General features: G+C 33.6%; 1 protein-coding gene across 1 annotated transcript; it reads right to left on the reverse strand.

Moving 5' to 3' along the window:
• Positions 1-866: 866 nt before the first annotated feature.
• Positions 867-83,439, reverse strand: LOC128673322 (knirps-related protein-like). The gene is made up of 3 exons (XM_053751098.2): positions 83,010-83,439; positions 17,503-17,580; positions 867-3,007 (listed from the first exon to the last, which is right to left on the reverse strand). The coding sequence occupies exons 2-3, from the start codon at positions 17,578-17,580 to the stop codon at positions 1,973-1,975; spliced, it is 1,113 nt and encodes a 370-aa protein (XP_053607073.1). The 5' UTR covers positions 83,010-83,439; the 3' UTR covers positions 867-1,972.
• Positions 83,440-144,179: the final 60,740 nt, after the last annotated feature.

The following is a 144,179-nucleotide window of genomic DNA, read 5'->3' on the forward strand; positions in this document are numbered from 1 at the left end:
TGATGTACTATTTAAATGTGTTCAACAGTGGTGGTTAGGAATATTTTGTAATTGAAAATTTGACGTGAAAAGTGCCAGAAAACGTGATAAAGTCAACCTTAGTGCTTTAACTTTGACGCCACAGTCGTTGACAACAACTACGTGGCCGATCTATATCGATAGTTCCACATATAGCCAGGGGACATATTTTGTGGTGCGTTCTCCAGATATCAATTGTGTATTCCGCTTTTGGATAAAATTAAAGCCTCTGTTTTATATCTAGACGTATTATAATTTAGGAATACATAAAATGTGTGTTTATGTATCAATATTTATGAATAGTAATGTCGTAATTTGAATTTAATCACAATTAATTTTGCACCATGTTTATCGTTATTAGCTAAATGAGCGAATAAACAACGCTTTGATTACACTTAATTAAAAGCAGATTTAGCGTTCAAACGACTTGGAGTTAATTAAACTGAATTAATTTAAAATTTCATGTTGACGGATTTGCATATGCATAATTATATTATGAATATAAAAGTGTGTTTGTTTGTTTTTTTTTTTATCACGTATAATAGGATTGAGGTGAAATGCGAGGTCAAAAGATTCAATTTGATAATCGAACCCGTCAGAATAAAATTTTTCTTAATTTATATTAGTTGATGTGTGAACTAAAAACATTCGAAAAAATTATTCACAATGGAAAATTAATTAAGTAATCATAAGCGTTAGATATGTTATAAACAATACGTGTCTGGCTCGAAAGTTCGTCTCTCAGTTGCTCTCAAGTGACATATTTCTGTAGGTTGAAAAATACTTATAGATTTTGAATAAATTAGCAATGATCTGTTGGACTATAGGGAATGAAATAAAATGAGAGGTCGAGTGCATGAATAGTTTATTTTGTATCTCTTCGTGGAATGCATTCACAACAAACATTTAAATTCAAAACGATAACTAATACACATTATATACAAAAACGTAGACCACAAGTATTACAGCTGAGTATGTATGTGAGCGTGACTAAATTCCCTACAATGAGTACATCGATACAACGACACTGAAATATTTGAGCAATTTCATAGGAATGTATATAACTTGATCTTTCTCGTTGAAGCATACGCCCGATATTCGGAAACCAAGGTGACTTTAAAAAAGAAGAGCCATTTTTTAAACAACTACACAAACAATCGGCTATACGGTTAAAAACCTTGAAAATATGGAAACCGCAGTTTTTAGCAGTCTGGCACAAATTCAGTACAGACGTTTTTATTATTAACTAGAAAAAAATAACGTCACAACGAGACAGAACGTAAAGCCTAGTTTACATGCTTGCTAAACTTAGCTTTGTTTTGTGTTAAAATATAGCTCACAAACTTAACAATGAACGATGAGGTTTGTCCAGGTTTGACGAGCATGTAATTAAGGCACTATAATGCTTACAATCTTTAGAGTATTTCAGTACAATATTGGGATGTACAAGAGGAAATCCAAGTAGCAATTAACATAAACCTAAGAGAAGTAAATAATACGCCAGAAGGGACACAAGGTCCATCCGCACTCGAACGTCAACTCGTCAAACACATAATCAAATTCTGCTAATTGAATAAATTATCTTCAAAATTATACAAAAATATAGCTATTTCGACGAAATGGAATGTTGCAACACCCGGCTGGCTCCATTTTGAAAAACCACTAACTAATATTAACCTAAACTTAATCTACACGAAATAATTTATTTATTTACACTCATTTTGTACATAACCGATACCGGGCTGGCTATACCAATAACATTTATCTAGAACTTAATTTACGTATTTGGATAGACTCTTTATTCAAGCGATAACAACTCACAAAACAATGTTCGGAATGTCTCCTGTCTACTTATTTTTAAAATCACAATCCGATTTACTGGCCTTTATATATTCACTGACGTTTGGAGTACTTAAAGTTCTTTTTATACCGGAACTAGGGACGTTCGCTGACGTCAAACTTTGGTCGTGAGGTCTAAAGGATGGAGTTTGATCCTCTTTATCTGCGAGTAAGATACATCTTCTTCTTCACTTGCGGACGCGGCACCGCTCACCGATTCTCCATCTTCATTATCTGGGGCTATTACTTCGCTATCGTCTGACCTCCTTCGTGCTGAACTCGACCGACCATCAGATTTGACTGACAAGTCCATAGGATTCTCCTGCAATGGCGACTCAGACGTTCTCCTCTCCGCTGGAGGAGTGGGAACAAATTCAGCTTCAGAGAATGTATCATCTTGCGGCGTCGGCTGAGTAGATCTCTGTTGCTTTAAAATCTCATCTAAGAAAAATCGCTTCGAAGAATCAGCATTGTGATCGTCGATTCTGACGTCGTTGTTGTTTTCTGCTGCTTGTCGCAGCGCTGCATGGTCGAGCAGATGTCTTGAGTATATTGGGTGGAATCCAGGAGGGAATAGTAGAGGATGATTAGCAGCGAACGGGCTGAATGGAGGCGGTGGTAAGAACGGCGAGTGGGGGAAGTGAGGCAAGGATATGTTGGCTAAAGGCAGTGGGACGAAGGTATCTCTAGGCGGCGTTAAGGGTCGATCAGGCGGTCGCGACTGAGTGAGTCTTGTCTTTTCGTCTAATTTCGGAGACGATCCGCTGCGGTGTGAATCAGGTGACCCGGAGCAGGGTGCTTTGTATTCATCGAGGCCTAATAAGGCTAGTTCTTCTTTCGTCCTAGGTCTGGCTAATCCAGGGAAGAGATGAGGCGGGAAAGGGGGAGCCAAGTGATGCGGCGAGGGGGGTACTCTTGGGGGTGATCGAGATTGAGCGGCTTGCTGCTGTTCTTGTAAAAGACAATGGATTTTGAACCAGTTTGACCTTCGGCCGTATCTTGAGCCGGACTTCGACATCCCCACCATGAGACACTTGCGCAGTCGACACGCTTTGCACGCCGTCCTGTTTTTCTTGTTGATGACGCATTCTCCGTTGTTTTTGCATTCGGTTATGGAGTTCAGGTTGTTGTACGACCGCCCGAAGAATGACTGAAAAGAAAGAGAAATAATATGTTAGTCAAAAGTTTGTATACAAAATAGTTTACAAATTAGAGCGTATTTATTTTGTACTTTTTTATACATATACTATTGTAACATAGCTATATACTTGAATAAATATTTTATTTATTTATTTATTAATAGATCACGCCTAAAATAAAAAGTTAATTTTCGCCGTAGGTAGAGAGATGAGTTATAGTCGACTTAAACTCAACAAAACAATAAACTTTACTCCAAGTATTTGTTCAAATCCAAGCTTATCTTAGACAACACAAGTATATCGACTTCTTTTCACGCCAGTCACAGCAGTAATCGAATCAAATAAAGCAGACATCGTGATCACATCTTCGGAACAATCGTGCGCATCATTAAGTCGGCTGGCGAGATCAAAGCCGCTGTTTAGCCCTTGTTTTAATTCCAAACGCGGCTGCTTTCCAGTCCGCTACTGCGCCCGCGTCACGTGCCATGACAGTTAGCATTTGCATCTGTTTAATTAAGCTGTCAGACGAATCGATTTGACCGGTCGCTTTCCGGATTCGATCTATGTCATGTTTAGCAGCGCTGGTTATTAAAGAGTCTAATAATAATACAGAATCTTTTATCCTTTAACATAACTATTTTTTGAAAGTGATTTTTGATATAACTCTTTAATGGATTTCAGATCATTTACAAAGCCATGATATTATTATGATTAGCTTATTAAGATATATAAAAGGTAATATTTTGTAATTCCATGTGATTTTGTACCGAATCTTGAAATCGGTGGACGAAGAAAATATTTATCAATCAAACGTTACTTTTAATTACGTAAAGTACCAAATGGTCAAGGCCAGGGAAAACTGGATTAAACGAATGATTCGAAGTGGAACGTAAAGGCAGGAAATGACACGAGGTTTCACTATCGACGCTATCTGCTTCGTTGGGAGCCAACGGCCCATGTAAACGCGCCTTTAGGTCAACAGTTCTGAGGGAGAATTCGGTATTATTAAAAAAAGCTTTTCTCAAGAACGACAAGACGCTAACAAAGGATTTCGTCGTTATTGATTAGATACAAATGATCGATAGATGTTACACGTTTATCTCTTACAGGCTTTGCAGATCCAAGAGTCGGGGAATTGTAATTAAGAAGGATACTTACAGCCTGATTTATAATATTTTTAAATAGTGAGTAGGTTGCACTTGGTCATATAAGTGTATCAATTTATTTCCTTATTACACTATTCAGTTTCAGAGGGAAATGTTATACAGTCTCTAGTACCATGTACTGAAATATGTTCGAGTAAACCGATGAAATTAATGAGAAGTACAAGATACAATTTCTGAAAAATTGTTTCTTTTATTGCTTCGAATTGGCCTGATAGTGAAAATTGACCATTTCCGACCGCCAAGTCTGTTCCAGATCGCTTGGCCCGTTTATTATGGTTGTGTTCGCATCGACCTTGGCAATTGGTAATGCCCTATTGTTTTAGTGTCTCGTTTCATTCCGCAATAAGTCAGCTATTTCGTGGCTCATAGCGTTTTTAAATCTTGACGTAAAAAGTTTTCAAATTCAAATCATTTATTCAGAAATTAGACCTTCACAGGCACTTTTTCTCGTCAATCTTTATATTTATAGTTATTTCTAACAAGCTACAAACTACTGGCATTTCGGAACGACCACTGCTGAAGAAATGCCGAAAGAAACTCATTTGAACAGTGTTGATCCCTATCATACTACTACCCTACACTATATTCTTTGTGGTATGTGGTCTCGCCTTAAAATAGGATCACCTGGATATTGAACGATGTAACTAAAGGATAAGAATATCCTAGACAGCTGACTACAGCATGCGATCGTGTCCCTCTCTCTCTCTCATCTGAGTGTTTTGCCGGTTTCTTCCTCAGCCGTTGTGCGTCGGGGGCCACTTTCCTACTTTTTGGTCATCATTTCGACTTCGATTGCACTAGTTGCCAGACCGTTTTGCATTCGATCGAGTGTTCTTATGCCGGCTCCACACTGTCGTCGAACAGTTTGCTTAACTTTGCCGGCAATATATCAAATATTGCTGGTTTTTCATGGCGCTAAATAAAAGCGCTCATACGAAATACGCAACGATCACGTGTGTCTGAGTTCGGTGACAGTGTAGGCTGGCATTAGTGTTGAATTTATTCAACAAACAAAAGTAACAAATATTTTGTTGGATTTATTTCAAACAGAGTTCATACTTGTGTTTTTATTCTGTCCATTGTATTTTAATTAACTAGTGAGGCAGTCTTAACTGGAAAATCGAAGACGTCTAGACACTAAATACTTTTCAATGTAAAATGAAATTTGAACATCTATAAATAGTTTTCACGCTTTCATTTATGAATATTTATAAATATCTGCATTGTAAACACAGTAAGTTACTATAATCTTTCATCTGGTAGTCCTTCCTCAGCCGTTGAGCGTCGGAGCCCAGGGTTCGCTTTCCTATTTTTCCTCGCCACTTAAAACGGTCTTCAGTATATTTAGTTGTCAGCAGACCATTGTTATCATATGCTCGATGACATCAAGTCATCATTTTGGTCAAGGTCAAGTTATTGCCTGTCGTGTTGGCACTACCCAAATGATTGCACACTCACGCGCAGGAAGAATGCCAATTGTCAATGAGGAATTTAAACTGAAACAATACCAACTAAAGGTAAACGTGGTAAGAATAAAATCGATAATTTTGCGAGTTTGTTTTGTGACTTTATTTTTCCAGCTAGGTTGCTATGTCAAAAAATTATTTCGATGGGAATGTTTTTTTTTATCAATTTATTACCATTTCGGTGGATCCAGTTGATTTTCTATTATAAATTGATATATTGGATTGGCATATTTTATCGATATAAAAATTCATAATTTGTGAGTGAATACAAATAAAAAATATTGTATGTCACCAATCCATGATCAATGCCAAGGGCTCACGTGTAATATTATAATGCCAGTCACGATTATAATGTAGTAAAAATGTATGCCGATATGCTAATATATAAGTTTTAAAAGGGGTTATAAATCTAATGTTAGCTATAAATCTCTCCCGAACGCGTGTCAACAATTTGTCTAATTAATGTGTTTTTTTCATAGTTAACCTTCGTTGAATGATAGCGATTCATTAGATCACGAATAACGGAAGAATCGAATAACCCATGAACACGCAAGTTAATTTATTTTGTAACATCTCAATTAAAATTTAAATGTGATCTGGTTTGACGCGGTGTTCCAGGTGAACGCCAAAGGCAGCGTCACGCGGCGCGCTAGGTTAATACGTCTAAGATATTTTATTACAAGATGTGTTGTCACCATCTACACGCCGCATCTTGCAGCGTTCAGCTGTTTAACTAGGACACCGGACCAGGTCCTGTATTAGACTAATGCACAGAATTTAAATTTGATATTTAATGAGATGTATTTTTCATGAAAATTAAGTAATAAGAATAGAGATAATAAGAATGCAGTGGAAGCAATTTTGGTGATAAATTACAGCGATATAAGCTCAAGAAATCCTTATGACTCATCTAGTTCCTGGATACTCTGTTCTTTGAAAGTATTAAATACTTGGGAGCGAATTCAATTTCAATATAATTCCCACGGGAGCGAAGCCCCGTAAGATAAAATATAACATATAGCAATCTTAGATAATGTACCTTTCTAATAGAGAAAGAATTTATGAAATCGGTTCGGTAGTTTCGGATATTACCCTCCTCAAACATACAAACTCACAAACGCTTACCTCTTTATAATAATAGTATAAATTTGCTAAATTACTGACTGAAAATATCTTGCGATTTTCATAGATTTAGCATATTCTTCATATGTTTACGACAATATTAAAAACATTAAAACTCAGGTACCCTTCTTTTGAGCGACAGGTTACACTTAAAGCAAGATCTATAAAAGCTATATCTTGCGCATAAATCTTGTATTTACAGCATACCATATTAACGACATTACGTCACCTCATTTATATACAACCTGAGTGATACTTTGAACGCAAATTGTCTTAGTACAGATAGTTAAGTTATCTAAATCTAAATTGAAAATAGCGTCAATGGGCGCCTCTGTCGCATTAGAATAAAATATTTAAAATTTATGCGAAAAAAAGGGATCCCCTTTTTAGAGCGATGTAAATAATTATTTAGAAATTTGGAGTGAATTTTGAGCTCTATCTACCAAAAATACAACGAAGCAGCTAAAACACTTTATTCATGTTTAACGCTCGCATTAAAATTGACGAAAATGAACGTTGGTTTACAGAACTTCCTCTAATGGAATATTTACCATGACATCAATACAAATAAAACCAATTTTAATCTAACACTTTGTCGAAATTTAATATAAAACTTGTCATAAAAGCATGACTTTAAACTTTCGCGTTTCATCATTAATTGCTTAAACGGTATTTAACGCGCACACCTTTTATATAATAATTCGGACATACGAAGTATAAAGATACGTGAGCGAATTATATAAAGTACGTAAGCAATTAATCATAAAAACAGTTTAATACATACTGTCAAGTTTTATGGCGTTGCTAAACCATATAAAATATATACATATATATATATATATATATATATATATACCATATAAAAGCTGAAAGGGTTATTTGTTGAGAATACTCGTATACCTATACTATAATGATAATCAGCTAATATATATATAATTCAGATTTAATTATGAACAGAATTTCTATTCTATCTTGCAGTGTAAACTTAATAGTTTACACTGCAAGATAGAATATGTAGTCGTAGTATACGCGAATCACATCTGTAATTGTCTTTATTTTGTGCTGTGTTGATACTGACTGATAAATTTATGTGACGCGCCATTACTGAAATATTTGTCGCTTAGGGTTGAAAGGTCGAAGGAGTCAGCCGCCTACGTATTTGTTAGTGTTCTTGTGTGGACATAACGTTTTAAAACTATAGACTGATTGAAGATCTTTAGTTGTTTAATCCTAACTAATATTATAAACGCGATTGATTGCGATGAAATTTGTTTTTGTTACCTTTCTTCAAGCTTTATTTATTGAAACAATCTTCTTGAAATTTTGCATACATATAGTTTGAAGTAAGTATGGAGAAGGGCATAGGGTGCCTTTAATCTTGGAAAAATAATTGTTCCTTTGGGAAATTTACGCGGGTGAAGCCGCGGGCAAAAGCTAGTATTTATTTAAATTATAAACAAGTTTTTTGAAAACAAAAAATGTTTGACACAAGTTTTTCTTGTTGCATTCAATACGTGAAAAAATTATTCATGTGCTACTCGTGTTACATGTTGCAGAGTTCCCTCTACAGCGTCGTTGGGAGCCGATGCTGGGTGCACCATCTGTTCATGCTTATCATAATAATTTATTTGTCATGGAAACTGAAGTTACATGGAAATATCTATTTTTGAATTTTAAATTTAATTCATAAATTATTTTCGACTTATGATGGTACACATAATTTATTGTCGTCGAAAATGTTCTTAAAACTGCGAATAACGCCGACTTTCAAAGTTCAGGTGAAGAAGCGGCGCAACAAACATCACCGCAGCATTTTCACTATTTCATATCACGTTTCACTATCAATTGCAATGTCACAGGTGTGAAACTGGCTGTATATAATCGTGTAAAACAATGAAAACTATTTAGTCAACATGCATCACAGGTTTTAGTGTTTGACATTTCGTCTAGGATTTAACAGAATTGTTCCCGCAGCGAGCCCGTAACGCGCGCAGTTAACTGCGAGGCTAATGTTGCATTGTGTTAAAGTTAACTTCATAGCCTGCCCCGTTAAACTTAATTAAACTTAACTGTTGTGAGTTGTACTATAAAAGGCTCTAAGTGTTTATGACAAATTCAGTAAAATTAAATATTTTGCAAGAAACATTAGTTTTTATGCTTCAATTGATAGTTATATTTATTACATATAAGCTGTCCGTCCCGGTTTCGCTCGGGTAAAATCATAATAAATTATATCTACACTTAAACCTTTCTCAGGAACCACACTATTAGTTGGTACAAACCGTACAGAAATACGTCTGGTAGTTTTTGTGTTTATCGCGTTCATACAGACAGACAACTATCGTTTATAATATAACATTATAGTTGATCTTTGACTGAATAGATCGTGTTGTTAAGTATAATTAAATGCAATCTAATAAAATTGGAAAATGTGTGGAAAATATATTTTTATAGTATGTGACTATTTCAGGAGAAAATACAGTCAAAGTGCATTATCATTTACTTATACGATACATATGATTGTATATTGAGCAGTCAAATGCGAAGACATCAAAACCGAAGTATTTATTTAGAAATTAGGCCTTTACAAACACTTTTTCACGTCAATTATAATACTTGTTTTTGTTACAAAATGGTACAAATTTCTATCATCAAAACTTATTCTATGACACTAACGTTCCCAGGTATAAGATTATATAATAAACACGAAAGCTGGTTTAAGTATTATTCATAAGCTAATGTGAAAAATTTAACCGACATGAGTTCAATACAAAGTGCACACAAAATCATATAAAAAAGAAATTTCCGTGAGAACTCGAAAGTATCGAACGGCCAGTTAGCCACGTAGAATCAAATTCACTATGCAATCTTTTATTGTCGTAACTAATTGTTCTGAACCAACATTCGGACTTTTCTGCACGCAACTGCGAGCGTGAGAAATATACAGATGATATCATGACCTTTCTCTGACAAACTTATCTGATATACACAAAAATATCTAACCAAAGTTCAGTTAAACCCAACGGCAAAAGGAATAGAGAACAGAATCGCGATTGTTCTATTTAAATAGCCACATAAAAAAGTTGTCCACGTCGTGTCATCTCGCATTTGAATTCAGAAGCAGTGACCTGCACTAGTACCGATGTTTTGATTGGCTCTGACATTCGAATACAATCGATTATTCGATTAACGTGACTCGATGCCGTGCTGCCGATGCTCGATTGTGATTTCAATTCGAAATTGGAACATTCTTCAGCATTGTAATGGCGGAACAATTGGCGGTTGTTCTTGTCGTGTTATGTTGGTACAACTGAATCATTTATCATATGAGGAGAATAAAAAATTGCTTTCGCTTACGTCCGCTAATGATGAGTGTGAAAATAAATACAGTTTGTTTTTTTCCCACACCATCATGCAAGTAAACGATATTACTTTATTATAAACTTTGCATTATTAAGATAAAGTTTTCAAATAACGTTAGCCCTGAGGTCTGCTGCATGGGATTAGGAAATACCTATTTTAGAAGATTCTGTGACGAATCGTGGATGAATCTGTTAAAAAAGTTGTATTAGTAAATATATAAAAATTTGTAAAAATGTAAATGTATAATCAAAATCCCCAGTGAATAAAGCTGTTAAAATTACTTAATTTAAGTTCAATTTTCGTATGTTGACTTCGAGTTTAATTTTATGGTCCAAACAATTTCAATGTCAACCGAGTACTATATACTCGAGTATATATACATATTGTGTCAACCGATCATTAATTCGATTAGTTACATAAGCACATAACAAAATTTAAAATCGATAGCCTCACGATCGAATAAATTAGTTGAGTACACAATCGGACATGTCGTCCGGACGCGGTCGGCCCGTGACAGGAATAAAAATGGCTGATGTGTTCCAATAAATTGTCAAGCCAAAACTTTGTAATTGTGAATGAGGGCGCCACCTTCGTTTTAGAACAGAAATTACAATATAGTACGAATTAGTTCGCTATTCTGTTACGGGTCCACTTATATTTGACGCGTTGTGCCAATAGACAGTTACAAAACGAGCTCTATAAAACAATGACAGTCACTAAGACTATTTATAATCGATTATGTGCGATTATCGAATCGGACAGACTTTACGATGTATTTAGGAGAAAGTATGTGCACGTAAATGGTTTAAATGACAACACGGTGACCAATAAGTTGATGAACATATTTGATATTATTATCTTAAGTTTATAAAATTTTGCGTATGCTGGCCCTCGACTATTGAATATACAAATGTCAAAAATTTTACATTTATAAATACCTAATATTATTCGTGGATATTACATGCTCTTCAAGAATTTATTATAGTAGTAATATGATGTAAAAAGAAGGACGACAGATCTGTAAAGATCATGTGATACAGGCGTAATGTAGCAATAAGGTGAAGACGTAATTAACCGTATTAGATCTTCGCATACCGAATTTGCTGCACCGATTTTTACAAATATATTTATTTATTGCGACATACAATGAATAAGTTGAATAAAATGCCAGATGGACAATGCTTTATGTTTTCGACTGATGACACTTAATGCGAGGGTCGAGTAGTCGAAATTGTCGTAAGTATATTAGTCATTCCCATTAGATTAGTTGACACGAAGTAAAATCAATAGTTATTCGTGGACGCTGACACCTGGCGGCCTATAATTCACTCAACTGATAATCAAGGATGTATCGAATTAGATTTCACTCCAATTAAGCATATTAATCATAGCGGACTGTACTCATGTATCGGTTTAGTTCCGAGTACAAAAATATCGATTGCCGCATCGAATCTAATCGATTAACCCTGCAAATGATATTGCAAACGAACTAGGCATTGTTTCAACTCCAGAACATTCACCGTGAAAGTTTGATCTGATTTTTAATTAGTTATTGTTTCCAAGGTCGTTTGACTGGTGTTTTACTTATTTTAAAACTTAAATCAATTCAATTAAGAGGCTATTTATTTTAATTTAATCTCTTTGAAAATCGGAATTTTAACATAATTTACTTAATGAGAAATATACATTGATGTTGTTTTGTTATAGCGTTTTAAATCATTGGAACTCAAATAATCTTCTCTATAATTTCGCTTTTCAACTTTAGTTTTTTATATTTTTCGCAGATATAATATTACGTCAGTAAGCATGTCTTGGTTGTCTTTATAATTGTCTTTAATAATATATACTTAATTAACATCGAGAAAGTTGTTAATAATCGTTATTATCTTGTTTAGAAAATGCTGAAATATTTATATTTACTTTTACCTCATTGTATTTAATTATAACTGATATTATAATTAAATACAATGAGGATATGAAAAACCCGATGATTGTAATACGCATTTTTAAATTTGTCTTCCATTTAACACCGACTAATAATTAACTTAAAGCAATCACGTAATGAATCGAGTTTCACACCGTTTAATTGCAAAGATTTATTATATTTCTATAACAAGCATGACCCAAACTAAGGAAGTTACGGAACGTGTAATGGGACGTGTAAATATTGCGGGTATCAATTATATGGATGTTATAAATGATCTTATTCGTATTAACATATACATAGACAGTTTCAATTTCAGTGCTGGGAAAGCCCTTAAAAGCATTAAAATTTGGATAATGTTTGACTGAAGAAACGCATTACTTCGATATCCTTCTAGAAATTACTCTTCTGTGCCGCAGATATTCTGCGCGCGCTCCATCGCTGCCACAATGTAATCTATTTGTCAAGGAATAAATAAAAGCTAAGCCAATTACGAATAAAATAACAATCCAATTAATTAAATCTCGCATTAAGGCAGCCCATTAAAGGCGCGACTTTTGTTTTGTTCGCTTGACAAATTACGTGAAGCGGCTTCTTTAGAACCGCCGCACAATGGCGGCACGGCGCCACTGTCGCGCGATTGTCCCCGCACAATACCCGATTACACATACAGATAATTCTTTCCAGAAACCTTTAAAAGCAAATTAGAAGCGATGATTTATTGCGTTGTTGTTACGAAACAAAACGTCTCAGTTTAACCCGAATATCTCTTTCCGTTGAGCGTTTTCCGTTCGCGTGCGTTACCGCAATTTGAATGTGCTCCAAATTAGAATATAATTCGAGTTCTGACAGTCGTGCGATTGGCGATCGCTTATCGGACTAGTAAGGATGATCTGTCGCACTGTTGGAGTCGAGTGATGACAGAAACAGATTTGTATTTGAAAAATGAGATAGACTGTGAAATTGATGACCTCCATGGCGTCTTAGCTATCGCAAGCTTGTCACAGTCCATTCTGATTTCAATTAATAGGATTAACTAGTTTGTGAAAGATATAATATTTTCTATGTGGTAGTGTCCGTTCGTTATACTGATAAAATTATTTGATATACTGGTAATGTGATACATATCTTATATAGCAAGATACATTATAATGCTTAATACATGGACAACGATGCTTGAAGACAGGATATTCAAGCATCCTTGTCCATGTTTTAAGCATGATAATGTATCTTGCTATAGGAAAATGAAACAAAACAAACAAAAGATCGTTCCAAATTCAAATCTAATGTATCACAAATCACCACACGCACGTCACTATCATTCCCAGCCATTCGTGTTTGCCTTACGCAATAATTGGAGCATCGCGGGGTTTCACACGTTTTTGCTGGTCATCCATCGTGGCCATTAAATGTAACTACACATCTGAGTAGCTCAATATCATTCGCGGCTAGTTTATTGGGCTTAGGCAATAGCCTTAGTCTCGTACTTAGTTCGATTCTGTTAATTTATGGGAGATTTGGAATAATAAAATCAAATTTATATGGATGATTTGTTTAATGTAAAACAATTAAGTGATTTCTTTATGTTCTAGAAGTAAAAAAATTGCAATATGATCGAGCAAAGAAATAATGGATTTTAATGAGGTAATTCCATATTTGAAACTTCTCTTGGTCGAATAAATTTAAGTCTTTAATATAATTTGCCTAAAAGCATGGAATTGTAACCAATTCAGCTGTAAAACTTTTAAAAAAATGTATCGTATGGGCCTAAAAATTTGACCATCTCGAATTAAAACGCCAAGAAGAACTTTTTCTCTCTCTATTTTGCTAGAGCATTCTGCTAGTTGAATTACGAGCTGTAATGCCGTGAAATTCGGGGTTAGTGAAAAAATATTCCAAGAAGAACGGTAAGTAAAATAAAATTGCAAACGGATTTAAAGTTGCATCAGAGAAATCAAGGTAATTAAACGTAGACTGCTTTCCACCTCCAATTGAATTGGAATGAGAACGAAATCCCATTATCCCACAAACAGTCCGAGCCACTATCAATTAGCCAGTCTGGTCACCGTGCTGCGTTTGCACACACAATCGACTCTCGTCAATTTGTCGGCACACAATTAAACGCCACCGTTTGTATGTAAATGTGCGTGCGCACTAATTGTGACCGAGCTAGGGCTGCTACAAGGCAACATCGATTTGGATTTATAAATAGAACTAATTATCGATCGAACAATCTTCATTTTTATAGAACTCTTCCTCGATAACTTTCGTTCGTAAATGGAACACTTTTATTTGTTTTTGCAGTGCTTCCCGGAAACTTTATACAATGCAATATTGAGCCACTTTAATATTTTCGATTTTAACCCTGCACATACAATTATATTTTGGATTTATTTATTGATATTTAATTATGATTAAAAGTAAATTATGAGAATAGTGCTCGTGTGTTGTCCATCGTATTTAAGCTATAAAATTATCTTCATCACGTTCTTTCCATTTATTTATTTTCATCGCTATAACGTTTCACTTCGGCTTTCACTAGGAAACATATTTATTTTTCACACTTCATAATTATATACTTTCTTATCATTATATCTATTTAATTTACGGACGACATGACAGTTGTTTGACGCGTAGTATTTTAACTTTTATCCTGTTGCTGACAATTTATATCGCTATTTTCTAAAAGAAGCCAGCCCTAATAATGCCTCGGCTGACCATCTATTTAGCTCGACCCTTATACTCCACTCGCGGCATCTGCTTAGGTTATTTCGTTCATTCTTTTGAGGCTACCGACGACTGTCGCAAGTTTTGACAGTTCTTAAGTGAGCAGGGATTATTGCAATTAGTCGCGCGTGTGACGTCACGCGGGCAGGCGCACGCGTCGGTATATGCGACGTTTTTTATCTGTCGTTCGTGTCGTCGGTGTCTTTTTAGTAAGGCAACATGGACTTCGGGATTGAGTGGTCTTTTATTTTTTATTACTGAATTAATTTAATTTGTCTCTCAACTCGTCAGGAAATAAAGATAAAAAATTTTAATTCAAAATCTATCGTGTTATGGAAAGATACTAAATTGTTTTTCAAATTCAAACAGAGATTTAAAAACAGACGCAAATCTCGAGTATTTAGGTCTTTAGTCTATGACCTTTCTCAATTTGATCCACTTTTGGCTCAAAGTTTACAATGAGCAACAATTCCCTTACATAATGTAACAGATATCAATGCAACTAGAACAATGCGTTGGGCAAGCAAAGGAAAACGTTACAGGATGCACGGACGGTCAGCTCGGCCCACTTGCGTTTGTCACAGATGTAATATCCGACGACGGTCAGTGGAATGTTTTTCAATTTCAAATATCGAATGAAATAACGGAATTATTTGTAATTCGAATAAATTGAATATCGATTTTATTGAATTTAAATAAAATAATAATATGTCCTATTTTTAAATTTAATTTCGGATTCTTATATAATATTAGGTCGATTATTAATGTTTTGTGGATGAATTTAAATAGCTGAATGCACAAATAGCATAATGTGTTTATAAATCATGATTTTGATCACAAAACAAAGTATTCTTAGTACATTTTTTTCATGAACAAGATACAAAAATGTCATCAGAATAGAAACATCCATGAACTAGATTTGGCAATAGCGATCGAATTTTCCGAAATTGCAAAGAATCGGCAACGAGATGCTTATTTTCCGGACCGTGGGTTCTTGGGCAAGACCACCATAGACAGCCTTCCGATCTTGCGGGCACATCAACTGCTTTGGGTAATGATCCGTACTTCAATGGTTGCGCAAATGTTGAGTAAACTAGGTCTATTTGGATGAAAAGTTTAGTGCTCTTTAAAAAATCTTCAAATAGCAGAATCGAAGAATTTTTTTTTTAAATAAAGTTCATTTGTGCTGGCCATTTGGTATAAGAAAAAAAGAACGCTGATCGGAATCAAATTATTTTAATACTATAAAAGGAATCGACAATATTTGCCGGAGGTTACACGAAACAACAAAAGTGTAAACTGTTATCGATTATTACATGAACGTTGTTTAGAATATTGATCGAATTATTGACGTGTATCTCCTGGATGCTAGCTATCTACTGACATACGTACGCAAAAAATATTTATCAATGCTATGGCATTAATAATACGGTATATATTACACCGTCGGAAGTGGCAAAGGAAAAATCGAGTTCGAATCGGAAAAGTCGTAATTATCGCAATCAGCGAATCGGATATAGAGCAGCAGTATTACATATTCAATTAATAGGTGTTTATGTTTTTATATCTTGAATTAATTTACGTTAATATGTAACGTTTTGTAGGGTTTTAGAAGGGTTCCGTGCACGGATGTCTTACGAAGAAAAAGAGAGAAGAAGCTAGGCAGGAAAACAACATGGCGCCGAGAGGTTAGGGTCAGATAGAAATATAACATGATCCATAAATGTTTGTAGTGCAGGAAGTAAGTACTTACTACGGAATTTTGGAAAACTCCCCGTAGTCTTAGTAACCTTCAATAGAGGGAGCTCCTTGTAGTGGTTAGTATAAAAAATGAACGTATTTTACAAGTTAAGAACGCGCGTGTGACGTCTGAAGTATTTTAAGCGTTCGTATGTTGTGGTGACCACTTACCTTCAAGCCTGTTTGCTTGCTTGGTAGTTGGTGGTATATAAAAACATTTAGCACATTTATATATATATATGGCTGTAAACTCGCGTGTTGCCTACACCTTGAGGCCTGTCCTAGATTTCCCAGTTTTCCGGATTGATTTGAATAGCGAAATCATAATAATAGCCTCAACCAAATATGATTGAAGCCAGGCCATCCGCCGAAAACTGTTCGAATCTGATGCAATTCTGTTGGTATAACGTAATTGTTTAAATGCCTCAACGATTTTTAATTTAAATTAGGCCTGTTTTATTATTTATGCCGCGATAGCTATGTATTTCTTTAATTATAGGTTTCTTTTTTAAAAATTCATAATGAGACATAAACAAAGTTGATAACCGCTTCCAAAACGCAAGTAAACTACTAATTAAATAATTGTGCTTTTTTTAATAATCCGTAATATAAATTGCGGATATTATAATAAACATAACTCTGCGCAGGCGTGTGTATCCCGCCCTAGATCTGTATCATTGACAGACTACAAAATAAAGATTAAAATATAAGCGCTTTAAAACAAACTTGACGTACAGTGCTTGCCTCTGAATCGAGAGGTCCCGGGTTCGATCCCCGGTCGGGTCATTATGGAAAATGATCTTTTTCTGATTGGCCCGGGTCTTGGATGTTTATCTATATATGTAATTGTTATAAAATATAGTATCAATGAGTCAGTATCCCATAACACAAGTCTCGAACTTACTTTGGTGCTAGCTCAATCTGTGTGATTTGTTTTAATATATTTATTTATTTATTTATATTTATTATATTAATATAGAAATATAAATATGCCATACCTTGCATCCTTCACATGTAAATGCGCCGAAATGAAATCCCGCCGCGGGCTCCCCGCACACTTTGCACTTTTGGTTCATCTGTAACAAGACGAACACACAGTTTTAATCACATCATCATGCGTTTCAGTCATTAGCAGACCATAAAGATTCCAATCCTTTAATTAATTTTTAGAAAATCCCGAAATCCTGGAGTGATAAAATTGAAAAAAATAAAATGTTTATATTTAATTTCGTACAAAATTATTGGTGTTTAAATCCGAAATAAGTAAGCAAGGATCGCGATAATTGAATTACAGAAAATTAAAAAAGATAATAAAAAAAACACAATGTAACGAAATAAAACAAAATATCAACCATTTCTATGCAAGTGGTAATGCGAAATTGTTCTTATCGTCCGATGTAATGCACATAACTGAAAAACGCCTCAGAAACCCAATTCACTGTTAATACGCCATGACCGGCCTCACTGATTTCCAATCAGTCATTTAGATGTTAATTTCGAGGACCACGGCGCATGTTATTGCTTGCGATAAATCGTTTTGTGTAACAGTTTAATAATATCGATAATATCGATACCATGTACCGATTCCATTTGCTTTGTTGCATCACTAAAATACAAGTGTTCTATTTATGAATTTGAAATTAGTTTTTGTTTTTTTTTTTTTAATTATTGTAATATTTATTCGATTGTGTTTTTCACACCTGTCAAGTGTGACCTATGGAATTATTTATGAAATTGAAATTATTACTCGATTATTGAAAATAAATTTGCATACACGATATTGTTTTTTAAGTTATACAAATTACATGTTTCATTTTGGAATTGAAATATGTCGGGGAAATATACACACAATTATTATTATATATTTTTATGAAACGACTACTTGGTACTGAATATAAATGATTACGGAACTGAATATATATGGAATTCAATTGTAAAATTAAAAATTTAATTTTTATAATAAGCATGGATAAAATAGTCCTTTTTAATAACTACTTATAAAAGAGTGAAGGGTTTTATAGCTGGTTGTGAAAAACCACTGAACTGTTGAAAACCTTATAGAGGCTTAGGAGAGGATGGGCTTTGCGGCATCGCAACCCCGAATGAAACTGAACACCTGAAGATGAGAGAGAGAGATAGAGAGTGACCCGTATGATAGATATAGGTTTTTAATCAAATGAAATAAAGAATCCTCTTTATAAAATATAATTTTCTTTATATAATTCAGTTTTCCATATTTCTTAATGGATGCCGCGATATCTGTCAGACAAGTTATGAATAGGTTATCAGTTAATTTATTAGCCGCTCGTAAAACAGCTCGGAGTGTGACCTTTGACCTCGAGGTGAGGTCAGAATGCGGGAAGAGTACTGCGTTGTTTCAGAACATTGCTGGCTTAAACGCGATTGTCTAATGAGTAATATTTATTTAAAACATTTTCTGTCTCTCTCTTTCATGAGTTTAGGCTCCTTTAGTCGCCTCTTACAACATCTATGAGAATTACAATTATATTCTGGAGTGAAACCACACGTCACAAGTACAGCCATTTCCAAAAACTTCGTCAATTGTGAATTTGAATGTAGAATCAAAATCAAATCGTTTCAGAAAATAGGCATTCACAGGCGCTTTTTCACGTCATATTACCAAAGCTACAGTAAACTCTAGTTATATATGAGTTAATATGTATAGAAATATGTTTCTTTCTCAATTACGCGAAATCTACTGAACAAATTTTGATGCAACTAGACTAGTCCAGGTACACAAGGATATTTTATTCCGAAATTCTTTTTGAAGGGAAAACCTGACCGAATTTACAAATAGACGCTCAAAATTAATGATTGTGTTCTGATCAAAGCGTTGCTGTTATTCGCATTATGTTGTAATTCAATGTAGAATTGATAAATTTTATATTTATTCTGAATAACTAACAAAAATTACACGTTACAAGATAAAGGTGATTGTGGTGCTATAAAGTGATTTGTGATATAATAAAATGCAAAGTTTTCCTCACATAAATTATGTTAATGTTGTAGATAACTTTAAAACAATAAAGAAATTATATTCAAGTAGAATGTAGCTCTTCGAGAGCAAAAATTAAGTAAAGGCCATAATTCATTGATCCATTTCAGAAAATACTTTGGAGAATGTGAGTTGAATTTAAAATTTGTGTAACTTAAATCATATGTTATAGTTTTTACCGCATTTCACAGGTAAGTAATATTTATATATCATTGTAATGTGTAAATTACAATGAGACCTAACTTTTAGAGGTTCATTATAATAATTTCGAAAATATAAATAACTTCGATATATATAATATTAATTCCGATGTAGATATGCAAATTATGTTATTATTTTATAATTACATTTATATTTTTTTTTATTATGTGGGTCATAGTTTATAATCGATTTTTTAATTTGTTTTTTTTTTTTACTCGCATATGGATTTGAATCTGAAATAAACGATTACTATTATAATTTGCGAATGATTTCCTAAAGAGCGAGAATTAAAGGCTGAAGATTGGCTATCAATTCACTTTATCACGTCAGTGCAAGTCAGTACTTCATTGATCATCAATTATGCCCTGAATGGAAAATAGTGGACGTATTCATTCCTCGGTGCCATTAAAAAGGTGCTTTTTATCGATATTTTAATGTAATCAATACCGAAATTAAATCATACATATCGACAATCGAAATATCAATAATGCATTTAATGACGCGTCAGCACGTACCGTTAAGTATTACTAAAAAATAAAACACATCAGAATTATTGTGTGTACAGAGCATAAACTTCATACAACTTTTTATCGATTGAATATTCAATGAATATATGTAAGAGAAGTTTTTAATTATATAAATTTTAAGGCATAATAATATATACTAAATAAAACATACAACATTTTCTTTAATGTTACTCTGCCACAAGTTACAATCTAGATGTTTGATAAAGGACGCCCAAATTCTCTCAATAAAACGCACCGATAAACGTATCTATTCGGGGTTTGATAAATGGCGACTTAAATTTTTTAAATAATTCACGCAAATAAATAAACAGTAAAAAAACATCTATTTAATTTATGTAAATTAAATAGATGTACTTAGAGATTTATTCTCCTATACTAGAGCGTGAGACCGATTAAATAAACGAATCATATTTAAAACAATAGCATACAATTTTGATATTATTTAGGTAGGTAAGTAAATACTAACAGATCATGAACATCATTTCAGCCCCACCGATCATCAATTGGACACAAAATAAATGTCCTAATGTTATCCTTCTGCACAATCCATATTCTGTGGCGGTATCATAAAACAACAAATCAATGCGACATCTCGCCGAAACGGCGGCGTACGAATCGTGTCCGATCTAATTTAGAGCGGGGGCGATGAGCGGCGCGATAAGCGGCGCGGGCCCATGCTGCGTGATTTACTTAGTGGCCGCGCCGCGGTTCAGCTCGAGTATACTTTGTAAGGTTGAATTTGTTGGTTGTTACTAACGTTAAGTTGTTAATAAGCATCTTTACATTATACTGATAATTTTTTTTCACTGATAAAAATACAGAGTTTTGGAGAATTCGGCTTCTAACGTTTGGAAAGCACCTGATTATTCTATTAAATGAATTAAACTGTAAACAGGATACATTATATACTCTTTTGTGTGGTTGTATTGATATAATCTGTTGCTAAAAGTTGTAATGACAAATCAGTAATCAACTTCAACAGTTAAATCTTATTAATTTCGAAAATAGAAATGATTCCGATGCAAATATTTTTAATGAAATTGCGTCTCATCATAACCTAGTTACGCACACATAAACAAAATATTTAAACACTAGAAATAAACACATTCCAATCAAACCTAACCCTATTGTTTGCAACAGTACATCCCTGCACCTGTATCGGCGACGCGCCTCGCCACAGATTGTATAACTATACGCGGCTTCAGATAAACGATCTTGCAAGCTCTCTAGATTCCAACTTGTCCGCGAGATTTATATGTTTGCGGTATTTCCATTTGGACTTAAGTTTTATTTGTCGAGATGAGCTAAACGCCTGTACAGTGCAATGTACAATGGGCTTTAACAGGTTGTAAGGATATATAAAATATTAGCCGCGCTCCGGGAATCTATTTCGGAATTAACGGATAAAATGTAACCTTATTCTTTCTATCTTCAATAAGGTATGGAAAGGAAATTCAAACTGTGGATGGAAGTATGATATAAAGCAAATGGCAGGTGCTGCATGGATGGAAAAGTAAAGAATTGGTTATTGTGGAAATCTCTGGGGGAGGCCTTTAACGGGAATCAAGACAATTAAACCAGTAGTAGAAGTTACCAGTATGTTTATAATTCAAAATTAAATTATTAATTGTCTATTAAGAAAATGACTAAATTTGTAATTAAATTAATTGTCCTCAAACGTTAATTCATTTATTTAATTTAATTTTTTATATTAATTTCTAGATTATCTTCCAAAAGTGAAGTTGCTTCATTAAAATTCGTCCAGTAATTTTGTGTGATTGAGTACTAACTAAGCATAAGGTCAACTAGACGATCATCGGTTTGGGAAAATTGTACTAACCTCTACAGATCTATTTAACTATTCTAAGTTACTTGTCATTATACTAATATTATGCGATTCATTAGAGAATAATTATTTGTTTGGAAAAAATATACGTTTTGTGATATAATTAAATTTCTTTAATCCAACAAATTCCCACGGCATGAGAGCTTCGGTGACAGCAGGTACATAATCTTCTTTTTTGACCAAATATATTTCCTTGAAACAAAATACATAAGGGTCAGTGACCTGGATAAGTGGGATCCCTTGCATCGCCGCGTCCAATGGTCTTCCTCTATTCGGGCGTGTAAACGGACTCGACACATCGATCCTTGCCATATAACTTAATTAATTTGTCATACATAGTAGCTTTTTTTCGGTCTTCACTGAAAATTCAATTGTCGACCGTAAAGGTATAGTAATAGGGTTGGAATTAGAACGGTTGAGGGATGTGTATTCGAGCGTGCGAAACGAAAGCTTATGACGCGACGCGATTTGCGAAAAATCGTGGCACATTGGGCGCGTGGAATAAGGAGCGTGTAGAAATATACTATTAATAAATTTTAGAAAATTCTTTCTAGTTTAACATCGACATTAAGTTTTCTATTAACAAGATAATCTACACGCGATCAAAAAAACAAAAACTACGATTTAAGCAAATTTAAAATGAATACATAATATGTAAATACATTTAATTACATCCTAGAAAAGGCATGATTTTATTTCAAATTTGATAGATGACATATCATGTTATGTCATAAAATTTTAATGTTAATCCTGAAATAAAAATAAAGTCCTTTCATTTCAGTAATTTGATTTTAGAACACACTATAAGAAACCATTTCTATACACCGACATATTTTGTACAAAAGTGGTTGTCATTCGGCAAATTTTTTATCATTTATCGCGAACAAAATCTGGACGTTTAATTAGCATATTAATTACTTAATATTTCGGTGCAGGATTAACATGGGTCATGTGATTTATTTCAAAGGGTTTGACAAACGACCTTGTCTGCATACATTTGAGTTCCGCGCATACCGATCGCTGGTGAACATTTTGCGCAGCATTTTTTGTTTCATGCCAATTAATTAAACGTCACTTTCTAAAAATTCCCACTAATATTTAAATCTTGAACAGAAATATGTTAGCTAAAACTGGAATCTTTTAAAGCTTAAATTTATGGGAGTTCCTTAAAAAATAAATTTTCTTATAGATAATCTACATATGGCAAATAAAATTACTTGTTTATTCCTTTTAAAGGTTGGTTAGATGGAATTGTATAGGCGACAAGTTTTTGCGCTCATTTATGTCTGAATACCTAGTTATAACTTATGATTGTTATGTAAATGGCGCAATGAAGATTTTTTAATAATAAAGAATCTTTAGTTAGAAGAAAACAACAACATCTTGTAAAGATCGATATTTAACATATTTTTATTTTATGTATCTGTACAAGTGGCCAGTATTTTGGATAATTAGACTGGCAACAAAAAGCTATTCTTAATTTTAAATCAGGATATTTTCTGATATCTATACCATATAGGTTAAAAATCACTTTCGATTGGATTCATCCACCGATTCCCCGGACATAGCCGTGTGAACCACAGCGCTCTGTCATTTGCGGCGCCATTATCACGGATCTTCGTCATCGTGGGAACTGAGGAATTGTAGCAACCCATGGTGCAAGGTCAGGGGAAAATCATAGTCTATGGTTGAGCGATGGGACTGGTGTTAGATTTGAAGCAATCATTGTCTATGGGTGTCGGGGTGCCCTGTTAGATTTGAGGCTTAATTTGATGCTATATTTTGACAGTTTTTTCTGTTTTACCTATTACTGAAGTAGGTCAGTATTGTGTCGTTAGGAGTTTTAATATGATTAAAACTAATCGATAGGATAAGAAATATGAAATAGATTTCTACTTCCAACTAATATTACTAACGCAACCGTTTAGGAGCATTTTATTGCTTATTCCTTTTGATAAATTCATGTCTAAGGTACTAAACGTTACATCAAACATTACAACAAACAGATTTACTGATAAAACACATGAGACTTGAATCCTGAAATACAAACAACTGGTGATGCCGTTACTGCTACGTCCTGGCAGCAGAGGCGAGTCCAAATAATGCTGACACTTGATGTTGTCAAGGAGGATATTATTATACGTTTGGCAAATAAGGGTGCCGAGGACCGTGCGGAATTGACCAGTAAGACTTGCGAAGGATGGACTTTGGGCTGCGACGCTTAACGGCTGAGGAAGAAACCTAGAAAATGCTTAGATGAAAGAGATCTTATGTTCAAATATTCACAGGAACTGAGCCGGGGGGCGAAGCTAGTATACAATAAAAGTAATAATATCTAGTAAATTCGTGCATATTAGATTATTGGGTAAGCGACATAAAACCAAATCTGAATATAAAGTAGGTATAATAAAATTTTGTTCAATAAGAGCTGGCATAATCGTAAAAGGCCTTTAACCCATAACAGCGTGGGTAATACTGCCTGATTATCCAGTTAAAACCGGGAGCATTTACTTGTATTACCGTTGAGAGCATATCGAATTAGCCCCTATCAAAATGAAATCATCGGTTAGCTTCGCCTCGAAGGTAAATCATATTTTGATTGATGCTTACATTTTTTGGTCAAATACTTTTTATAAGGCTTTACGTAATTACGGAAGGGAATTAGGAGCGAATATAAAGGTTAATTTCTTGTTTGGGAAAATAAAAATAGACTTTAAAATTTCGTCACGTGTAGTACTTGAATTAGATAGATAGATAGATAAACTCTTTATTGCACCATTCACAAAGGAGTTATAAGTTACAACAAGATATTCAAACATAATGAGTGCAAAGGCGGACTTATCGCTAATGCAATTTCTTCCAGACAACCTTTGGGTGGAAAGAGACACAAGTAAATTAAGAGGAAAAATTATAAAATGAATGATTTAATTTATCATTAAAATCTAAACATTTATGTAATTGTTTCAGTGAGCAATTTGAAAATTAAAATAGGTAATTTTTTATAATTACAATTTTAATATACCCTATATTAAAATTGTGCTAGTAGAGATGGATTTCTGACTATCAGCATAATATACTTTCTATCATAACTACTTTTTTACAGATAAATATATATAGAATAATATTATGCTATATTATCTAGAATATAAGAAGAATATCATTATGCTATATTATCTACATAAAAAGTTATCTATAAAAATAAAACTAAATAAATAAAATTAAAACTAACCAATGGAAAGTTTAATTTAATTTGTAAGTTTTTAGTATAAGTTTAATTTAGTTCAGTAGCTTTAATAACCAAATTGATAAACGATTTTTCTAATAAGTTTCTAAATAGTATCTGAAGCGCTTTTGTGATCGGAATAGATTTCAGATTGGAATCCTATTTTTGTCAAATGAATTTATATACCAATTTGATTCATGTATAAGTTTCTTCCATCTCTCTTTACCCCGGGAAAACGACAGGAAAAGCATCTATTTGATTTTTAACTTGATTGACAATTTCAAAAAGCTCCTTAGCAATTTTCGTCTCTTTTTTCCCGCGTATACACACTATCGCCGAACTCGGCCAGACGTCGACGTAAATGCACGAAGATCGCGCAATTTGTATCAGAGATTTTATATACCGCAATATAAAACCAGCAATGTAGCCGTGTCGGCCAAAGTTTACAAACTGTTTGCCGGTAGTGCATAGCGGATATTACGCCTGCACTCATCGGATCCTGTGAGAACCAGACTGCTTGGTGTACTCTGGACAAATCGTCTGGGTCTATTATAATAGGATTCTACTTTTGTGGCGTAATATTAGAGCATTCATTGCTTTCAATACGTACTGAAGCATTATGAAAGTAATAAATATAGCGTCAATGAATTAACTATTATATAATGAAATAATTTAAATAACAATAAATAAGTTAGGGATTATAAAGTATTCACTGGAAAAATATCTTTTGCATTTACGTATTATTTTAGTTAGGGTGACTTATCTTTTAATCATCATAATTAGATTATGGCTTTCAAATTACCTACGGGTGGTTTTAATATAGAAAAATCAAATTCTCTCTCATACGTGTTCCCGTTCTTACACTCAGCTGTGAAGCCCAGAGTGCTAGTATGTTCGAGGTATTGTTGTAAACTCTAAAAGCACTTTTAACAAAGCGATATCAATTAAAACTATTAAAACAGTACTGCGTAACAATCGGTTACATTTATCAACATTCAATTAACGCCATGGTTATAGCTATCCTTTCTTGTTTAATTAGGCGGGAAATCGGCCATTTTGTAATAAGATTTGTAAGTAGGTACGATTGGGCAACGTTTTGACTGCAGTTAGACTGTTGATTTTAAGTCAATTGTAATTACTAGACAAAGTAGCCATTTAATATGCATGTTTTTTACATCTAATGGTGAGTTGCACCGTAAAATTTGACGTTGATTTATCAGGCGCGCCGATGATGTTCATACAAAGTGGCGTACTCGTTTTTGTGCGCACGTTAAAGTTCACGTCAAAGTTGAAGGTGCAACCCACCTTTAATAAATTAAAATAAGACTTTTTTTTTACTTGTTTTATAATATTTATTTGACAGATATTTGCGAAAATGTTGGATTAATTATTGAGTTTTACAAAATTATAGAAATATTTAATTATATGAAAAAAAAAGGAAAATATTTTGGTAAATGAACTTCCAGTGTGTGACCGGTCCCCTGCACAGTTTCTTATTCGAACGGCTACTTGACTAAATTCCATATCAGACAAAAACCAAATCGTTCAACGAATCACGGAAACATTATTCTAAAAAAAATAAATGCCCAGTGGTATTTAAACAGCCACCCAGTTAACGTGCTACGATAGGGCTGAATGGTGCTGTCACAACAAATGCGCGCTCTACAGATTATGATCTAATGTGGTGTGATTACTCTGATCACAGAGCAAGTAATAGTGGTATTTGCTCGAGTCGCTCTATTTGTCTGTGATGTGTCAATCTATACTTAAGGTATAGATCGTTGTAGAACTTATTCTCTGATATTTACCACGAAATTAGCAATAATAATAAAATTATACATGAAAAAAATATCTGATTTTAAACGAGAGAAAATTAGAATAAAATAAAATAAAATGTCAGTGAAACCTCGCAGCGCGCTGCAATCGTCGTCATGCGTCAAACGCAGAGAGCATCGCCGTAAATAGTTGAAGATTTTGTGAAACTTTATAATTTTTTAAATAATAATATTCCTAAAAACATATTGTCGTGTAAAAACGTAAATTAAGCTGTCAATCAACATACAGCTGTCATACAATTATTTGTATGTACTCTGTTTTAAAATTTAATATTTGTGTAAAGTTCAATTAATGAACTTAAAATAAACTTAACTACTCAAAAAACAAACATTAACAAAATTGTAATGAACAGTGACTCGCCTTACCACTGATAAACCTATATAGGTTTTTGTCGATATTGCTTAGGTAATTATATAAAAAATATTGTAACTTAACTAAAAAAAACGAACTCAAAATAAATTAACCGGAAAATTTCATCCAGAAATCTCATGCGATATTTCGCGCGCGAAATTCGCTATACGCCTACAGATTCTATCTCGGATATGCGATCACATAAGAGTATCTCGGTGCTAACCCAGTGTGGGTCACGTGGGGTCACCGCGGTTCCCATAGACAGTAATGACAGTGCCCGCTCAGCTATCCCGTCACTAATGCATGACAAGGCTAGCTTGTGGATTGTTTTAAAATGTTAATGTTAAGATTAACACCCACACTTGTTAATTGTCATGTTTGAAGAAAAGGCTGCGGAGAAGTTTGTGCCTGATAATCTTACATATCACATGGTATCGATTGGGTTTCATTTGTGCTCTACAACAAAAAAATATATAGTATATTAATAACAGAAGTTCATCTATTTACAGTACACATCTGACTGCAACTGAACAAATAGCGAATGCACGTCCAATTAGAATGACGAACGACCAGCCAGTCCAATTAGCGGTAATCAATTAATACACTTGGTAAATTCATAATAATTAATTAATAAAATTAATAATTAATCATACAAAATACTTGAATTAACGTGAATTGAAACGCTTCATTTTAACGATCGTAATTACCTGTCCACTCGCATTAGACTACAAAACAGTGGAACAAAAACAATGGGTCGTGTAGAACATAATAACAATTAATACGTTCACGGTGGTCGCGTCCACAGCGGCGCAAAATAACATAATTGCAGAAAAAAATATTGTTTTTAATTTATGCGATTTAAAAAAAATATATCGTTGTTGATTATAAAATAAATTAATGTGAGTGCTGTAAATATTCAATTGAATATTTACATGAAAATTCAGTTTTCCTAATATAGTATTAAGCTGTATTAAGACTATCGATATAATTACATTCATAGTTCTATACAAAATCAAGCAAAATATTTTCCTCGCTTTCATACGTAACTATACATTAGGTACATTATGCCAGTGTATGGAGAGATTAAATTTGGTACACGTGAAAAATTTAACCAAGAAATCTTCCTGTAGGAACTCCGTGATAAAATGTAAATACTATAAATTTACTTTTTTCCCGGAATTCCCACGGGAACTCGGAGGCGCAGCCACATTAATTGTTTTTGGAAGGATATTTCTGTTCCCTCTCAATTTCCGACGATAGCCGAGGTTAGCCGAGCACGAAAATGCCGCCACCGCGTTACACACCGCAACTAGACCGTCTTCACGCCAGTTTGGTTATCGTTCACATGCCCCACTGCGCATTGATCTGTGTAAACCACGTGTTTAATGCTTACATGGAAAATTGATTTTGAAATTTATTGATAAAAAATTTTCACTTTACTGTTTTCGTACACTGATGTTTGTAATCAGAATTTTAATTGTAATGTCAAAATGCGTTATTTTCATTCAAGTATCTTAAAGTTTAAAGTTAAAAAAAAGACTTCTTTTTTTTATAAAGAGATACAGACAGACTGGCATTCAAATGTGGGCCGAGATCTGAGGACGATTTTTTTGCTGACGTACGTTTTTTTTAAACTAATTTGTCATTCCTTTTTTGCATAGCAACCTTTGCACTGTCATTGTCACGACAAAAAGTAGGCATGTGCCTTTTCAAACAAAAATGTCCCTTGAATTTATTGTCCATTTCTATGATCGGAAAGGATTCCGTTAACCGATCGATTATCGATAAAAACGAATGATTTATTGGATCTAATTGATATAATTCATGGCCCAGCCCCCAGGACGCCGGCCCACATAGGTCTTGTCACCCTGACACGCAACTTTCTGACAGCCCATGACAAATTGTTGTGACAAAATATTTCAACAGTTGCGTCAAATTATTCCAAACCCTCGTCAGTGATAGAATCTCACGTAAATCCATAATCAATCGTTTGAAAATAAAATCGAATGTATTTCACCAATGGCACAAACGTATGCGAGAATAAAATGACGTTGCGTTCTTGATTCAAATTTTGGAATTTGAATGAGATCAAGAATTATTGAAACTAGTGATGTGAAATACTGGCGACGTTATTTGTGGCGTGACTTTGCATTTGGATACACAACTGCTATATGCAGATGTTACCAGTTAATGTATTCCGACTGTTACACGTTCGTAAATTCTTATGTTAGCTTATGCTTATAATTTATAGCGATAACCATTTCTGGTTATCAACATAGGTATTTTAATTCCAGCATTGCAGGCGCAAAATTAATTATACTAAAGTCACAATCAATTTAATTACATGCAATATTTTAAAGAGCTTATGCTCTCCTTAATAGGTACTAATTCATTCACCGAATAAGGTATTATATATAAATTAAAATATAGTGAACTAATCTGATAAATTTATCTTAATAATTTAACTAATAGGGAAGCTTTTATACATATAAATTAATTATCTATTATAAAGTCAGTTCGATAATTTTTTTTTTGTAATATATGTAACGCACAGTGGATTAAAAACCCAAAAAGTAGATTATTGGTAATGAAATCCAAAAGTTTATTTATTTAGACCAAGAAGAGTTTAAGAAATTTGTATAATTTTTATACAAATTATATGTATATACTTTATATACCGTTTACCTTTATACACCATGTGGAAAGCGTGGGCGGATGGCTATTCTGAGAATCGAGATTTCGTCAAAATCACACGTATTCAAGCAAGAGCAACATTAATTAGAGCCACGATCATGTTCAAAGTAAAAAATCTATTGTCCATTAAAAAGAACGCGCTTGTCCGTTAATTTCAAAAATGACAAACCAACAAAGTGTTATTAGATACGGATTTAAATAATACACTGGATTGGACTTTCTATCGATTCAGCCGCGACCTTTGGCCCAAAAATCAAACGATGACAAGCGATACTGTACTCAGCGCGACCATCGGTTTTTTATACGCCTATTGTTTGTTGTAAGTTATACTTTGCACTCTACTCTGTTAAGGTACCGTTTCATTCGTTCTTTATATTAAATTCACAGGTGGCGTTATGTTCGACGTGCGCATGGGAATGCGGAAAATGTTAAACGTATCTCATTTTCAAATTTGTATATTATTGCTTTCTATCAATTGTATATTTAATAAGTAATGGTTATCATTTTTATGTTACGTACATATGTAATAATCAGAATTTATTGTTAGTCTTCAAAAAGTTAATGAGTTCTCTGTTAAATCAGATTATATTTATTTATAAGTTCCTATATGTTGTAGACAAATGTAAAATTTGATAAAAAAGGTTATCGTAAAAAGTTGATGCAAAAAATCCAAGTGACCTTTCAAAACTCTTTTTTCTTCAGCGACCTGACGTAGTAAAATCTATATATTGTGACGTTCCACGAGAAAAGGTACCTTACGTTTAGGCTTGCGACGTATAATTCTCATCTATAATAAAAGTGCGCAAGTGAAACGTCCTTCCTTCTCTTTCTACGAACGTCACAGTATAGAGTAAGATGATCCCAGTCGCATTAACGAAACCGTGGCTTAGACCATCTGTAGTGCTTAGTCACTCGCCCACTTCCCATGACTATTGCCGACCTGTGTCGCGACCACAACCGCATCTATATAGATCATCTGTGGTTTATCACACGGTCACTTGATGCCAAGATTATAAGCCCATTTTCTTTGAGATAATACTGGCCAGCAAGAATATACAATAGGACTGGTTGAGGTAAAGTACCATCTATTTTTTCTTTGACATTGACAGTTTATATAATAATTATTTTTGAAAAAATACTGGCCGTTAAGAAATTGAAATATTTCTTTATTGAAAACTTAAAATTTAAATTCGGTTCTGTTTACAAAATTTGATTAGTTTTTATGAACATTCTGGCCAGATAAAACGAAATTGAAATATTTATTGAAACCTATTCATTAATTATCTAAACTAAAAAAATATATGCACAGACAAGGCAGGTGTCAGTGTATATATACATATATGGATTTACTACGTATGCACATCTTAACCATACTTAGTGGGCGATCTTATGCACCACTTAGTCTTATATGTCATAGTAATTGAGGCGAACTTTCGCAGAAACGCACGGAGGTGGTAAAGCTTAGTTTCCTATGATGTTAACACGACATGAAGATAAATTGTGTTCAATAAATCAAGTTTTAGCAATTAGAAGCAAGCACTAGTAAATTAAAGTGTTTGTCGCTTTATAATAACTTTAATCAAATATTTAGGTATTTGCTTACCATCTTGTAACCCGCATGCTCAGTTTTCTTCTAAGTATGGTATAAAAAATATTTTTATCATATTTTTTTTTAGTAAGTCTGGCAGTGCGTCCACCGGCGCAAATGGCTGTTATTTTAAATTAAGTTGTTACAAAATAGAAATTAATTTGAAATGACATTTAAAAATAGATCCATGCAAACGCACCCTAATAAATGAATGAATATTAAAAATGATTAAGACGTATGGGGCGTGGCGTATTGTCAGTATTGTCACCGTCACAATGCTTCCGAAGAATCGAATAATACGAATACAATGTATCGATTCCTACGCGATCGAGTGAGCATATCATTAAATCTAATTACTCATTGTCGAAATCTTACGTAACCGTCTGGTGACGTTTCGTCTGCTAGTTTTATTATAATTCATAGACAAAACCTCAGCACTCGTTTTTATATAAAATTAAGACGTGCGCCTTACAATATTATAAATGCGATAATTTGTGAGGATGTATGTTTGTTACTCTTTAACGCAAAATCTACTGCACGCATTGTTAAGAAATTTGGTACACGGGTAGAATATAACCTGGGATACCACATAGCGTACTTTTTATTCCGAAATTCCCACGGGAGCGAAGCCTCGGAGCGCAGCTAGTTTCATATAAAAACGCACGCATATATGAGTTATGTGAAGAATTGGTTTTTACAAATTGTATTATGGATGTTTTGGGCCCTTTTGACCCGCATGTTTTGATTCAGTCTTTAAAAAAGCTCCCGTTTGATTAACAGAGACAAAAGGTTTATTTATGCCAAGACCACCTTATTTTTTAATACAATAAAGAAGATTTTGAACATCTTATTTTATTGTAATTTTGTTTTGCTTTCGGAAATCAATTTTCAAACTAACAATAACTATTGCAAAAATGTTGCGACTGATAAGAGATTGAAAAAAAAAAACGGACGAACTAAAGACGCAACCAGAACTGGCAACAAAGACTAATTACGATTTAAAAAAAGAAAACTATAACATGAAAGACGCGCGCCGACAAAGTAGTCGTAAAACTGATCTATTCGTAGAAAAGAAATTTGCGCAAGTCTCTTTTTGTTAAAGTTAACTGCGCTAGGAAGTTGTATTTTCACATCGTGTCCCAAAAATCCTTAATTGTACAAAGGTATTGATTCCAATCATATTGAAATAAAGAAATACATTTTATCAAAAATTGTAAAACGATTTGGTGTTTGTAAGGCTTCAGCTTTATTAAACTTTTTGTTTTATTTCAATAAAGTCTAGTTATATATCACTTTGATGAAACATTCTTGACAAATAGATATATTTAAACTTAGAACAGGGTCATATATATATAATTAATTTGTTTAAAAACCATCATTCTACTCCGAATGTTAAGTACTTATATCTGTTTAAATAAATCAACAACAAAATATAAAACTTCCTAATATTCAGTTATTATGTTAGCAAAAAAGTAATAAAAAATCAGGCTCCGATGAGAATAAGCATTCGGGACACTGCATAAGAAATTTATTCGGAGCGAAATTTCTCGGGCCACATCGTAAACAGTCACACGAGGTTATGGTATGAAATGGCACAGCTTGGTCATAAACCGTACAATACTGGAGTACGGGCCTATTCACTGGCATGTTTGCAATAATTATTTGCAACAAAACATTTTGCAATCAACTGTTGTTCGTGAGTAATTGAGGTCTGAATATTTTAGAGATTCGCGTTTTCTGTTTTCCACCCTTTTGTGATGCCGCCATTTTAGAGAATAGTTCCCCGGGCGATTGCCGGCCAGTGTCATGCTAAAATACTTATTGTGTTCCATTCTTGAATTTAAACGTTAAATCTAATTATGAAGTTGAAAGAGCGGTTTTAGAACCAATAAAATTGAACGTGAGAAAATGTTTGCCCTCACCAAATTTGCAACTTAATATATATAATGCTTAGGGAATTAATATTCCTCCTTGTGTCATAAACTGCATTGTTTGGGCCGAGATCTTTATTTGTGATCTTCTGTGCTTTGTGTTCCGTCTATTAGTCCACCTTGTTTAGTCCTTGTAGGTTTAACGATTTGTACTATCAGTAGACAAACCGGACTGAAAAATGTCATTTTTGTCACCCTTTCCACTTGAATTGTAACTATGACAAATAAAATTATATATATTTTAGATTTCAGTTACTATTATTATTAGTTCAGTTAGATATTACGGATACTACATTTCAGAGAAAATTCATCCCACGACATTCCTGGATATCTATTTCTGAGCCAAATTATTCAAATCAGGTAAATTATACAATCAGACCGACAAATAGACACAGATCTGTCATCGTTTTATTGTAAGTGATTTGATATTTATAATATAAATAAGGAGATGTAGGTAGATACAATAAATAAATCATCATCAAACGTAAAACATTCAACTACCGTCTATCACTATTCTTCTTTTCGTAGGTATATAACCGTGTAAATCATGTACCTACTTCGGCATCTGTGAGGTACTTGCAATAGGTACTGTGTGGGTATCGCGCATGCGTGAAATGCTAACGACTGATTGGCCGCGCACGCCCCGCCTAGCGTTGCGCAATCTACATACATTTTTTATTTATATTGATAGTTGTAGTCACGTTATCAATATGTTTTGCGTGTTTTGTTATATAGTTATTAATGTGTTATTGTTTTGTTTAGCGGCTGGGCTTTTGGGGAAATTCGGGAATTAATATCCTAAGTTTTATAATTGTATCCTTTATTTTCATTATTTATTACTTAATATAGAAATAAAAGTATGAAATATAGAGCAAATTAAATGTCTCCACAGATAATATAATCTGTTACAATTTGTAACACAGTTGAAAATATAAAATACAGTAAATGTACGTATTTAGTGCACAATTAATAAATGAATTATTATTATTATGAATTAGTATTATATATATAAATTTATATATATATATATATATATATATATATATATATATATATATATATATATATATATATATATATATATATATATATATATATATATTTAGACTATCTGACTGAATCGCCGCTATAAATAGATTTAGACTGAGTGATTAGACATGTGGTCTACTGGTCTACTGTACTCGAGAAGAACGTATAAATTTGCACTTCTGTTAAGGTAAATTAGAAATGATAGCAAATAGTTCATTGGTATTAAATTATGAACAAAAAACGTTTTCTTAGTTTAAATAAAATTAACGCAGATTAATAATTGTAAAAAAGAAACAAGTTAAAAAAAAGAATTAAAAAATCACGCAGTCACGTTCTGTTATCTTTCTTTTATCTATGGTTCTTTTACTTTTAAAATCTTAAAATATCCAGCAGGCAGTACATCAAAACAAGTGTCAAGCGACCATAAATACAAAATGTGAACTGAACTGAGGTTTTATTTTATGACGGCCGACAAAGGACAGATCTGCGCGCGCATTGACACTTGAATGCGATGCGCGGGCGCCTCATCCATATTGATCCGGCGATCCATCGATCTATGAATTATTACAGTGGTAGGTGCCTTTTGGTATTATTTGATTCCATCCCGCTTTTGTATTTTGTAAGTGGAATGTAGGAAGGTAAAAGTTGGAATTTACTTCAACTCGTGTTGCTTATCAATGTTTTATTATACATTTCTGAATATAAGAAAGAAAGAAAGAAAGTAAGAAAGAAAACATTTATTTGCCGAAAACATGAGTACAAATAGTCAAAATGAATTAGACCTACACGTTTTACCGAATATAGGTATGCAAATATAAATAAATAAAGAGGAGCATGCTATCCACTACAAATCCAAAACAAAAAAAGAATTATAAAGTACTTATACTAGCCCTAAATTCTATCCGAGTCTATCATTAAAGAAATCATTTAAAGTATAATAACATTTATCAGTTAATAAAGACCTGAGGTGCTTTTGAAATAGATTTAAATTTAAGCTTTTATATTGATTTGGAATTTTGTTGTAAATTTTCGGTGCCATACATACTATGCTATTACCGAGTAAAGCAGTTTTTGATGGGTGCATGCATAATCGATAGATATCTCGATGATTCCTCGATGATATTTTTAGGAAAGATATTATTGTAGTATTTAAAAAAATATTAACGAAATAGTTGCTTAGCATAGTTGATCCAAAATAATCTAACGACTAAATGTCAGTCTACTGGAGTTGATTTGCACGTGTTTTACTTAAATTCCAAACTTTGAAAGTTAATTTTCCACATGCATATATGATATATTATATATTTTTTAAACGACGAAAAAATACTGCGACCTATGTATAACTTGATGAAAACTTAAATGAGAAATAGACATATTAGGTACTATGTATATGGGAATAATCACAAAAAATAAGCGAATATTCCTGTATAAGTAACACGCCGAATATGCTAACGAAACATGCCATATCTATAACCCTAAAAGGGTCAAAAGCAACAGTACCAAGAGGACTGTACCCGTCGGCTCTGTGTGATCCAGATCCCGTCTTCAACATATAGTAAACGTACGCGCCTCAGGTGTGGGAAATGTAACGTTTTTCTAATCATACTTGATCTTTATCTCGTCATCCTTTGATCATGAGTGGAAATTTATGGTCTTGCTTCTAGTGAACATTTTATAGTTATCTCTAGCTAGCACGGAAAGTGATACATATTCATTGTGAATTATAATTTAGTTAGTTGTAAAGTACATTTCTACTTGGGGCACAAATACATTTTTTGTAAGTATGTATGTAGGTGAGTATGTTTTTTTTTTTGTAACGCGTTAACTTTCGAACGGTGTTGGTCTGATTTTGATGAAATTTAAAAGGTAAGCTTATGTAGGATCTGTCAATAGAATTTTTAAGTTCGTGGAGCATATTAATCGGTTAGGTAAGTCGAATTCGAAATATTCACAATTTTGTAAACACTCATCAAAATTTATTGTGTTCGCGAGCTTTAAGTTCGTGCGAACAACTAGTTATTTAATTTAGACTAGAGAGATCCATACAGTTTCTTTCTCATCTTCGCGTGTCGCATTCGGGTTTGTATCGCCGCGAATCCCCGCTTCAGTGGACCTTGAAATGTTGAAGATTGCGATTTCAAAAATATCAGCCTGCCCGATATCAATCCTCAATGCCAGAGCTGCTCCCTTAGTCGCTTCGTACGACAACCACGGGAGGATATAGACTGGTCCTATTTTAGGGCGGAACCACACGCCTTGTAAAAAGTACTTGCTGTTCTCATAGATTATGTTATACCTAACTTTGAACTCGACTATATAACCTTGGTCTCCGGCCATCGTTCTCCAATCGACCCTCGTCGTAATAGCTACTCATCAAATTCGTATTACACACATTGCAATATAAATCATAGAATGGACTAGTTTTGTAGTTGGTATCCATACTAATATTATAAAGGCGTTTGTGAGTTTGTATGTTTGAGGCGGGTCTAACAATCATCGAAACTAACGAACCGATTTCTAAAATTCTTTCAGCATTAGAAGGGTACATTATCCAAGATTGCTATAGATTATATTTTATCTCCGATTATATATATTACCAAGCCCCGGGCAACATCTAGTCTCATCAACCAGTATTATTATAAAGAGGTAAGCGTTTGTGAATTTGTGACTTTGTGAGTTTGTATGTTTGAGGCGGGTAATCTCCGATACTACCGATACGATCTCAAATATTATCACCATTAGAAAGGTACATTGTCCAAGATTACTATAGACTAATATTTTATCACAAAATTCCCACGGGAGCGAAGCTCCGGGCAGCATCTAGTATTATATAAAAGAGATGAACCTATTTTGTTGAAATTTTGAATAGATTAGATTTAGATAGAGAACATTTTAATTGCAAATATCAAATGGAGTAAAATAGCGAGGAAATCAATTATTTCACATTATGTATATATACACTCTCTCATGGAAGTTATTACACTGGTCTTAGATTTTATGCAAATCGTGTCAAGTCATTTACCTCGACGAAATCGCTACACCTTGTAGCAAAAACATAAGAGTTATTCGGTTTTAAGATTTTGTTAAAATTACGTATTAGTACTGTGAATATTGTTTACATGTTAGCACTATTCTTCATTATTCTGAATTTTTTTTTTCATACAACTAATTAAAGAGTACGTGTAACCGAAAATAAAATTACCATAATATTATTTGTACTCGCACACATGGTTCATTAAGCATAATAATATATTAGCATATTTTTATAGAACATGTCAATTCCTTTCATTTATCTCCGTACGCGTTTTGCCTTGATATTACATTGCGCAGTAATGATCGATAGACGTGGATGAGATTGTTAAATCATTGCTGTTATGTATTGTGTTCTCCCAGTTAATGTAGATGACTTTATTGTCATTGACAGGTTAACTAATTCACTATCTATATTTAGATAAATATAAATAAATTATATAAACAAAAATACTTGTCAAATTTATATATTTAGATTATTATGAATACTTTAGGTAATATTTTATTAAGTTTACATAGTCTTTTATATAGTTTATAGAATTTTATTATCGTTTTTAGTATCGAAGCGGTGGTGGTGTAATGGTAGGCGCTCGCCTGTGAACCGAAAGGTCCCAGATTGGAATCCTACTCGTGCCACTTGAGTTTGTATATCTGACTCATGTATAGTGGTTTTCATCGGCCAGGTGCAGGTTTCCTCGCGATGTTTTCCTTCCGGTGAAAGAAAACATCGCCAGGAAACCTGTACCTTATCGATTGGTGTGTGTGCAATAGAGAAGGCAATGGCAAACCACTCCATGAATAGTGCCTAGAAAGCCGTTGTATGTGTTTCATTCCACGTAATTACCTCAGCCATGAGGCATACGACTATGAAGAAGGTACTATTTAAATATTCTATGGTAGCGTATCACGCAAAAACTACTGAATGGAATTTGATGCGGTTTTACAGTACAACACTGTGGTGTGTATGCGGATGATGTAACTTAAAATCCAGTAATTGGTTTCATCGCGATTGCATTGCTGAGAGCCCGAGATATTGACAATAATAAGTTGTAAACGCGGGCGAAACCGCGGGCAAAACTAATAAATATAGATAGATATATAGCAAAACAGTGACCTTAACCCAGCGGGAGTTGCAAAACTCAGTGTTTGCTACCTTCCTACTGTTGTCGGCTATTACCGACCGTCGTCCGGGATGCATGATGCAAATATAAGATTATACGGTCAGTCTCCACATTACCTACAGGCTGTTGCAACATGATTGTCAGTGCAGTGACACTCTAGCACACTGTGGCGAGTTCTCTCTTCGTTTAGGTCAAGATTGTACTTTTTGCCTTAGATGACAATCTCATCCATATAAGAGGAAAGATTTAATTTTTTTTTTGTAATTAATAAATTAAAAAACTACTGAGTCAATGACACAGAGACAGGCGAAACCTTCAGGAGTGACAGGCTACTTTTTATTATGGTTTTACAAGAGCGAAGTCGGTGCGAGACGCTAGTTATATTATAAAAAAAAGTCTATAAGTATTTCAAGTATTTTGTGTATTGATAAATAGGTAACTAAATAAAATTGGTTGTAGGTTGCTTGAGCGAGCAAATTGATAGGTTGATCTCCTTATTCCACCATTTACAAAAAAACATTAAATAAATATATTTTTTTAAAACATACAGTTAGTTGGCGGGAAACCGTATTGGATCGAGAAATGTGGATGCAGAAAGGGGAGGTCTTTGCCCACCAGTTATTTAAAAAAAAACAGTTAGTATAGGAGCCCCCTGTATTGTCTGCACGTCACGGTGGTTGACATCGGATGTGAAGTAAGCGGACGGTTGCCGAGGACGGCTGCCGAAAATGGGCCAATACGAGTGACACGAGCGCTCTTTGTCTTACGGGGTGCGCAGAGTCTTGGGCTGGGCTATAGTGTAAGGGGGTTTCTTATCAGCAGTGGGCGTTCCGAAATGCCAGTAGTTCGTAGCTTTTTGTTAAAATTTGACGTGAAACGGTATATGTGAAGGTCTAATTTCTGAATGAATGCTTTGACTGTTCGAAAAATTTAAGGATGAGTTTAAGATTTTAAAAATCACACAATCTAAACTGAACGTTTTTAGATTCGATTTGAAGATAAAACGCATTAAACGCTATTATATATTCTGTATATTCTATATTTATATACAGAACAGTCAGATTGTGACACACATAAATTACCGCCGGTTAAATTATTAAAAAAAATAAATTCTTTTTTTTTCAATATAAACAGCCAGTCCACATAAATTAGTCCTCTATATTCAGCCATAGTCTGTACCGACTACGTTTGAAAGCATTCATATATTCCGTATTCCAAAAGGCACTACTGAAGCACTCTGTCCATCATCTCTTGTCCTTTACAATAATCCCATTACGCCATTCTTTAAATTCCTTTTTTTAGCCATAAATCTTCAGTGTCTCATGAATCCTCTCTAATTCAAAATCAAAATTACTATTACTACAACTGGAGTGAGCTCGGACTTTCTAAATTTACAGGTCTTATTTGTATTGCGTTAAAATTGAAATTTGCGAATCACTCTCGCTGGGAAAATTTCAATAAAGACAAAGGAATCACAGCCTTCTGTGTGTGAAATAGGGTTGAAATTTGTATGGGGTGTTTATCAAGCTACTAAATGGTACTGTGTGGCGCACAGACTGCACTGGGTCACGGGATGCACCTAACCTTTCACGCGTGGTTTCTTGCACAGTGGGCGAGGTTAGTGTTTTATGATTTTATTGTTACTAAAGTGAAAATGTGGAGTGGCTGTTGTTTAATAATAACTGTTTACAATGAAATATGTCTAAATTATATTTTTCCATAATGGGTGGCTTTAGGTAATTTCGATTTTATTATTAATACTACCTGCTTATATAAAACAAACTGCGGGGCTTGGCGTGGCTAGTGGCTCGTGGGAATTTCGGGATAAAAAGTACCTTATATATCATAACAATCCGTTGAGTAAATGTTGCGTGAATAAGTAGCAAACCTACATATATATACATACATACTCACAAACTTCGCATTTATAATATTAGTAGGATTTAGCAAATAGTACAAATAAACATTTATTTATTTAAATCATTGTAACATGAGACTAATAATGCCTATATAACAATATTTATTCAGATCGTAGAGTTGTTTTATCTAAGAAGTTTCATAAAAAATCTGCACATGTAAAGGAGTACTTCCCAAAAACCCCAATCAGACAAATCCACGAACAATAATTTTGCAAAAAAGGAAGAAAACAATAATAATAGAGAAATGTTTTGATGACCTCGGTGGCGCAGTGGTAAGATTCTTGCCACTGAACCGAGAGGTCCCGGGTTCGATCCCCGGTCGGGTCATGATGGAAAATGATCTTTTTCTGATTGGCTCGGGTCTTGGATGTTTGTCTATATATGTATTTATTATAAAATACAGTATCGTTGAGTTAGTATCCCATAACACAAGTCTCGAACTTACTTTGGGGCTAGCTCAATCTGTGTGATTTGTCCTAATATATTTATTTATTTATTTTGTTTAAGGCTGTGCTTTCTCCGACATACAACATGTTTTACGTCATATTCAATTTCGATATTTTATCAATTTTCACGACACTTACAAAATGACGACCAAGTACTGATATTGATATAAGATCAAAAGATTGGTGAAAGACATCAACTCTTGGCTTTGTCTACCCCGCAACGGTTGTAAAGAGGTGATATAGTAATATGTATGAAATATAACTTATTTTAAATTATTTCTCATGAGAAATAACAATTTTTATACTTGCATCACAAGTTTAAAATGGAATAATTTTGCAAATATAAAATTAATAAAACAAAAAATTGGCGTTAATATTTTTTTATCAAAATAAACCATTATGAGACCACTGTGACGTTGCTTTCACCAACACCCATACATTTCATCCGAGTCTGTCTTCCCGTGTTGAATCTCGGATTGTATGTTAATTTTTGTTGTGGAACCGTTGCAACCCACATTCGTGTCCCATATCGATTATGATGTCGTGTCATGGCAGGCTTCTGTTTATGGAATCGATGTTTTTTTAAATCCATATACAGCCCGACAATAAAAATTTAAACACAGACATATGCAATAGTCGGTATTACACTATGGGACCACACGGAGTCGATACAGATGTGGTCACATGGTTAAACACACCTAAAAAGCACTTTTTGTATTTCCCAAATAATCACAAAGATTGTTATTTACAAATGTACTCGTCACGCGCGGTCATAATATGAAGTTAAGGAACCACTAAAAGTTATCCTGCGCGGGCGTCTCTCTATTAACCTTTCGTGGAATGAAACACACATGATTTTAAACATCTTGAAGATTTTTAGTGCAGTGGTTATCAATTGCTTACTCCACTTACACACGATAGCTAATCATGAATTATAGCAGGTTAATTCTTCACGACGGATTTTTTCATTCGAGTGTGGTAAGTTTTCATTGACTAACAAGTGTTGGTCAAACTTACCATACTCGAATCATAATTGTAACTCATGTTGCTACATGAGTATTTTCTCAGATTTTTCTCGAAAATTCGGCAAAAACTTTTATTTAAATATTTTAATTTGATTTGATTTGAACTCAACATTTGTACCGGTTTGAGTCGGAACATGAGTAGAGTCTGGACGTGGGACCTCTTGTTCATAGGCGTCTTAATCACTTCACTACCACCGCATGGCCCTTTATTTGGTGCTAAATAGCAGAGAAGTTCGCGATGAATTTGAATAAATCAATTGGGTTACTCCCTATGTGACGTGACGTCTACATGTGGCCACATATAGTCAAGTTGATTGATTTATATCACCCAATTATTGTGGGAGCGAATCCACAAGTAAGATGGTCCACACGTTATACATTAACATATTTAAATGTAATAATTTGTCATTTATAGAGTCTAACTAGGAGATTAAACAAGTGTCATGTAATCAGCATTTCTTTAACTTTTTGAGTTCTTATCATGAGAACCGAGCGTACAGCCATTAATGTATGCAAAGCAGCACGCTCTTTGAAATAAGACTATAATATATACATGTACGCTATTGACGTCGCACGAATAGAACAGATCAAGCTCCACATGGCGGGAAATTTGTAAAATATCGCGCAACATTTGTCTACTCTTGTAAAAACTGCTCGTAAGTTTGAAAAGAGCTATTATATAATAAGATTACACATTGTATAACATTTAGATGATAATGATCAAATTAATGGGGTTGCTTGGTCTTATTCAACAATAAATCTTATTTACTTAATTACATATAGAAAGCAACAAATATTTCAACAGTATCATGGATTCTGATATCAGAGTTCTGCACTTCTTTCTATACTGCACGATTTGCAATTACTAAATCATTCTCATTTGTCGTCTCTACGCTCTGAATATAGAACTCAAAGCTGCGCTCGCGCCGGTTAACAACTGCGCGCGATCACAGGTCACCCGTACTTACTGTAAATCTTTCAGTCAATTATTTCACGACTTATAGCGGGCTTATGTGCAAAATATCTTTTTGTTTTATTGCTGGTTGAACTAGCATTTTGTAGCACTGTAGGTGGTATGTTTTTTATTGGACTGGCTGAAAAAATACTGTCGTTTTGATATTTACTTGAAAATACTTGAATTTACTTGAATTTAATTGTAATTATAATTAGATTTGTTAAAGTTTGATATCGACTCAGATAGCAAACTTTAATAAATTCAATTACAATTCAATGAGAGTAATATTGAAACATAACTTATCAGAAATTCCAATTCACGACACGATTTACTTATTTTATTAATACAAAATTAACAGTCACTTAAAAACACTTATGAGAAATAAAAGAAAATACATTCTTAAAATGTATTCATGTCATTATCATATACCATGTGTATTATTGTAATAGTATAAAACCTTACCACAGATGATATCAAAATGTCCAACTGCGCTTGAAAACAAAACGCAGGGACGAAATGCGATTCCCTGAAGATCCAACCGATTCAGTGAACGAACTAAACGTTAAATAAGGAATAATAAATCTTAACGACATAAAAATAGGGATGAATTTCAAAATATGGTCCATAACCTCCCGCTGGGAGCGTCAGCGGACCAATTCGAAAAATAAAAATATCAATTTTTAAAATAATAAAATCTTAGAGCGGTCACACGGAGTCATAGCGGCCAGTATCAATTTTGCTTTCGAGGACATTAATAGCATTCAATATTGTGCCTTATTTAATCTGAGGTACGGATCAAATAAAGTTGTTTTAAAGGTAAATATAATCTGGTATCCGTGCAAGGAATCGCATAAATTCGAATAAAAACGTCAAAAATGAATTCTCGAGATCGTAATCGCAATAAACTTAATAATATCGCGATGAAATTTGAAATAAATAAAAATAAACAATTGATGTGTGGATCGTTAAGAATTAGTGTACAATGCGGGATGTAAGGTTATATTTTTTAGAATACATTTTTATGGGTCCGACTTTTTGTGTGTTATTGTTTTATGTTGACCTGCCGTTGTCAGGATCTGCGTATTTGTTTTTTTTTTTTTAAATTGTCTCTACCAATGAAACGAAATGAATCGTATTTCTATAAGTTGCTTTTCTTTAATTTTTACTGTTACAATTTCTAAGTGATCTGATAAACTTATACATATTGTGAAACAGCATGTGTAGGTGTGTACCAACCTTTAAACTTTCTAAATATGAAAACATGAAAATAAATTTTGTATAGTGCAAGACAACTACATAGTTCCAATTACGCATACAATCTATTGGGAAGATGCGATTGGCCAGGCTAATGTTAAATTTGAACACTAGATCGCCTGCTGTACTACGACTACAAGGCATGAGCTGAAAGCGGATTTTTATATATAGGATTTTTTCAAGTTAAGAATATAATCAATTTTTTTAGCTGTTGCCTCTAAACGTCGTGTTAAAAGGTGTACAGTCGGCTGCACAACAATTAACTTTGCATGAATCTTTAGCGGTAATAGTTTTTAATAAATTAGCGTAGTTTAATATGCTGTTGACTGACATATTATAAAAATAATGAGTGTATATTAATCGATTATACATATAATATTACAATAGAAAGAAAATGTTTAAAAGATAAATTTATTGGTAAATGGGAACGAATACGTTGTGGCGTTATAAGCAATAGTAATATTCCCAAAGAAGGTTGACGTCAAGCAGGCGTAGGACAGCTTTCAATTTAGAAGGCTTTTAATTGAACGTGACCATATTGTGTTATATAAATAATGAGATATGAGCGTGAGCATATTTTGACAAATTGACCGGTGTTTACAAGTGTCCCTATTTTTATGCATACAATTTTATGTCATAATTTAACATGACATACTTTTATTTATCGTAATAATAGTAACGCACAATATTAATTTGGTATAATGTTTGGTTTAATTTTTTCGCATACCTACCATAAGCATAAAAATTTTGAGGCATAATATTCTAAAGTATATTGGCGGCTTATGGGTTGCCGCACCCTAACCTTCTGCTACACTATAGCTTTATGCGAATAAAAATTATGGTAAAATACATTAGCCTAAACTATAATTATGCTTATTGAAAAGGTATGTCAAAATATTATTATCTCAATAAAATATTTATGCCTAACTCGTTATGCTAAATTAGATTAGGATAAAAAATGTGTATGAAAAAAAGGGATCCCGTTTACAAAATATTACCCTATTTAAACGCTATCGCTTGTGGCGTGGCCTCAAGTTAGTAGCAATAAACCGACGGGCCCATGTCACAAGATTGACACTTTAGTGAGCCATTACTATGTAAAGACGCCGCCGACGTAAGGAAGTTTAGTCAACGTGGGAACGGATTGAGATTATCAGTTTTAGTACTATTTAGCAATCCCGCGAGTATGTTCTAGATTAAATTGTGGAGGGCCCATTAATTTATTTGGAGAAAGTATTGTCGTGTATGGTTCGCGCGTATCCGGTGGGTATTAGCAATTGTAAAATCAAAACCGAATCTTTGAAATTTTAAAGGTTATTTTTTTCGCCGAACACTGTATTCGCGGCGCCACAATCCCGAACGCAACTGGGAACCTACGGAGATTAGACAGATATAATTATACTTCTATTTAGGTTTCGTCAAAGTATATGTAAAGTTGGAAATAAAATCAGTAATCTTCATTTTGGGTTTCGACTGAGTCTATTATATATATATGTTATTCAGTTTCTTGCATACATATTTTCCCCGATAGTTCTATGATGTGTCTTAATTCTATGTATAAACACGCTCACTAACTAAATGAGGCCTTCGATGACTGTATTCTGTGTATAGTAAGTAACCTTAATAGATCAAATAAAACGTCTTTTCTGTTCGTGTTCGGTGTACGACCACCCTAACGGAACAGTTACCTCAAGTCACTAAGTAGTTCCAGAAGTTACAATTACAGCACTTTAGTTCCCATAGCAGCTATTACATAGCACACGTATGGCTTCAGGCGTAGCTTTCCCATGTTCTGAGCCCACGAACCCAGGCCATGGGTTTGTGTATTAAGTTATTTTGTATGCGAAATAGTTTTCTTAGAAAATCGTAAAATACGTACCTAATGGTTTGACACGTCGAATCGAAATAGTTACGAAATTTTGTAAATAATAGATTTGTTCTAAAAGCTATTTTATCAGTTTTTTTTTAATAATATTATATGTATATTTGTATCGAATAAACTAACTGTTGAACATATTTTGTGCGAATTAAAAAATAAATATGAAATATTTTTTTCTTCTAAATTAGAGTTAACATAGTTTAAATAAATATAGATCCTAGACGCATAGATGTTCGAATTTTAAACGATCTTAATTTGTAAAACAATGAACGCCGTGAAATTACAGATAATAAAGAGATATAATTGTATCTCTATAGATCCTGGCCGCATAGACGTTCGAAAGTGATCTTTAATTTATTTTAAAAACAAACTAAGAATGCAGTGAACTACGAAATTAAGAGTGAATTGCACCAGTCAATTTAAGTAAAATACGCCATTTTGTCTAAACGGCGCGCGGATTAAAGTCAACGTCAAAGTTGACTGGTGCAACTCATCCTAAAAAAATTGGTGGTTTTAATATTGTAACTTTAATAATTATTGGTATGAAAATATAGATTATAATTATATTTTTTTCCTGTTTTCTGTATTACATTAAGAATCACCTGCCCATTCACCATCTATAAAATATAGTCTAGAATGCGCGCAGTCTAACTCCCGTTTTGCGATCATATCTCCCTTTATTCCCTGTAAACTATAAAATTAAAATGGACGATAACGATCGGGCAACATCGGCCATGTTGTGGCCATGTGGTCATCAAATAATGTTGTTTGTTTATGCCCTGATCTGATCTTTATGGTTGTCTATGCGCGATTTTCTCTACGGAATTGACGAGTCCGACCGGGTTGTGAGTCAGGGTCGACGAAATCATATTTATAAAAGACTAGATTTTGTCTGCAGCTTCGCCCGCGTAAATTTCCCACGGGAACAGTTATTTTTCCGGGATGAAAGGTACCCTATGTCCTTCTCCATACTTCCAACTACATGTATGCAATTTTCAAGAAGATTAGTTGAGTAGGTAGAGCGTGAAGGGGTAACAAACAAACTTATTTTCGCATTTATAATATTAGTTGGGACTAATTAGGATTTAACATTTTGAAGACATTAACAAAACATTGATTTTAAAGATATGACTGTGATTGCTGATCTGGTGGTTCCCGCCTATAGTAGGGACACTCCATATTCTCCCCTGAATGTCAAACGAGGCGACTAATAAAATCCTTTACAGCAATCCTAGGTAACAATAGTATTTCCAAAGAGGTTTGGGCACTAGTAAAATCACAGAGGAAAACTTCAAAAATTTATGGTGTTATTTTACGCTTACTCCTGGGTAAGTTTAAACCTTTCAATTTGAAAATTTGCTGTGGACTGTCAGAGCCTCGCATGAAACCAAGACAATGGATTGCATTAAGTATTATACTTACGGATGAATATTAGTATTGATTATTTCAAATATAGCTAAGGAAAAAAAAATTCTTCTCAATTTACTTCTATCACCATAATAAAATAAGGACACTCCTTTAATTATTAAGCTGTAAAATCCTTTAATGGCCATAATTATATAAACTGCAAATTTACAATTGCTGTAAGACATGTTACAGGTCTATTAAACAAGAACGCATAAAAAATAGTTTTTACTGATACAAACACACGGTAGCATCAACAAAAAAAAAACATAAATTCACATAATGTACGGCATTGAATTAATTTACCATCAGTTTCTGCAAACGTAACTAAATAATATAAAAGTAGCGTCAGCGATCTAAAGTGTAATAGACAGACAGATTGTATTTCAAGATAAATATTACAGGGTGATTTCATAAACATAGGCGTTATTTTACCTACATGCTCAGTCCACGGCACTGAACAACTTTTCGTATGGAAGGAACGTTGAATCCGCGAAAAAAAAAATCAGTCGATAAATAAATAAATATATTAGGACAATTCACACAGATTGAGCTAGCCCCAAAGTAACTTGTGTTTTGGGATACTAACTTAGCGATAACATATTTTGTATCAAATACATATACTTATAGATAATCATCCAGGCCCCGGGCCAATTAGAAAAAGATGATGGTCATGACCCGACCGGGTCTCGAACCCAGGACCTCTCGGTTCAGTGGCAAGAACTTTACCACTGCGCCACCTAGGTCGTCATTATAAATTTCATTTTAAATTTATTTATTTAAAGTTTAATGCACTCAAATATACGATGATAGAATAGATACTTGACTTAGTGTCGAAGTTATTTTTCGTCCAGACCGCAATTGCATTTATTAATGGCAAAACAACTCAATTAATATAATGTGTAACTACTATTTTGGTCCATTTTATTATACATTACAATGAACGCTTGTCCACAACCATTAATAGTTTGGATGTCAAATCCGTGATGCCGCAAGTTATGTGGACAAACTCTCATAACACCTATAACCCGCTAAACGAATTGGATGGAAAAGGACGAGAATTAAAGAATAGTAACTAAGAGATGGAAAAAGAAAGAGAAAGGAAATAATTAAAAAATATTAGTGAATGACTTCGTGTAACTAGGATATTACTTGAAGCCAATTACAGAAAAGTACAACAGCTGATAGAGGCATATGTGTCATTGGACAATTGTTAAAGAACTATTTTCGTAATAAATTTATTTCTAGTTTCAACAATAAGTGCTTTATTGTATTGGCCGCTATTATCATTTTCAGTGATACAATTTAGTCAACCAAGCGCCTATTTGTCCTATCCTTGTAACCAAGTCAAATTCTAATTAAAAATATGATCTACTCACGGCTCGCTGTATAATGCTATAACGCGGCATTTGCGACGTAAATATTATCATTAAACTATTCAGTGCTAAATGGCAGTTACGATTCTAAACTGTTTAATTCTTCTATATATCTCATACTTTATTGCGAATAAATTATGACTTTTCTTTAACTATTATCTTTATTTAACGCATATGTTGTATGATAATACAACATATGCGTGTACATGCAAAGATATTGATTAATTAAACACATAATGGAAATAAAAATGTGTCTAAATATACAAATAGCCGAAATGCTTTCAACTTTTTTTTTGCAAAATGACTTTTTTAATTACTCGAATATTAGTTATTTAAAAGGAATCTTGATTAGGCACACGTATTTAATTATATTTTGAATTACACTGGGAGCAAGAACGCTGGCAGCATTCCGTTGTAGCTATGGTAATCTTCATGTAAAAAGCGATAAGTTTCCTTGTCGTGTCATCGCGCGGCGAGGCAGGTACTTTAAAAAAATGACATTAAACACTTAATTCTAGCAATCAAACACTTCTTGCCAAGTTAACAGTGAAATATGTCTTAATTAGGAAAAATATGTGTATTTATTATAATAAACATAAGTAAAGCTACACGGATCGGGGCGGAGAGGCGTGGGTGAGTGTGGGCGTGGGAATAAGACGCGCGTAGTTAAAATTACTTTCATCTATAGAAAACTTCCCTGCATCTTCCTGCGACTATGACAGATACACAGACAAAGCTATAGATCGTGGATCGTGATCGAGCTATAGTTCATATATAAATATATATATTTGATATACTGTTAAAAAGGTGACGTGTCACTGCCACGGTGTCCTGATTATCGTTTTAATTCGCTCATTCGTAGAACTTTACGTAGGGGGTGAATTTTCAAGTATTTCGACCGTCACTGTCGACCGTTCGTCATTAACGTGCTTCAAATTTCACCAAAGACAGTAATCAACGATTTATAAATAACAATCTGTGCTGGGAGTAGAGTAAAATTATATTAATTATATATTTCAAATTATATTTCATTATTTAATTTGAAAAATAGTACCAGTTCTACCTCTTTCGATATCTTTACATCGCAACGCGGTTTCATTAAAGACATTTTGAATCATTGCACCTCTTATAATTTGTATGTAATATCTATATTTCAAGATCAGAGGTCAATTTGCAAAAATGACAACACCATACCTCAGTTAGACAAGGACAGAAACAAACACGAGTATGCGAGTGAAAGAGACAGCAACAGGTCGTGCCATACGCCCTAGGCGCTGCAGTATCCGTATGATATTGCAGTTCAAATCGCCTTAATTCGGCTAAATTATCTGTAATTTAGATCTATTGGTCTTTATTACAGTGTATTAAGGTTGCGTTTAGGAGGGACTTTTTTTCGCAAATGCCCTTTAATGTTTGCGTTTGTGATGCATTGCTTTATTACGTGTTGAACAAAATGAGGATATTAATATGTAATGAGCTCCAAGTCATTTGTGTGAACCCTTTTCATCTGAGCATGTCAGAACATGAACATGATTGTCGAGTGGTCAAAACTGTGATCGAAAAGTCTCAGGTTCAATTTCTACTTGTGCTACATTCGTTTGTATACCTATCTGACTCATACACTTTCACTTGCTCCCGTGAAAGATAACATCATAAGGAAACTTCTACTACTGGAAAATTTACACTGGTAAATTACTGAGAAGTACATCACTGGTAAATTGATGAGATACGCACTGGCGTATCTATGCTGACACTAAATTGATGAACCATTTAGTGACACCCATGCCCGGCACCATTGGGCAAATTGAATAAATATGACGCCAGTGTTAGTAAATATCCCTTCTGTGCAGCGGCTTCAAAAGTTAAAATAGACAAGATGATCACCAATCTTCGACGAGAAGCGGAAGAAGGAGAAGTTAGTTAATAATTTCCACTTGTTTATTCAGAAATTAGAACTACACAGGCACGTTTTCACGTAAAATTTTATGGTTCCCTATTTTTATGCATACAATTTTATGTCATAATTTAACATGGCATACTTTTATTTATCGTAATAATAGTCACGCACAATATTAATTTGGCATAATGTTTTAGGCACATTTTTTTTACGCATATCTACCATAAGCATAACAATTTTTAAGCATAATATTCTAAAGCGTATTGGCGGCCGCCGCACCCTAACCTACTGCTACACTATAGCTTTATGCAAATCAAAATTATGGTAAAATACAATAGTCTGAACTATAATTATGCTTATTGGAAAGGTATGCCAAAAACAATTATGTCAAAATATTATAATGTCAAAAAAATATATCCCTGACTCGTTAAATTTATGTGAAAAAAAGGAATCACAAATTTTATATAATACTTTTAGTGATTTCTTGAAAAGCTACAAACGACTGGCATTTCGGAACTACCACTGCTGATAAGTATCTAATGCCGAAACAAAACTCATATAAACAGTGTTAATATTAATAACTAGCTTTTGCCCGCGATTTCCCACGGAATCATTTATTTTTCCGGTATGAAAGGTATGTAATCTCTGTACTTCAAACTACATGTACGCAAAATTTATATATTTTTGTTGGAGCAGATAAAGCGTGAAGAGGTAACAAATAAACATACAAACTTACTTACGCATTTATAATATTATTAACCTCGGTAAAAATTAAAGAAAAGCTACACTATGATTGGTTGGCGGTAACCGGCTGAGAAAAATAGCGTGTTTGAATTAAAATTGAAAACTGGCATTAAATACGTAATTGAATAAATAAAACTCAAGTTAATACAGATCTCATTTAATTTACTCTCAATAAAATACTAGACCGCTTTGTAATTAAAACGAACACATTAGATAATTGATGACTGCGCAAGAGTTGAAGCGAAGGCGGAAAACAGTTGGTATAACTTTTTAACAATTCCATTTTTATACTTTATCACTAAATAGTTTAAAATAAAGTCGCTTCCCGCTGTCTGTCTGTTCCTTTTTCATGCGGGTTTTTTAAATAGATATTGTGATTCCTGAGACAGGTTTTAAAGGTTTTACTCAAGGAAAGCCGAGACGGGCCCCTAGTTTATTATATTCTTTTAAAATTAGTTGCCTACCGAGGCTTCAAAGCGGTGGGAGGTTCGGGAGGAAAGTATCTACTATTAAAGTTATTATGTGACTAATCAAATATTCTCAGAAAAATTTCATATTTCTATCAAGCCAAAGACTAATGATTTGTCATTAGAGTACATTTTGCGGAATAGGACATTATGCGATTAAATTTGTTAAAAAATTGCATAAGTACAGTCGACCGCAAGTCAAGTTACTCTCAAAAAATTTTTAGCTCATGGTATTAAAAGCGCAATCTTGCAATGAATTTGGACTGGTTGTGCTGTTGACTGTAGCTTTAATGAATTAATTGGTTAACTATAAATTGTAACATCTCAAGTTTTTTATCGAAATAGATGATTCAGTCTATTTTTTTAATCGAAATACGATCAAAAATTAATCAATCGACCGCCTCCGCTTATAACCCGAAGCCAACATAGGACTATATTTCGTTAATCGACAATTAAAAGTTGCCGGCATACACTGCAATCGACTAACTGAGACATTACGAGTGGCCCCAAGCGAGAACGCCTTGATTATATACTGAATTTAATACTGTTTAACTGAATCACTTCTTTTTGAGATTGATTATTAGTGATTTTCTTGATTATTCCACACACACTGTACTGTGCTGTAATTGTGAAAATGCTTACGGAACGAAAACACGAGTATTGGATTGTGATTTTTTTTTCTGTGATTCTTTATGCTACGAGTGGAGCGGCCAACTCGATTTGTTTTTGACATTAGAAAAAAGTATCTGATTTGAGCGGGTTCGCGATGACTGACCCATGCGTCAACTAGTGAACGGGTGCTGCCGGGGGGAACTGGTCAACTCGATCTCTCATATTACGTAAAAATATAACGTTTGATTTTGATACAAGCTCGTGTGGCTCTAAGGTTTGTCACTGGACCCATTCATTGGATGGCGTCTTAACGACTCGACCACCACAGCTTCAGTTCTATTCCACTTTGTTTGTATTTCTTATATTAAATTTCATGCAGCCCCAGGTGAAAAGCGATTCCATACAATTACATCTTGATTACAGTTTAACATCCAGTTAATTACACAGTTCTGTTTGAACTGTAATTTTCTATTCGTTTAACGCGAATCCCAACCAGAAAGTTTATTACTAACCGCGTAATTACATAATAGAAACCATTTATTGGTAATATAAAGCGATATAACATTATAACGGGTGTCTAAGTTAAAACGTGTTCGTCGGACGTCACACTCGATTTTGAAATCGTAAATCGATCGTAAAGAAGACTATAATAAAATATCGATACGAATTCCGGCGATAACAATATCTATTTTTGAAAAAAGAACGTTCGATCGGCGCGAAAGTAAAACAATTGAAGCATAATTCTATCGCGTATACTTTGACCTCGATGACCTCGCGGTCGAGGCCGACACCGCCCATCCCTATTAGGTACTGGCAAGTTAATAACTGTTTTTCTTTTTTTTTCTTTTTACTATTCGATATTAAAATATTTTTCTACTCAAATGATGCAATGACATTTAAATGTGAATTATAATAATTTCTTTGAGTGAGGAAAGAAATCCCAAAATTGTTACTAATTTATTTTAAAGATTTTCTTGATTGTGAAGTTTGTAAAACAATTTAAAATGTTTGACCTCATCATATTCAAAAAACATTTGCTAATTCCAAATATAAAGTTTTAAATAAATTTGCAGAAAAGTTTCAAAAATAATCATTTCAAAAATTGTAATGCGTAAAAACCACGATGACAAAACACGACACAAAATTCTCACCAATGACAGGATCGAAGCAAACCTTTATCTGGAACATACCTGTAAAAAAAGATACATTTTAAAAATCATATAATTATGAATGCGAAATGTCTTAATCTCTAAAAGGGGTTCCATCCCCAGGGGCAACCATTATCGTGGTGCACGAAACAATACGTAGAATCAGTAACATTACTCGGCCATTCTGTCACAATAGAAAACTGATTTACGACACTTCATTGTAAATATTTGGGGTTTTAAATAATAGGTAGCAATGATATGCCTGCTGGGAATTAAGTCACTTTTCGTAGGATTAACTTTTTAAGACGTTCAAAGAAATTCATTCATAGTTTCGACAATAGTTCCAGTTGACATTTTGGAGGGACGAGAAATGCGTTTGAATTTGAGGGACGACAATTGTTGAATACTTGAAGTTGATTATTAATAGATAATTGTCGAATATAATTATTACATGTAAAATAAATACCTATACCTATTTTATTTTGCAAATAGCGCCATAGATTTGAGACATTACAGTTACACTAATCCATAATAACAGCACACTGTGGTCATGTTATAAAATTGTCAATATTAAAAATGGTTTTAAAATATCATAATTCGAACTTCAATGCATCCACAGATACAACACTACAATTCAAAACCCCATCCTCGGAGAAGCGAAGCAAGACTCTTTTATTTAATTCCCTTCAATCCAGTCTATTAACACCGGCTGGACACCCACACTCAGCTTCTAACAGCATAACGGCCACGTTAATTTCTATACAATACACTGCGCCTGCACAGTGAACCGAAACTGGGCATTTTCAGGTTTAAGATTTTCGGCCTAACCTTACGGCTAATCGGCGTCATAGAAAATTATTTTTCTCACTCTCGCGTGTTTCCAGTTACATTCGGGGCTGTGAGGCCGCAAAGCAACGGTACGATGATGAACGATGAACCTTATAACTTTAAAGATTTGGCTGTAGTTTTAATGTCGGCTGCTTGCGTAACGTTAATCCATCTTTGAAAATATTATTGTTACTGCCAACGCTATGTGTCGTATAGTCGCCTAATACGACATCCACATGAGAATATAGAGTGGTTCTATACTATAGCCAACATTATAAAAGACTACTACTTCATATTCAAAATTCTATTAAAATTGCAATGTAAGTTGTATAGGTGAAATGCGTCATTACATTTTAGTCGAGCTTATATCATTGGCCGTATTGATCAGCACGCTACATCAAATACAAATTTCAGCCGGGCGTTTATTTTACAGGCGTTTTTAGTCTAGTTTCGGCCTAGGCTTTGGCCCATTGTGCGAATGAAAATACAAAAGATCTCAACATTACTACGGCGTTAATAGAACGCTCGCCCGCTGAGGTGGTAATGTTACCGAGAGCTGTTTTTGTGGCCCTTTGACAAACATGTTACACTCGTAAAAGTTTGTTCTTTTGTGTTCTTTAATTAAGTTTACGCTTTGAACTGTACGATTTTTATTTTTATTCGCATTTTTTAAGTGTATACTTTAGGTATTTAGAATGATTTAGTTACGATTGAATTTTTGAGATTGAAAAAGACTTCCCGTGTACTATGAGGTTGTGAAATGTCATAGTTTTTCCTTCAGTCTACAATATGGAGTTCTACAAAAAGGGTGTGAAAAGATTTAGTCAGGGCCAATAACGCGTGTTGACATCCTTGGAGTTGCAGGTCTAGGCTGTGGTGACCACTTCCCATCAGATGGGAATGTCTATTGTCTATTTGCTTGCTCAGTAGTATAAAAAAAAGGCTATAGATTAAAGAATGTATTTTTTCGTTTCTAAGTCTTGTAATGATGTAGACTATAAATAAATGTATTTATGTAGGTATATTGTTTATTTTTAAAAATCTCATTATTTCAATTTTAATGACTGGCTGGTTTTTAAAGAGAATGGCATTTAAAATACCTATATGTAAAACTCTGTTGTTCTTTTTTTGAAAAATATTTGTTACATTTTATTATTGATCGAAACATTTAAAATTCGTATTTGTAACTTTTTAAAATTACGCGTAAATATACGTCGTGGACTCACAAATATTTTTACGGTGTTCACGCATTGATAAAAAAAACATTGTTTTTGTAGATCATTATTTAGACACAAAAGTGGCATCAAATATTAAAATTAATTCAAAAGGTCACCCAATACATTAATTAGGAGGCACTCCTTTAAACATTCCAAATAATAAAAGGTAATATTTATAACCCAGTTGGTAGCCACCGTTAACTGCAAATACTAGTTTATATATATTATTATTAATTCGAACACACAGTCTACCTTGGAAAGTAGTTACCTAACTTTCTTTTCCTATTTAGATACATGTTATGTTTTCTTATAAAATAGTTTTAATAAGCGTAAATGTTGAAGGAAAGTTTCTCGAATGATCATTTTCTGTCTCAACTTTTGCCCTTACATTAATGTACAAATATATTTAAAGCTGTTTAACTGTTGGCAATATGGCGGATCTATTGATGTTACATATTACTGCAATGTGAATATATGTGAAGAGAAACGGAAGTGAGTAACAGGAAGCATTGATTTAACCAATAAGCGTGCACGGAAATAGAGCCTTTATGAATTTGACGTATCAAGGTGATAATCAATGAAGATATCAGATGGAAAGATTTTTTATTTAAATTTTGTTATTTTATATTATTTTATACACACGCCGTAAGTACAGTCAACAGCACATTAAGTTACCCTGCATGAACCTCTGTGGCGCGCTAATAACGGCGAATACGGGTAGGTTGATGTGCTGTTAACTGTACGTCTCCTCTCGCGGGTCCACTGGAAAAGATTTCATTTGAAATAAGTAGCATCCTTGTACTCATTTTTATAATATAATCTGTGTATTATATAGTTTCTCGTAATGTAAATAAATAACGAAATCGTCATCATTAGCCATTGTAGTGTCCCTTTGATGGGGCACTGGTCTCCTGATATCTATAAGGTCGACGAACCCACTCCGCAGGCTTTAATCTGATTTATATCTTTCAACGACTGTAAATACAGCAGAGACTTGGCATGCCATTTTTGTTTCTTGTTCCTTTGTGTTTTCAAGCAATAAAATATCAAACAAACAAATTACAATCGCTAAATCGAATATCGAAATCGAGATCACGAAATTGTGACGCTTTTAACATATTGACAAAGCTATTTGGTGCACTGTACGTACGTAGTGGACGATAATAGTCTGGCAAACAGTGGGCAGCGAAAGTTGCCAGTTTCCAAATTAGCAGATCAGTTGATAGTGGACGAATTAGCGTGTTTGTTGAATGCCACACGCCAGGTGGGACGCAGATGTAGGGTTGCCACACATCAGAACTTATTAATACATTTTATTTAATCTCTTATACATGTTCGCGACTGCGAAACGTCAAAATTGACAGCACGTGTACTTGCGGATAAAATGGCGTCAGTCAATTAGTAAATTTATCGTTTAAGATTGGCGTATAAAGACCACGTGGTAATGCTGTAGGGAAATATGCTAAAGGTATATTATGTATTCGAACATATAAACTTTCTGCAACAAGTATATGTTATGCGAATTAAATTTTGAAGCATCAAAATTATGCCACATACAAAAAACTCTGTGAAGTATTCGAACCTGGAAACTTTCGAAAATCATTCTTAACCGCGACACATGTGGGCGAAATGCGTGTTTGCATTTCATTTCTCACCATCGAATCGATTCGAAGTGAGACGCAGCGAACCAATCACATTGCGCCATTGTGACGGAACGACAACCACACTGCAATGGTATTGGTTATCGCTGCTGGTTTTGGTGTCGTGTGATATAAAATTTAAATGCGTATCAAGATTTTCCGGCGAATTTATGTGATTTGACAGCCCTGCACGCACCATTTATATCAACTCCAGTCCGGCCTCAAGTCTCGATTGTTTAAACAAACAATATATCTGAGGCACACTTTTTACTTAGAACGATAAACAGTATCCGGGAAGTTAGTACGAGATCGTTATTTTGTAGATTTTGTACACTATTTTCCAGAAAGTAGTTATGTTTATGGATTCTTATATGAATACAGGTCGAATGCGTATGCAGCACGTATGCGTGAGGATTGTATGGAACTGCTCGCGTCGGTATAGTGACGTAGCCTGCCACAATTCTACACAATAAACGTGTACCCATTTGCATAATTACTTGAGATAGAGTAGTGTAAAAATTGCAATTGTTTTGTGTAATATAATATTCGTGAAACTTAACATTACATAGTTCAATTTTTATATAGATTTAAAAACAATTATGTCTATTTCTGATGAAAATGCGTACTCATAAATAATAAAAACTTTTCACTTACCTATAACATTCATTAGTGGTAATAAAGTTAATATATTATGTTTTATTATACAAGATAATTAATGTAACAAAGTGACGTTATAACTATTTACAAAACATGCAAGCTGTTTGCGAAGTGTCGTAACCGAATATTAACATATCGGTTACTAATCACCGATGCTCAAGATCATTAGGTCAAAAGGCTATAAATGTATCTATATAATATATCTTCCATCTCGGCTATGGGAAGAGGTTACCTATATACGAAAACATTTAGGCAGAGATCACATTGGAACGCGGAAGATTTAAAATTCGATCGCGTATTACAAAAACAAAAATAATACAAGATATTATTTTGCAACTGGCCAGTTTAAGAAATAAAAATCATTGACAACATCACTTATTAAGAAAATATATATACTTTTTTAAATTTGGAAAACCTGGCATAAAAATCATCTTCCTTTCCCATATAATATTATAAAAAGAAACGCGTCTGTCTTCATGAACGCGATAAAGGCAAAATGAGCCGGACAGAGTTTTATATGTTTTTCACTATTAGATAGTGTGTGATTCCTAAGATTTAGATTATATAATTGTTGGGCCGTTAGTGTTTTATAAATTAGATTTATAAAATATTTAACACTAAAATATTATAATGAATTGCTATAGGAATATTCAATGTTTATTTAACGCAATTTAAACATCACAGTGAGTTTTCGCCTTTAGATAAACTGGCTGATAAGATGGACGATGCAATATTCATCTCATTTCGTGTTGAGTAAATATGTGTTTTATTATATAATTACTGGGGTTCAAATTGCAATGAAAGGTCATCAGATGTGCCTGACCTATTGTTTTCACTATCTGTAATCAATTTAAGGTTACAGTTATTTTATGAATGGGCATAAATAAATTGAATTAATGGATTATAATTTTTATTCATATTAGTTCTGTAAATATTTGATAGTGACAATAGAAATAAAAGTAATTAGCTATGTCGTTTAATTGGATTAAATAAATTTGAAATAAATTTGCTTCATATATATAATTGATGAAGGACTGTATTATTTCGATTTTATTAGTACAAAATGTATGGAAATATAATAAAACTATGTGGAAATAAATTCAAGTTAGTCTATCACTTAAAAATTAATAAGCCTTTTAAATAACCGATATGTTATCGCCCACTTTCCGCATTTCGACCCTAGGGTCAGTGTGGCTGATACGGATAAAGGTGGTATAGGAGTGCTATATCAGTGCTGGAGTAGTGCTATATCAGTGTTATAAGACTCCGTGGGAATCTCATAACGCGATTGACTCGCTTCGTTATGTAGAACGGACTGTAATTGCTTGTGATGAGTGATAGCAAAACATTTTTATGTTAAGAACATGATTGAGAAGTCCGTAATGATTCTTTTTTTAAATGCGAAAAATCAAGAGTTGAGAAGTATTGCAAGTCAAATTATTTAAAAAAAAAATAGTTTTTAGTACTGGCCATAAAGAGTGCTATAAAGACAATTAACGTGCAAATACAATCAATATAAAAGGTAAAGAAAAAATCCCGCTTTTTAAATATTGTGACAGTATGCTTTTTTAGAATATTTATATGCAAATTGGGTGAACAAAGTATCAAATTGGATTTATCGGCTTTTAATGAAAAATTTTTTAAGGACGAAATACGTACACGTCATCTCATAAATACTATTGTCAAAAAATGATATTTTTCACATTGTCTTGACAAAATATATTTAACACCTAATTACGTCAGAGTTCACTATTACATCATAAATTAGTCATGCCTAAAAGCCACTCACATTTATTCAAACATGGCAATTAAGAATCCTGACCTACGTATCTGCAAACCGTGTAAAAACCAATATTTAAAAAATAACCTTTTTGAAGCTAAACTGAGGTCATAGTTTTGTAGATCGATTTTATAAAAACAAAGAAGGAACACGATCACAGAATAACAAATAAATGTTGTGTAGAAACGCCAATTAAATAATACAAACACATTATGTAACGCTTTAATTACAATATTAGTTCCACTTTTAGTTCCACTTTTATGCTGTCTGTACACGCGATCTGTGATATCAACGTCAAGAGTCACGTATTTTTTGTGGAACTCATAATATATTTTTTATCGATTGTCGAAGTTTTGCATGAAAAATATTTTTTAAATAATCAAAATGCGTTGTCGCTAATGCTAACTCACGATGATTTTAAACAAATTTTAAATATCCAATATCGTATTTCAATATATATATATATATATATATAGTGTGATAAGAAAGTTGATATCAATTATTTATCTGCGGGGGTGGCAATAGCCTGCACTCAACAGATTTGTGGAAAAATTAAGGGGAGGCCTTTGCCCAGCAGTGGGACACATCAATAGGTTAATAAAAAAAATCTGTGAACCTCGTTGTAAATTTAATAGTAGTCAGAGTTTATATAATTATTATCTTTGAAAGTATTTAATAAGATAAAAAACTCTATTTTAGTTGTTTACTCAAAAATACCTCACCATTTAATTATATATTAAATTTATTATTTTAATTTTAATTTATTTTGTAATGTCACTTTCACATAATGTAATATTATAACATAAAGTACTTTTGTATACACTCAACCCCTATTAGCTCATTGTGTATACTCAAATAACAACTCTATCCATATGAGCCAACCCTAACACGAGGTATATCGAAAACTGTGAATTGATCAGCAAATCCGCGCTGCCTAGTGGCCCTTCTAATTGTAATAGCCAATCGTAGCTCGTTGTAATCATTAGTGTTCATTATGTGTACACCTTTATGTTAATTTTTGTTGTGTGTTTATTTCTCGAAAAGATTTCAAGTCAGGCAGTATTGTTTTCATGCGGACCTTGGGCGTCAAAGCTACGTATGCAACCGGGACTCACTAAAGAGGAGTCCTGGGAATCGCTACGACGACCTCGGTGGCGCAGTGGTAAAGTGTTTGCCTCTGAACCGAGAGGTCCCGGGTTCGATCCCCGGTCGGGTCACGATGGAAAATGATCGTTTTTTGATTGATCCGGGTCTTGGGTGCTTATTTATATATGTATTTGTATATAGTATCGTTGAGTTTGTATCCCATAACACAAGTCTCGAACTTTGGGACTAGCTCAATCTGTGTGATTTATCCTAATATATATATTATTTATTTATTTATATATTTACTGACCGTGCTCGTATGGGAGAGGCGAACAGATATATGAAAACTATTATAGATTGATCTCTTTATTTAACCATTTACGAGAGATCATAATTAGTTTTTGTTGAGAGAAATATTCAGGCCATGGGGAGAAACAAAATTTTGATATTATGTAAATGTATCTGCTAAAGTAATTTTGTTTGCTTGTTTGTTACCTCTTCACGCTCTATCTTCTCAACCAATCTTCTTGAAATTTTGTATACATGCAATTTGAAGTATGTAGAAGAACACCATAAGAAAAACAACTGTTCCCGTGGGAAATTCAAAGTAGCGGACAAAAGCTAGTATGAAATCAGTCACAGTCTATTTTTGAAAGAGTTAACGTGCCCAGTGTTAGACGTTGTTGGTTTAACTAATACAGTTCAAGTTAGGATTAAGGGCTGGCAATAAGATTAACTGAAATTTTATTTAATAAAATTTAATAATGTAAAATACGTGGTCCCTTTTGTTTCGCATTATTAATTTTGTCTTATTGTTCTTTGGCATAAAATATTTTGCCATAATCAGGTCTAAGGCATATTATATACGTAAAATCGATAGTAGGTATATCTAATTTAGAAATTAATCCATAATTCCCTAATAACATGAAGGTGTGTTTGTTTGTCCTTATTTTATTGGATTGAGATAATTGGTGTGTAGATAATTGGAAGGCTGGAGAGGGTCGTAAGTTTCTTCTGAGGCCGAAGCCACGGGAAACAGTATTATATATTTCAAAATACATATATGACCGATGTATATATAAGTATTATGATATGTTTTAACAGTTTCTAGTAGTCTGTACAATGCTAGTAGCTTGCAAAACTATAGAATATTCATCAAGACATCGACAAAAATGGATTTGATATTCATAGCAACCCCATAAAATTGTGGTCGTAAAAAACTGAAATGGCGAAACTATAAATGAGTCTCCTGTGTCTGTCCGTAAATCAAATGGATAAATACATAAATAGTGTCGTCTTGAAAAACCATGCCTTTAAAGGAATTAATGATAAATCTGGATGTTTCATTAAATATTTATTTCTGAGCATTAATATTGAACATTAGCTGAGATGAAATTTATCACTGCCATATAATTATAAAGCCATTTTCTTTAGGTACAGTCTACTGCATATAAAGTAACACGTGGACTCCTATTTCGCAGCAATACTAGGGCCGACTCGACTTTTGCTCTGCTATGCTGTGTTAACTGAAGCTTATATTTCGAATTGCAATTAGAACTTTGAAAAAAATTACGAAATTCTTTTGGTTACGGTCTACTACACTACGCGACAGCACAGCATAGTACAGCAGCTCCTGTCGAGTCCAGCCTTAGGAGATTCATCCAAGTTTCTGATTTCATTCATAGCTATGACACCGCAAAGTCCAGAACCGAAAAAAAGCTATTATCAGCTAGATTTGGCTGTGAACATCTTTGGGAATGATTTTGTTGCCTACAGATCCCTTAGTCGTCGTATACTATAGCTACGAAAGAACCAATTCTATGCCAAAAACCTAACGACATCGTGCACCGTTGTATTACCATGATATAAAAGCTAATGGTCTTTGCTATTATGTCGACTGTACTATAGATTTACAGTGACAGAGTTGTAAACATGTCCGACCGTCTCTGAAGACTCAGTTTTATGGAGTTTTGAACTAAACTGTTGTATGAATGTATGTGTATGAAATTGTAATAACTTTGTGGTATAATGCATCTGAAGTGGTTATTTGACAATCAATTGGTTTGATTAATCAACACAATGTATATAATTTGGTACATTTCGAGTGGCGTTTTTGATTATGGAAACTATTTAATTGTTTCAATCAAATTTTAGTCTAAATTATGGCATTTTAGTTGAATATACTGAATTAAAATGAATTACAGTAACCAGTTCTTTATTTATAATATTATTTCAATTAATTATTTAGAAATAAAGACATAACGGGAGAGTCACAGTAATTTTTCCGAATCTAGTCCTTCATAAAGTCACATTTTCACGTAATCTTTGACAAAAAAATGCTCAAACATAATGAATCTCAAATTTTTGTAAAGTGACAACCCTATACCGATTAAGCAGTGTTTGTTGTCGATACAAGCATTGAGATATTTCCAGTTTAGACCGTTACAATGTGTTTGTTCAGCATTGTTTGAACTTTTGTTAGTCGCGTTAATTGATAAGCTCGTTTCGGAGTCTATAACTGGGCGTTTTCAAAAGGCCTAAAGCATGTTAATATTAAATTCGTATTGCAAATTCACCCTTATTACAAGAAGTACAGTCGATCGCATGTCAAGATATCATGCATCGATTTTTATGCCGCGGTAAAAGGGCATTGTAAAATAAAAATATTTTGTTTTATGTAGTAACACAGTTCTAGTGTTCAATCCAAAGACATTGATACTAGATCTCCGTAGCATCATATTGAGCTATTTGGTCAATTTGAAAAAAGACTAAAAGTCCAGTTTCAGCCCGACTGTTGCCCAATTAGGGTCAGCTGCTTAAATTAGAAGATTAACACACGATTTCACACTTCGAAGTATGCGATATTATTGGGAAAATCAATAGAATTGTTGACTGATTAGAGTTTTAGGAGATATCGACCTCAAAAAACAATCAGTTTTGTTGTATGTCCCAATTAGCGGGATTGTCTTGATTGAGAAGTCCACTGGGAAGGGCCTCACACATAGATGTATAAGGTCGTTACTTATAGATTTCAATATTGAAAAATGTTTTTTTTTATAAAACACCCAAACCTTCCTTAGGAATCACGCTATCTATTAAAAAACCACCGATCAAAATCTGTTGCGTAGGTTTTAAAGATATAAGACAGCGGGAAGCGACTGATCTTTCGATGGTCGGCGCGACACCTGTTATTCTATTATTATCATTACGCTTCTCCTCTTTTGGAATTCACGGCACTAAGTCCGGTCCTTTGAGAGGCTTGCGTGGGGATATGGATCCAACACGTAGAGGCCCTTTGGAGAGTTTTAATGTTATGTAGGTCTCCAGCCAAAGCCCACTCCCGGATATACCAGTGAAATGATATGCCCATGAGCAGGTCTCGGCGGGAGTGTGAACTATTGCAGAATAATGGATACGAGTACTGATCTATGGAATGATATTTGGATGGACTGAGAATGGGCTGTTGCAAAGAGTTCGGACACCTGCCGTAATCATGATAACTGACTATTCAGTGGCAGGTGGTATTATTATTATTCTAAGTCTATTTAGTTATTTATCTATTGTATAGTTTGTTTGGCTTCAGACATATTTAGAACTGATATCGTAAACAATTTTTGTTTGACCTTTGATAACTTGATTGTTTTCTTTCTTGCTGACAGATGACATATGAGGAAATTTACCCGAGCGCGTTAGTGTCAGAGTTTAAAATGTCAACATTTGTCATTGCCCGTCCACTTACTAAATCCATAGTTTTAAGTAATTTTTTGACGAAAGTGACAAAAACGAATAGACAATAAGTCATTTATAACATCCGAAGTTGAATAAAAAAATAATTTGGTTTTATATTAAACTAGCTGTGCCCCGGGGCTTCGATCCCGTGTTCGGAATAAATGTGTTATTCCAGGTTATTTTCTACCCGTATACCAAATTTCATAACCAGTCTCGGTCCAGTAGATAATGCGTGAATATGTAACAAACAAACAAACTTACTATCGCATTTATAATATTAGTTGGGATATTTTTGCGATATTTGTGTAAATAAAATTTATACCATGAAATGAATTATGTAGAAATTGTAGAAATATAAATTGGAATATCCTTCACCTATAACTTGCGCTAATAATTCCCGAGATACACCGTCACAGACATACCTACAACTAATCCTCTATAAACATGTCCGGATTCACGCGCTGAATCTCGCAAAGTTCAAACGTATTTTGACATTACGTTTGCACATGCCCATTGTATGGGACGAAACGAAAAATTATTATTTTGAATATAGTGTTGGCTCTAAGCTGGACCAGTGTTCAGTGTTTGTTTAGTTTGAAATTGTAAACAATGATCCCGTTTTTACAATTTCAAACGAATTGAACATTTCTATAAATTTAATTTCAATGTCTGATCTCAAATTCATTTAATTATGTGTACATGACTGATTACAATGTGACTTTAAGCATAATAATTTGTTTATTTGAATATTTTTCTTATACTCAAAATTACTGATTGATAAGGTTAAGCCTAAAATCTACTAATAGGCAATTAATACTCAACACATTTCCTCAAGTGAATACGACAGTATATATACTATCGCTAAACTTTGGCGGATTGCTGCTGGTTTTTCATTGCGTCATAAAAGCTCTCACATAAACTACGCATTGTTCATTAATTCACCTCTGTGTCTGTCTTCAGCAATAGTGTGTAGTTGGCATGACATAATGATAATATAGGGTGATTAAAATTGAAATCTCGTACGACATTGGACACAGTCAGCTGACAAGTGCTTCGATTTCGTAACGGAGGTGAAGACGTTGCCACATGACGATAATGATATTTATAATTAGATCACGCGATCTAGAACACTGCGTTACGTGATAAGTCAGCGGGTTAGCTATAATTTCATCGCTATACAGAATTCATATTTACATACCGTCTCTCTCATAGACGCGAATATTCGCGTGTTCTACATTCCCGGTTATATTATTCGTGGCTGTGATGCCCCATAGCCTTTTGTTAGCGTACAAAAAGTTGCCTAAAATAGATGGCCTTTAAAATAATTAATATGGTACGGTAATGTCAATTTTGTGAATGATTGATTTTGGAAATGATTCTTTCTTCCTCAAGAAAATTTACGGGTCGTAATGGTAGCGCGGCCGCAGCGGTCGAAACGCTTTGAGAACCACCAAATAATGTAGATGAATATTTTAGACAAAAAATAATATTCTTTTTAAACGTTACACAAGTTATGTTACCATAACTGAGCTACGAGTATTAAAACATCACTATTGTTGCCTTGCTATTGAACTAAAAAGTCAAGAAACTAAGCGGAGTTTACTCCAGCGTAAAGCCATTCACAATAAAAGTGAAAAAAAAAAATACTCGGCCCAGTTCACACGGGTGGCCGCCTCGCTGCCTCATATAGCCGAGGATCAAGTGATAACCGAAGAGCGGAGAATCACATAGCCATATGAAAAAAAACGAATTTGATATATTTTTTTTATTGACGATTATTATAATACGAATGCGCCTTTCTTGCCGTGACGGTAATCATACTCATACGTTATTACCGTCGAATCACAATATATCGTGGTTTGTATTATGTTTATTATTGATCAAAATAATAATGTCTTGTGTGAGGTGAAAGATCATATTTACAAAATGTTATTCCAAAAGTACTTTGTTGATTAGTAAAGTCAGGCAGACAGAAGGAAAACACGTATAAACACGTGTCACACTGTTTAAAGATCTTGACACCTATCATTTAAATATTTGAAGTATGTAAATTAATGAATTATCGATACCTTGGTTTAATCTGTTTTGTTTTGTTTTGTTTTGTAGACCTTAAAATAATAATAAACCATATTTACAATCAAATTGATTTCAAAAGTATTAAAATTCAATACATATATCTCAGTTTATCTACAACATATTAGTCAAACATAAAAAATGTGGTTACACGGTCAATTCTGAACACTGAAAATGCGTGCTTTGATTGTTACATCGCGTCCTCATTGAGATTAATTTACGACACGATAAATGTTTTGTAGATTGTTAATAAAACCAAATACCACAGAGAATATATACATACGTCCAAACATATAGTATTTTCGTACAGCGTCAATAAGGACAACGCCTTAGGAATTGACTTGCGTTAAAGTTAAAATCGTAATTCAATTCGAGCTCCTGTTTAACTTGCCGCTATCGTTTATGTCTTGGGCCGGTCAACCTTGATCTTGCGCGTAATGAAGTGCGCCAGTTGCGCGCGTGCGCCGGTGACGTCACACCATTGTTATTTAATTGGTGCAGTCTAGTGCAGTGGGTAGTTGATACTTTTCGTTGACCATCCATACATGTTTCAATACTAATAAATGCGAATGTTTGTGTGTATGTTTGTTACTCTTTCACGCAAAATCTACTAAATCTATTGTTCAAAAATTTGGTACACGGATAGAATATAACCTGGAATAACACAGACACTTTTTATCGCGAAATTCCCACTGGAGCGAAGCCCCGAGGCGCACCTAGTGTATAAATAAATATTTCGAAGCTGTTGTTACTAAAAGTTGAATGAACTTTTACACGCGACGATATTTTCGGCATTGAAAAGTTTTAGGTTCATGTTCATGTCAATCAGTCTTACTATCTCATAAGTATACAGAAAAAATGAAGGTTCTTCTACTATAGTTCAGTCACGGTGGCAATTTACATTTCAAATATATTCGACTAGCTTATGACCGCTGTTTCGCATGCGTGATTTCCCACGGGAGCAGTTATTTTTCCAGGATGAAAGGAACTTCTCCGTACTTTAAACTATATGTATGCAAAATTTCAAGAAGATCTGTTGAGTTGATAGAGCGTGAAGAGGTAACAAACAAACTTATTTTCGCGTTTATAATTAGGATTGTATTGATATATAATATCACCGTTTGACAAGTTGTGTTACATATATATTTTTATACTATATATTAACCGCTTCTATCTCATCCTGGCCTTATAAAATTGACGAAATTTATTTCTATGTATGTTATTAACTTCCTAAGCCGAAAACATTTGTAAATAAAATGACCACACGTCAATAATTAACGTTAATATATGTTGAACAGTTGACTCTAATTCCTATAGGCATAAGGCGCAGTCTTTTTAGACGTGCAGCCAGATATATTAACCAGATATAAACAGTTAATTGCATATATTGATGAATTAGAAGATTAGTTTTCGACTATAAAGCAGTAGCTATAGTGAGACACGCCATAAAGGCGATATTAGTACTCACTTTAATGGAAATCTTTTTAATGTGGGGAGTTAGGAATCGAATGGTTTAAAATCTTATAACCATAGTAAATCTGTATCCCAATGCAATTGAATTTTATCCAATTTAATTTCAACTCACGAAGAAATGGGATAAGAATTTAACTGGATACATAAATATTATCTTTTATGGTTTTAAATGAGATCATTCCTTGTTCTTGTTTCGTCCCGAAGTCGTGGTCCAGTGGATGAGATATTCGCCTTTGACCGGTCTCAGATTCGAATTCTAATCATGCCACATGAGTTTGTATATCAATCTGGCTCATTAGTAATTTTCATAGATGTATATTTTCTTTCGGTAACGGAAAAAATTGTGAAAAACCAATTTTATCAGTTGACTATTAAGTTCACTACTGTGTACACGACTTCTTGTAACTAGATACAGTGGTAAAAGTCGAGTGAGATGCCTTTAGGCGACTTAAATAAAATCTGATACTAGTGTCAGCAATGTCACACTCGATAAGAAATCAATGTTATTAATACTGATGTCACCATTAACCGAAAATATTCTAAGTATGTAGCGGTCATTTCAACAGTTAGATTGGAGCCATTGTTTCCGAGACCTGTGCCACGAGACGCACGGACAGTAAATCAAAACCAGCTGGCATATTAATTTGGATGTAGCATCAGGTTGTACAGGTTGAGTTTAAATGAGGAGATGATTTAATGTCATTCGATTTAGAGTTGAATGAATTGAAAAATGTTTATATACTAGCAGCGCCCCGTGGCTTCGCTCCCGTGGGAATTTCGGGATAAAAAGTACCCTATGTGTTATTCCATGTTATATTCTACCCGTGTTGGTACACGGGTATAACAATCCGTCCGGTAGATTTTGCGTGAAAGAGTACATAATTACACACATACATCATCATATGTATTCTTTCGCATTTTTAATATTAGTAGGAAGATTGAAACAGACACACACATACGCAAAAAACACAAGTGTGTTTTTATTATTTTTGTGTATGTGTGTGTCTATGTCATCCTTTAAATTATTCCATGGAATAATTTAATTGTTCTATTTTTCGGTTTTAAAATTTATTTTAGTTAAACACAAACCTTGTCTATAATAATATGGTTAAAACATAAATCTACCATCACTTTTAATTGCATGCTTTTGCAAATCGACTCAGCCATTAAAAAAAAGACTGAATCATTATCATACACATAATTTCTTTAAACAAATAATATGTATTTTCGCACCTCATGTGAGAATGCATATGCAATGTATTTGGTTATACCCGACATAGATAAATTATCCTACATCATTACAAGTTTTTTGGCATAACACAAAATGCACACTGAAGTATGTAATATATCAATATATTTTGACCAAATATTATAACTAATCGAAGCCAATACGCGGCAAAAAATTACTTACTGTTAAGTGAATGGCAGAAGTGTTAAGTTATACAAAATATTTAAAGGGTGCCTGTGTATTTTTTTTTTAGCGAATTAATGATGGCTGCCCGTAAACTTGATGGCAAATAAGATACTTAATTATATTACCTCATTTTAGCATAGACTAGTGTAGAGAAGTACGTACATACACGAACGTGATTCTTATGTTGAAAAAAAAATCGTTAAATTAAATAATGTGTAATTTTTTTGGTATAAAAATTTTTAAATAGTTAATATTAGTTTGTAAATTGAAACAACGTTTAAGGTGGATGATTTGAAAATTGCTGTAGCTAACATTATTGTATTTTGTTATATACAAGTAATTTAATTTTTATAAATTTATCTATAGCAGTAATAACAAAGTTCGTTTGTATCATGCTGTGCGCTAAAGTCCATGTTTCCATACTAACATTATAGGTGGGAAAGTTTGTCTATCTGTCATGCTTTAACGGCTGAACCGCTTAGCAAAATTAAAGAAATTTGGAATAGTTATAATGACCCGAGGTCAAATATAGGCTATTAATCTAGTGCAAATATTTATCTAATGAAATATAAGACACACTTTTAACTATACCAAATGTCTTGGAAACTGTATCCAGATTTTTTTTAAGTTTCTTAATTGTCGAAATAAGTTTAAACAGTAAAACAATTAAAACAAAACACCCTGTGAACGAACCCTTTCACTTCGCTTTCGACAAATAAAAAAAAAGCATCGTAATAACAAGCCTGTCATCGCCAAATTGACAAATTAAATATCAACATATTACAACTCGCCGCCATCAATCATTCAACATTGCACCTTACGGGGTCGCGATAGAGTTTGATTTAGTGATCCATGATTTGATGGGTGATGTCAAATTTTTGCTAAGGCGTAATTAGAGAATGGAGATGGGTGTGAGGCAAGGGTCATGCGAACGGAATGATAGAAATCATCTCCTTCGAACTGACGAAATGTGTGGAGCGAAATATAGGCGGAGGCGGAAGTAATTTAACCCTTGAAACGTAAATTTAAATGAATGAAAGCGTACCTTAGGCTTCGATGCTGAGGAGGTAACTGGGGCAATGCTCAGAGGATCTCTTCTCTCTCTCTCCCTCTCTCTCTCTCTCTCTCTCTCTCTCTCTCTCGAGACAATGTAATTTCACAAGACATAGTAATTTCAGCATTGCTTCTTGGCGGTGGTCATTCCGAAATGCTAGTAATTTTGAGCTTGTGAGAAATTACTGTTTGAAATAAAATTTGACGTGAAAAAGTGCCAGGGAAGGTCTAATTTTTGAATAAATGATTTGATTTTGATAACCTATCGCTCGCTGTTTCTTCGCTTTATGCGTAATAGTAGTTTTATTTGACACAAGCAATTGGTGTAAGACTCACTTTTGAGATTGAAATATATTGCAGAAGTGAAATAGAAAAAAAATATGTGTCACACTTGAGAGAGCGCGAATATTTATGGTAAATTTTAAACAATTTACTATAATTATATCGATGAATAAATAGATACAAATTAATAATTAAAATGAAAAATTGTATCAACTTATCCGCCCGGTATTAAAAAATAAATCCGCTCTCGCTTTAGACTTGGGCCAAGCGGTAATATGCTTCGTTTGCAGTTAATTAAAATTAATAGTTGTTAACTGACCGGTGCTATTGTAACTAATGATATATAAAACGAGCGCGAGCTACCAAGAGATGGGCGAATGCCGGTCAAAAGGTAACTTTTTCGAAAGGTCATCTTTTTCGAAATATATTTTCCTTCTTTACAAAAAAGGGCCTTGACAGACGCCAGACGGACAACGAAGAGATGGGTTTCGTTTATTCCTTTTCAGGTACGGAACCACCTCACTGAACAAAACTCAACGGCTCATGCTAACCATAAAAGATTGTATTGGCATTCGATGGATACAAACATTTAGTACATACACATAACTGTAAATAGGAGTAAATATTTTCCAGCGTTAGGAATCGAATCGAGGACCTTTAGGCGGACAGGAGTGGTGACCACTAAGCCACGATTACAGCTTTATTTCCTACCAAAGTTTAGTTGTAACACAATTTACGTGAGCAAACTGTCCACAAATATGGCGGAGCGGCTTGGACATAAACAGTTGTCGACGTCGGGTCACGACTAGGGATGAAGTTGCCGGTATTTTGTTCGGTTAAATTACGACTGTGTTCTTCCTATTGCCTGAGATCCAAGCGAGTAGTTCTCATAGCAAATAGCGATTGAGACGTTGCTGGACGGAAGGTTTCATTGTTAATTGTGATGGAAGAAAATCTCTTGTGTTTCTTAGTGTGTCGACTCTGCGAATACGAAAGTAAAGCCGAAAAAGACAACACTGACATAAGACAGTATTAACTTTATATATTAGCTTTTTCATGGTTATTGAAAAAACTTCTTAATACTTTTATAGCCTACCTACAAAGTATTGAGAAGACTTAATTGATTATGTTTGAACTCGGGTTATTAACATTCTCTCGACCAAATGTCATTCAATTCAATTCAAAATTCTTTATTTTTCTCCACAATCTATAAATACATTAACAAAGTAAACAAATATGTTGCAAATTACATTTAAGATTGTGAGAGACTGCTGCCTAAACTAAGTAGAGCTTGTATCTCAGTACACCAGCCTCTCCCCACTTGGTGTACATAGTGTCATATTGTTATTAAAAAGTAAAAGTATAAAGAAAAACAATAAAACAACGAAAAGCAATCTATAAACAAATATATAATACAAGAAGAAAAGTTTTTAAATGATTTATGTAATTGCTCAAATTAAGCACTATTGCTTAAACTGTAACAAATTTTCTGTACAATTATAATCAAGATCTAATAAGTATTCTTTGATAGTCTTTTTACATAAGAATTTACTTTGAAGATGAATTTCCACCTAAATCGACCTACCTGTTAAGCCATGACAACGTGACAGACAGACTCTTGCAAACAAAATATTAGTAAAGATATCCATAAATATTAAAAGGAAAATAAGTAGATCAAGTACTTATCCAAACTATGTACAAGTACACATCACAATGAAGGGATCATTTGACCTCTCACCTCATTTGTCGCCTATATTCTAGCATAATTTCACGCATATTTCGCAGACCGTGGACCCGCGGCCGGTTCCCACGTACCTGTAATGCCACCTAATGGACCCAGACATCATAATCGAGAGCTTAGGGAGAGGGCACACTGTAGGAATGGATTTTTCGTCGTTTCGCACCGCGATGCAAACCGCGGTGCGAAAAGCCCATGAGGATTTTATGAGTGGGTCCTTATGGACTACGTGTACGGGGCGAGCTGATAAGAAATTTATGTAATGTGTTGTTTCGGACCAATTATCTTTTCATAATAAATAAACTCCGGATTCTACACATTATAAAAGTACTTCAAATATTTTTTAGGAAAAGTATTAAGGTCCATCAACCATCGTCATTGGCGCCACTGAAACTACTACCCTATCGAAATGTACTTAGGTTCGATTTTTCCGTGGTGTGAAGAATTTATTCGAATAAATAATAAATAAGTACAAAAAATACAACCATAATTATTTTTTATAATTTAATTTAACAAGAGAAAATAACCAATCTACCCCACAGCCAATTATATATAAAAAAGCATACTTCAGAAATAAATTATAGAAATACAATAATATCATAAATACCATAAATTAATTCCTTACTGGACGGGTCCCAATGGTCCATATGTACCCATAAAAATATTATTATGATAATGTGTGCACTCTCCTTTATGTTGAATCGCGTGTATAGTTCCTTTCCGACCATATTACATATTGCAATTGCGTTGAGTATTGTTACGTAACTTTTCTATTTATATCTTTACATATGAAAACATCTAAAAGTTCACTTCACTTTTTAATATTATGATTCCATTGTTTAGCCTAAAGCAGTGGTGGTGTAATGGTTGAAACGCCCGCCTGTGGATCGATAGGTCCCATGTTCGAATCATACTTGTGCCACATGAGTTTGTATACCAATCTATAGTAGTTTTCATCGATCACCACTTGCTTCCGGTGAAGGAAAACATCGTGAGGAAACCTGCACACTGGTTGATTCTTTTTAACTTGTGTCTGAAATTGAGAAGGAAACGGAAAACGACTCCATTAATAATGAGTTAAGCTAAGAAAGTTGTTGTGTGTGTTTCATTCCACGTAATAACCACGATCCTGAGCCATGAGGAATAAGACTATGAAGAAGAAGAATCGTTTAGCCATCCGATGGTTCCGCTTGTGTCAAGGTTGCGAAGGACCCTGTGACCATACAAATATATCACAGAGCATTAGTTTAGGTATTTTATTTATTTAAGTACATACAAACCTAAAAATAGAAAATTCTGCTGGTGAAAATATCGCGGGTATGTTACAAGAAAAGTTCTATAAGACAATATTATTTAATAAAATGTCTTTTTCTTGTTATTCAGTACCAATCGCTGACATTGATATGAGGCCTCTGTCATGGCTTCATGACTACAGACACTTAGTGAACTAAATATTCAACTAACTAACCAAATCATGGTTTAAAACGTAAAATGAGTTGTTAATGAAATATATTGGTCAAAAACGTGCCGTTGTCGACTGAAACTTTGATTATATTCGCACTTATCTTGAAAAAGACGCGACTCAGTCGTTGCTCGTCAGTTTCTATGAAATTTTCAAATTAATTAATTACTTATAAAAATAGTTATCTTTCTCAAGTTGTTCAACAATTGCGCGACTGTGTCGCAACCGTCGTCGGCCCACTAATTTGTCGTAGACTAATTGTTGACAGATTGGCAATAAATTTTCGACCTCTGGGGTTCCGGGCCGCTAAACATTGTTGAAATAAAGACTTGACGCGCTAATTTCTCTTCAAAATTGATATTTTTATCTATTTTCAACAATTCTTTTGGAATGTTCACTAAATCCCAAACATAATTTTATGAATTTCAAGAAGTGGGTACTCAGACCACACACATATTATGATTATGTGTGTTCGAAGGAGTCACATCATTCAGGAGATAAGTAATTGGAAACAAATTGGGCTTTAGTTTAGTGTAATCGTAATGTTTTTATTAACTGCTAACCCATTCCTGATTTGTATGGTTCTGATATTTTTAGTAACCTATTTCAATGTCACATCTGAATTCGCAGTATGTGTTAGTGTATTAATAGCCACAGTACGGCATAATCTTTCATAGTTTATATTTATTTATTTCGCTTTACATATATATATATATATATCGCGAAGCCGGGGCGGGCCGCGAATCCTTCAGTAAATTGAAATATTATTTGCAAATTTCTATTGATTACTGAGTGGTGGCGTGACGACTCGAGTTACATTGATTTGCTTTATATTAATTAACAATACTAATCAACCTAATTAAACATGGCAATTCGCCATTATCACTACAGACAGATCCATGCATGCAACTTGTCATGAAGTTGGTTGTGTCACAGTATATCTACATGCTTTATCGTGGTATACAAGTGTTTACTAGTTTATTCAGTGTTTTATTGTATATCTATATACTACACGGGATACGATCACGATTAATATGACTGAAAAAAATATTTATTTTCCGTAATTTCTTGACTTGAAAATTTCTTAAGTATTTTGATAAAATTTCATGAAAATTTCCGAATTACTTCAGGAATTTCCGTTCAGAGCAATTTTGAAATGTTCGAGAGCAACACATCGCTACACACAAAGTTTAACATTAAATTTGTTTATTTTGAGATTCGTATGAGACGTCATTGGGAATTTATAGGTAGGTTACAGGGTAGACAGTGTCAATCTAAACGTTAGTGACTCTTCAATATTAAAGTTGGACAACTGTGTATTATTTATTAAACTGTGGCGTAGCGCTATACAAGTATAAGAACAATAGAACCTTATTGGTAATAATCCTGGTGTCAATGACCGGGTAATTATGAAGTAGGCGCAGATATAATTACCAACACGCGACCGTTGGGTATACAGTGTAAAGGCAAACTGTGACCTAATGGCGAAAGATGTGAAGAGATGAATTAATTCGGGCGAATTGGCATGGTCTTGATAGCTCAGTGGTTCAGAGCGCCGTCCCGGATAGACAGGGACGTGAGTTCGATATTTTCGCTAGCTTCTTTCTATTTTTTTTATATCATTTTCGGTTTTTGTTACTCTAAAATTCGTCGAAGACGAAAAATTTATTTGACAATTGATATGTAATCAATCTATATTCTAAATTTTCGGCCGAATAAGTTGATCGTCACAAACTTAGCATTTATGTTGTAATAATAAAAGATTTCCCGCACCTCACAATCTCAAAATATATTCGTTAAACGCTTAATTAAACTCTACTAGATAAAGTTACAACGGAATATAGGATACGTAAATAAAACCATTGGAAAAAGTAGTACATTTAAGGCCTCTACGACATCGCGTATTTATTTAGCTCCAGTTTCTACTTAGGGCATAAAAAATGTCGTATTTAGAACGGCAGTGAAATGTACGAAGCCCCATAAGGGCCGCCACACATTAATTAAGGCATAGCTAATGAGAAAAACTTGGGAATGTCCCAATCATGGGGCGTTTATGCAAAGTTGAACCGTATAATGCGTGTGTAAAGTTACTTTTTGTCTATTTAATTGAATAAGGAAAACTTTATGCAGGTGTTTAAGCATGAGGTTATGAAATTGAGAATTTTCGAAGAATATATCCCCATATATAAAATCCCCCGATTTTATTGATGTTTGAGTTTTTTCTGTCATATTATTGGATTCTCGTGCAAAATTATTAACATTTCAATTGAAGCATTTTTTTTATAACTTGAAATAATTATAGTAACCAAATTGAAATGGAATTAATAAAACTATTACATACGAATAAGACTAGATTACTAAAACATTTAGTAGTAGGGCAAATTGTATGTCGTAGACACATTATATACATAAATACCTACGCGTCATGTCGTGGAAAAGTGTATATTTAGAGAATCTTTAAAAAACACAGACATTTTTATGTCAACTTTCAAATTATGTATTATTTCTCAAAGCCTCGTACCACCGGAATACTAAACAAACGCTGTAAAAAAAAAGACGACAAACACAACAGTTTTAAGTTTACTTACTTTTTACAATTATGTAAACAAGTTTTAAAAATAACATTTTAAATACACCTATTATGTATTCAATAGCCTTCAAGAACCACGTAATACCAGTAATTTGGCGAGAGATGGCGCTGAATCTTGATTGGAGCTAAAACAATTGTTATTGTCCATTGTCGCTTAGTTTTTGTCCGTCTGTGTGGTGGTACCGTGCGAACATTTCCCAGGGCATATTGTCCACATATAATGTTACGTTTTTATCATAAACTGGTAAACATAATGGTGAATTGTTCAATTCAATTCCTATTTAAAATGAGGTCGCGTTATTTTGTTTGTTTATTATGTGATTTCGTAGTAACTATTAATAAGCTGCAAATTAACTGTTATACGTGAAGATCACTAGATACTGTGTATACAAATACTACCGTTAGATGGCGGTAGACGTAAAAGTCGTGACATATGTCTATAGACGACATAAATATAATCTGTCACTATAGTGCAATAAGACATTTGGGGGGTTAAGAATGAGTTGCAGCCACTAGGATAGATGAACTGTTTATTTACAAAAGAGTGCAAAAATTTGTGAGGATGCATATATGTATATACCTACTATCTACTGGACCGATTGTTATGAAATTTGGTACACGGGTAGAATATAACCTGGAATAATAGGGTATTTTTTCCCATGGGAGCGAAGCCCCGAGGCGCAGCTAATTTACTAATAAATAAGAAAATGTAGGTCTAATGACATTAACTATGCACCCGAATATATATTTCTTTTATCTATGACCCGTACACTATAACGCCACCATAACATTTTTACAAAATTTTTAATCAAAAAAATTATATTGACAAACTATGCCACACTATATACAGAATTTTATTACGAAATTTTCCTTTCAACAACGTCGCAGGTGACTAAAACCAAAACAGTATGTCAGCTGTATGACAACGTTCTCATAATATGATATGTACAACCTATTTTCTTTGTTAGGGTAAAGGTCACACTTTTGCTACTAATTTGTACTTCTAAAAATACTTAAAGATTAAAACAAATCCTTGAACTGAACTCCGAAAATAGCACCATTATTAATGCATTAATAACAATTCTTCGAAATTGTTTTTGAACAACAGTAAAAGATGTTGGATCTTGTTTGGGATTAATTTAATTTTTTTGGGATTACTCGCTGCGAACTGGGCTTTCGCACCAGTGGGAATTTCGGGATAAAAAGTACCCTATGACTGTGTTATTTCAGGTTATATTCTACCCGTGTGTGTACCAAATTTCAAAACAACAAACTTTCGCATTTATAATATTAGTACGATTGCTAACTGTTGTCCGACTTAATTCGCACAATGGAATTAGATATAACTTTAACAACTACCCTCATATAATATTATATTATATATCAATATACAAAGTAGCGGTCTAAAATCGAGTGCATTGGTTTCGCGATGTTTTGTCACCGGTGACAGCTTGTGTTATGCCAGCTCAGACCGTCGCTGAACTCCGACACATGCCGACGCGAATGTGTGAACGTTGCGTAGTTATGAGTGATTTTATTTACTACAACGAAAAACCAGCAATGTATACCGAATTGGCTAAATTTTGGCAAATTGTGACGACAGTGTGGAGCTGGCATTATGGAATACTAACTCAACAATACTAAGTATATTTTTTGACGTATAAATTAGATTAGATTGAGCCAGCCCCAAAGTAAGTTCGAGACTTGTGTTATGGGATAACTCAACGATACTATATTTTGTAAGAAAAACATATATAGATAAATATCCAAGACCCGGGCCAATCAGAAAAAGATCATTTTCCATCATGACCCGATCGGCGACCGAACCCGGGACCTCTCGGTTCAGTGACAAGAACTTTACCACTGCGCCACCGAGGTCGACAAACATTAAAAATCGAAGTCAATTTGAAAAATATAATTTTCCAAATTTACCTGAACGGTGATTGAACACGGGTCCTTCGACTTGAGATTCCAGTGTGATAACCAATACGCCATAGAGTTTTTATTTATTAATTTAAACCTAGGGGCTTGTCTCGGTTTTGCTCGTGTAAAACCATAATAAATTATACCTACGTGTTCCTCAGGAATCATACCATCTATTGATGAAAATTCGTCGGTGAATGTTTGAGTTTATCTGTTGGGAAGAATGGAACGCAACTCTAATAGTTCTTTTTCTGTGTAAAAGAACTATTAGAGTTGCGTTCCATTCTTCCAAAATACATAGAGTGACATAGGCTAATTTTTATTACGTTTTTACCCGAGCGAAACCGGGGCGAGCGTTAGTAGTCTGTCAAAGTAAACAAAAAATTGACACGTTACATAGTAATTCCCTAATCAATAACTAATTAAAATGTGTACGGATGTTAGCAAGCGACGCTGACGAGCCATCATAACGGCGGTCTATATTAAAAAGTAATTAATAATTAAAAATTAATAGTCGCAAGACAACAAACAAATGACTACATTCTATCAAATTATATCTTCAAGATATTGTGGATTATGTCCAACTATCTGTTTGATCCAATGGTGGTCCATTGTTTGTGAGATGATGCTCCCCAATTGTAGGTATTTTGACATTTATATTTTGTACAATAAATCCTTACATATCATAAAATCTATATACGCACATTATAAAAAGTAACCTATGTCACTCATGAAGGTTTCGCCTATCTCTGTGCCAAATTTCATCAAAATTGACCGAGTAGTTTTTGAGTATATTACAAACAAAAATACAAATCTTTCCTCTTGATAATATTAGTATGGATAGTATGGGTTTGAATGGAACTGGATGGATTGCGTCAATTCACTACATAATATGAAACAAAGTGGCTTCCCGCTGTCTGTCCCTATGTATGCTTAGATCTTTATTACTATATTATTATTTTTTGATGACCTCGGTGGCGCAGTGGTAAAGTTCTTGCCTCTGAACCGAGAGGTCCCGGGTTCGATCCCCGATCGGGTCATGATGGAAAATGATCTTTTTCTGACTGGCCCGGGTCTTGGATTTTTATCTATATGTGTATTTGTTATAAAATATAGTATCGTTGAGTTAGTATCCCACAACACAAGTCTCGAACTTACTTTGCGGCTAGCTGCAACAATCTGTGTGATTTGTCCCAATATATTTATTTATTTACTAAGAAACTAGGCAATAGATTTTGATGCGAGTTTATTAAATAGATAGTGTGATTCCTATGGAATGTTTATGCGTGTAATTTACTAAGGTTTAAAACCCGAGCGAAGCCGGGACGGGTCGTTAGTGAAGTATAAAATAGAAGGGAGTGTTAGGTGAAATGAAAAGTGACAGAGTTAAACGGAAGGAGTCAACATGCCGCGCCGACCTCACATTAGTGGCTAAGAGAGAAAAAGGATAAGAAAGTAGAAAGAGATGTCAAGAATTTTTAATTACCATAAGTGCGTTTATATAAAAATGTTCCTTATTAAAACGCACTGATGTTTGTCCTTGTTGTGCAAAATCAAAAATCAAAATCAAATCATTTATTCACAAATTAGGCCTTCACAGGCACTTTTTCACGTCATATTCTAAATTAAATGATGTTTACCAAAGCTACAAACTACTAGCATTTCGGAACGACCACTGCTGAGAAGAAATGCCGAAAGAAACTCATTCAAACAGTGTTGGTCCCTATCATGCCAGATCCGCTTACCATTAATGTTTATAGTGCACTTGTTTATAGTTGTATACTTTTTACCAAGTAATATACATATATGTCGTGTACATAAATTCAAATTCAAATCATTTATTCAGAAATTAGACCTTCACAGGCACTTTTCCTCGTCAATTTTTATATTTATAGTTATTTCTCACAAGCTACAAACTACTGGCATTTCGGAACGACCACTGCTGAGAAGAAATGCCGAAAGAAACTCATTTGAACAGTGTTGGTCCCTATCATGCCAGATCGGCTTACCATTAATGTTTCTTACAATGTTTTTTTTTCTTTCTAATAATATATAAAAGTACATAATGTACATAATGTACATAATATAATATATGTCACTGCAAATTATTTATCTAAGTAATTTGTGTACAGTCAATATCACGTCGAGTTACCCTGCATGAACTTCTACGGTGTGTTAATAGCGACGAGTTTGCATTGAATTTGGGTGGTGTGCTTTTGACTGTACTTTGTTATAGGTACTACTAAAAATATATAAAAAATGGTTAGCCTTTCTGGTATGATGGAGAAACCTTGTTCAAATGAGTTTCTTTCGGCATTTCTTCTCAGCGGTCGTTATTTCAGTGATTTATCGTTTTTGGACAAATACGAATAGGTATGAAAAATTTCCTTCTCAGTACTGTTAAATATGCGAAATTTTAAAATAAACGGTCAAACAGATTTAGCGTTAAGAGGGAACATACAAATAGATAAACAAATTCACTCTCATATTACATACTGGCTGTTTACCCCCAGTTCCGCCAGCGGTAGTCTTATGTCAGACACTAGGTCAGTATAGGTTATTATCACTAAGTCATAAAAAAAAAACTAAATATATATATTCCAAATTTTATCGAAATCGGCGCAGCAGTTTAGCCGTAAAAACGTAACAGACTTAATATTAGTACGGATTAAGATTTTTAAAATATCAAAGTTATATAGGATACATGTATTTATGATTTTTTTTTTAACGCGCATTCTAACAATAGCGCGCATGCGCATGTCGATCCATTTTCATCTTCATTATTGTTGAATTATCACTTCGTCGCTAAAATATGTGTTGCCATATAAGTAAATAATTTAATTTAATTTTAAAGCTGTTGAATATTGACGGCTGTGAATCACTGCTTTATTTGTTACGCAAAAAAACATTGTTGTGTAAACTTGGCTTTGTTTATTTTTATTTAAATCCGGAATTATGTCGGAAATAATTATATACTGGCTGCGCCCTGGGGCTTTGCTCCCGAGGGAATTTCGGCATAAAAAGCACCCTAGTGATTTTCCAGGTTATGTTCTACTCGTGTACTAAACGTAATAATCCAGTCCAGTAGATTTTGCGTGGAAGAGTACCATACATAGACACACAAACTTTCGCATTTACAATATTAGTGGGATGTTGAATTCGAGTTCGCCCTCGTAAATTTATTAATTATTATTAATTCTAACCTTATTCAGAACTATTTATATTTAATATTAATATTTATACTTTAGAAGTACTAATTTCACGTCACGTCGTCAATTTAGTATTTCTCAATAAGCTACAAACTACTGGCGTTCCGGAACAAGCATGGCTGAGAAGAAATGCTGATAATTATCAAACTCACGCAAAAATAAGGATAGCTACGAAATAGTTAAGGAAATTGCCATTTTTGTTGCCAGTTATAAAAAACTTTTTTGAAAATGGACTTAAAAGCATAAATGGTTGTCTTTATCGTATTCAAGTAGACGAGAAGGGACTAAATTTTTTACTTATAGATACTACATTTACCCACCCATTTAGGTAGTAATAGTGTATTGTACTGATCGGCTGAGGAAGCAACCGAAAACACGCTCAAATGAGAGATTGATTATTTTTGCAAGTTCATGTCTCATTTGTTGCGAGTCTGTAATACGCTTTGAATGCGTAAAATCAACGCGCTGGTTGAACGTTACAATGTTATGCGAATTTTCAGATTAATTTATTATAGTTTTATTTTGATTTATTATATATTAAAAAAAAATATATATATATATATATTTAAAATTATGTAAAAATTGGTCATTATGGATCTCCTGACGAATGCTCGTTGATGTCTTTTATAGGAACGATCTCAAAATCACAACCTTGCTTTGTTTTATTATTAATAACGGTCATTTATATTAACTATATATACTGTAAGTTATAAAAAAATAAAAATTGAATAGGTATGATATAATAGGTATATTGATGTTGTGCCGAAAAAAACAGTTTTTTTTTACTTCGGGAACATGTTGTGAAAATGTTTGTTGATAAATAAAAGCTCACCTTGGTATCTTTGGCGTTACTTCAGCAAACCAAAAACGGAGACGTTAAAAAAATCCCACAAGCACTTTTCACAATCTATTGTAAATTAAATTTTCAGTGTCAACGAATTTCACTTTACAATTACTATCGTTTTCAAATGTCACAGTCCAGTCACTTTCGATTAAAACAAACACGAGTCCAATTTACAGGAACTCGCTAACTGAAATTCAAAACTTCAAACGAACACGCCAAAAAAAAAAAAAACACTACTGTCTTTAAAAATAAAACTGGCTGGTAATCTAAACTAATTATAAGATTTAAAAATAAAAAGTCCGGGCACTGGCCATCGTATCGAATTCACGATTCCATTTTTTGAAATTCGATTTCGAACGCGCGTTGTCTTTGCCCGATGCGCGCGCACGAATGATCGTGGAGGTGGACTCGCTTCTTCGGCCGTCGAAGGGGCGTGGCTAATTCTAACGCAACATCTATCTGTATCTCTGTCCCGCTCGCTCGTAGGCAGTTTGGCGTACGTCTGTCTCGCTCGTCTAACGTTTGGTGCGTTACCGTTTGGTGGTGGTGGTGCGCCGTGAACTTTGCCACTGCGCCGGCGACGCTACGATTAATAAAACGATACGAAACAGATCGCGATGCGATTAGACTATGCGCTTTTCGTTTCTGCGCATATTGCTTGCGATAATTGAATTTATTTTGAAAAAATATATTTTTTTTTATTGAATTGAGAAATCTTCGTTTTTTTTTTTTAAATTAAAAACTGCAAGTACTAAGATTCTTTTCAGTATTAAAATATAAATAAACTCAGGGCGAAGTTATAAGATATCAGTATTTTTAGAGCAAAAATAGTTATTAGAAATCATGTATGTACTACATTATAAATAAATAAATAAATAAATATATTAGGACAAACCACACAGATTGAGCTAGCCCCAAGGTAAGTTCGAGACTTGTGTTATGGGATACTAACTCAACGATACTATATTTTATAACAAATACATATATAGATAAACATCCAAGACCCGGGCCAATCAGAAAAAGATCGTTTTCCATTATGACCCGACCGGGGATCGAACCCGGGACCTCTCGGTTCAGTGGCAAGAACTTTACCACTGCGCCACCGAGGTCGTCAAATGTATCTATTGTATCATTATGTATCTTTATATATATCTTTGACTAGACGTCACTTTATTTTTGAGGTTAGTTTAAGAATTTAAGCATTATGTAATATTTCTTAGATTTATTTCATATTAATCTAAGACAAATTGAAAACACAAAGTTGATTATAAGTTGTATAAACAGTAAATTGAGTTTAAGTTTATAACCTTCATTTTCAGCGTTGAGTTAAAAACGCAACAACTAGGCATTGACTATAAAGTTAAAGGCACTTTTTATAGGCAAAGTAGTAAAAATATTATGTTACAAAAATTGCTACAAATTAAAAAAAAAAAGTTGCGCTCACCGTGGCAGTAAAAAGGAGCTTAAAAAGCTCGCATAGCGACGCGCTTATTACTCATGCAGTTATTGTAGCAAAGCTTTTGTTGCGAGGAAAGTTTTACGACAGCTTCCTTTAAAGCCCATTGTTGGAGCTTGCAATTTTGAGCTTTTTAACGGGACGGGATGTAATTGTTGTTATTAATCGTAACATGCAAAGATCATTTTGTAATCGCATGGAGTTAACATTAATAGGTGAAGTTTTTGATGTCGAGGTTATTATGTGGAATGGAACACACACAACGACTCTGCGGGCAATATTAAAGGTTATTTGCCATTACCTTCTCCATTTCATCATACATGATCAACCAGAGCGCAGGCGCAGGTTTCCCCACGATACGGGACCAACACTGTTCGAATGAGTTTCTTTCGGTATTTCTTCTCAGCAGCGGTCGTTCCGAAATGCTAGTAGTATGTAGCTTTGATAAATATCATTTAAATTAGAATATGACGTGAAAAAGTGCCCGTGAAAGCCTAATTTGTGAATAAATTATTTGATTTTGATTTTGATATTTTCCTTATTCGAAGATTACAAAGGCGAGTGTTGAATCGTTATTCATCATCCTTATATTACACTGAAAGCTAGAAATCTGCTAAACTAAATAAACCTTAGTGTGTGTTATTGTGTTTATACGACCGGCCACCTGCCTGACGTTTCCGAGAACGCTGTTGTTGCATGTCCAGGATTTTTATCCGATAGTCTAAGTACTGACTAGTGGCTTTGTGAGCCGATACCTTGCTATCATATAAAGATTGCAGACAGGAGGAGCACCATATTTTTTTTATCATGATATAATTTTCTGAGCGCGTTGAGTGCCAAGATTAAGGACAGTCTAATACTGAATCACTGGATAGGAGTTCATCTCGGCCTGAACAGGCCAGTTCTAGGTAAGTTTGTAAGTACTAACATAGCTATAGGTAACTTGTGTACTAACACTATGTATAGATTTTTTCCGAAACAAAGATTATTATAATATTTTGGTAAAGTACACTGTGCATAGAAGCGATTGTTTCCTGTAGTTGCATAATTACAAAAAATGAACATATTGGTCGAAGTTCTTAATGGTCTGTATTTAATATTTTGTTTTTGCAAAAATAACACGTTGATATACATACAAAAATTATACTATACGCAAAAGGAAATCTTTATACCTAATGAAAATAACATAGCAATCTGACGTCAGCGCGCCACATATGTATAATAACATAATTTACGCGACAATGTGTCTGCAAATCATGCATAGATTAACATAATGCAGAATGCAACGTCCTTGTTCGATTAGTATTAGCTGCTTTGGCTATATATATATTTTTTATAAGAACAGATAGAAAAACGGTAATGGTTTAATTTCAATTCAGATTAAATAACTGTGTATAGACACTAATATACTCAACTAGCTTCGTCCCGGGGCTTCGCTCCCGTGGGAATTTCGGAATAAAAGGTACCCTATGTGTTATTCCAGGTTATACTCTAACCGTGTACCAAATTTCATAACAACCCGTCCAGTAGATTTTTCATAAAAGTGTAACAAACATACACATATACATCCTCACAAACTTTCGCTTTTGTAATATTAGTAGGATGTTAAAAATTGATATTGTCAATCTGTTTAAATATGATAAAAAAAACTATTAGAAATTGCTTTCAAAAGTGGTTACAAATAACATTTTATTAATTAAAATAATTAATATTGAAATATACCTATTTAGTTTGCTGAAGCTGTACAGGGGAATTTTCTAACCGGCGAATTTGTGGGAAATATAATCACATACAATCTCACTTTCTTATATAATGAAAATGCGATATAAAACAATTTGTCAAGACAAAAAAAAATATTACGAAATTTAAAAATATAAAATTATAAATATCTCGACAGCGTGCGTTTATTTCACTTTAAAAAGTCCCGTTAATTTTTACAAACATCTTTACGTGAATTCCATTAACAATTGCCAAAAAAGTGACCTTTCTAATTGCAACCCTAAAACACAAAGACGCCGTCTTACAAAATTGCGTTCTAATAAATTTAAATTCGCAGAATAGAAATTGCACAAACGGTAATAGTTTTATTAGTTTAACGGTTACTGTTTTTTTATGGTCCTCTCCGTAAAAATCTACCGATGGTCCGGTTCGGTCCATTTAGCCTGTGACGTCACGTTTTTAAAACTTTTTTTTCGTTAGTTGCGTTACCTCGTGCTTAATGGCCCCCGTTACTGTACTAATTTGGTTTTTTTATTGGTGTTTTTTAAATGTAAAGGAAGCATTTGATATATTTATTGAGCAAGAGAGAGGTAAAATGTTAGTGCAGAATATAAATTAAATTGTATATTGTTTCTTATCATTCAAATCTAACAAATAAATTTGATATTAATATGTAGATCTAGAAATAGGCGTGGTAAATAATATTTTAAATAGACAGATGGTGCAACAAATTAATTCATAGTTTTTTTAATTATCCCGTGGGAAATTCGAAATAAAACACATGTAAATATTGTAAGTATGGCTTAGTAATGCAAGTTGCATGCGTATATGAAAATTTTCATCGTAAATGGTAATGCCAAATACTATATTAATAATTAAAATATGATTACTTTATAAATTTGTATACAGAAATGAGATCTTTATATTACATTTTCACGTCGAATTTTAAATCGAATATTATTCCTCAAAGCCAGAAATTGATAACGAGAATAATTAAGAAATCAACTATCCATAATTTCTAATTTGCGTGTACGATTGTAATATATGATATCTAATCGTGTATGATGATTTTGATTCAAAGAAAGTTACCAGCGCCAAGCACCCAGCTACTAAACCCATAAAAAAGATTAAAACAGGTAAAGAACTAGTTTAACAATACATTCACGTTGCGATTTATGCCGCCAAAATTGTGGGCGTCGGGCGAGACATGACCTGGTTCCAAATATAACACGGGTTCGTATTTTTATGGAGGTGTTGAGGTTATGTCGTGAATGGCAATAGGCAGGAAGGGATTTGACGGGTCGAAATATATAGCAACTATCTGCAGAACGTGGTGTTACCCACGTAATTATTAAAAAAAAAAAGACTTTTATATGCATAGTAGCGCCATCTTCTTTGTAAGTGCCAACTGTCAGACTTTTTGATTAATTCTACACGAATTACGTACTTTTATGATAAAAGTACCCTAATTATAATATTGCATTAATTGTGTCTCAATTATGGTAGCTTCGAACACTGCCGATAGTCCCATTTTTCACTATTGCTGCAATATCGATCGAAATTAGATTTGGTATAAATTCCTTTCCTTCAGATATAAATTTGGCAAACAAACAACATATGCATTACGATGTGTTTATTGATTACTTCTTAATCGTTTCCTTATTGTTTTTGATTACTTCCTTATCGATGTGCCTTTGGAAACCGTTTTCTTCCGAAAGGCAAATTAACAAGCACGGTTCATTTTGGCCAGACACAATACTCATAAAGAAGGCACTCACAAAATGAAATATTATGTCATCAATTACTGGAACCACTATAATCAATGATTATTATAATGGACACAAGTCCCTCAAGAACTAAAAAAAATTCAGATAAATAGGAAAGAATTTGGTTCAAGAAATTTTTGAGATATCATTACGTGTGCACTAAGAAGAGAAGAACTAAATGTAAAAGAAGAATATACCCCGCTACTAGTTTCCCATGCGCAGTCGGCAGCCGGCGGTATTAATCAAAAAAGGCTATATTCATAAATCGCTGAGAGTACGGAGTTCGGATTAACAGGTAGATGTAGTGCCCGAGTGTCGCGGTGTACGTGTTAATTCAGGATAAATGGGACGCTTTTGGGGTTCCGTAGGGGATTTCAGAGAATCAAAGAAAAGATACGAGTTAACCTAAAAGAATTGTATATTACTTTTTAAACTTTCGCGTTGCATAATTAACATTTAAACGTTTGGGAAATAAAAAAGGTATGTGCGCGTTTAATACCCGAGACTATGTAACCTGGACACAATTGTTTAATGTTATAGGAGAAATAAATATTAATATATTAGGACAAATCACACAGATTGAGCCAGCCCCAAAGTAAGTTCGAGACTTGTGTTATGGGATACTAACTCAACGGTACTATATTTTATAACAAATACATAATATATAGATAAACATTCAAGACCCAATCAGAAAAGATCATTTTTCATCATGACCCGACCGGGAATCGAACCCGGGACCTCTCGGTTCAGTAGCAAAAATTTTACCAGTGCGCCACCGAGGTCGTCAGAGAACCGAAACAATGTTCAAATGGGAAAAAGAAATAAGCGCGTGATTGGCTGAAAGTTTTTTTTTTCTGTATTTCGAAAGACAAACAAAACCCGCATTGGAACTATTAAATCCAAACAAAATTATTTTTTAATTATCGTTTCAAAAATCGATTCCCACTTGCCCGGTTCCACATTACTAATAAATAACCCAAAAAAACCCGTTACTCAATACTCGGCTATTATCTGTTATAACGACGTATTTAGGTACAGTCGCCCATAAATACCGGTAATACCGCGTACAGTCGGACCAATAAATTTATAGGAAAATTGAGACATGGACGAGATCTAATCTCTATGGGAGATTTATTGGGAGAAATAGATTTATTTCGGTAAAAAAAAATGTTTCTCGCTTTTACATGTTAAGCAATCATGTATTTATCTAGCTAGTGGATGCATGGCTCTGTTCCATGTGATATAAATGTTATTATGGACAACATTATAAGAGGTCTTATTGAAAAGTAATGTACCAAAACATTGTTAGGTTAGGTTGTATACAAAGAAGGAAGGAAACTCAGTTTTACGAAATATTTCCTTATTCTATTTTCTACTTAATCTAACACCGGTGTTAGTGCTGACACTGGTGTCAGATTTTATTATTTATTCTCTCGACTTCGCGTGTTCCCGTTTGCATTCGGAGCTATGACGCCCTACAGCCTTGGGTAAGCGTAAAATGTCGCTCGCCTCATACGACATCCACGGGAGGATATGGAGTGATCCTATTCTAAGACGATACCACATACAACGTGGCGTCAATTCAACTCGTCTAAAGGTATCTGATATGACGTTTGCGACCATATACCGCGACATCTAGTAGCAAGTAGTCTCTACCAAATAATTTATTATAGGAAATGGTTTATTTATTTTTGACTACATAAGCTATCTTGCTAATCTCTCAGATGAGCAAGAAAACCTGGTTTCTTCCTTAACCATAGAATGTCGTAGCCCAGAACAAACAGCTTTTCTACTTTTTCTTGTCCACTCCGTAATTTAGCATCATCAGTTGTCAGACCATTGGCATGCATAATATTATTATTTTATCTATGGGCACGCATCATAGATAAAATAAATTATCTATGGCACGCATATAACACTTGATGACATCAAGCTACTACTTCATGGGTTTGCCCCTTGCTGGGTCTAGACCCAGACTATTGTTTAAACAAAAGGTCTAGACCTTTATCAACTTCAAAATTACATATGACTCGAGATTGTTCTAAAATGTATTTCAAATTAATTTATAACAAAAACGAAATCTCTCACAAACGTTCATTCACTCCTGGTGGCCGAAACATTTCTCCTAAACGCCAATTGTCTACAAATGAATAGATAAAAATGTTCCAATCACATTTCTTTATTTCTTTTAATCCTCTGTCATTTGAATAAATGAAGACAAAGTCGTCGTCCCTCTGTTTGGTGCTAATCCTAAAATATGGGGGCTGGCTATCACCGAACTTTATTGTTTCACAAAGTTGGTGATTGTTAAGAATTTTATGGTATATGAATGTCAAAATATGCACAGTTGTATTTAAGTCACTCGAACTGCAAATGTTTATTTATGGCCGTTTTAACTTTAAATAAATAAATAAATATATATTAAGACAAATCACACAGATTGAGCTAGCCCCAAAGTAAGTTCGAGACTTGTGTTATGAGATACTAACACAACGATAATATGTTTTATAACATATACTTATATAGATAAACATCCAAGATCCGGGCCAATCAGAAAAAAGATCATTTTCCATCATGACCCGGCCGGGGTTCGAACCCGGGACCTCTAGGTTCAGTGGCAAGAACTTTACCACTCCGCCACCGAGGTCGTCTTTCATTTTAAATCTTATCGACTTCAATTATTTCAAAGTCAAAAAGCAGTTTTCATACTCTTTATTAAGATAATATTTTATTTGCAAAAACACGTGTAAAATGATACATAAAAAATAAAATAATCAGGTAGGTACTGACATAGAAAGTGACATAAAAATGTATATTATTTTTTTGTTTAAACAATAGTCAATGCCATACCAGAGCAAAATATAGTCATACATATAGTATACAAAAAAGTCGCTTCCCGATGTCTGTCTGTCCTTGTGTGTGCTTAGATCTTTAAAACTACACAACGGATTATGTGATGCGGGTTTTAAAAATAAATATAGTGATTCAGGAGGAAGGTGTGAATAACATTTCAACCTTGCGAAGTCGGGGCGGGTTATTTACTTAGTTAAGAAAAAATAAAATTCCTGGAACCGATTCTCGTTCGAGTAAGTAAATTTTCACATCTCAAATTAACAATAAAATCTTCAAAACTAGTAAAGAAGACGTCAACACATTGAGGCACACATGAACCTGCCCAGAGGACGGAGATCTCCTTACAATCTGAACATATTCCTTAGACTATGATTAACCGCGCCGATCTGCCCACATTTGCAAAATTATACATTTAGATAATGCACCCCGTTATTTTATTCAATATCAAAGTGTAAAAGCATACCGGCGACTTTTATATGTAAAATTATGCGATTTAATCTTAGCTAGTTTTCTAGTTTCTTTCTCGGCCGTTAAACATCGGAGCCCAGGGTTTGTTTATCGACTTTTATTCTCCACTCCGCAACAAGTCTTCAAGCCATTGGCAGTATCCTCCTTGATGACATCAAGCAAGCATTTTGGGTTTGCCACTTTGCCTGAACCAGGCAGCTCGTTGCTTTGTATACTTTATATTAAACATATTAAAAAAATGTGTTATTTTTTATGATATTCTAAGTTTAATGCAATTTAACTTCATAAATACATGCATATCAAATAATAGTTTATAATAACTCTGCATGAGAATCTTTCTATAATATAGAATATCTTGAATTAGCTTTGTTTTTAGGATTTAACCCGTTTTAACCCTTACAGGGTCACTGTGATCATATATCTAACATTTAACATATTTATTATTTAATCAAAAACGAAGGAAAATAATTTCCTCGAACAATGTCAAAGGTGGTTTTAAAGAAAAGATTAAGAAGTGTAGAAATATCCACAGGTAAAATTGATATCACCTTCCACCTTTAACTTCTAGGAGCGGATTAACTGTAATCAACAATAGAGGATTAACTTGCCATCAATAGAAATACATTTTCTAAGAAGATACTTTTGTATTTTATTAATAGCATATTATCAGTTTCCAAAAATAAAATTACCCACTATATTTTTACATTGTGTTAAAAAAGTAAATATTATCGTAAGTTTGACATTAATTACAGTGTTACTTTTTGGTAATAATCAATATTTGATCCTGAATCCTGAGCTAGCAGACCTTGGGTGGGCTCCACGACGCTCAACGACTGCGTTGAGCGTCGGAAGAAACCTGGAAAACGTAGAGAGATGATCATGAAGAATTTCTGTATCTATGTGTGGGAAATAAAGAATTAAATGATATGACAACTGTCGCCCGTCTGCTCGCCCCAGTCGCGCCTCTAATCCCACTATTACCGCCTGACATTTATCCCGAACATCTAAAATATTTTGATACAATCGGCTAGCGCCCAGATGAATGTCGCCGATTTATCAAGGTTCAATCCAGCGGCGCAAAATAGCAATATTACAAAGGAATAGGCAACGTGACTGCAAATATTACGATACATATAATATTACTTGTGTTTATAATTACAATTTCTTTTAAAAGCCCCTTTTTGCCTTTTTCTGTTTGGTGGGTATTAAGTCCACCTATTGTTAAATAAAGTTAAATAAATAAAATAAATAGGTAAACAAAAAATACAAGTGCATTAATAATGTTTAGTTTAACTACATTCTATCACTTTGAACATACATATTAAATGGGGTTATGGCTTGACTAAGACAAATAAACAAAATATTTGTTTTTTTTTTATTTGTTACTAGGTGATGCCCGCTTCAACCATGGTGAAGCCTATGTTTGACCCTTTGACGCCCTGTTATGAATAAATTTCACCGAAATTAGTCTAGTAGCAATTAAGTTGTGGTAGCATGACAGACACTCTTCGAATTTTTAATTTATATAAAAAAGCAACGTTTTTAATAATAAGTTCAGTTCATTTTTGTCACTCACAAAAATTTAAGTAAAGACTTTCTGAAATATGTACATAAGTATATATATACAGATCATAGTAAAGACTGTTAAATTGCGTGACCAAAGTATGAATAGAAATAAAATTAATAAAATGGCAAGTTATAAAATAACATATAAAGACCATGGAAGGATCAGGGTGCTTACCATCATCTCTTAATACAATTCAGTTCAGTTTTTGACGACCTCAGTGGCGCAGTGGTAAAGTGCTTGCCTCTGAATAGAGAGGTCAGATGGAGAATGATCTTTTTCTGATTGGCCCGAGTTTTGGATGTTTATCTATATATGTATTTGTTATAAAATATATATCTTTCAGTTCATATCTCATAACACAAGTCTCGAATTTACTTTGGGGCTAGCTCAATCTGTGTGATTTGCCCTAATATATTTATTTATTCAGTTCAGGACCTAAACTGAACTGCATTTCAAATCGACTTAGTTTTAAATTTTAGTATGAATGCGATGCATTTAAAAAATAAAGAATTAAATGATATGAAGAATTAAATGTTCCTAAACTGAACTGAGTTGCATTGGAATCGTTCCGTAAAGTTGATGATATACCTGCTGGTCATGCGATTTCTACAATTAACAAGTTTTCCATTGATAGATTCTGGTGACACTTCTAGCCTCACTATATTTTACACAAAGGCCGATAAACTCTATTCATATGAGATTATCAGTGACGGCTCTATTTCCTATGATTTCGGAATAAAACACACCATTAATATACACTGAACCGATTTTGGTGCCATTAGACGTCTAATGTCGTTCAATACATCTTCATTTTTTTTGGTCCTCGTTTCCGTTGCTATACTGAGATGTTTTTATTCTGTCTTTATCATATCATCTGATTATTGATCTGTTTCATAGTTTGGTATTATCTTTAGATAGTAATAGACAGACAGATACACTTTTCGATTCATACTTTCATACTAACATTATAAAAGGAAATGATTTTTTTTATTTTTTATTAAAAACTACTAGACCGATTTTGATGAAATTTGGCATAAACATAGACGAAAACTTAAAGAGTAAAATAGGCTTTTTTATGGTTTTACACGAGCAAAGTCGGGACGGGCCGTTGTAATAAATGTAGTTTGAATTATGGAGAAGGACATAGGGCATTGTTTCATCCCGGAAAAATAATTGTTCGCATGGTAAATTTACGCGGGCGAAGCCGCGGATTAAAGTTTCGATATAAATTTCAAAATGATACCACTAAGCGTTCCTAAGAAAAATGTCTTCACAGACCGACGTTGTCTTGTTAATCTGTATTAATCTGTAAAGTTTCCATTACCTTTTAAAATATGGAGTTCTAAAAAGTATAAAACGGTTGATTTAAGACATAATTAATACATAATTTAATTAATAGTCATTAGCGGTCAAATCAAAAGTAAGTGATGATACCAATAAATTTTTTACGTGAAACTAGACTAGATCGCTTGATGTAAACTCAAAATTATTTAAAACCCTATTTACATAGCCATAAAGTAAATTTTCTAATGAATTCACATGCAAATGGCTAGAATGACTATAGCAAATCCATCAAAAATAAGTTACCTATCAGTAATTGTAACATGAATAACAATTAAAATTTCATTATAATCAAATAATAGCAATCTAATCACAAGTAGAGAGTGCATAAAGAGATATATTCGAGTGGACTGCAAAAATATTGGAGAATTAATGAAAATATTTAAGATTTTTTGTAATATATATTCAGTAAACGATAAGCCTTTGAGTTTCGCCTCTGAACTCTTGACTCTGCCAACCCCGTAAGGGATAAAGACGTGATACATATATTAGGTTATAATATAAATGCCTGTACATTTAACTGGGAGCCAGGATTTCAATATTATATGTATCTCTTCATCTTTGGAGAATTAAGGAAAATATTTAAGATTTTTGGTGATATATATTCAGTAAACGAAGCCTTTGAATTTCGCAACTCGTGACTCTGTCTTCCCCGTAAAGGATAAATATGTGAAATTGTTTATAATAAAAATGCCTGTACATTTAACAGGGAGCAACAGAATTTCAATATTATATACTTGCCTATATAGATCGATATCTACACGCATTTAGACTTTTTTTGTTGGTATTAGTAGATAGTCATTTATTGTTTTTTGCATACCTATAGTATATTTTTGAAAATATAAATTTTTATTTATTTCTTTCTATATTTTATTCTCTCTATCTCTCTCTCTCCCGATTTAATTAAACGGCTGTAATTTCGATGCTAAACATCTCAGCCGATTTCAATGAAATTTTGGATAAATATACCTAGGGTCAAACATAGGCTATCGTAGCCAAAGCTGTAACAGCTCGTTTAAAATATATTAAACCTACAGAAGCCTCGTATCGGCTGTCGATACAAACGGACGGATTAACATACAAACGACTTTATTATATAGTTAGGAGATCATGCTGGGCACCGTTAGTGGTTCAATTTATTAATTATAGCTCCTTTGATGTTGCCGGCTCGATGGCTAATTAAATTATAAATTTATTAAAAATGTTTGTAATAATAATTTTGTGGTATGAGTGCTCTATAAGGCGAAAGAAAGATTCCTTACAAGAATACGGGTTTATGATTGTATGATCATGATTTTTTGTATGATGTGTTAGTATTGTCATGATTTTATTCTAGTTGGTATTTGTATATTTAACTATCTGCTTCGCTCCCGTGGGAATTTCGGGATAAAAAGTACCCTATGTGCCATTCCAGGTTATATTCTACCCGTGTACCAAATTTCATAACAATCTGTCCAGTAGATTTTGCGTGAAAGAGTAACAAATATATATATATATATATATATATAGGTCAAATTACACAGATTGAGCTAGCCCCAAAGTAAGTTCGAGACTATATGTATTTGTTATAAAATATAGTAATAACATAACACAAGTCTCGAACATACTTTGGGGCTAGCTCAATCTGTGTGATTTGTGCTAATATATTTATTTATTTATTATTTATTTATTTATTACAAAAACATCGCGGCTTCACAGCGCCGAATTTGACCGAAAAATGCGAGGATAAAAGAGAGATTTGTCTAGAAATCTGAACAAAAAGGAAGTCTACTCGGATATCCTAGGTATCCGAGGTATAGAACTGCATTTTGCATTGTGCCCCTCGGTCAAGGCGTGCCCCGGTTCACATTCTAACAATCGGCTTATTGTTACAAGTTTTTATAGCAACTGTGCGTATCAACATCTTAAAACATTTCAAATACTTCACATAGTACAGCGGAGCTCCTGTGGTCTACAAATCTCAGGTTCGAATTGGCTACTTGACTGGACAAAATGCATATAGATATTCAAACAACATTATAAAATGGGACAGGTTTTTCTACATTGTTTTATTTATGAAGTTGTCTATTTAAACTATCCACATAAGTTATTATATATTAATTATATTATAGTTGGATAGTCTAGCAATTAGTCTCTCTTCTTCATAGTAGTATGAAGGTCGTGACATGGCTGAGGGTCGTGGACATTACGTGGAATGAAACACACAAAAGAGTGATTTTCCATTGCCTTCTCCATTTCACAAACCAGTTGATAATCAACCAGTGTGCAGGTTTCCTCACGATGTTTTCCTTCACCGGAAGCATGCGGTGGTTGATGAAAACTACTATATATGAGTCAGATAGATATACAAACTCATGTGGAACGAGTAGGGTTCGAACCTGGGACCTTTCGGTTCACAGGCGGGCCAGCAGTTAGTCTACAAAATTAAAAAATATTACAAGTATCTTTGTGTAATAAGACGTCCTAACCTCTCAACCACGTTACACCAAATAAAACAAGGTTCAACCAGAGTAAAATAAAACTTCATTGAACACATAATTTTGTACAATAATACTTAGGCTGTCAGTTCATTTTCTAAGGCCATAAAGGAGTATGTATAATATCTTATTAGATTTTAACGACTGACCAACGTTAATTTTCAGTGTACGTGTTATAACAGCTATTTTAGTGTTAATTTATGTATTTACAAATTGCCACTGGTCTGACCAGACATCTTTATCTTTATACTATACTAGCTGCGCCCCGGGGCTTCGCTCCCGCGGGAATTTCGGGATAAAAAGTACCCTTTTTTCATTCCTGGTTATATTCAACCGTATATCAAATTTAATAACAATCCGTCCAGTAGATTTTGCGTGAAAGAGTAACAAACATACACACAAACTTTTGCGTTTATAATATTAGTATGGCTCAATTGTCTATGCCGTTCCTGACTGGTTCTGGCAGAATTAACAAACTCAACATATGATGGCTTGACGTCTTCAAGAATGATATGCGAACCAATGATTATACAACTAAGGATGTCAGTCTGTCTGCCTTACCACCTCTCCTCACGGGTCTACTGGAAGAGATTTCATTTAAAATAAGTAGCAGCTTTCTGCTCATTTATAATGTAATTTATATTCTAAGTAGTGTATATAAATTGATAAATATGAATGCTGATGGCCTTATGAAGGGAAAAATAATAATTAGGTCGTGGATCCTGGGCTGTAAAGATTTATAGCTGAGGAAGAAAATATAACCTTCTTATATTATTTAGTTACGTTGTAAAGCAAGTTGTAAAAAAATATTGTTTTTGGATTTGTCCATTCTGCTAGGATTTTGGAAGCGGTAAGCATTTGTTTTGCGATTACGATTTACGACTAAGAAAGTAATCGTGATTAAAAAGAGAAGGATTTATGTATGTTACACATACCCTTTGGCCCAGGTCAATTTGAATAAGATCATCTATCTTTTCGATTTGATTGATCGATTCGAACTCAAGACCTCCGGTGTGACCTGGCACAATGACAACTAAGCCACAGAGCCAGACCATTTTTACTTAAGTCAAGCATTTAGGTAGTCGCTGCGAATTTTATAGACCAACTAAAACTTGATATCATTGACGATTAAAAAGTAACACAATAAAAACAGTGATATACTGTGTTACGGAGTTACCGTTACTAAAAGTCGATTTCTCGAATACTAACTAGGCTATATATAGCTGGGAGATATTATCCGACCGTACATACAAACAAGATAATTTGTTTTATATTTGTGATGTGAGCGGCGAGCGTGGTCATAATCTGCAAGCGTTATAGGGACGATGCGCTCTAGTGATGGGCAATATTTTTATAGTCAGCTTTATATGTCATCATGGATTGCCAGTTGAGGAGAAAAATTACTTTCTGTGAAAGATTATTGTAATGTTTTGTTGTTGTGTTCCCTATTTGACACAATAGCTATTGGATTATCAATTAGAGTGCTTCAAAATCAAATAATTTATTCAGAAATTAGGTCTTCACAGGCATTTTTTCAGGTCAGATTTAGAGAAGGTTCTATTTAAACTTTTATGAATATATAAGTCAGATTGGTATACAAACTCATGTAGCAGGAGTAGGGTTAATTTATTTCTTTCGGAGATTTGTGGTATAGGATTCTAACCTGGTACCTTTCAGTTCGCACTCTTAACCATGTTGAAAATGGAAATTATTATTTTTTCCCTAAAAAGAATAGTTGAACGTGAGACATAGTGATATTTACGAGTATATAAGTAATTTTAGATAACGTTAAGGTTTACTAGTATCCACTTATAGTTACACATCAGCCAAACATAGTATTGAAAATAAATACAGCTTCACGGATTAAAAAACTAAAAATGCTCTGTCTCATTTCAAGGAGACAGCATTTTTAGCATTTAGATAAGATTATCTTATGATATTCATATCATAAGATAATCTTATCTAAATGTTCCCTGGAGGACCCATCACTAGTGCGTAGTATAATTAATAGAGTAATTTGACCATTCCCGCTGTGTCGTCGGGTCCCGTCGTCTGATACGATCTAGACGCGCGCTCGTTTCCTCGTGTCGTCTATGAAACATCATCCAAGTAATGTCGCGGTGGAAAATTCGTACCTGGTGATATGCACAATTCATGATTTTTTACAGACTATTTATAATAATAATAAATCATGCTGTGTAAACACGTTTAGGGTAGCAAAAAATTTATTTTAGCTATATATAATTGTGTATCTATATGTGTTTGTCATCTGTTGTGTTTTCCTGAATAAAAAATTAAATAAGAATGTGAGCAGAGTTTAGTGAAATTTGGTACACGCGTAGTATATATAATGGAATAGCTCACTGCATATATTATATTTTGAATTTCCTAAGGTATTATAATCCAGGGATTCTGTTGTTTTTTTTTTATAAAACTTCATTGTTGCTACTTAAATGAAAAACATTGAATGTGCAAACTGATTCTCCAGTGCAGATTCTATAGTCAAACACGTGAAAAGGCTGTAAACTGGGGAATTATCACTTATGCGAATGGCTAACAAATTATCACTGTTTCAAAATCTTAATTCCAATAATCTTACCATTGTGTTAATGTCCTCTCATACTATTGTTGTTTTATTTAAACATATATTTGTATGTTTTTTGGACCAATAGTATTGTTATTATTATTTACACAAAAAAGTATGATCAACAAAAAAAAACGTGATTTTTTAAAACGATAATTATATCGTTCATTAGAACACGAAACTCTTTAGCGCTCGACATTACCTGCTCATCATATTCGCGTGTGCTCAGCTAACTAGTCGGTCTCACATTCTAACCCCGTCTCGGGTTACGCAAACTACACCGTTTAAATCGATTATTTATTCCGAATACTCGATACTCGCTAACCACATTACGCCCACAACCTCGTTGAGATCTCCATCCCTCTTTGATTACTCTCTGTTTATACATATTTAGTTTTATTACGTTTAATAAGGAAGTCTTCATGATATCTGATCTCTAAAGTTGAGGTCACTAAACCTATCACAATATTAGTATATTTAAAATTAATATTCACAGATTATGAAGTTACTTTAATTAAAAAAAAAACACTATACTTAAAAGTAACTTATTATTTTTTATTCATTTTGATTAATTGCATATTAATTTTCAATTTTCGAAAAAATTTTTGTCTTCGTCAAATGCTCCTGTTTTACATACTAAAATGTAATAAATCGGAAATTAAATTGGTTTGGCAGTCTTTGAAATAAGTGTACGAACGAATATTCGGTTTCGATTATGGCCGATATTTTTTTCTTTGTTAAAGATTATTATATAAGAATAGAACTGAAAGTTCCGTTACAAAATTGAAATTATAATTACTTTAACAATTTTTCTTAGAATAAGACTAGATTAGTCCTAGAATAAGAATCTAGTTTCCTTTACATAATACATCCGATATTTTTACTACCTACTATGTTAATTTTGAAATTAGAAACTTACGGAAATTTTGTTACAAATACAAGATATTGTCATTGGATTAGAAGAAACACTAAGGTTACTGTCTAAAAAGTCTATAGATGATTAACACAAATGAAACAATACTTACGTGTTCTGACAAAAAGTCATTGACACAATCGCTGTATATAATAAAATTACAATTGTCATCATTCAAAAAGATACTTAAATAAGGAATCTTTAAAGTCGTAAGCTGACTGTGTGAATTTAAAATTGTCTTGACATAGATATATGGTAAGCCTTTGACAGAGTTGACCTTGAGGCGCCATAGTTCACACAGGCCCTTCACTGGGAAAATATGGAAAAAACAGTACAATACCTAACCCTCATGCATGTTTGTGGACAAGACAATCGATTACAATACTTGTATGCACTTCATTGATAATTGTTTGCAGTGTGCATAGAATTGGGAAATCGGCGTCCTTCTAGGCTCTACACTAGGACCGTTATTCTAATCTTTTTGCGCCCCATTGTCTTTTTGTATATTAATATTTGCAGCTTCGTGTTTTCAGATATTGTTTTCTAATAAGCCTTGTGCTACATAATATTTCCCATCGGAAAATATTAAGAATAAGAATGTATTTATAAAAAATATATATTGAACGAATGTTCATTGATTATGGAGTCTCAATAGTACGTCATTCAGCAGTCGCTATTACAGCAGCACGTATTGCGTTTCATTCAAGTTATTCAGATGATTTTGATGCGGGTAGTTTCAATAGATAGAGTGATTCAAGAAGTTTTAAGTGTATAATTTTGCCCAAGCGAAGTCGGAACGGGGCGCTAGTAAAATACATTATCAAGATTCCACAACATCCTTATAAGTTAATAATAAAAGCGCATAAATAATAGCAAAAGAGACACCGTATAGAACAAGGAAGTCCATAATTGGTGTTAAATCAAACACACGCTAAAATTCTGCGTGAAGGGAATCTGCGGATCAGAGATGACCGCAGGTTCCGCCGTCGATAGCATCGGGGCACCTAGCCCTGCACACCGAAGTTAGAATTATATGGATGCGCTATCTTATTTTCTACCGAGTAAGCTAGTAGTAGTAAGGCAGGTGTTATACGTTGTACAAAATATCATAAATAACCTGGAAAAAATATTAAAATAAAAATATTGCATTTTGTGTTTGGACAAGTACAGCCTTGCATGGATCAGTTTCTATAGTAACTATTCAATTACTACTATTATTCAGAAAGTGTTGGAAAAAATACATGTTTTTTTAATTTGTAAAAGTAAAAATATGATTTTTTTCATTGTCAAAAAAGTTCTTTATTTAATTTAGGATGATATACATGACTTATTGACATCAAAAAATTACTTAAACCAAGTCTACTGCCGGCTTCCAAAACACAGATGACGAAGAAGCGGTGCAACAGTCTTCACTGTAGCCTTTTCTCCAAAGACTTTAATTAACAAATGTAGGTCTCATACATATATTTAAAATGTTATTGTTTGATATCAGTTGGCTAGACTATGTGCCCCTCGACTCGAATATGGATTGGTTCTATTCAAGGAACACACGTCACAATAACATAGTTTTTATGGAACCTCCAGAAGATAGCGTTCTGTGGCGCGTGAGTCGGAATTTAACGCCAAATCGCGGCGCAGTAATTGCGCTTATCTCTGCATTGTTCGCGTAAGGGGCACAAGGCTGCGCGACCGTTGACGTGTGAGATTGTACGGCTCTATGCATTTTTTTATTTATTTGGATACATTTTTTTTTAAGTCCATATTGTCTTCCCATCTAGGTGGACAGCACATGAGATTATTAAATTCGAATTGAAAATTCATAATAAACTTTCACCTCCATTATAATCATTTGGTCTATGACCTTTGTGGCGCAGTGGTAAAATGCTTGCCTCTGAACCGAGAGGTCCCGGGTTCGATCCCTGGTCGGGTCATAATGGAAAATGATCTTTTCCTGATTGGTACGGGTCTATGTTTATCTACATGTGTATCTGTTATAAAATATAGTATCGTTGAGTTAGTATCCCATAACACAAGTCTCGAACTTACTTTGGGGCTGGCTCAATCTGTGTGATTTGTCCTAATATATTTATTTATTTTATTTGCCTATGTTTGAATGGAGGTCTTTAGCTATGCGGTTTAGCGGTTTAGTCGTGGAAGCGTATCACGATTTTATTCATAACAAGGAGGTAAACTAGTATCGAATTATTTTCGTTTCAGTAAATATTTTTTTGTTATTTTTCCAGATAGTTTTTTTTCAAAGTACCTACTTGTTTAAGTATTGTATTGTATATCGTGATGGTTTTCGAAAAAAAGTTGTTAACAAGATCTTATTTACCGTCAATGTTTAAGTACACGTTTAAATTTACATCTTTGAAGAAAAGTTTGTGTAGATGTATATACTAAACAGTTAAGATAAAATATGTTGTCATTATCGTACCTTTCAATATTTGACACTGACAGAACGAGACAAAATGTTTTTAACATAAACTAGGTTTTTATAAATCAGACATAACATTTAGATTACTATAGATAATCATAACCATACTAATATTATAAAGGCGAAAGTTTATGAGATTGCTAATTTTTCACGCTCAAACGTTCAAATGGCTGGGCCAATTTTTAGAAAATTTGGCACTGAAATAGCTATTAACTTGGATTAAAACATAGGGAAATTTTTATCACAAAAGTACGCGATTCCCGTAAGATTTAGTCAGAAAATCTGTGTTAGTCAATGGCGCTTTGTATCGTAGATGATATTACTGTGCATAGAAATGAAAGTAATTTTTAAATATAATTACGTGGTTGGAGCTCTGCAGCTCGTTCTTATATAAACTTGAGTGCATATAAAAGTCAAATCCTTGTTTGTCTCTCTCCGGTTAAGCACAAAGGTCACCTTTTTATTAATATAGACCACATGCTGTTTTAATTTATTAATACTAATTATTTGAAGTAAAAAATCTGCAGACGACCCGCAGAATAATTCGGTATTCATCAACACATCAAATGTACCGATACACCGGGTGTTAAATTAATTTCGAATTATATGTTATGGTCAATAAATACATTTATTTAGTTTAAAAATATCTCTTTACAGTCGTATTCCTTATGTTCATTAATAGGAATGAAACACACACAACGACTCTCTTGGCAATATTAATGGATTGGTTTACCATTGCCGTCTCCATTTCACACACAAGATAATAAATTATCTACTAAATTGCAGGTTTTCTTACTATATTTTCCTTCACTAGAAGCAAGTGGTGGTCGATGAAAACTACTATACACGAGTCAGATTGGTATACAACTCATGTGGCACGAGTAGGATACGAACCTGGGAACTTAAACCGTCGATTCAAAAACATTTAAACATGATCACTTTTATTACTCCCACTTCTCGGTAAACAAAACGATTCATTACGTAAAATTAGGTTAATTTTAAATGCTAGTTCAAGGCTACCTCTACGGTTAACTAATTAACAATGCATAAAGTTACAGTGTGAACTTGGCATAAAAACCTATATTTCTAACCTCAAAATGTAGTTTATTGAGCTGAAGTTAAACTTTGTCGTACATAAAAATAGCAATACAGCCAGCCTTATGGGTACGTTCCTTTAGTTATTTAGCTTTTAGTATTTATATTTGACTTTCCTTCTTATTTTTTTTAATGTTATTAAAAAAAAGTTATATATCAGTCTCCTGTGATATCGCTGGAGTAATAACTCTTTAACAAATAGTTGCCATGTGCTTTATATAGGTTATTTATCTAAATTCGTAATTCGAATTAGCATTATTCACTACTAGAGGCCGTTCCCGGCTTCATACGGATAGAAACAAAATAATTTACATATTAGCTTTTATTTACCGGAGTGAAAAAGCATAGGATTGTTTTAACGTTTTGCAACAGTAATTTGTAACGAGTGGACACCAACCTGATCCAATTTACGTAATTGTTAATTAATAAGGTTATTATTGATTTTTATTGTTTTACCTGCGGCTTTGTTTTGGACGAATTCTCTTAAATTGCTTTTTGATTGTTTTGTCAATTTGTTTCTTTTAAATACGCCGACTCGTTTTTATATATACAGTTTGTCATTAGAGTTTGATATATCTTAAATTTAACAACAGAATTATTACAACAAATATCACATAAACTTAGTAAATCTATCAGGTTAACATATTATCTAAAATACATCTGTTTTTCCTTCAGAAACCGCACGCAAATGAAGTTGCAGGCACAGCTAGTTTTACTAATATATTAAAATTTATTTCGGTGGTGAATTTAGTTTAAAAATATGAATATAAAAGAATATAATTTTTATTATTGAAGTATCTAATCTCTGTCTTCCACAATTTCTTCCACCTTCTTACTCGATTGCAATTTTGTGTATTTACTTTTAAAAAATAGTTTTTAATATTTCAGACAATTATGTAAAAAAAACATCAAATAAAAAATATTCTCAATTATATTTTTTCAATCGCAAATGAAACCATTGTTAAAGAAAATAAATATTCATTACAGATCAGATAATCTAAAAATATACCGGCTCATTTATATTAAAAGAAATACATATTACGTTAATAACGCTCACGCCGTAGAGACACTTCCTTTTCAATGCATTGTTCTCGAACTCCGAATAAAAATAAACAGATGTCTTTATTAACAGAACATTCTTAACTGACTTTTGAATAGTAATTATTTACACACACACAAAAGAAATAAATCAGTCACTTTTAAATTCAACTCAACAACATTTCAAATCCACGCATCTCAGAATACGGTTGAAAATATGTCTGCGCATTTTTTTTTTCAAATGAAAGGATTAAAAAGTTATTTGAAAAGATGTTTTTGTTAGTAGATGATATCTTAATATATTTGTAATAAAAGAGGGTTGCGTAATCTGTAACTGTCCGTCTGTCTGCCGTTTTGTTAAGTTTTTGATGACATTTTTTTTTGTAATATTTCGCACCTTTCATGCGGGTATTGTGATATCCGTCCGATAAATTATCGCATGATTTTAGATTGATCGGATGAACTTTAACTTACACATTTTAGTTAATTATTGTTAGTATACAAATCTATTTTTTGTTAAAAATGTATTATTGTAGTTTATAGTTTTAAAGAAGACTTAGTTTTGTTCAAACAATTTGGTTTCAATAATTTAGGAAATTGGAAAATAGAAGAAAGTGGTTAGCCAAAGAATTAATTATTCGTGATAATAGGTCAGTATGCAAAAATGGACGCTGCAAAAGGTCTATTTTTTAAAATAAATATACAATAGATAATATCTATCTTTAAAGTGTTTGTATGGAATTGAAACGGCAAACGAGTAATCAGGACACTGATGGTAAGTGATCACCGCTTCCCAAGAGCAACTGCAATACCAGGGGCGTTACAGTAGCACTGACCTTTCTGAAACGGCCGACTTTACTACTTTTGGAAGTAGTAGATTCATTTCTTGTAAAATGAATTTGTAATCAACGTCATTATCATCAGCCATTTTAATGTTCAACTGCTGGAGCGCTGGCCTTCTACAACTACAACAAGGCTTAACTTGTGCCTTCCCGAGCACGGAGGAACTCAATGTAACATTTTTGGTCACCCATCCAATGATCGATCATTGTGAGTCTTTTTACCGCCAAAAAAAAAGCATAATTATTGCACATTAAAAACTTAACACGAGAATCTTCTTTATTTAAATTCAAATTTAAATTCATTCGAATTTATTTAGCAATTTTGATACACTCGTAAACAATTCCTATTTATTCACAACAATATCACACGACCGAAGAGCAGAATAGCCTATTTCATCCGAACATACATTAATGCACAAACACGTGAAACTTCGACTGATACAGATCGTATGCGGGCAACACCGTAGAAATCGTATTAATATAAAACAACTAGAAATGCCGAAATTTTGTGCTGTTTTGTTATTAATGTTTAAACGGCTGAACCCATTTTAGAGGTAGCTGATATCTTGGATTCATATATTTAGTATTTTTCATTGTCATTGCCTTAGGATTTGTTAGGTCAAAAATTTTATAGCCATGCGCTTCATAAAATAGATGGCGCTACTGTGCATAAAAACGTAAGTATTTTAAAAAATAATTACGAGGTTGCATAGCTGCAACCTCGTAATTATTTTTAAAAATATATTACTTTGTATTTTAAAAAGTTATCGAGTATTGCTATATGTATTTGGTTATAAAGTTGAATGGACATGCCATTTAATTTTCCTAAGCATATTATGTCTGGCGCACTTGGACATGGACATGGAATTTCTATAGTATTCTTATTTCAATTTCTGTGGGCCTGTCCCTGCTTTATGACACTTTTGATGGGTGCCGTGGTCTATGGCGTAACGGTCGCTTTTTGTTTCCTTTTGAATTTCATTACGTTATGATTTACTTACACAAGTCTCGAACTTACTTTTGGGGCTGATTCAATCTGTGTGATTTGTTCCAATATGCTAATTTTATTTACTAGCTCCACACCGCGGCCTTACACGCGTAATTATTAAAAAAATATATTTTATGCATAAAAGCGCCATCATCGAATTTCATAAACCTTGACCCAGCCGTTTGAGCATGTAGAACTAACTAATATACTCACAAGCTATCTTTATAATATTGGGTTTATTATTATAATTTCTTAGGCATTTTTAATACCGTTAATTGGTGTAATGCTGTTCCACAAAGATCTGCAAGGTATATAGTATCACGTCTTCATCTCTTACGGGGTAGGCAGAGCCAAGAGTTGCAAAACTCGATAGCCCTGTTATCTATTAAGTTAAAACTACACAAGACAATTTGATATTTTTTTTCACTTGAATTGTCTACAGGGGTAATAACAACTGTAGCTCGTTGGAAGATGATTTTAATATATAAAACAAATAATTTGATAAATTAGCTAATTTAATGCGCCTATTTAATTAATAATAATAAACAACCCGAATTAAACATATAAATCCAAAACAAATATGGAATAATTAACAACTAAAACAATTTCACCGAAACTTGTTTTTAGATACGTAATAATGATTTGCGTTGTATCATTATACTCGTAGTACCTTAAGAATAACCGCCCTTGTTAAAAAAATAATTTTTGTTTGAATCAATGTTGCGGATCGATGGTTCCGTATAATATTAATCAATAAATTATAAAAAATTATGTTGTCATGTTATTCTTATTTTGTTTAGTTTTTCTTTATATATATATATATATATATATATATATATATATAGGGAGGGTCTAAATAAAATAATATATTGGGTTAACTTTGCACTCTTTTATTATTTAAGAACAAAAAATCTTACGTGACAAAACAACGTCATACAGTCTTATTTTTTTTAATCCCCACCCCAGAGCGAGATAGCTACATCCGCTCGTTCGGAAACCATTAACTTCCGAGTTAGCCTTTATTAGCGTTCAGAAATTAATTAACAAAAAAAAATCCTACAGCTATATATATAATTATATATATTTAAAATGTATAAAGGTAGTTTACATACATTAGAAGGTATATTACATATACACTATAATAAAATTGATTAACTTATATGAATACTAGCGTCCCGTCCCGGCGTCGCTCGGGTAAAAACTTAATAAATTATACACCTAAACCTTCCTCGGGAATCACACTATCTCTAAAATATTGTTTAGATTTATTTGTATTTTTTTATTATTTATATTCACTCTTACAGTGGTAATTCTCATAAATATATTTATAAACGTCATGAGCTTAAAATATATATATATTGTATTCTGTTTGGAACCCTAAACCCATATTTGGACATTCGATACGCGAGCGGTCACCCATCACAAAAATAAGATTATCGATTGGCCAAAATCCATTGCTCATTGCTCAATATATCTATATGACGTGTCAATTTTGTGAAACACAATAAAATAATACTTTAAACAACGACCAATTTAAAATGGTCTACAAGTCAGTTCGCTCGCGAAGGATTTGGTTAAAAGGTTGAGGTTATTGACGGGTCTTTGTAAATTGGTGTACCGTGATGTATGGGTGAGATAATTTGTATTTGATTTAAAGCAATTAGAGATGCTTACGCGCGAACTTTGTTGGACCGAACGCTTTTTTTTTATCAGAGCACTGTTGTTTGAAAACATAGGGCGTTATATTTTTCCAAAGCGCGAATCAATTATTTTTTTTTAATTTTACTGAAATTGTTATCCCACTTCTGGACATACGTCTTTACTGTTTCTTTCCTTAGGTCCCAGTCCAAATCAAACACGTGGTGGTAGTAGGAATCAAAACCTTTAGAATACTTTTCATTGTCTTCGAATCATGAAGTTTTGCGAAAAGTAAGGGCTAAAGCAAACTAAGAAAAATATTCAAAAACTATAAATTACAACAATACAATATACACATTTTATAAATTCTCCTGCGACTCACACTTGACCGTTTTTCATGTTTCACTAATCAAAATCTGATTATTAAAAAGTATTTTATTGCGTTATTATGTGTTAGCCAGCTTCATACGTTTCGGTACGATTACCTATTGTCCACAACTTTGTATATGTCGAATTAACGAAGTATTATTATATATTCCAAACATTTTAATTTGCGTCATTTTAGACGGACTTTTGCCCGCGGCTTCGCCCGCGTGAGTTAATCTGTCAAAGGGGAACACAAACTTTCACCCCATCATTATAGTTAAATGTTTGTATTGTCAGGTTTTATTGTTTCGTCGACCTCGGTGGCGCTGTGGTTAAGTGCTTGCCTCTGCTGAATCGAGAGGTCCCGGGTTCGATCCCCGGTCGGGATGGAAAATGATCTTTTTGTGATTGGCTCGGGTCTTGGATGTTTATCTATATATGTATATATTATAAAATATAGTATCGTTAATTTACTATCCCAAAGTAAGTTCTACTTACTTTGGGGCTAGCTCAATCTGTGTGATTTGTCCTAATATATTTATATATTTTATAAAAATTCAAATTCAAAATTCAAATCATTTATTCAGAAATTAGACCTTCACAGGTACTTTTTCTCGTCAATCTTTAAATTTATAGTTATTTCTCACAAGCTAGAAACTACTGGCATTTCGGAACGACCACTGCTGAGAAGAAATGCCGAAAGAAACTCATTTGAACAGTGTTGGTCCCTATCATGCCAGATCGGCTTACCATTATTGTTTCTTACAATGTTTTTTTTTTTTTTTTCTTTCTAATAATATATAAAAGTACATAATGTACATAGTCAAAAGGTATATCAAAACAGGTTATGATTGTGATCAGAGTGCTGATTATAATATATATATATATATATATATATATATATATATATATATATATATATATATATATATATATATATATATATATCGATGTGAAACACAATTAACTTACATGAAAATATATGAGAAACGAGATGACCAGTTCCCTCTGGCAGCACCCGTTCACGAGTTGACGCATATTATATATATATAGTATATTTATATATTGTAATAGTTAATGTTTGAACGGGAGCCTTTAACTATATGCACACCAAATTTCATCAAAATCGGTCCAGCGATTTAGCCGTGAAAGCGGAACATACAGACAGACTTTCGCATTTATAATATTAGTATGGATATGGTAAAAAATGTCATCGTATGTTTCCAAAATAAGTATAATTTTGAAACAGCTCGTTACTATCGGTACAGATTGAACGGGATCAAAGCTCAAAGCTCTCAAAAGCTTACAAACTGAGACTGGACCAATTATAATAAATTCGGTAGCATCCGAAAGTTATTGTGTTTGTGGGAACTCCGATTTCTATAATTAATTGATTCTTATTATGTCTGTGTGAGCTGCATGTTCTGTGAAATGTTTGTACTGGTTTCATTATAGTTTCTATTGAAATGTTTCAAAAGATTTCAATAGAAAATCTATTCTAAGCAGAGTATTAACAAAATACAGTACCGCTACTCAAGTCTGCCTCATTGTTCCGTCGTGTCTCGTTGCGTCCACGCATCGCGTTGTCACTGCGTCATGCTTATTTTACACAGGTTTTAACATTAATATGCATAGACGTATGTCGAAATCAAATAATTTCAGCGTTGTCCGGCGTTAGTCCGTACGACGTACGGAGTACGACGGAATAATGGGACAGGCCCTCATAAAAAGACCAACCCTTGACAGCTGGGAGGATTATGTGACATATCAATTAAAATTACCCTTTATGGTTTGTGTAAAACATTTATCCTATTAGCTTACAAAATCGTTCAGCGAAACTGAGCGAAGACTGATTTTGGTTTTAGGGTTCTTTCCAAAAATATTTTTTGTGTTATACATAAAAAATATAGATTAAACAAATAAAGTATTAAAGTGCACAATTTTATTCTCGTATTTTTTAAACTCTGAAATACTGGCCGTATCATAAAAGTAATTTCAAAAGATTGTAACATTGGTAATCCAAAACCAAATTCGCCATTAATAATACTATTGCATTTAAGCCCTTGACTATAATGGCCACTAAAATTAAAAATATATATTGTTTATCAATGTTGGCAAAAATGGATTGTAAATTATTATTAATCAAGTTATAACTACGGAACCCTCAGTACTTCAGCGATTTACGCAACAACAAATAAAAGAGGGTGTGAAAGGTTAAAATCGCGTTGGCCGTGTTAAGCATTAGGCACATCGATCACAGATTGGATGGGCGTGCACGGATCACGATGTTTGTTTAACGATTCGACATACACTAGTATTGCGAATTCCGAATCGATTCACGTGAGAATCGGATTAGGAAAAAATCGGATGACGAAACTAGGCGGGCGGCGCGCGCAGCGATTCAACAAATAATGCGCTTTGAATTGCAATAAAAGGCTTTGGTGGTGGCTTTAATACTATTGATTTCGGATTATTTTTTGTTGAAAAGAGCAAATTTCTTGTTTAAAAAAAAGGGTCAATAAACTAATTAATATTTTTTAATTAGATGCAATAACTATGGCATTATTTCAATTACAATTACGATTCAAAAAAATATCTTCGACGTCTATCTCCTTGGGAATGTCATTGTTGCCCATCAACTGCTTAGACTATGTCCCTTGCACGACATCCACGGGAGGATTTAAAGTGGTCCTATTTTAGGGCGGGATTACACGCCAATTATATCAACGAACAGTAATTTTTATACAACGAATAGCTTTTAACACATTGTTTCTATATTTATAAAAAGCACAAAGGCTTAATGCAGTGATCAATTACAATTTAATTATGACCATTAATTAAAAAATGCAATAGAACAAAACCAGCGATGCAAGACTTTTGAGTCAAGAATCGCAACAAAAAAAACAACAACAACATCCGCTGTGTTCTAGAATAAAGGGTTTTTCATGTGAGAAGATGGATATCTACAATTAATTGTTGATGCAGGAAGGCTGCGTCGATTTGAACTAGTGCAATGTCATTCGTCACGCTTCAGGAAATGTACGATCACTGACAAAAGTGGATCCTTTTTTTTTTTGCAAGGATTCAACTAAGCCGCCTAGAGTCTGAAACGGTTCTCCGACAATTGCTTCGTCTACAAACGTTTTGTCGACAGAATTTTTCGACATCGGGCGTTTGAACGACAGAACCCTTCATCTACGAACGATTCGCCGACAGAATGAGTGACTCGGATGAGTGAGTGATTCGGATGAGTGAGTGATTCGGATGAGTGAGTGATTCGGATGAGAACCGTTTCAGACTCAGCCTCCTAACATGCATTTTTTTTTGCTGAATAGGAGTCTCCAGCAATATACCTAAGTATATAATATCAGTTTGTTCATCATAATTTAAGAGCGAGGCTCTTGTCAGTGGACTTTCTTCCATTGTTCTCTCTCCAAAGTTTGACGTTCACTTCTTAATACGACACGACACCCACCTTTTCTTTAATTTGTCTGATGTCTGTTTCTCTGTGTCTTCTTGAGCCCCGTCTTCCTTTCACCTTTCCTTTTATCATCATCTGAACAATCAGTTTGTTATCCAATATTTTTTTTTGTTTTAAATGTTTTTCAAACGCCATGTTTTATCACGGGACATAGAAACGATAATATTACTATTTTTTATTTGCGACACGTGATACCTAATTACATCTGATGTTTTTTGTCTATTCTAGTACTTATTTAATCTTTTAAACAACGTATCTCCAGAACGTATGGTGTCAACTTAAACGAGCGCTTGGTCTAGGCTATAGTATAAAGGCCAGAAAAAAATCATGGTTTTTCTTCTTAACTGTACATACAGATACCACGTGAGGAATAGCATTAAGACAACGAATGCAGATATGGTGCTAGGTCGCTAGTAGTCTACATTGTTTGTCTCCTCATCTATTAAAACGGGAGTATTATGTGATAATGGTTAACAGTCATCATTCATGTCATTTATTTGCGGCCGTTGAGTTATGTCGATACTTTCCTGTTAAACATTTTTGAAACCAGTCTGTGGGAACTGTGAAAAAGTAAATAATATTATGTTCCTTTTTTCAATGTCAATTCAAAGGATTTACTTAGACCTTGGCAGTAAGTTTATTACGTCGTATAAAATTATAATAATATTTGTCATATAATAATATTTATTTCTTTATATTTGGGTAACAAATAGTTATATAGAAAAATAATAAAATGTAACTTAACTATTACAAAAACCAATCAAGTTTCCACTAATTGCTGTTACAAATCTATCGATCAGACTCTAAAATATAATATTTATTTAATTTAATATTTGTTTATATATATTTTAGTTATCTATGAGATTCGTGGACTTTCGACATGCACTTTAATAAGTTTAAATAGAATCCAAATATCATCAGATGATAAAAATAAAACGTAAAACAAAGGTATGCAAAGTTCGCGTCTCATTACTGAGTCAAGGTCTCGACCCCAGATGTAGGTCGCATAATGTGAACTTTTTGTGGGAATACGCGATAAAAACTCGATTTAACCAGCTAATTAGTCATTTTGTTGTTATATAATAATAATTAATAAAGTTATCTTAATTCAAGGTTGGCATGAAAGTCAACTTTGACAGAAATGTTTTATTATTTTGTATAAAGATTTTGGCCGCGGTTTTGTTCGTATTGATTAATACTTGATTGTGGTTGAGATGTGTTACATAGTAGATAAATAAAAAATAAAAAAAGTAAATATAGTTCTAAGTCTCAGACTACTTAAGTCTCAGTAAAAATTATTACGATATTCGTCATGTTTTATTTTTTGTTAAACTGATTGAAAGCCTGAAATCTGCTTATTTTTTATGAACAAATGTCAAATCAAATCAAATCCAGATCAATCAATCTTATTTTGATCGATTATCTTCTTTATGTGTCCACTAAGTTATCCATGATATGAATCTGTACGCTCGTTTCCTTAATTTTATCCGAAACAGTTGAGGTCGAATTATGTAAACTTAAATGTGGATTACACGAATATTTCGTGTAATCCATACTAACATTATAAATGTGAAAATGTGTTTGTTTATCCGTCTTTCACGGAGCTAAAACGGAGCGACGATTTAGTTTGAGAGTATGTTAAGTTACTTTAAGCTGTCGGCTAGTTTTACGCAGTACTGGCAAGTCTTTACTTACCATTACTGCTGGGAGGTTACCTACCTTCAAAATCATTCTGTAAAATTAAATAAACTAAACTAAAATGTATTCTGTCGGTTGTTTTAGCTACTGATGAAGTACTGAGAGACTTGGACGGCCTCCAATGATCTGACTGGCGAGAAATAGTACAGAATAGAAAAGAAAAAAAAAATCTAGTATCGGAAGCCGAGATCTTTGGGTCGCTGGGTAAGTAAATTTTAACATAACAAATCCGGATTGTAGAGCACAATAAAAAATAGAGTGCACGAGTGTGTACAATAGTCGCCAAGGTTAATGAGACAAAGATTGTGCATATATTGTGGGAATCATTGTTAGTGACATAACTGATGTAATGACAGTATTAGTGCGGGGCCATGGGGAGGTCAAGTGCGTGAGCGAATTTCGATTTTGGAAGCATTGTTTGTTTTTTTTTTATTAGCAAAGGTCGATAGAGTAGCCTTTACTTTGGACTTTCAAATGGTAGACTTTTGCTTTCTTTAAATTCGTTACTAAATACTGGCCGTGAGACAGTGCGGGCAATTTGATGAGCCGTGGACTGAACAGCACCACTGTCATAGAGATCGTAGCTAATACAGCTCCACTTCTGCCCAAAGTACTTCAACGTACTGTTGGCTCTGTCTACCTCGTAAGGGTTAAAGATGTGGAAAGTGCCGTCTTTCCTAAATCCCAGTTGTTTGTAACTTGTGAGAATTTACTACGTAATATAAAAATTAACGTGAAAAAGTTTGAATTTTAATTTCAACCAAGATTTACAACTATCCAAGAACTATCCTAAATTGTATATATAATAATGAGTCACAGCTTGAGCCGCGTACGCACTAGAACATTGATTACTATAAGTTTGTAAACAAGTTTAAACGAATTCTCCCACATGGACAATTAACGAGCGTTACTTCGAGACAATTATATGGAATTAATACTAGATTGTTTCGTGCGCGTGATTGCTGATGCGCGTTTCCATTGTAATTTTATTCTGCGTCAGAATTGAAACTGTAAGCTTTTTAAATTACCACGTAGGCAATCAGACATGCGGCACATGATGGAACCTATATGGTAAGTGGTCACCGTAGCTTATAAACGCCTGCAAAACCAAGGGTGTCACACCCGTGTTGCAAACCCTGAATGATGTTTCACACAATCAATCAGAATGTAGATTTATGTGGAAAACATGGTTTCTTTTGCGTTAAAAAAGTCTTATTTATTTACCAAACTTCATTGTTATAAGTATAAAACATACTTCTAAACAAATAGTGAACTTAAACTATCAGCATTCTCTTTAAACGATTGGGAAAAAAAAATACTTTTCATGAAGTCTTTTCAATATCAAAAAGTTTGTATCTTGTTTTGCTCATATATTTATTGTTTATCATGTGTATTATTGATAACACTGGTGTTACATTTTACCGAAGTAGTCTAAAGGCATCTGACATGACCTTTTACCAACACTGCCAATCTAGTGGCAGTAGATGCATATGTAATGTACTTAACAGTCTACCAGTGTGCAGATTTCCTCGCCATATTTTCATATGGATTAGATTAAGATAATCGTGCACATGTAGGATGTGAAACTAGGACTTTCCAATCATAGAAGTGTTAATCACTGAGCCACCACCGCCTAATCGATAGTTGAATAAAATATCGTGTGATATTGGAAACGTACCTCGCCGTAATCTGACCGATCCGATTGAGTGGTACCATTAGTGGTGTGTCAATACTGGTGCTGGTTCGATTCCGTGGCACCAGTTTAATGCGGCTAGGTGACGGCCCCCCGTGGTATTGTTTTTGGTAACAAATGTAATTTATTGGCATTTACTTATGAGGGAATTAACTGTGTTTTTCAAACTTAAACTCACACTGGATTGGCTGCTAGCCCGCTTCACAAGTACTTTGGGCTCGTCACGCAAACACACGCGCGTACACAGACACACATACATACGTAAAAGTTATAATATAGTATAATATAGTCTCTCTCTATCATCCGAGCATTTTCTCATATATTTATGTACAGATTATGAGAAAAATATATGTGAAAAAGTCATTACAGCTCAAGGTGATATGCATTAAGTTCAAAGACTCTGGTGCCATTGAAATCTGTGGCAAAAGTCGGATACGTCGCGTAAAAAATGTGTCTTTTTATAACTAAACAGTCGCAGGGAACATATAAATTATATGAACAAGTAAAATCAAAACCAGATTATAAAACGCACATGTTTATATTATCAACGCTCATTAATAAAATCACGTTATCCAACTTTTTTTAACCAACGCCTTTTCCGTGTTTCGACTTCAGTCGGCCATATTTCATATTGAAACTGTAATATTGTAATTTGAGTATCATTTTATAAGATGCTTTTAATATAAATAGTTTATGAGCAGTTCTCGTCTATGTGTGGTCTTGGTTGGTAAAGCAGAGGTTTGACTGATGGCGATCAGTGAATATTATTAGTGTAGTTATCTGTTTTTGGACACTTAAAAAATGTTAGGTCTTTTTTTATTGAATTGGTTGCAGGCTTATTCGATCCGTCTACATAGGGAGGTACAGATGATGTTTGGGACGCCTGTTAAGTTGTGATCAACTCAAAGATTGTATTGCACCAGTTAACTCAAACCTGCACGCCGCGCTGGTGTAGTTTAGATTAAATAACTGCAGGTTAAAGTTAAAGTCGAAGTGGAAGTTGCACGGTTATCATCTTTCATAACTAATAAAGCCGTCAATGCCTTAAATAAAATAAAAACTCATTCTATCCACTACAAAGGTATTCTGTGAGATTCAAGTTAATGAAAATAAAACAAAAATAAATAAATTAGTGTGATTTTTTTATTTTATTCATGTCCAACGTACATTCAAATTGGAGTTTAAATTGACCTTTTTTACGAAATTGATTACAGCGTTTTTGGCCGCTGTCAGTCAAACCATAGCTTAATTTCTTTGTTTTCTAAATGGCTGTTGTTAATGGGAGTGTTTGTCTATGATTGAGTGCATGTTAAACTAAGTATGAATTATTTGGAATTCATTCGTAATAGCTAGTTATTGGGTAATAGAAGACATGAAGACGAACCAACTGGATTTAATTTTTTTTGATATATAACTTTCGGTATTAAGGCCCTTTTATATTTACGAGTTTGGCCAGAAAATATTTTATGTCTTCTATAAATATATTTTTCAAATTTTTGCTCGACATGAAACATAGAATTTGAAGTCGCGATTTTTTTTATTTAATCTTAAAGTAGACGTTCTTACTATTTAATAAATTATATATACATTAGAAAAACATTCCCTCGGAAATAAAAGAAACGCTATGAAATTTAAAGCAGTGGTGGTGTAATGGTTAAGACGCCCGCCTGTGGATCGAAAGGTTCGAATCCTACTCGTGCCACATGAGTTTGTGTACAAATATGACTCATATATAGTAGTTTTCATCGGCCACCACTTGCTGATTATTATTAACTTGTGTGTGAAATGGAGAAGGCAATGGCAAACCACTCCATTAATAATGCCAAGAAAGTTGTTGTGTGTGTTTCATTCCACGTAATGAATACGACCCTAAGCCACGAGGAATACGACTATGGAGAAGAAGATGAAATTTCATAATAAGCCAGGAATTTTTTGGGTTGAATAACAATACATATTATAAAACTAAGTCCCCTGCCGCGTCTGTCTGTCTGTCTTTTTACGCTAATCTCACTGCACGGATTTTCATACGGTTTTCACCAATAGATAGTGATTCCTGAGAAAGGTTTATATGTGTAATTGTGTGTAATTTTATTAGTACAAAATAAAAACAATAAAATCGAGCCGAGTAATCGTGTCAATCGAATACATAATTCAATCAGTCCATATTTACAAATCCGAATCGTGATGAGAAATGTATTGGAATAACTCAAACTGACTCGGTAATCAAACCTGTGCCCCTAATCGGAGGGCGAGACTTGTAGCCGCGTGCATATGGAGTAAAAAACAAAAGATTCTTATTGATTCAACGTTCAGTCTGTGAAGGGAAAGTAAAGACTGAGCGCTACAGTCATGTAATGTAAAGATAAATAAAAATATATGCTGTGTTCATGCGTAAACGGAAGGATGAAGGAATTCATGGAGTGAAGGAAGGACCTGACATTTTTTCTTCAAAAGTGAGCTTTAAATTAATAACAAATAGGTACTCGTTTATCCATGGTATTCTGTATGGTTTTGATATGATATTTAAATATTGCACATTCAATCAATTCAATTGTGTAAGGTAAAGCAAAAATATATTTTGTTAAATATTACAAAGTTATTGATTGAAATCACTATTAGACTCCGATTTCTAAATAAAAAATAATAATTTAATGATTCATAAAATTATATTTGCATTGTTTAAATCAAGAAATGTGAATTGAAAATGATTGATTGAATGAAAAATAAAAAGAAAACTGTTGTACCAATTTTTGAAAGGGTGCTCTAAAAAATGAGCCATTCGATTTCGTCACTCGCTAAGGAAAGTGTCTTTATTTTTTATCAGCTCCGAGGGCTGTGTATCTAATTTGTCAGTTGGTCTGTCTGTGTGTCCGACGATTAATCTGAACTGATTTCGTAAACCTCGACAAATTTACATAAACAAACACCCTTATTTTATTTGAACCCTATCCTTCAGTCAATACGGGTTGTGAAATATTTTATTGATGGCATATAAAAGTTTGTTATTATGTTAATGTTGTATGAGCGTTGTCTTCACCGTATTTTTCATCGATACGTATGAGATTTTTTCTTTTTTATTTTAACACTCGTGTTTGAACACGCGTGCTAATGGTTGTAATCAGTTTGATTCCCGGTTCAACTTTATCATCCGTTTTGGAGATATACCCGCTATGTGGTTGACTTAATACAGAAGTACCTTTAATTGTTTTTTCTAGTACTGATATCCAAGTTTATTTGTTAGACAATTTAAAAAACCCCCGTCTTTTTAATATTCTTGCTATAACTTTTCAGCGGCTGAACCGATTTTGATCAAACATATCTAAGAACTATCGCATAAAAATTAGCTATCTAATAAGAAAAACCGCATCCAAATCGGTTCCGTTGATGAGTTATGGTGCCAAGTACACAGACAGGCACACATAGCGGTCAAACTTATAACATCCATAGTTTTGCGTCGGGGGTTAAAAAGGAGTATGCCAAGACTGTAGAAACGGCCATAGACAAACAAGCATAGGGTAATTAGGTTAGGTTAGGTTGGCATTGCCAAGCGACCCCGTGACGTCCCCCATAACGGCAGCCTGGAAACGCCCCAGGGGTTTAGTGGGTAGGATGGGCCGACTAGCGGCCAAGGAGCCCCACACTCAGTGCGTAACAAGCATTCCCCTGGGTAAACAAAAGGTAGGCATTGAAAGAAGACGAGATAGAAACAACTAGTTACTAACAAAAAATGTTTTCTCTCCCTTTTAGCAGAGTATATCTAAACATACGAGCATTTAAGCAAGCATTTTTTTTGACAAGAAATTAAGATTTTTTTATTTCATTGTATTAAAAGAAGATCTAATAGAGAATATCGTAAGAAAATTTCTGGTGAGGCGACAGTTTTTAGACTGGCGATACAGGTGTTTCACTATATAAAAATCGACGTGAAAAAGTGCCTGTGAAGGTCTAATTTCTGAATAAATGATTTGAATATAGATTTAAACGTACGAGATGTACCTATTTATAAATGGTGCCTACGTGCGTGTGTGATTTTATGAATGGCCATAAGTTTATCAGCAATAGAACCCTAAAAGTGAATAATGCTTGGCGACATTTATTTTGTGACAAGTTTACACGCTACATTCTATTAGCAGCTTAACAAAACACTTACAAGAACTTCACAGGTACATTGTATGAATTACGTATTTGTACAGTCACGTGCAAAGTTAAGTATTGAAAAACATTCAATTTTGGACTATGTTACATTGGAATAAAACCGAGATATTCATGCACGTGACTGTACAACAACTTTCATTTGATTTTCGCACCTATAACTTTTGTACATCTTATCTCTACTGTCACAGCTATTTTTAAAAATTACACTACTCTTTATCATAACGGAATAAAGTTTAGAATAGTATAATTTTTTATCAATTTTTATGGAACATCATAAGTATATTATTTATTGATTTGTTAATAAATTTTAGTGGTAATAGACGGATGCTTTATTAGGGCCAGTATTAGAGTAGCTACTGCATATAGAGCGCGTGTATGATTAACTATACGATAACATTTTTATTTCACACAATTATTCTGAATCACGCATAGTTTTTGAAACGACTTACTTTTGGCCGGGCGAATATCTCTGCGAATTATTTTCATACAAACTTTCACCCCAGTTATAGTATATATAGATTTTTGAAAAAAAGTAAGTTATGTTTGAACGGGGTTCTTTATTTAAATTTGATTAAAATTGGTGCAGTGGTTTAGCAGTGAAAGCGGAATAGACCGACAAATAGACAGACTTTCGCATTTATGATAAAAATAATATTTATTTAAGGTTTATACCCATATAATATTTGTATAATAAATAATCAAATTTTAATTTAAAACTAATTAGGTACAAACTTTTATTTTACTTGTATATTACAGATATTATCACAGATAATATTTGTAGTCGAAATGCCATACCTACAACGAGTTTGCCACTCCTTACATTGAAAGTATATTTACCACACATTGTTTATCGTTACAGTCGATGTTCTCACGCGGCAAACTCCTAAAAAACAAAAAAAAAAAACGTTGAAAAAGTCCCTTGTCCAAATTTCGCTCGCTCTATCTACGAAGGTATACTCGCTCTACAGGGCTGGTGAAATCGAGCTTTGTTTGATCGAAGCTTTCGTAAAACATTGTTTACGAGACGACAGAGGTGCGGTCATGGAAATATTAGCACTATTTCGACGATACAGAAGACTATATGACATCATTCTGAATAGATTAAGGAGTAAAATGTATAAAATTTATTCTGAGTTGATAGGCAAAGGTCATTACTTGACTTGATTTGCCGGACAAAAAATTTAGAAATTATATAAAAGAAGTACTTTGTAAAAAGGCATATTACAAGTCTGACGATTATGTGAACGACAATAATGTCTGGCCCAAGCATGGTGCAGTATCCTCATAACATATGTAATTGGTTTATGACATTATTACGTACGTTCAAATTTTGACATTTTTAATAATGATGTAAATTCGTCCTCCTAACTTTTAATATAAGACCTATATTTGTTAATTGACGTCCTTGGAGAAAAGGCTGCGGTGAAGTTTGTTGCGCCGCTTCTTCTTCACCTGCGCTTTGGAAGCCGGCAGTAGACTTAGTTTAAGTAATTTTTGACGTCAATAAGTGATGTATATCATCCTAAATTGAATAAAGAATTTTGAATTTCGAATTTGAATTATAGTTTCTATTAGAGTTATATAAAATTAAAAAGACTGTGCCACCGGTAAGCACGATTGCAGTACACATAGACAAACAAACATCACCATCCCATATGTATGTAGGTATCGTACCAATATGTCTATCTATCATCCATACTTCCTCGCTAATATTATAAATGCGAAAGTCTGTCTGTCTGTCTGTTTCGTTTTCACGGCTAAATCTCTGAACCGATTTTTATGAAATTTGTTATATATATATATAGTAGTTCAAAGTTATAAGATACCTGATAAAACATATGTTACCAAAATCAACCCTCAAACCACCATAATAGGGAGTAAAATAGGGGTTAAAAAAGGGGGTAAAAATAGTTTGTCCCCATATCTTGATTTATTATTTGTTAAAGATGCTTACCCGCATTGTGTTACAATATAAGTAGGTATATTCTCAGAAAGGCTAGCTCCTGCGCCTGTATTTTCTTACAATTAGGCTCAGAGTGTGGTGACCGCAGATAGAATCTCGTGATTTACGCCTCCGATCTTATCGCGAGTTGCACGCTCTACTTGCTACAACTAGAGCTTTGAGCATACATGAAACTTTAGGAATTTACTTAATTAAAGTTTAGCACTTCGAGTTCTTTAAAAAAATTAACATAAAGTCTTTAATTATTTTTGAATTTGCATTATTCGATCGCCATTTTTATGGAAATGCCATCCGAGATGTTTTTTTTTTGTTTATAGTAATATTACTATTTGCAATGTACGAATATAACAGAATCTTGTAACACGGTTTTGAAGCAGCAGTCGCTGACGCGATACCAATTACTACGGAGATCTTTTTTCTTCTTGTTTAAAAATTCCAACAAATTTTTATTTGTATTCTTGTCGGACCAGCAATGTTAAACACTTTTGCCCTCACAACTAGTGTCATTACATACCATTTAGTTTTATATTGTTATAATGTTTAAGTTGTAAACTTGGATGGACCAATAAATAAATAAATTTGGTGATTTTGTTATGCTGTTCATTGCACTTTGTAACCGCTTAACCTCAACATGGTGTGGACGTACTATCGACATGAGTAACCAGACAGACCAAATCGGGGGAGTTAAAATTCATCGCGTGTTGATCACTGATCCCTTGTAGAGGTTAGTGTTCGCAATGTCATCGTCGCCTGTGTGGTCTAAGGTATACTGTTGTGATATAGTCTCATTGTTTTGCCATTAGTTTCCACACATAGTAATAGCTCTTATTCTTAGCCCCACTAGCACTGGATTGGGTTACAGAATCTAGCTAATCTAGTCCGGACGTGTGAGCGTTAAAAAATAAATTTTGCTTTTGTAAGTTTCTAATTTTGATCTCTTGGTCAAGTATTTGTATGTACATTGTTGATATATACATATATATATAAATTGTTTAAGCAGTAGGTTGGGCAAAATCATATGTGTGCATTGTAAGGGTGATATATATATAAATTATTGAAGTTCCTACTGCATTAATTTATATTGAGATATGTTATATACTAAATGTTGCCCGGAGCTTCGTTTTCGTGAGAATTTTGAGATAAATATTGCCTATAGCAATCTTGAATAATGTACCTTTCTAATGGTGAAAGACATTTTGAAATAGGTTCGGTAGTTTCGGAGATTACCCGCCTTAAACATACAAACACACAAACACACAAAGGCTGCCTCTTTATAAGAATAGTATAGATTGAAAATAGGTGGCTGGGCAATCTCCTCCTATGTGTATATTGTAACAGTGATGAAATTAAGCACATCCCAAATACATTGGGAAAAATCTCTCTCTCTCTCTCTCTATTCCTAACAGAGAGAGAGAGAGAGCGAGGATGTCGAATGGGCATTAGAATAGATGAAGAATAGACGAGGACAACGAAAAAATGATACAGAATTACTTACGATACGTTTAAATTCTTGTGTGTTAATTGGTGTCAGATTTTATTTACATATTTTTATTTAGTTTAGTTACTTCCTTACGGAACACTTCAAGTCCAAATGCAAGGTGCACTTAAGTAGCAATCCCAAGCCAAGGCGAAGGGGCTCGCTCGACCTCGGCTGCACCAACAAAGATGCATTGTCCCTCCTTGGAACCAATCCAATATTGTCGGCCAAAACAATTGCGGCGTCCGAATTCCTCATTTGAATACGATAAAAACCACAAAACATCCTAACCACCAGTCAATCTACTAATTGTGATTCGACTTAATATTTTAGGTCATTAGATTCAAATTTCAGTGTAGCGTTGTCGATTAGTTTTAAGCATTAAACCCAGGATGGGACACCCGGCTATTGTTGGTATGACCTCGCAAGAAAGATGACAAAGTCTGGGTTATAGCAGCCAAGGGCACGATTTGTTTACTCTCGTATTTGGTATTGTAGTAAATTGATGTCCGTGTAATGTCCTCTCTTGTGACTAATCAAATGTGACTCCTTCCGTGTGACGTTTCCTTTGGATTGCTTCTTTTTGTTGTTAATTATAGCTGGCGTAAGGTGATGTGATCAATCAATAAGATCGAATGAATGAAGCATTATTTTAGCTACTTAAACTAAAATGGCTGATATATAATGATTACGATAATAATTGAAGAGTGAAAAGAGATCTACTTCGTGAAATCTTTATATACTTTATCTTCCCATATACTGATAGTCATAAAGCTGAAATGTTCACTTGTATGGTTTTTCAGCTGAATAGAAACAACATTACACCTATAAAATCTTTATTTCAATGATTTTTTCTCGCGCCGTACAATTTTTCTGCTTCTCGTGCGTGCTAGTGCTGCGTGTAAGTGTTTTTTTATTACTAGGAACAATAAAGTTTAATAAATAAATAAAATTTTACTAAATACCAAATGTTGGATGTTCGTAAACCAATTTTGTAAAATTTACTAAACAGATTTTTATAATGTACACGCTAGATTATAATCCTATTAAAAAATATATATATTACGACAAATCACACAGATTGAGCTAGCCCCAAAGTAAGTTCGAGACTTGTGTTATGGGATACTAACTCAACGATACTATATTTTATAACAAATACATATATAGATAAACATCCAAGACCCTGGCCAATCAGAAAAAGATCATTTTCCATCATAACCCGACCGGGGATCGAACCCGGGACCTCTCGGTTCAGAGGCAAGCACTTTACCACTGCGCCATCGAGGTCGTCGAATCAACCTGAAATAATACAAAGCATAGAATTATTATATATATCTATACTATCATGTAAAGAGGTAAGAATTTGTGAACAATTCTTTTCCCATTATAAAGGTACATTATCCAACATTGCTTGAGGCTATATTTTATCTTAATTCCCACGGGAGTGAAGCCGCGGGCAACATCTAGTTATTTCATAAAATAAATACCTGCTATAATATTTAATCGAAATTTCTGTGGAGGGTGAAATTCCGCAAATAAATTATAAAAATCTTCTCTAACACAAAACGTAATTGCCTTTATTTGTACCATATCCTCGATAGAAGAAATAACAAATGATTGTTAGATAAAGTACAGCCTCTCTACAAACAGTTGTTTGAGTGGAGGTTATCTGGTGTGAGACCAGAGATGTATGGTCGACAGCCGGCCGTGCTCAAATCTGGCGGACGTTTTAAAATATCAAGTTTATTTATAAATTAATGTACACACTTAAAATATAAATTACATTATAAAAAATGAGTACAAAGTATGCTACGAATGAAATCTCTTCCAGTAGACCCGCGAAATTTAAAAGAGTTGACGTCAGGTAGGACTCACATTTGCCAATCGATGTTTTTGTTGCACCGCTTCTTCTTCTTCGTCACTTCTAATTCACCTGCGCCTTGGAAGTCGGTAGTAGACGTTTTAAATAAACTTTTGACGTCAAAAGTGATGTATATCGTCCTAAGTTGTATAAAGTATTTTTTTTTATTGAAATTAAAAAAAAAAATAGGATGTGAAATTATTTATTTATTGAATAAAAAAATGCACAGGCTTTTGCAATTGATGCTTCTATATCAGACGTCGAAAATAACAGCCAAATATTTAAATTTAAAGTTTTATTTCTTACGGGCTTAAGTGTATCTGCCGCAAATAAAATCGGTAATAAGCGACGTTGAGATCTATTTCATACTCTTATCTTGATGTTTTCCTGGTTCAATCCAGGGCTGTAATGCTGCGAAGCCCGTGGTCAGCTGTTAAAAACCTTACATTTTGAAGATTTGGCGATAAAACCTTCTGCATGACTAAATCACATGAAAATATCTTAAAGACATAAAGACTGTTGAAATTAAAATCTGGTAAAAATAGCCTACTGACACCTGACATTCAAACCAAAAAAAAAAAACAAAGACGTATACCAAAAGGTCAATTTATCATTGCACAAACTTTATATGAGTGCTATTTGTCACGCGTGTAACACGATGCGTTTTTAGCAGTTTTATTAATAATCTTTGTGTTGTAGACCGGTCGCCTGTAACATATTACAATAACAATAAATGATTTAAAACTACTAGATTTCAATATCGTGTGTAATTTGCAAAAATAAATCGATGACTAATGTTTTTGAGATAATTTCGAGATCATAACATAACTTTAACGCTTATTAATTTAATAAAAAAGAAGAAAATGTGTATTTTGCGATAAAAAAATTATAAAATGATAAGTTTGGATTTGTTGCTTGACATTATAAATCTTAGGTTTATTTTTAAGGATTTATTTTGTTGTACTTCTATTTCTGAGTGTTATAAAATTTTCGAGGTTTCCAATAACTTTGAAGTTTCAGATAGCCTTTGATATATGGCTTTGGAACGTCACAGCCGAGATAAGAGCGAATACGTCGAGGATGAAAGGAAGGATAATAATCCATATATTTTTATTTATTCCTGAAGAAAAGTACTATTTCCAAATCCTTGTGAGTACTAATCGAATTTGCAACACACATCATGCATCCGTAAAGATGGTGTTACTAAATAAAACTGTCGTAATTATTTAACTTCTTCTTCTTCTTAGCGTGATGACTCGTCTAAAGTGTCTACCAATACGAAGCCACCACTGCATTATTTGTGGCATAATATAGGCCCATCAGTGTGCAGGCGGTACCTACTTATCTAACTTATGAAAGTAGATAATTTTATCGCAACCGTAAAACATTATAAAACTTTGTATTCATTGAATTTGACAATACAGTTATATTATCACATCGTTAATCCCTGTCAAGGTAGACAGAGTCAAAGTTGCGAAACTCGATATAATTCATTTAATTTCCATAGATCACCGCCATCTATGATAAAATAGAACAACTAAAAATCGCCAGCAACAAATTATGGCCGCCATTATCTGCACGGTAGCCGGGATAACGTATCGTACAAGACATCGCCGGAATAAATCCAGTGTAACCCGGGGTTAAGTGCGAGCATAGGACATCGGGGCTATTTCTCACCGATCTATCGATAGGACCGATAAAAACCTTATCGTCATAGTTGTGACATTTTAAAATTTTATCGTGATTTAGAAATTATTCGAAACGAGGGTTCGGGGCATGTAAACGTATGATTTGAATCGAAGAAGATCCCAAAAAGAAACGGAAATATTTATTTTTAAAACTAAAAAGTTTTGACAAATGCAAAGCAAAGTTGACATTGCTAAAATTTACAATCTCGTACGCAGAACCATGACCTGACATATATGTTATATGTTGAAAATATTTGGATATATAACCTCTTAAATCAAGAGGAGCTACACCATATACCACTCGCTGGGTTCTCGCCTCGGTTTATGGCTAATTCTTCTTTTAGACCACAAAAATGTTAAAGATTTACGATATCGAAGCGTGCGCCCGGGCATTTGGTATGCGGGGGCGACCACGCGATTAGATTCATAAAGATTTTCTTAGTATTTAAGAATTGTTAGGATTTGGTTTTTAGTCTATAGCACCAAGAGCTTATAAATGGAAAACGGAGCGGCTTTTGTAGCTAGATGGGTCGACTATGTTAAGGAAATTGCTGGCAACAACTGGATAAGGACGGCCCAGGATAGAGATGGATGCCCAGCAGTGGGTAACGGTGGGCTGTAGAAGATAACAACAATAACAAGAGACAATATAAGTAAAAACAATATAATATAATTTTTTTGTTACCAATAGGTGTTATGAAAGTTATTGCAAAATTAAGATTTTTTTGTTACCAATAGGTGCTATGCTTTCATATTATTGCAAATATCAATATATTAATTTTATTATTAACGATGTATTCATATAGTAAGTAGCTCAAAGTTTCAGATATAAGATATATATATATTTTAATAAAGATAGATAGTTTTACAGTAAAATGATATCGCCAAATTGAGATTGCGATAAATATGTACTCTAGTAATTGTCTTCAACATGACTGTTTAAATATTTAAATCTCAGAGCCGCGGAGCGTAGAACTCGTAAACAAAATTATTTATAAATTCGCCCGTCCTCTTTATGGCACATTTTATCTGTGTATTTGCATACGCTATAAAACAAATGTTAACTAATTCTCAATCGGTTGTCCCGTAAACCGCGCAAATATGGTCATGTTACGCACGGCGCGCGGCACCAGGAGCTCAGAACCAAACACATGGAGTGTCAACAATTTTATGGAAAATGTAATTTTTATTTCTTCTAGCCGTGATACACGTACACGGTTTATCATTTAGAATTAAATCAGAAATGTTATATATCATCTATTTTATTTATTGATTGTTACAAACATACACAAACAAAATATTATTTATACTTTAGTTAAGGCATGCAGTCAGCCAGAAGTACCTACATCAGTTATACGATAAATAAATAAATATTGTCTTAGATTATCACCAAAAATATCTACATAAGAAAGTTGAGCAACCAAGGCGTTGAATGTAAGATGAGCGCTGTTAGTAAGATGATAAGTTCCATTTGTTTCCAGCTCCTGGGTTCCGGCGCAGGCGCAGTATGCCGCGAAATATGGCGACCGATGTTCGGATACGCGTACCTCGTAACTCCGATCGGATATTACGGATATCGATCTAACGATATGTAACGTTTCGATATTTATTTCATCGATTTGGGCGATTAATCCGCGTTGAAACGCGACACTCGATACAACAACTTTTTGCTTCCCCTGCTTTATTGTTCGGTGGCTGGTTTTTTTAATTGGTTTTTGCTACTAAGTTGAAAAATCGGTATGTATTTTAAAATGTATTTTTTATTTTGATTTCAATTTTCGGTATATTTAATGGGATAAAAATCGAACTCGTTTGAACTAGTTTCTTTGAATTATTACGAATTTAGAATCAATGTAAAAAGCAAATTGAAACCCTCAGAGCAGGCTGTTATTTCCTGGATATTTTCAGATTTTTCTTTGAAATGACATAAAGAAAATCTTTTATTTTTAATAATTTTTGTACTAAGCTATTTTGCGTGTAAGAGCTTCATCCAGGGCCGGAAGCGCGCGTGAAACACCTCTGGTGTTGCGTCTATAGGCTGCGGTGACCGCTTCCCATCTGGTGGCCCGCTTGCCTGTTTGCTTGCTCTAGTTTATAAAAAAAAGGTTCTTCTTTTCGTACGAAAATAATAAAAGTAATAAATATTTTTGATATAATCCAATCCCAAATATAACTAAAGTAAAATTTGATTAACATAACTGATTAACGATTCAATAGACAGACAATGTTAAAATTCTTGTCCGTTTTATCTTAACTTCGGTTAAAGTAGAATAAAAACACATATTACATATACTTTCCATCAAATATGAATTCGTTGCTGAGTGGTGTCATAGAATATGAATAGTAGATTCTAAAGTGCAGAAGTGACGTGTAGTTCCCGCCTTAAAATGAGACCACTCGTGCTCTAAGTAGTGCTCTGATATTTTCATTGGACTAAGGTCGTAGGGCTGAATATGGGAGCCGTCTACCCTATCCTACTAATATTATAAATGCGAAAGTTTGTGAGGCTGTATGTGTGTATGTTGGTTACACTTTCAAGCAAAATCTACTAAATTTCGTATACGGATAGGAAATAACATAAAGGGGAATTTTATCCCGAATTTCCCAGGGGAGCGAAGCCCCGGGCCGCAGCTAGTCATTTATAGAGTAATGTATGGTATGGCAACTCTGATTTACTATTTATCTGATTGATACCTTTAAAAACATATATATAGAGGTGAGATCTGGTGACCTGTTTGACCTATCCTTTGATACCTAGTGTTAGCACTAGATCTTCATAATTTAAATGTCGATAGGTATTAAGGTTTTAATTCAGAACTGTTGTAAATGTTGGTTTCTATAGATTTAACATTAAAACATATATTTGTTGGGGAGTAAAGACTTTTAATCATATCCTCCTGTGGATATCGAACGTTGCGATAATCGACAACAGTGTTCCCAAAGAAGGTAAATCATCAAAATTCAAAATGAAAATGACACTCGTCACACTGCGCCTGAGATTTGAACCTGTGTTTTTACGATGCACATCTGAAGTCTAGCCATCTTTAGAAGGTTGTATGTATGTGTATTAAATGTACCACCCCCTGTGGGGTCATACGGCCATCGTGCTTAAACCTAGTTGCCTCATAGGTTAAGACCACCCAAGTGGACATACATAAACTGTCGAATTTATACGTATATACAAGATAATGCCCCATTTTGTGACCAAACAGCATGGAACAGGAACGATATGATAATGTTATGTTAGCACTTGTTGAGATTAAATATCTGCCTATTCAACTTTACGGTTAAGTGAACCGTGTAGCACGGTGATTAAATTTATATTTTTAATTCAAGAAAGTAACACATATAGTCTAGTTTATTTATAGATTTATGTTAACATACAGATTGATAAAACTATATTATTTATGTACAGTCGATCGTATGTCAATGTATCCTGCATGGATTTTTATTGTGCGGTAATAGGGGCAAATTTTCTTAGGTTAATGTTTGTGTGTTTAAATGGTTTTCATGAATTAATAGTTGCTATGTGTTTATTTTGTGCAGTTAGATATTGTTAAATATCACGTAAAAAAAATGAAGTTGAGCTTGTTGAGTTGACAACGCTATTTTACGATGTTCATAAAATAAATTATCACGGTGAACATTAGGCCTTTATTGTCTCACCACAATAAGGTTTAAAATCTAGGTGTGGCCAACTCTATTGTAAATTTTTGTCACAAAAAATGAATAAAATTTATGCACTTTACATTGCAGATACAATATTTCCATTATTTCAAATACGTGCCAATAGTTGACATTTAAGGATTACGAAGACCGTGCGATGTTGAAACGTCAAGCTATATCTATATGACTAATTTTAAACTAATTATATAAATATAAATTATACTAATTTTAAATTTTCGCGTTTTTCTATTGATTGCTTAGTAGGCGTAAGTATGAAAAGTACGTGCGCGTTTAACACCCGTATTAAGCAATTGACAAATTATATTATGCTAGGTATACTTTCGCATATGCGAAAATATGTTCGTTGCTATTTCACGCAAAATCCAATGGATGGATTGTTATTAAATTTGGTACACGAATAGAATATAACCAGGAATTACACATAGGAAATACACTTTTTATCTCGAAATTCTCACGGGAGCGTAGCCCCGGGGCGAAATCAAAATCAAAAATCAAATCATTTATTCAGAAATTAGGCCTTCACAGGCACTTTTTCACGTCATATTCTAAATTAGATGATATTTACCAAAGCTACAAACTACTAGCGAATCTAGTAATCTGAATAGTTCATAAATTTTTGAAAATAATTAATGAATATGACAAATTCATTTAAAGTTCTTAAATTGTCTATGGTTTACCAACAAATAAGTAATGAGAAAATTTATTACTTTTATTTTAAAACAAATATTAGAAAAACTGTTCTAATTCAAATCTTAGACCACACAGGTTTTACAATCTCAACCGGACATTTAAGATCAAATCAAACGGACGCTATGAATTATAGCAAACTATTTATTGATTAGAACGCCTTAAATTGTAGTGTGACTAAACTTCCTTTCATTCGGGACGAAAAAATGGAGGGATGATTTAAATAGGTTCATGTAATTGGCAGCAATTTAATGTGGACATATATTTGTGGAAGAGAAAACAGAGCCCTTTGCTCAACTGTGAGATACAAATTCAAGAATTCTCGGGGTTTACTTGTAGAGAATGCTTTTTAGCGATTTTTTCTTGAGAATATATATTTTTTAATTTGTGCAATAAAGTTTTAAATATTCTTCACTTATTTGAGCTAAATATTTGCATAAAAATATGTCGTTACGAAGGTTTTGAATGAACATCTGTGAACAATGTTGTGATTGTGACGTAAATGTCATTCGATAATGTTACTGAAACGTTAAAAGCATTACAAATTATGTTTGAATTTTGTACAACTTGTGTTTTGTGAAGTATATTTTAAAAACTTACAATGAAATTATTTATATTTTACAAAACGAAAAATTAAAAAGTTTTAGTGAAGAATATTTTTTCTTAAAACCATTTATTTAAAATTTTCGAAACTTTGCTTTAAGCGACATAATCCCTCTTTAAACTTGCTCCTGGTCACCCTACATTTGACACTGTAGATAATCCAGCGATTTTACGATCTGGACCAAAAAAGAATCCACAAATCTTTAGCTTTACTAGCATGTAATAGTTCACAATGGGTCCACAACAGTATATAATTTACGAGTGACTCCATCTGAATAGACAGTTACTTTCCAAGACTGAACTGTGGTGACTTTGATGGTTAGTTTTATTTAACTGCGTGGCTGCTTGATACCGTTTTTCGAATCTTTTTGGAAACTCATAAAAAGTGGCGCCACTGTTATTTTATTTTTTATATACATTACATTACAGTGGAAATATAAAACTTACAAATAGGAAACTAGGTAGGTAGAATTTCTTCCAGTAGACCCGCGACACAAAAACGGAATAAAAGAGGCATTGGCGTGTACAAAAAAATATACGATATTATGCATATAATGCATAATATACAAAATTTTAATATGAACTTTAACTACTTTATTTGACGACCTCGGTGGCGCAGTGGTAAAGTGCTTGCCTCTGAACCGAGAGGTCCCGGGTTCGATTCCCGGTCGGGTCATGACGGAAAATGATCTTTTTCTGATTGGCCCGGGTCTTGGATGTTTATCTATATATGTATTTGTTATAAAATATTTGTTGAGTTAGTATCCCATAACACAAGTCTCGAACTTACTTTGGGGCTAGTTCAATGTGTGTAATTTGACCTTATATATTTATTTTATTTATTTAACTTAAAATTTATAATGTTAGTATGGATAAAAGATTACATTTTTGCGTTAAACTATTTGGATTATCCGATTTTAGTAACAGTTTTCAAAAAAGCACAGAAAAATAATCTGCAACATTACATTAGTTACTACTTACAGTTCTTAGAATACAAATCTAAAAATACTCTGAGAATTTACCTCTAATCTAAGTTAAGTATATTTTCATAAATTTAGAATGCAAGACCAACTCGCGCTTACCCCGTTCTTTATTTAAATAATATTAAGATCAACACCAAACCTTTAAAACCGTGACTTAGCACTTAAAAAAAAAGAAAAAAAACCCGACATTTTGTCTCCAGCCAGTGTTATGTTTTTTGAAATATAAATAAAACGCGTTGCGATCAGTGGCGCGTGTCTTTTAATTTTTTTTTTCTTTATTTTTTCTCTAAATGTACACGTCCAGTATTTGCATACAATGCATTGGGTGCAATATGCTTGCTAATGTTTGACTGTATGAGGCGAAGTGAGAAAGATGTATTGGGTTTTCTAAAGCTTAATAACCTTTTAAACCCGAGGGGAATAAAGGTGATTTTAATTTAAAAAAAAAATATTTTGGAAAAAATGTTTTTTACTGATTTTAATTGCAGTTTTGTTTTATATGAGTAATTATTTTAGTTAGAATATGTAATCAATCTAAATTTTACTTAAGGGCCACCTAAAGGTAAAGCAAATGCTTATGATTTATTCGTGAGTAGCTCTTTCCTCGCTCCGCTCGCGGTATAATGTATTGGGTGAGTTTGTCATACAAATGTCATTTTCATTTCAGGTCTCGGAGTTAGATATTTTTTTAAAATGGTAGTCTATGTTTGAACTTGGGTCTTTAACTATACACTTACCAAATTATACCATAATCGGTTTAACTGTGAAAGCGTGACAGAATTTCGCGTTTATAATATCATTCAATTGTATTATATTACGTTTAATTTGGTAATGATATTTTGTTCTAACAACTGGTTGGCCATATTCAAATCTTACAATTTATATATTTTTTACTACGATTTATCCATATTCTAACATTTTTATTTTCATGACGTAACCGAACCAGGTCGGCAGCTAAAGGTTAAAAATATAAATTTTAAGAAAACATAACCTAACAAAAAACGTCGCTACCGTCTTCTTAACATGAAATCATTTGGACCGAAAACTATTGTTCTGAGACAGATCGTATTCTAAATTCAAATTTACGGAAATAGGTACATGTACACGAGACCGGCGCCTGAGCATGTGTTCTAGGTGAGCGATGGAACGCTTTACGCCGTGATACGATGCTGCGCGAGTAGAAGTGATTAAGGCGATAAAATAGGCTTAATAAAGTCCAAGAAGGAAAATCAGGTTTTTGACTTAGTTAGCGCATTTTGCCACAATAAACACTGAATAGCTTTCTTGGTAAGAAACATTGTAAATCCGCTTTGAGAAACGTTCTTCATCTTCTTCTTAGTATGTTCTTAGCACAAAAAAGTCATGGTTTGTAATTTGGAGAAGCCTAGCGCTGTAGTTCTCCATTTGTCTTGGACAGATGCTTAGCGGGTTTTCATTTAGAGATGTTTTTGTATGGGTTTATACAAGAAACACTATGCTCATATATCATTTATCAATTCGATACAAAGTGCCGCGTCGCTCACCTGGGACGTCGGGTGCGCATGCGTCAAAAAGTAAAAAGTGTCGCCTTATTTGTGTGAAATTCTGAGACAAATTGACGAGCGAGCGTCTGCTTGTATCGGGTTTTACTTAGAGTACCTCTTATTTTTGTAACATAGAACGCGCTGAAATAATTGCTGCCATTATATATATCACTATGTTACCCGGGCTTCGCTCTCGTGGGAATTTTGAGATAAAATATAGCCCATAACAATCTTGGATAATGTACCTTTCTAAGGGTGAAATAATTTTTGAAATAGGTTCGGTACTTTCGGAGATTACCCGCCTCGAACATACAAACTCACAAACGCTTATAATAATAGTATAGATTGTCAACACCATTGATTAAATGAATAAAATAAATTAAATATAAGGTATTGTATTTATTGCATTTTAACATACGTTGACGTTTTTAAATTGATTTATTGTTTAGGTTTGAGCCGGCATTCAATATCTATAATAAATTATGAGACTGACGTTACAATTTTCATCTTCTTATTTCAGAGCCATGTTCGTTTCGGTGGAGTATACCCCAAGTACCTATCCTTAGCTTTCTTTTTAAGGTCTCAATTGTAATCGAGACCAAGAGATAAGAATGTCAACATATAATTATTACAAAGTTTGATAGAGTAAAACCATTAAAATGCAATAGATATTAAGAGTACCTTTTTTAGTCATTCAGTCGTTTGCTTGTAGTAAAGATTTCAGTAATAAATTCCTATCTAAATGCAATATTAAGTTTAGTTTAAATTAATATTGACTACTGGCAACAATGTCATATATCCCTTCTTCCTGCGTGTGCTACAATAAACGCTCGAAGCCCGCAATTTTAATTCCCAGCGACGGACCTAACCCAGCACCACAATACAGTCCAACTAACAATATGAACAAGTGCGCTCTATAGCCGAGAATATGATAGTTGCTCTAATATTTTTTATGAATATTCATCATTACAGTTTGCTCGAGACACATAGAACAATGCGGGGTGAGAGGCCAAGTTACATATACGATGGTTCGGGCACAATTCATGTTTCGTAAATATTCCACTATTTCATCTCCGCTTTTGGTTCCAATTTTGGAAATGTCAAAGTACTTAAATATGTTCCGTGTGTTGAAACTTTAAGGTGGTTTGCACAAGTCACTTTGACGTTAACTTTAACCGGTGCCAACGACGTTTAGGCAAAGTGTACTTTGTGTTTTTCTGCGTAGGTTAAATTTAACGTCAATGATGACTGGTCCAACACACCCTTAGTTTAAAATCAAAAACAAAGAGTTTATTTTTGGAAATGCTATTGAAATAGAATGTGTATGAATGGGTTGGTGTAGAGGTCTTGTAATACATTGTGCCACCCATATTTGTAATAAACGAAAAACATCTTTTCTAAATCATTTACTTACATAATACAATATCTCCGGATCTAGATGAGAGGAGATATATTTTATAACAAATATAATTTTGTAATCCGTTGATTGTTACCACATCTCTTATCATCTCTGCTCTTACCCGCCTAAAAGTATAGCAACGTCAACTGCGAAATAAACAGAAAATGTAAATTTAGTAACAAAATTTAAAGTTCTAAAATTAAATTACACATGATGATTCACATAAAATTCAAGTAGGAAAAATCCACACGAAAATAATTTAAGTCAACTCGAAACTTGACAAAACATATGCAAATATCCATGGAAATTAGTTTACGCTTCAAACAGTCGAGAGAAAACTCATGTAAACATATTTGTGTTGCGTCTCCGGACACAGGTCACCTTAGTTTTGGGTGACTCTGTTATCACAAATTTACATTTACTCCCAAAAACATAATTCAATACAATTTAAACTTTATTGTCTCACAAATAAACTCTACAATTCGACTGATTAGAAAAATTGTTCCGCAGCATTTACGTTGGGAAACAAATTTGAATTTGGAATAGTTGTCGATATTGGCTGTATTGTTTCGTGCATATAACTGGCAAGTTGCGTTTTTGGTTTCCGATTTCGTGAGAATTTACGAAGAAAACTAAATATTTCAAAAAATCCAAGTCATGTTTTGTAAATATTATTATTATGTCCTATACTAGACTTTAACTATACTTTTACTATAATTTTGAGGTTTACGCTTTCATGAAAAAGTATAGAATGCAAAAAGTATAAAATCTATTAATCTATTAATATTTCTATACGATTTATCCATTGCTAAAATCAGGACAATTAAGTACAAATATAATCTTTATTACGACTCACGTTATGTTCCACGTACACAATTCAACCTTCAAACATTTTTACGATAAACAATCACACACCCTTTTTGAAACTAAATAAAAATAACACACTATGTCCTATTTAAGAAAATATAATAATTATCAAAATACCTTTAAAAAATGAGTAATTCATCTGTCACATATAACGGCAATAAAAATGGTAGCAGTGATATGTCACTAGTTTTGTATCACAGAATATAAATAGCTCTTTGAATAGTCCAATATCAATCATGGCTAAACGTGAATGTGACAGTTGTTAACGCGACATATCGGCAAGATGGATCGATGGTTATTATGTTCGTATATGACAATTTCAAGCCGGTGTTCTATAGCTGAGCTCGGATATTTTAAAGGTGGCTGGCTGGATGGATGGCTTAACTACGTATTTATATCGGTGTGATAGATTGCCAGATTTTGAATTTAGAATTCAGCTGTTAAGACGCTGTGTCGCACACTAGCGCCACCATAACGTTTTTATCAATTTGTTTAATTTCTTTTGCGAAAAATAGAAAATATTTAGACACATTATGTCACAATAGATAAATAGTTTTATTTTTGGAAATTATAGTTTTCCATTATACAATGTAGTCACAGCCGACTAGAATGTGAGTCAACAAAATCCGTTCAGTCAACTGTGATGGAGGTATGTGTATTTCAAAGAGACTGAATGTATCTGGCTTTTTGTACACCAAAAATATTTGGCTATTTGTACCTGAAAAAATTACACAAATGTATTTGTATTTGTTTATGTATTTAAACAATAGAACACAGTAAATAAAGTGTATCAGTTTTATTAATTACTCGATTTATTATATATTTTTTTGCTGTGACTAAAGTATGTAGTGGGCATGTTTATAAACTAGTTTTTGTATGTTTTCGTCTACCAATTTAAACATTATTTATTTTAACATTCAAAATTTAAATTAAGCAAAAAATAAGTCGAACCTACTAAGTATACGTGTCTACAGACATATGGTTTAATAGTTCAACAAAATTTCAGACAGTATGTCACGCACTTTCAAAGTCACCTTTATCAAAAAAATCTTTGTAATTTAAACATTTTTTTAATTATTTTTTTTTAATTTAAACATTTATATCCTTAAAAAATTGTTTACGAGTAAAAATGAATAAATTTACAACTATTACTATTTTCGGAATGCATCAATATTCGCAAAAATGGATTTTCTACTGTCACTGGATTGAACTAGTTTTTTTATTGTTACAAATTAACAAACTATTGTATATTAGAACGTGGCCAATGAGTAAGTAAAAAAAAACATTTTAAAATAAATATCACAACATCACGCGAAAATGGGTAAAATCCTTTATGTAAGGCACAAAGGTAAACGAAGCGAATTAATTACAATTTATACATTACATATCAAAGTTTGGCCTAAACCCAACAAGGAAATGGCAACAATCTTGGCTCAACTCCGTTTAAGAAGCCAACGAATAATTAACATAATTATAATTTTATACCTACTTTTTAGTAGAATTTTAAACCGCTATGGAAAAATCGGTATACAGCGCGATTTCCCGATATTTTGTAATCAAAATTACGGTAATTACGGTAATATACCGTAATCAAAATTACGATATATTCATTCATCATCATCACGTGTTTATTTGTATTTTTGTATGTGTAAAGCCACGAGCAATGCCTAGTTTATAAAATGTACTCGGTTGGTACTTACCGTGCAAGGATCAAATTACGGAAACAAGCTAAACCATAATAGGATAAGCTTTAAGTGCAAAAAGTTGACTATTTAGTGCCCCTAAACTTAGGTGTTGTGTTTACGTTCATAGGTTCGATTCCTGATCATGTCCGTGGCGCCAGTGCATTGTGAAAGTGGTTTAATATTAATGTGAGTAGACGGGCGTTTTTAAAACGTATCATAAAAAAATAATTGTATATTCTTTACAGGTGATAAAAACGAGAAGGATTGGTTTCATTTGGATTTTTAACTTATTTAAGTATCTAATTATGGTTATAACAATACAAATACAATCAAAAATATGGTCTAATTTCTAGTGAAAAGTCAATAATTCGTAAAGATTATTAACACACCGAAGATTTTATTATAAAACATAGTGTGGCTAGTTCATGTCACGCAACAAAAAATAAAAATGATAACTACGGGTATAACTGAAAAACAAACTAAGTACACTGTTAACATGTTAAAATATTAAACGTTATAGTATAAATAGGTACCTATTAAAAAGTGTAATTTTCTAAAAACTATACATATTAAACTATATTTACCGTTATTAGACTCTCATTACGTATTTCCGCACAAATAGTTCCCGCGCGCCCCGATCGAAGTGCGATCCTATTGTTTTTCAATTGTATGTATTATCTTATTTTTTATCAACTTTATCATCGATCGATCCATGAGGAAATTTATACGGTCTATTCAGCAACAAAAACCGCTCGTCTGTCCCGTCCACTCGGAAACTCTGTACTATAATCGTAAAAGTGTCGTCAACCACGTGGGTTGTCAGCGAAGCTGTAAACTGACGGACGGACGTGGGTGGTTGTTTTATATTGTGCGATATTGAAACACAAATTACATAAAAGTAAATACGTGTCTAGCTTTTATAGTTTACTCGCGTGTTAGGAGCTAACGGGATACTGTGAGATCAGAAAGATCAAATTTTATAATTCTATAAATTCATTCACTCCCGTGCTCTGGGGAAAATGTGTCGATATGCTTCGGATTGTTAAAGTAAACGAAGAAGATAGAAAGAAGAAGAAAGAAGGATACCCAATGTTTAAATAAATAAAAAAACCATTTATTTACACAATAAAACAAAAATTATGTCTGCACTTTGGTATGGGGTTTGGCAAGTTTTGATTGAAAGTAAAATTATAAAATTTGGTTAGACTAATCCCATTCCAACTAATATTATAAAAGCGAAAGTAAGTTTGTTTGTGACCTCTTCACGCTATATCTACTTAACGAATTATCTTGAAATTCGCATACATGTAGTTTGAACAATATTAGTTTTGCATTTATAATAATAATTAGGATTTGGATTAAATGAAAAGATATAATAAGATTATCTTAACATCCATTCCACTTTCTTTGCGGCATTGTTTACAGTGAGGTGTATATTGTTTCAGAATTCAGTAATTTCTGTATCAAAATGGAGATTCTTGTATAATTATTGTATTTATATTTTTATCTCACTTGCGCCAGTAAGCGCTCTCTATCATCTCCATATGTTATGCGTTGCGATCGGTGTCACGCACAAAAAAATATCGTAAAATTTTGAAGGCTGTAATTTTGCATACGGTCGTCTGCCTGACGTCAATCCTCATTGGGAATGCTATTTTTGTCTGTCAACTGCCTAGGCTATGTGTCCCTTAGTCAGTCATACATACATTTGTCTGCTACATTAAGTGTTAAAGAGGTACTATAGACCCTAGGATCACATTACTTGGGAGAGCGCCTCTTGTTCGTTCGTTGTTTATTATAATGTCAATCATATTCTTAGGGTGAATTGCACGAGTCAAACTTTGACGATAACGTTACTTACATATGATAGACGTTGCGTGCTTTGCGTTTTTAGCGCAGGTTAAAGTTAACGTCAAAGTTGACTGGTTCAAACCACACTTGGGGTTTTACTATTATTTTTCAGCGCACATCTACAAATAACTTTTTTCGGTTTGTTTCCTTCCATGAGACGTGGCAATTTTCTTCTTATCGAATGTGGTGTTAGATTTTATTCAAGCCGCCTAAAGGCATCCGACATGACTTAGGTAATTGTAAAAGTCATTCCGGATGCCTTTAAATCTACCTACATGACTTTACTGCCTACCTACCTCTTATAGCAAGAGTCGCATACACACTAGTGAACTTGTTTCTCTAGCACGAGCACGAGTAGGATTCGAACCTGAGACTTTTCGATCCACAGACGGGCGACTTAACCATGACACACCGCTTCAACCTATATCACAGTGCCTATTGATATAAAATATCTTCCGTGCAGTAAATATCAACAGAGCACATATAGTATACGAACATTACGTATGTCTGCACTAGCGAGTTTACGATCGTTGGAAATATGACGGGTATGTAAAACAGCGTTTTACTGCGGCCGGCGTGATGGCCATGTGACAAAGATTAAGTAGGTGTACAGAGTAGAAATTAGGCATGAAATTCACAAAATTTTTTTCGTGTCAATGGTTTCATTTTCTGTTCAATGTAAAATTTGTGCCTCCATTTAATGAGCAGCTATATTGATTGATTTAGGACTTAATTTCTACTGCTTAATTACTGGCTCAGAACAATTAGTTATTTGTTCTTCAGTTGCGACAGCTGATCGAATATTTATATGGAAATATCAAAATAAACCTGAAATTATTGAATCAAAAATAATCATAGTTGTTTCACAATATGTTAATTGATTTGACACGTCAATCTTCACATAGTAATTCTTCACATTTTGAAAGATTTTAATATTATACAGTCGACATATACAACTCTAACAGGCCAGCATCTTAGAGGACAAGTCTTTGTAGGTATCGTACACATTTGTTATACCACTTCTATACTATAACTACATTATATTCTACATTGCGCAAAGCTTTTTGCCGAGCCTGGTCTAAGATTCGAACTCAAAGTAGTTTAGGCTTTTAAATGGTGGCAAAAACTTAGCATTGTACAGAAAAGGGGACCATTGTGAGAGGGTTTTAAACTGAGAAATGTGGACTGTACCAAGTGCTGGGCAAGAAAATAATATATTCTTAGAATGTAACCGTTTGGGAATAAGTTTCTATAGGCTGGACACTGTATTGTTTGAGGTCAAAATCTGTTCAAATATATAAATAATAAATAAATAAATAAATATATATATTAGGACAAATCACACAGATTGAGCTAGCCCCAAAGTAAGTTCGAGACTTGTGTTATGGGATACCAACTCAACGATACTATATTTTATAACAAATACATATATAGATAAACATCCAAGACCCGGATCAATCAGAAAAAGATCATTTTCCATCATGACCCGACCGGGGATCGAACCCAGGACCTCTCGGTTCAGTGGCTAGAACTTTACCACTGCGCCACCGAGGTCGTCTGAAATCATATAAATATGATATCATAATATCATAACAATGATATGAAGAGTGTGCTCCACCGGCGTAAGGCAATATGATAGTACTAAATGGAACTGATTTTTGATAGAATGATGGCCTTAAACATCTGTTTTGATATACTTTTTGACTATATGTACATTATGCACTTTGATGACATTGTGACATTATTAGAAAAAAATAATTGTAAGAAACATTAATGGTAAGCCGATCTGGCATGATAGGGACCAACACTGTTCAAATGAGTTTCTTTCGGCATTTCTTCTCAGCAGTGGTCGTTCCGAAATTGCAGTAGTTTGTAGCTCGTGAGAAATAACTATTTAATATAGAAATATACTAGAAAAAGTTTCTTTGAAGGTCTGATTTCTGAATAAATGATTTTAATTTGTTCACCATAAATCTCGGAATCAAAACTCGAGCATTTGGAACTGGATCTAATGTGTATATGTGATTTTGATAACATCACACAGATTATATATATTTCTACTTGTATTTGTACTATTGTGCAGGCTTCGAGGGATGCCTTTTTCCGGTGGGCTGTATTTACTAGTCATCATAATCATCAGCAATTTAAATGTCCCCACTGCTGGGGCACAGACCTTTCTTATAGATAAGGAGTTTGGGCAATTACTCACCACGCGAGCCCATCGGTGATTGGCGGGTTTAACGACTGCAAATACAATCGAGATCAATGACTTAACGTGCTTTCCGAAGCTCGAGAGAACTCAAGATAATAAATTTTTAATTTACTGTATATACGTAACGTAAGTAACCTTTACTTCCAACTTTGCAAAGCTAATTAAATACACAAAAATAAATCTATAATATTATTATAAAGAGGTAAGCTTTTGTGAGTTTATGACTTTGTTAGTTTGCATGTTTGAGGCGGGTAATTTCCGAAACTACCGAACCGATTTCAAAAATTCTTTCACCATTAGAAAGGTACATTATCCAAGATTGCTATAGGCTATATTTTATCACAAAATTCCCACGGGAGCAAAGCCCTGGCAACATCTAGTTATGAATAAAAATAATCTTCCAAAAGTACGTACCTGTTTTAAGCACGTTGCCTCCTTGTGGCACCACAAGGAGGCAACGTGCTTAAAACACTGGCAGCGTTTCATCGCTGTATTGCGAAATTTACACGCTGAGCAAAAAGCTGTCAAGCTCTCAAATCTTCAAATCTTCTGTTACCTCCATGAGGCGCTTCCAATTTACTTTTAAAAATTTCCCCCTTTCACCTCCAAAACATGTATATATCACACTGGCGTAAGCGGAGCGTTTAGCGTGTAGGTCACGCCTTTTACCCGCGTCAAACAATTGGTCGCAAGCATTCGACGCAAATATTGGGTTATTCAAAAAGTGGACACGGAAATTAGGACATAGCATGTTCGATTTGTCAACTGTACATATACTAATATTTTGACTTATTACAATATCTATATCTACAGCAATTTTCTGTCAAAATTTGCGTCACAACATAACAAAAAATTTGAGAAAAATGTTTCTGTCGTGTTTACGTCGATAATATAATAAATATTTATTAATTAACTAGTAAATATTTTAATTAACTAATTAAATAATATTAGCATACCCTGTTGACGAAATATTCTGAAAACTGGAACTTCGCTGCGTTCTCATTCGTCCATTATCTCGTGTCCAGTTGGTGAATAACCCTAAATATTGGAAGCAAATATTTGATTGGCGGCAGGAATCTGTGTCGGAACTGTCACTCGTTGTGGGAATTTCTTTTGTTTGTAAAAACGAACGTGTTTAAAATAAAGTCATTTTGGAATACGCGAACGACCTCGTATCTTGTATAGGTCGATAACACTTCGGTTAAATATACACATATTAATTTAGAGTATTTTTCCATTGTTTTCCGCACTGGTATGAAAGATTTCAACACATCTTTGATGGCCTGAGAGTGAAGAAAATACATTTATAGTAATTGTCGACCTCGGTGGCACAGTGGTAAAGTGCTAGCCTCTGAACCGTGAGGTCCCGGGTTCGATCCCCGGTCGGGTTATGATGGAAAATGATCTTTTTCTGATTGGCCCGGGTCTTGGATGTTTATTTATATATGTATAAAATATACTATCTACCTTAGTATCCCATGACACAAGTCTCGAACTTAAAACATTTGGGCGTGGATTTAATTCCCGTTCGATTCCAGTACGTTTTACACTCATTGTTAATTTCAAAACGCGTTGTCATTTTCAGCAACTCCTCAAAGGTCAATGTCCTTTAAGCGCCATAAACAAACGAATATCGATTACACCGTCTGCATCTAGCAAATAAAAATTACCTACATTCATTGAGATCACCTATGCATCTAAGATTACCACTTTGCGATGAGCTGAAAAGAGTTTTATGTTTGTGGTGTAAGATTCATTTTTGTTTGAAGACTGGTAGTGAATCATCCATTAGGTCGTAGTGTAAATATCGCTACCGCTCACTAATGTATTGTCAATATGCCGTGTTTGTTATACGCTCCAGCTTCTGCAGTGCGCGCTACCTTTTTGAGTTCACTGATTATTATTCAAATTTAATTTCAATTTATTTGCATGTTTAGGTGAGACATGATATTCCATGTTGATTTCTGAAGTGCCTCTTACAATTTATATTAAAATCGTGCGAAATATTATATTAATTTACACGTCAAGATTTACGTTACACACAAAAGAAAAAAGAACAACAGCTACAAACTCCCATTACATTCAATACTTACTAGT

Source organism: Plodia interpunctella, chromosome 10 (genome assembly GCF_027563975.2).
Source record: "Plodia interpunctella isolate USDA-ARS_2022_Savannah chromosome 10, ilPloInte3.2, whole genome shotgun sequence".
Taxonomy (NCBI): domain Eukaryota; kingdom Metazoa; phylum Arthropoda; class Insecta; order Lepidoptera; family Pyralidae; genus Plodia; species Plodia interpunctella.

Bases quoted from the DNA above. Each gene is read 5' to 3' on its own strand.
- LOC128673322 (XM_053751098.2), bottom strand. From the start codon at position 17,580: ATGAACCAAAAGTGCAAAGTGTGCGGGGAGCCCGCGGCGGGATTTCAT. The intron at 3,008-17,502 runs GTATGGCATATT...CTTTCTTTTCAG, and splicing joins TTACATGTGAAGGATGCAAG to TCATTCTTCGGGCGGTCGTA.